The sequence below is a fragment of the Ictalurus furcatus genome, chromosome 23 (assembly GCF_023375685.1).
Source record: "Ictalurus furcatus strain D&B chromosome 23, Billie_1.0, whole genome shotgun sequence".
In the NCBI taxonomy this organism is placed as follows: domain Eukaryota; kingdom Metazoa; phylum Chordata; class Actinopteri; order Siluriformes; family Ictaluridae; genus Ictalurus; species Ictalurus furcatus.
In genome coordinates, this window is record NC_071277.1 from 5,595,746 (window position 1) to 5,739,924 (window position 144,179).

Sequence of the window (144,179 nt, forward strand, 5' to 3'; positions counted from 1 at the left end):
CCCAAAACTGAACGAAAAATTCCTACAAAAATGATGAAAATTTTGATTTACTTCATACTCATATGTGTATACTGATAAATGCTTCAGTAGCTCACGTAAATCACCAAGCATGTTTACGGCTCAGCTGACACGCATTTAGTGACGCAAACAAAACTCCATAAACGAAAAAAGTCCACAGAGAGCTGAGAACAACAAAATGAAGACTAAACAGTTAAAGTGTGTGAAATGCGTTAAAACTTCCAGTAATGTAGCTCAGCCATTGTAGCGCATCAGCTACCTACAGACATACACTTCCTCTTTTTATAGGGCACCATTTTTAAAAAGTCCTAATCGAACATCCTATGTATTTGTTTTGGATTTGTTTCTTTTTAAGTCATTAATATGAAACAACTGGGTTTCACATCCCTGATGCATTTACAATTTTTGATCGACAGCTCCTTTCTTTTTGAATTTTCATCTCTCTTGTTTCTTTTCTTTGTGGATTTAAGGATTTTCCTCATGGCATACAGGATCAGAAGATTTTTTTTCCTAAGTTAGATCTCAACCTGTGTATTTATATTTAATCATCTGTTCAACAAACGTTAATCTTCATAAAATCCTCATTCACAACTCCATATGTTTTAAATGAATACTAATTTGAGCTTCTTTTGAGTGAGCAGTGATCAATCACGCGTCCTCGTTTATCATCATAGCGTTATAATTGCACCTAGTGATCAGAAATGGGAGCTGCATTGGGGGGCCCATTGTAGCAGGAATCACACTGCACCAGTCTTGCTCTACATTTTCATTGAAGAGGAGCAGTGAATGGGACAGTTAATGTCAGGTTGCCCAGGTTTTAATACCAAATTAGGCTAGTTTAAAAATACTCTGCGATGTCAAGCTCTAGCAAGTAATTAAAAGTAAATCTAATACATTTCTGCAAGCAAAGGCAACGTGTAAGTGCAGAGGGTCTACACTGAAAACCCTAACAAGTTGATTGTACTCGATTGTGCAAACTCGTTCCCTCAATTTAACTGAGTAATGAGGGCTCCCAAAACTTGTATATTTAAGTTCACTTAACTTGGTGCTCATATAGTGTGCTTAAATAATTAAGTTCACTTTACTTGGTGTACTTAAATACAGGGTGTCCCAAAGGTCTCCATACATAGTGGAAATTAAGACTTTTTTATTTTTATTTTTATTTTTAAAGAAAATTGTGTCTTATTTTTTTGATGATTTTTTTTTGGTTCGAATATCTTGGGTTAGTTGCAGTTAAACTGGAAATTTTGTTTATTGAAGACAGTTGAACAAAGGTACTTCTAAAACTGCTCGAAACAAGCAGCTAGACTGTGTGCTGGATGACTGTATGCTGTTATATCAAGGTTATATCATTATTAGTGTCATCCTGCCCCATCAAAATACATGGTCATGGCTGGCTAGAATGTTAGCATCAATCCCAGAGCAGGAAGGGACGTATTTACATAAACATAAATATTTATCACAAGACTAATGTCGAATACAGTTGTAAAAGCTTGACTGTGTTTGGGCCTCTGGTAGGTTATGACGCTTATCATGCTAATGACATAAAACACGTACCAAATAAAGCCACAGAAAAAGTCACAAACAAGGGATTGTTCTCACCCTAAGCCTGGCCAAAATGTGGAAATATAGTTAGCAAAGAAAGACGTAGTGGATGCAGCTTGATAGCTTTAAGTATCATGAACTGCACTTGGCGAACAGATCCAAATGTCCCTTTGGATGTCCTTCTGGATGTCTGTTATAAAGTGCAGTTAGCACTGGCACAGCACGAACACAAGATATTTTTTGTGCAGCGTCCTTTCCTGCATGGTTTATAATGTCTCCTGTGTGGCCCGTCATTCCTCTGCCACATTTGTATAAATAAACCCACTTTATTATGGTTACCTGATTGGCCTCTAAGCTCTGAATCGTGTGTGCCTACTGCAAATAAAATGGCTGCCAGAAATAGGCATTTCAGACATCCTGTGTTGGTGCTGCAGTTGATTCCTGGAGGGTGAAATTGCTCATAGTGTGTGTGTGTGTGTGTGTGTGTGTGTCTGTGTGTATTTTCTACTTTGGTGTGTCTATACACTTGGGTTGTGTGATGGATACTTGTGTCTTAAGGTCCAGTGTGTTAAGGGCAGATGAGCAACAGATGTTCCCTGTTTTGTGCCATAATTCAGAAAGAAAACCACCCGGTGTAAGTTTTCTATTTTTGTTTACATGGCTGTGGTCTCAGAAGTGTAAAAATCTGTAAAATGCTGATGGATCATTTAAAGAGTAGCCTAGTGGGCTGTATCTGCCAGCTATTTTTCTGTGAGAGTGGCAATTCTGGCTCTAGCTTATGAAGCATGCAAGAATCCAAGAGCGCGGAATAATTTAACTAAAGCTTCCCACACAGGCTTAAAGTATCTAAAAGACCCACTAGTCTGGGATTTTAACATTTTGGGATTCTGCCATTTGTAACAGTAAGATGATTACTGTGAGCTGAACCTGGGATGTGGATGTTGATGTTATGTCACCGCTATTTTTAATGTCACCCTAATTTCTCTCAGAAGAATCTGAATTGTCATAGTGCATCTCAGAAAAGAGAGATCCAAAATAGATGGCTATGATTTCTATGCACAGCTTCATGTGGACTAACTTGGGGAGTAAAACATTACAGTAATGTATGCAAAAACTAGTAGCATCAACCTGCACCTGCACCATTTCCCACATGGCATGAATAAGTCATTTGAAGCCATATTTCCATGCTTCCTTCCAAACAGACAGGCATACATTTTCAACGGTTAGTGGGACACTGAAAAGAAAAACCCAGCCAAATCCTTCAAGCTGTCGAGACAGATTGGCTGTTTACTATGACAGGTTTTAACAAAACGTCCAATAAATTGGCATGGATTTGAATTTTCACTTACTCATGCATCTTTATCATAGTTCTGATGGATCCGGCATCCCGGGAACACTGGCCACGAGGAGGGAATACCCCCTGAGTGAGACGCAGGTTCAACCCAGGGTACCACACACACACATTCACACACTCATTTACACCTAGTGCCAATTTACAGTAGCCAGTACGCATGTTTTTGGAACGTGGGAGGAAACCAGAGAACTCAGAGGAACCCCACACGAGCTCTGTAGAAAATGATTTTGGGGATTGATAAATATAATACACGTGAATTGCATAACATTTATAAGATATACTTGAGTTCTCAACTGCAGTTTATGATTTTTTTGAGTAAAATCACAAAGGGGCATTCACCGGACATGACATTTTTCAGTTTCAATTCATTTGCGAATACCAGTTAATGCTAGCATGATTGTGGTGAAGCTAACATGAACTTGGTGGTTAATGATAACACCTGTTCTTTAGTGGGTTAGCTTAGTAGCTAGCTTAGAGAAATGAACATAGCAACCACTCCTGGCACATTGCTACTCAGATTTACACTGCGCGTAGCAATGCTCCAGGAGTTAAGAGTCAAGCACAGTTGTACACATTCTTCGAATGAAGTTGCTGATGAGCCACATTGTTAAAATAGTGAGACACATGAATTATTTGTGGCTAACTTAGTCATATGTAGCTAGTAAGCTACTGCTCCTTAGCCTACTGATGTAACTATTAATGTTAGTAATGAAAAAGACATGCCTTGGTAAAAAAAAAAACAAAAAAAAAAACCTGGCACATTATGTTTGATATTTAAGTTAATAACGTTAGAGATAGCATTGGTAAGTGTTTATCAGTTGCAAATATATGTAGCTAAGTGTCGTCTGTTTCTACCGTCTGCCATTTTGAATTTAGATCGTTTAAGCATGGTTTAGACTATAGTTAGTGCTAAACCTTTATCAGCTTAATAAACATAATTTAGTCTGATTTCAGAGCTCAGTTTCAGAATGTTTTCGGTTCTGATTCAAAGCAAACACAGTGAGCTGTAGGAAATGTTATTTTCAAACCCTGTAAAAATGTCCACACCAGTGTTATTATCACAAATAATCTGTGAACACTTGAGAGACGTGACTCTAAGAGATTTTATTTTGTCCAAAGTTGGATTTCTGCAACACCACTCTATTGGATTTCTGCAACACGGACACCAACAAAAGACCTGTTCTGGATACTTCCCAGTTTAATGTGTTTAACTCCAAACGCCATTTAAGTTGATTGCTTGGGAGTTGTGTTTTCTTCTGGGAAGGTGTTTGAGAATTTGAATGATTAACGTTAAACCGTGTGAGTAATTAAAATAGCAATAATAGAATTTTATTTTAAATCACAGTTTATAAAATGTGCAATAATGAAAACTGAAATAATTAGGTATAATACTGACAATTTGGAATTTATATTATTCAAATGTAATAAGTACCTTTGCAGTAAGTAAAGGGGTCAAATGTATTGATGAACTAAAATAATTAGGTAAATTGTACCACATGTGCATTGCAGATATGACTTCTTTTTTTTTGGGGGGGGGGGGGGGGGGGGTAAATTCTTTATTCCAATTTTTCAGTGTATAAATATTTTCACTTGTCTGTTCCATGGCCTTCTAGAATATTCTGTAAAGCTTGGATTCATTTGAGTTTCCGAGCAGAGCAGGTTATCGGACTGTTTCAGAATCAGGAAGACTCCGGCGCTGGGAGAAATGGACTACTAAGACATTTATCTTTTGCCAGCGGCATCAGTATATGCTTGTGTGAGTGAGTACTTCATTGTCCTTACTTATGACATGCCTGAGGATCCCCCTCCCCTGAGGGGATAATGGAAAACAGGGGGGGAAAAAATCAGGAAACTGATGTTGACAGTTCTGTCCAATCCAGACAAAAACAAGCATTCACAATGGAATAGAGACTCGCATAATGATTAATAAATTAATTCCTTTGAGACACTGATTGTCAAGATTGTATCTTCAGACTACCCAAATATATAGACTATTATGTCTTGGAGTCCTTGCGGCCCTCACTGTCTACCTTTAATAATGTAATATTCAAAAGGCAGATTAATTTTACCCATGGACACGAGGCAGACACATCATTATAACACACAGGGGGTGAGACGTTCTGTATATTTGATGACAAGTTACACTATCGTTATAATATAACTAGATTTGTGGTGTACTCTTTTAATGGATTCTGATTCCACAAAAAAAAAAAAAATCTGATACAGAAGCATGCGCAGCCACATCAAATGTCAAATCGTATAAATCAAACCACAGGATTGAGCAGGATTGATAGACCATGACAGCATAAATATTTAGCAGGAGGTTATTCTGTTGAATTGTGATATTCATTTGAACACTGTGTTTAAAATTCCTGTTCAGAGAAACAGACTATTTACTGCCAGGTTTGCTTTGGCCGGCCTTGCTTACAGACCGTCTGTTTCATCTGGAATCGTTATTGTCTGAGATTCATTTAATAGAGAAATGCTTGCCCTTCTGAACAAAGAAGATTCTCTGAAAAGGCACTACATCTATATGAATTGCAAGGACAGATGTGTGTAGTGGTTGAGTATTACAGACCCACTCTATAAAGCAAGGGCATAGGAGAGATTTTGAATCTGTGGGGGATGCTGAAATGCTAGGGGGGTTCAGGGGCATGCTTCCACGAATATATATATATATATATATATTTTAAATAAAGCACTTAAATGCTCATTTCTAATGACGTTTGAGAACAGAATGTGTTAATTAATGTGGTTGTAAGAGAATATTTGCAGTGACAGAAGACTGAGAATACTCAGACTGGGGAGGGGAGATTATAAAGACTCGGGTGCACAGTCAGAGAGACGGATTATACATAATATGACTAGAACAAAAACTAATTACGAGATTTAATCACAAGCTCTTTTAATACTTTGCATTGGTTAAATATTTGTAAAACAGAGACACAAACGTAAAGGGTGACCAATAGAATTGATTTATGAAAAAAAATAAAAATGACAAAATATGGAGATACGAGTTCTGATATATGTCACTGAATGAAGCTCAATTTATTCATTAATATTACTCCATACAGAGAATTGTTCATTTAAAACACCAGCTACTATAATCATTATGAACAGCTGCTAGTTAATGTAGCTAGCCACAGTACATGTTCAGACATGGGTGCCACCCTGTGAGGATCATTGGCACAGGGTCCCCCCCCCCCCCCCCACGCCTGATCACGGAATATTCGAGTTATCTCCAAATGAATCCATTCCTGTTTCATTGTGTAAGAGTAGCCACCTCTCTGAAAATCCATACCAGGTTTTGCTTGTTACCTTGCAGTGACAGACACTTTGCTCTGGTCAAGCTTGGCAACAGGGTAGCTAGGTTCAGCGAGCCCTAGCTACTTGAGTCTGACCCCTTTGCTTATTATAGCGAAAGTTTCTTTTTTTTAAATCGAGGTATATTTCAAAAAATTGCAGAATGGATTCATTTGGAAACCATCCAACTCAGGAATCCTTGGAGACAGACAGGCAATGTGAAATAAAAGTTGAGATTAGGAAGGGGGGGGGGGGGTCTAGATTTTGATCTAGACCCACCCCCCCAGGATCTAGATCAAAATCTAGATTTTGAAATGTCATTCAAAATCTATCCATCTATAATAGCTCCTACGCCCATAAAGGTCAGTGCTCCCATTGAAGCTGGATCTATATGGACAGGTCTAGGGAGGGAATACTCACCAATAAATGGCAAAAAAACAAGCCTGACAGAATCAACAACTCCAAGGTGCATCCAAGAAAACTGGTATTGTGGACACGCACATGGAAATCTCATAAAGTGAAAAACAGCATGGATGATGGACACGTGGCAAACGTTTACACTACTGACTAAAATGATGATGATAATGATTAAAGCAATGGGTCAACTGTTATTTTTATCTACCCTTTTCAATTTACTTAAAGGAGGATTCATTTAACCTAGGAATATATGGGAATAATCTGAGTTTGTGAAGCTTTTTGTTTATATAATGAAAAAGATAAGAAAATCCCCATTTATAGCCTTACCTTTTCATGTGTCCTTATGCATGAGAATTTTGTCCATCTTCAATCTGGCAAGCTTTTTGAGTATGCCACTTATATCACGCTACTCTCCTGTGAAACCTGTCCAGATCTGATTGAGAAAATGAGATGTCCTTGGATTTTACTTAGCTTTTGTACTTTTGTTTAATACAAATGTATTGAAGTAAGTCATTACGCATTTGCAGGACTATCTTGCTAAAATCTCCTAAATTAACAGATAGAATAATACTTGAGACTTGAGGGGTTCCACACATTGGGTTTATCTGAAAATACTGGATTCAGTACCATAATTCAGTTCCTCCAGGAACAGAAAATTAACAAAAAATCCAGCAAACGCCGCAATAATCAGAGGAGCTTGGAAGTTTTCAAAACGTTTCAGATTTTCCGCAGATTTGGGCCAAGACGCGTCACGTGACATCACAACGTGCAGTCAGTCAAAGCCCTCTTCGATTAACGTGTGTCCAACACGAGTACAGCCAAAAGGTCTCATTTACCAACAAACGAAAGACCGTACAAAACTATTTTGCGCAATTGCAAATTCACCAATTCAAAGTTTTCCACAAAAAAGCACAAAAATCTCTGCAAGTTGCAGTGTGCAAAATCCTGTACGGACTGATAATTTGACGGAAATACCATAACACAATAATCTAATCCAATATTCATCGATCGAGTCATTTACTTTTTTTGGTTCTGCCATCTTTGTCATGATTTCTTGTCCTTCTGATTCTGAAAGCACATTTTCAATTGTCCATATTGTTTCATAGTACTTAACCTTATTGCTACACAAATTAGCCAATGAGGTATCAGTGCGGTCTTAAGTAGCCTATAGATTATATCTTTACATGTATAGGTATAATGTATAGATTATATCTGTACATCATATACATGTATTTCACTTAGTAGGTAAGTATGTGGTTTCGGACACAAATCATATAGCATGACTAATAATTAACTGCACTTGAAGCTTTTGTAAAATTACAAATGAAATGTAAGCGGTTTCGGATGCAGCCGTGCTCTCGTTTGCCGTCAAACGGTTGAGCACTGCCGTGTGTGTACGTGTCCTATCACAAAATGCTGTGAAATCTCCCACACGGCGTTAATAGTGTGATTAAGGTGTGTACATGTCTGTAATCCACGTCGATAATGCGACTAAAACAGGAATACTCCACGTCTTAATTCGATTTGTGTTTACTTCGAGTATGACTTTAGTCGGATTAAGGTAATAAAAAAATGGCTGTTTACATGCTAGTTTCTTAATCAGAGTATTGTCTTAATCAGGTTAATATCGGATTATTGTTGTCCATGTAAACGTACTGACTGTCTGGCTCAAAGCTGATCCTAAAAAACATTTTTTTTTCTTACCCCTGAATGTGAACAAAGGAGTGCTGTGACATCTAGGTAGATTATCACACTTATTATTTAAAATAAAATAAAAAAAGCAAGAAAGAAAAGAAAAAGAAAGTAGAGCTTGGAACACCTTTTCTCTTGCACACCTTTTTCTCCTCCACAGTTTAACCTTGCAGTTAACCTTGCAGTGGACTAAAGAACCGAAACCTTGATGCCCAAGGCACCTGAATTCTTTACCATCATATTAGTCGCTGACATTAACATGGCGGCTGACACAGAACAGTGCCAAGGCTACACGAATAAAGAAAGCGGAGTGACGCGAGCTGGAACTGCGATCAAGCGCTCGCTTTCGAACGCACGCGACGCTCCTAATGCCGTCCTCTGATTGGCCGCTGAGATCTCAGCTCGCGCCCTGGCCAGCCTATGAAAATGCCACACAAGTGAGCAACTGGCAGAGTTGAAACGGCGCCGTGGAGATGCTGCGCGCACGCTCTGAAGTTCCTCTGCTCCCTGTAAGCGCGCAAGGAGAATAAACTGACGCCCAACGGTTTTCTGAGAAAAGTCGACGAGGAAACTTTTTATTGGTTGTAATTTTATTTTTTATAGAATTGAATACTTGAAAAGAAAAGGGGAGGGAAAAAAAACCCCGCTCACCGGTCATGGATGCTTTAAGATTTGTGATGTTTGTGTCAAGTCTGAGCTTCTTTCTCTCTACCGTAAGTTCTTCTCACATTCAACTTCTGATGCTTGTGTTTGTATCAATAATATCTTGACCTATCTAATAATGGTGTTGATATTTTTATTTATATATATTTAAATCGATTTATATATTAAAAGCCCATTTGCAGCCTGCTTATTATGACAGGCAGTTCGTAGTTCTACAAAATGGTGTTGTGTATGACTAGCCTTAGCTATGTTGAAGCCTAATAAACTAATAACTGAATCATTTGGGCATTTGGAAAATTTCTAATTTGTATTTTAGTCCTGTTTGAACAGAGTCCAGTTGTTGGCACAGCCTGGCAACTGCCACCCCTGAAATATCTCATGATACCCCTATTTACCACTCCTACGCTTATATATGAATTATTGATTTAAATCATTGTAGTAGCTTTTTAGTTTTGTTTTTGTTTTCCAAATGTCTTTAGTATTAAGATCTGTAGAACAGTTCTGAAGCCAGTACACTTATGCTATTCATTTTAAACCACAAAACCAGTAGAATTTGGGTGGTGACACCCCCTTTAATGTGTCCTTTGCCCTCCTTCTTTGCCACCCCATGTCTAAAAACCCACACACACACACACTGTGTGAATCTATTTCAACTTTTAAACCCAAAGAGTACATGTATTCAGAGGAACCTAAACATATTTAATACAAAAGCACAAGATTTATTATGGCTTTCAGTTTCTATATCAACAGAATTTATCATTTGTTCATATAGGTTATACAAAGCTCTAACGAGTTAATAACGAATGCACTTCTGCTTCGTAATTTACAATTTAGACTACATGTTAATGAACTGCGATGTACAGAGGTGTGTCTGGACAATCTATCAATAGTTTCTTGTCTCATTGCCATATTGCACATTTAAAATAATGATATATTGCTGCAAATGATCTGTCTTAATGTATTATGGTGATACAGTCACCATCTACAGGGGTTTGTTTTCAGGAAATCCGGAGCTGTCTGTGATTTATAGAGTTAGAGAGCAGCAGAAAAAAAAAAGCCACAGTAACTGCCCATCTTGAATCGAAGTGCAATTTGTTCTCAATTAATTATGCGGTTCGAAGTGCTAGATTGAAAGTGATCCTGCAGAATCGAGCCTGGAAGTGTTTAAATCATTCTGACAGGCGAAGTTAAGGTTAGAGTGACGGGTTTGACCAAAACATGTTGCTATTTTTCTCTCTCTTTTTTTTTTCCATCAAAGATCTCGAAACATTCTCAAAGATCTGAGACATTTAAAATACAAGAGTAGAGGTCGAACGATATTGATTTTTTTTAATAACAGATACCGATACCGATTATTTGCATGTTCATGTGCCCGATAACCGATATGCAGAACTGATATTTATTTATTGTTTTACTTCTGTTTTTGACACAGTGATAACAACAACACTGAACTGAGCAAACCATTTTATTTATAACAATGTTGTCAATTTCAGGTCCTCCTTGCCTTGCATACAGAACAAAACAACTCTTATTTATACACCAATAATTAGAGGGGTCTGAAAGAGTGGAAAAATGTCTTCTTTTTTTAAAAAAAATAAAAGCTTTGATGAGGTACACAAACAGGTAAACAAATATAGCACAAAAATAATTCTAACGAATAAACAAAAAACAAATATATTGCTGCAAAGGTGGTCCTGCGCACAATTCTCAAAACGGCCACAAGATGGCGCCATTTATCGGTGGATCCGGTATTACAAAACCGATATCCTATAATGGAAAAATCCGAAATTATATGGAAAAATATTGGTAAAGCTGACTATCAGTCAGTCTCTACACAAGAGAGCTGCAATCTTTTCAGAAGCTGCTCTCAGATGTCTCTTTCCCAAGGTGAGACCCTCTTGACAGGTCTTGCTTTTAGACCGATAGGATCTTGACAGAGATTTGCATATCAGATCGGAGCACGCGCTGAATCCCGATCGTTTAAAAACAAGCATGCTGGTTTTGAAATGAAGCTGTTTTGGGCGTGGTGGTATTTCTTTAGAGCTAAATAAGCTTTGCTAATCTGGGCATACGTAGTTAGTTTCCTTACTCACACCTCAGTCATGCTAATTTTGGGACTGTGTGTATTTCCCACAGTGCACGGTGCATATATGTCAGCTATAATGTATGAGTGAGTTGGTTTGCAGTTGGTGTAGAGAGCTATCTCATGCACTAACTCCTAATTATCCACTGAAAAGGCTGCAGAATGCAAAATGATGAAGCCCTACACAAACCCATAGTACACTACCACACAACATTTTTACAATGAATCTGTATTGGACATATAGCCTATCAAGGTGCTGTGGGTGCCATCTGTCTAAAACGGCATTCACCCTGGGCGAACCGGCGTGTAATATAACGATTGACACCAAAGGCAGAAATACATCGACCAGTGTAGTGACCTAAAAAATGTTGAATGAAGAAGATGACACAAAAGCCAACTCTGAGGACATGTATGTTCTGAGCAAGGATAAGCCTGTATGACTTCTTTACCGCACCGATTTTTGTTGTAATTACGAAAAGAAAATAAATGTGGCAAACTATCTCACAACCACAATGCGATTAGAGAATAGATGCATTTGTAATGATACGCTAAAATCCATCAAAGCTAGTTTTTAGCCCTTTAAGGGCTCAGAAAAAATGCAGAGCTCTCCTAACTAAATAATTGAATACTTGCATTGTCCCTGCAGTAATATCCAACACTTAATGTCATCCACTTTACAAGTGTAAAGAGCTAATGGTCAGCGAATTGTGACTTTTCAATATTGGATGTTGTTTTTCTGTGATAGTAAGTCTTTTGAGAATTAAAAAAAAGCAACTGATTAGACAATTAACCAAAACCCTTAGACCATTTTGTTTAGTCAGGCAGCTTCTAAATAAAATATTCCAGTAGTGTAATTGTCCGTGAGCTCTGGTTACTCTCTGTTTGTCTGACTTTCTGCCTCGAGAGGATGAGTTTCTTTAAATTGCCTGTAGATGTGAGTGATTGTGCAGATGTATTGGCCTCTTGCTCAGCGTGCACCCCCTCCTCTCGCATGCAGTGCTTTGAGAATAGGCTTACTGCTTTTCTGCTGTCTGTGTTTATAAGACCTCACACATACACACTTACTTCTGTACGCAGTATCTGGATGAGTATGAGAATGACAAAGTAGCTACCGCTGCTGTTTTGTGATTTGTTTTGCTGGAATCCGAAAGGTATTACGTGAAAGAAAGGTCAGAGGTCAGCACCAGGCTATTACACGCTGAATGAAAGCTCTTTGAGTGCATTACCTCCTAATCGGTGTTTCTATACTGAATGCATGTAGAGTACAGGACAGGTATATAACCCATTAGGGCTGATAGTTAAGTGGTTAAGCTCCTCTACTAGTGATCAGAAGGTTGTAAGATATTTAGGAGTTTAGCATCATGCCTTCATAACAACATTAGCCAGGTTTTTGTCCTTAAAGTGCTCCTGTGTTTGGAACTAATTTATTACGCATCCCATCTCAAGCCTCCGCTTCACCTCATGGCTGCATTACCACTTCAGGCGCATTATTTTTCTAACAAGTCAACGGCCCGTCATCAATTTTTGCTTACTTATTTGTGTAAGATCAGAATTTTCTGTCGTTTTGTTTGCTGCTAGCTCTGTGTGCTGTGGTGGACAATAGGCTAATTTTTCCCTTATTTCAGTTAACTTGGCGAAGTGATATGGAACTGTAATGCGCTCAAGACCTGACTGGAACTACTTTAGCTGTGCATTTACTGAAAAATCACAGCGCACCTCAGAACGTCTGTCAGCCAATCAGAATCAAGATTTCATCACCTCTGTGGTACAACACAATAATTATCAGTAGTTCATTTTACAAATACACGTTACAGAGTCAGAATGTGCTCTGGTGAGTGCTTGAACACTAAATGAAACACATTATAAAATATTCATAAATTAAATAGCAGCACTCAGTTCAATCAGTAGCAGGAGAAGGTGCAATTTCTCATATTTTTTAATTATAGTAATAGAGCAGACTTTACTTACTTAGGCATTGTATGCCCTACTATGCGTAAGCACAATCATTCCTGATTGGCAGCTCTTTACTCTGATTAAGAGAGAGACGGGGGGGGGGGGGGGGGGGGGGTGGTTATGAATAAAACTACACTAAAATAATTGCCAATATTGAATAGTTATGTCAATAAAATAAATAAGGTGTCTGTATGAGTGAAGCTTTCCATTCAGTCAGGTCTATTGTTACTCCAAGTCCCATGACTGCCAGAAAGCCACTGCTGGGCCTTTGAGCAAAACCCTTAACTCTTAATCTGCCCAGGATATAGATGTTTGCCTGTGTGAACTTTAAGCTTGTGCTTCAAACTTGTTAGTGTGTAGCAATCCCTCATGCATTAAATAAAGCATGTGCTGGTCGTTACCTGACAAAACCATTGGCGGTGTTCTTCAGGTCCTTGAAATTGGCTCCAGCTAAACTAGGAGAGTCAAGAAACATAAATACTAATACAAAAACATAATAAATACACCATCAGGTGTAAAAAGATCTGGTGGAGCTCTTGCACTGCTCACAAAAAATGAGGTCCGGAAATGAAGATGTGGCTGTCAGGAATTTATTACAAAGCTCATAAAACTGCATTTGCTTTGTGCTGAGTTCATTTCAATACATTTTTATGTACTGATAAATAAAATAGCCTTCATTTCTCAATGCTTCTTACTCCCCTTCTCTTCTCGCCTCTATTATCATCTGGCCATTCTGTTGTTGGTATGCTATGATATTACATTTTCTTACCACAATAATATCGCTAACGTTTTATCACAGCTATCGCAATAATGTGTTTAATATTCCTTCGCACTCTGTTGTGGTAAACAGAATGTTCTTCTTGTTGATAGGTGATATTCTTCTCGTGGATATTTCTCCAAAATATGAAAGCCTAGAAAATATGTGTCCTGTGATTGCTTTATAAATTGTTACTGAAACACAAATAGTGGCCAGAGACTAATGGAAGTCCTGGAGTTGCAAATTCAGCACAGCGTGATCATATGAACCACAATGATTGTACCGCATGTTGCCATATCATACGCTATATTATTTCTTCCTCCTGATTCCTCTTTCGCCATTGTTACACTACTGGATCATTATCGGGGCCATGGGGAGTGGAGAAAGCAGTTAGGTAACATCGCAATTATAATATTCTAGTTTTTAGGTGTATAAACTGCTGATGAATGCTCCTCTCAGCGCAGCTCTCAGTGCACCTCTCAGTGCAGATAATTATCATCCTACATCCCTTGACTGTCCAGATGTGAGTATGTGAGGAGCTGAGCTACATTTTAAATGTGGGATGACCGTGTGTCCTTGAGCCTGACTTGCTTCTTAGTTAATATGTGCTCCCTGATCACTTTAAGTGATTTCTAATTGGGGAAACATGTTAATGACCAGGATCAATGAGGCATGACATGTACCACACCACACTGCCAGTTAAAACATTCTGCTTAAACTTCAAGAAATGTGTTCAGGTTAAATTCCTATGCAGATCTAACTGGGTCACCCTTATAAGGCATTTGTAGAACAGAGCATATGTTTTTCTTTGTTGTTGTTATAGCTGATAATAACACTGTCTGATATGAAGCCTACAATCAAATCTGGGCTCACGGTAGTAACAAGCAAGTGCACTCACCTTTAATAAAGCAATCTGAGAGTGGATGATGACCAAGATTTTAAATACAAAGATGTAGGGATTTGATAGTAAATTTGTTTATTATTTTGTACGGGATATATCAGGCAGCAAGTGAACAGTCAGTTGTTAAATATAGGCAAGTGTAAGGATATGAGAGACTTTGACAAGGGCTATATTGTGATGGCTAGATGACTGGGTCAGAGCATCTCCAAAATGACACGTTTTGTGGGGTCTTCCTGGTATGTAGTGTCAAAAACAGGCCCCACCTCACAAAAGGATCTGCTGCTAACGTCTTGGTGCCAGATACAACAGCACACCTTCAGAGGTCTTGTGGAGTCCATGCCTTGACAGGTCAAAGCTGATTTGGCGGCACAAGGCGGACCTACTCAATATTAGGCATATGGTTTTAATGTTATGGCTGATCAGTGTACAATGCCTTGTTACAGAGAAGGTGAACTTTCTAAGCAAATTCCACTGCTGATAATGCTATGATGATAAATGATAAAAAACCTTTTTTTTAATACTGTGTATACTTACTGGCAATTTTAGACGAACTCTTGGGACTATACCTCATCTTTGTCTATGTATAATGCATGTTAGTCTTCTGTCCTTCATGAAAGTCAGTTTATGACCACAGAACATTTAGGATAGTGTAATAGAATCAGAAAATTAGGCTGGTTGGTGTGTTGGGGCAGTTCCTGGTTATAAAAGTTGTGAAGAAAAGATTGAGATTTTTTAAATGACAGATCCCGGTAATTGACAAAGCTGAAACTGACACAGAAAGCTACACTTTCCATAATTAATCTGCTTAACCCAAGAGATTTGCATGTCTGTTCATAGGCCAGCTGTGTTCATTCATTCCCACTAGACTCCTCATTATCCAATCATTTGCCCATTCTGGACATTTCACACCGTCTTTAGAAACACAGCAGCAGTTTCTGAATGGCTGTCATCTGTGTGGCCCATGCACGGGTATTTATACCAAATGAAAAAAACATAAGGAGTACATTTACACTACTGCAGGGTTTGTATTTTCATGAAGCTGTCTTCACTGAGAACTATAAAGCTGTTCTAGTAAAGTCTGTCCACTCGGTGGCCATCTTGGTAACACTCTTGAACAGTTATTTTCAGTTCTACAAGACCAGGCTTCTATCTCCTTGAATAGAGAGCCACTATTATACTAGAAACAGATTGACAAGATGATGTTGGAAATGGCTGATAAAATCTGAAAAAATGGAATAAATGATGTTGAGATCATATTTCTCAAACCATCACTGACTAGGGTTGTGACGATACACTCCAGTCACGATTTGATTCGATTCGCGATACTGGCTCCATGAATCAGTTCTATTCTCTGAAAATTTTGAATCAAATTTTAATGAAGAAAAGTGACTCCTTTTTTATTTCTGAATCATAACCAATGCAAAACACGGTGCATTTTTGTCGGTATAAAACTAAATAAATCAAACATTGCAACAAACCGAACAAAATGTACTACAGATGCACCATATCTTAAAACGAAATAAATAAATTGATAAATTCTCCCCAAAATTTAATCGAATAAACAAAATGAGTGCTGCAGCAGCACCCATGGCATCATTTTAACTCAAAATAAAACTCCAAAGTCGGTTAAAATGGCCGCATTTCACGCCTCTTTCTCACGTGGTCGTGTAACCGTATAACCTATAATGTGTGTCGGTCGTTGTGGTCCGGAGCTGTTGGTCACTTCACAAGTACAGATAATTTCTGTTAAAAGCACAGGCTCTCCACGAAAAAAGATGCTCATGTGACTAGCGTACTCTCTATACATTAAACTCTACTGGATGCACAGATTGGAACCACTGGTGTTCAAAAAATAATAATTAATGCATAATTAATACACGTCATCACATTTTTGCATCGCGAGGCACCCCTATCTCTGATGCAGTGCTTTCCCCCTTCAATATAGCGAACTTTGCACAACCTTATACAGCAGCTGTCTCAATGCTGTTCTGAAAATTCCTGAAAATTGTCTGCTTACCTCAGCAGCTTCCTCCCAAACGAAGTGATATTCACTATAATGATTATTACTCACACTCTTCTAATTGTGATGCTGCGCCCATGTGAAAACTCATCTCATAGCAGAAACAACTGACTTTAATATCTGATTCACGATATCTCTGCTTTGGGAATTCCCTTAATAATTTTAATAGTGAGTGGGTTATTACGGTGAGTCATTTCATCCTAAATTAAACTAAGAAATGGTTATTTCTTTTTGTTGCACCCTTGAGCAGGACACTTAATGTCAACCTCGTAGGTTCATATGTATGTTGGATTCTGGCTCACTTTTACTGACGTACAGACATAACGTGTCTCTCTGTAATGGTCCAGTTTGAAACTGTAATAAAAGAAAATCAATCATTTTAATTGAGTTAGAGGACAGAGGAATTTGGTCTTTAAGTCATGTTCAGCAATGGACATTTTACTGAACTTGGTGAGATATATAACCTCAGCTGGTAAATCTAAAATGGGATGTGCTCTCTGGGCTGGATGGATGGATGGCAGTACTCTCTCACCTGTCAAACACTAACCATGCACGTGTCTGTGTGCTCATGTATGAGGAAGAAAGTGAATAGCGCCTTCCTAAGTGTTCAGCATTCCTTCAGTTGATATACTTTGCCTTGTGACTTGTTTAAATAAGGGAAAACAACAGTCCCAAACTTTTTGGTTGTGCTGCCTGACATATAAGTTGCATCCAGGTGGTCTTCCTCCAAAATGACCTCCTCTCTCTCTCTCTCTCTCTCTCTCTCTCTACTGTCACTTTCGTTACATTACAACCCCCTCTTCACTAATTGCCCCTGTCTGGCCTAGTGTGAAGGGTGGTTAAACAGCTGCATGGTGTAATCTTAAAGGTCTCTGTTAAGGAACCATCCTATACATGGACTTTACATCAACACAGCACGGTATGATTTACTTACGAAGTCATCAAGGCTGCTTTGCTTTCTGGAATAATAAAAAATACTTTTAATTACTTATAAACTTCTAATTGTTAGTATTCGGTTTTGTAAAAAAAAAAAAAACATTACAGAGGTGTATGTGGTAAGCGGAATGCAGTAATAGATGTAGTCAATGCTCCTGAATGATTAAAGGTTAAAGTGACTTACAGGTGAGAAAGAATCAGTCCAAGCACAGGTCTGAGGGTTAAAGGTCACGCTTAAGGGTAAACAGTGGCTCTTAGAATAACCAAAGCAGAGCTTTACTAATAAACCTTATAGTTTCTGAATTCTGCGAATGCGCTGAAAACTACAACCCCAATTCCAAAAAAGTTGGGATGCTGTATGAAATGTAAATAAATGTAAATAAAAATAGAACTCGATGATTCGCAAATCTCATAAACCCATATGTTATTCCCAATGGAACATAGAAAACATACCAAATGTTTAAACTGGGGAACTGTACCATTTTAAGGAAAAAATGAGGTCATTTTGAATTTGACAGCCGCAACACGTCTCAAAAAAGTTGGGACAGGGGCAACAAAAGGCTTTTTCTATCACTCTGACTGTAAAACCTAATGCTGATTTAATTATTTAAAACATTTGTTTTCGTTACTGAAAGTTTTTAATTTTATATTATTGTTTCTCTATATAGAGTATACCCCTTTTAAGCAGAGATTGTACATTTTCAACATACAGAAGCTCCAAATAAAGCATAAAATGCCTAATTGCACTATCAGCTTCTGCAATTTTAGCAGTTGGATAAATACTGCAGAACGACATCTGGATTACATATGTCTTCCCTAAGGTCAAATAACTTTGTGATTAAAAAAGAAAGCACCGTAGGCTTCTCAGAGACTGCAGGACTTCATGACTCTTGTGGGGACACGTGCACTCTCTCTCGCTCTCTCTCTCTCTCTCTCTCTCTCGCTCAAGTCTGTCAAACTGCCAGAGCCAAACGAGGCAAAGTGACTCTACATCAGTTAAATGAAGCCTCAAAGATAAAGGAGTGGACAGAGGCAGCGTTTCTCACTCCTCCTCCTCTTCCTCCTGCCCACGCACTTTAATTGGCTTGGTCTGAGCTTTCCTACAGGAACGTCAGCTTCATCAGGCTTATCACTCTCCTCTGCATTCATGCATGCAGATCTTGGGCTACGGTAGCATTCTCTCAGCTACAGTAAACACAGTCCGCACTTTATATTAATATTAATATTTTTATAGGCAAATGTAAAAACCTATAAATATTTTGATTATATGACTGGCAGCAGAGCCGTAACTTTTCATTTCAAAAAGATAATGAAAGGGATGAATGCCTATGAATAGTAATACTAAGCTAAATAATTGTAGTAATAATCATTAAGTGCACAGTCATTACTTGGTAATAAACTCTGTGATTGTATTTGATGATTCAGAATGTCTGATCTTAATGTTTAAAGATAATTATCTGGTCCAAATCAAAAACAACATAACACTTCAATAATTTGAGCAATGTAAACGCGGTGAGATCTGCATATAAGTGCTCAAATATACTGTATTGTTATCTAGCATTGTGTTTTCGAAGCACGCTTGTCCACGAGTTCCCCAAGACATCTTAATACTATGTTAGATTGTTCCACTGTACCAAGTACTGGAGCTGTCAGAGTAGAGAGGTGAAACAGTCGTCTCTATCAGTACAAAAAGTGCCACCTTTTCAATTTCTGCTTAAAGATATTGTGCTAAAAAGATATTCTAACACTGATAGAGTAAAGAAAGGGCTGTGGAACCATGAGAAGATGAATATAGATCTCAGATATAAGTCCATCCATTCTGGCAAAGGTATAAAGCTAAGCACTTTTTCAATGTTGGACGCATAACTGGCGTAAACACACTTTGTGCTATGATGACATCAGATGATACTGAAAAATATACTGTAGTAGAGGTATGCTTTTGGTCATGTAATGTAATGTAAAGAAATGTAAATTTATCCCCAACTGTGCACAAACTATGCTCCTTATGGTCTAAATATCCAATGTAATGTACAGATAACATACACTTAAGATGAACAATTACATGACAAGTGTTTGTACTTGAAAGTTGCAGTTTAGTACCTTTTCTCTGAGTTGATGAAAACCAGAACTGCTCTCTTCTATTGACTCACGCTCGGATCTGATGTTTTTTTAATGAGTAGTTGAAAAAACACCCCCAGATGAGAGAGAGAAAGAGAGAGAGAGATAGAAAGATCAAGTCATGACTCTTGACTTCAGGAGCAGAACATACCCATAAGGCATTGCATCCTTTTCAAACCAGAAAATAAGCAGAAACCGAAGATATTCTTAATAATTTATTTATATAGTCCAACTCGTAAATCTATAGGACAGAAATTTCATTTCCTATTTGTTTATTAGCACGCTAACGTATTAGCATGACGACGACATGAATAGTTCCAGTGAAATAAATAACTGCTTACTTTGCTGACTATTGTTCTTGCTGTCAAGGTTGAAATCTGTTCCTGCTGCAGGAGGCTACTTCAGTGACCTTTGGTGAAGATTCAGAACAGTTTTAACCACATTTGCCGATAATTCCGGAGCCGACTGTAGGTGATGCACACTTAAATCTCGATATATCACGAGGGGCTGTAAACGGACGGCGTGTTAGAAACAATATTGAAGCGCAATATAGATATGCATTTGGGCTTTTGATGACTCTGAGATGAGATTTGATGTTCTCGGTTAGATAAGTAAGTAAACAATGTTCCATTAATGTTAAGCGCTCATACAAAAATGGCCTATGTTCTGAATAACCTTCGGAGTCATTCTTCAACACTTTGTTCACATGCATTTATCCAATTTTAAAGTGACTCAGTGCTTAATTTGCAGGGCTAAAGTGTTTTGTTTAGAAATAGTGTTTGTGAACCGCCTTTTGCAATAATTAATTAGTGCCTTCATGACCGCCGGCCAGTCTTCAGAGAATAGAGCCGCAGGATGATTGATGGCGTCTGATTCTTCTGACTGCAGCATATTAAGTGACTTGGTGAGCGATGAGCTTGTAAATGGAAGGCGCTATGGCAAAGAAACAAAAAACGCTGTGTGTGTGTGTGTGTGTTAGTGGAGACAGAAAAGCAGCGTCCAGCACGCTGAGTCATCCTACAGCACTTGTGTATTTCTTGTGCAGAGTAAATCGAAAAGCAAGGCCAAAGAGAGCTGTAAAATGAATGTTTTCATTTGCAGTGCACCAACTTTTCCAGCTCCAGAACTTTCAAGATGCATCTCAAGGCCTCCAGTGTCCTAAGAGTCGGATTATAAGATGCCGTGTTTAGAAATGACCTGGACCACATGAGGAGCGTATGCGAAAACATAAGGCTTGCATTACTATACACATACCGCTTTGATTTACATAAGTAAATCCCAGCAAATTACTGGACTATAAACACAAACGAGTAGGAGCATTATCAGGTATGCATCAGCAAATATCCTCTCTGAGCCGATGTGTTGCGCTCACAAGGCACCATGGCTGAAGGAGAGAAAATGGATTAATCGTAAGGTATAGTGATGAGAGGAAGCACTGTATGGAGTGTGACTGCTTTGGGAAGTGTATTCATGTGCTAGTCTGATTCTGATAATTCATCAGAAATAAGTGTATTGTTGAAAGTGCTGTTTAGAAGTCCATGAGCAGAGGTCATTAGTAGTAGGATAAAGGTCATTAACAGGAACTCACTGGTATTTACATTCATGTTTATTCATTCAGCAGATGTCTGCTACATGTGATACAGAAGCATAGTACAAGTAAAGATCTGAGCGACTTTGTCAAGGACCAAACCGTGATGGTTAGATGACTGGGTCAGAGAATTGCGCATCCCACAGAAGAGTTACTGTTGCACAAAATGGTGAAAAAGTTCATGTTGGCTATGATAGAAAGGTGTCAGAATTGTGGCTGCGTAGCCACAGACCAGTGAGTGCCCATGCTGAACCCTGTTCACCATTGAAAGTGCCTACAGTGAGCATGTGAACATCAGCAGCAGTGTGATGCTCTGGGAAATGTTCTGCTTGAAAACCTCGGGTCCTGGCATTCATATGAATGTTACTTTGGCATGTTCCACCTACCTAAATATTGTTGCAAATAAAGTACACCCCTTCATGCCATCGGTATTTCCTAATGGCTTTGGCTTCTTTCAGCATGATAATGCGCCTTGCCACACTGCAAAAATTGTTCAGGAATGGTTTGAGGAACATGACATGCGTTCAAGGTCTTGACTTGGCCTCCAAATTCCCCAGATCTCAATCAGATCAAGCATCTGTGGGATGTGTTGGACAAACACATGCGATCCATGGAGGCCCCACTCCGCAACTTACAGTACTTAAAGGATCTGCTACTAATGTCTTAATGCCAGATACCACAGCACGCCTTCAGAGGTCTTGCGGAGTCCATGCCTCGACGGGTCAGCGCTGTTTTGGTGGCACAAGGTGAACCTACACAATATGAGGCAGGTGGTTTTAATGTTATGGCTGATCGGTGTATGCATACCAGTACTTTCACTGTCATCTTTTGCCATTTCTCACCCACTAGTTACGCTTCCCTTATTGCGAGAGAGCTAACAGTCTGTAAAGGCAAAAACACACTGGCTGATGGATGAAAAATTGTGTCAAAATCGTAACCTTGCATGATCTACTTTATGGCAGCTGCCATAGTGAGACCGAACATGGTGCTCATTTTAATTTTTTAAATCGCAACAAGGTTTTTTATATTTTAAAAATATATATTTTTTAGATGTGTTAAAAACCTATCATTCTCTAATGATCTATAGTTAAAGTGTTTTAACTATACCCTAGCCCTGAGTATACTGTACCCTAACTATACCCTAACTATACCCTAACCCTGAGTATACTATACCCTAACTATACCCTAACTCTGAGTATACTATACCCTAACTATACCCTAACCCTGAGTATACTATACCCTAACTATACCCTAACCCTGAGTATACTATACCCTAACTATACCCTAACTCTGAGTGTTTGAGAGTTCTCTATAAATACTACAGTAAATTAAACGTAGAGCCATATATGGCAGAACAGTTTGGCAGTACAATTGGTGGCTTGTATTGTACACTGTGTGTGTCAATATTTTATGTTTTAAAGATCAAAACAAACAAAAACGTAATGATTGATTGTCTACACGTCTTATATAATGTAAACACACATGAGAAAAAGAATACATTTGTTTTGTTGGCTTGGAATAAGACAGTTTATTATAAATCTTTACACTAGGCTCCACATGTTTGGAACACGTGGCCACAACGTTCTGACATTTGTTTTTTGAACGCCTGAAAAATGGGGCTACGGCGTACACAGTTACAGCACTCCGGCGTCTCAAGTTAGCCAAAAAGAACAGCGCTTTTTGGGTGCCTGGCATGACACTGTGGAGCTACACTCTCAACACAAAAGAAGAGCTAATTACAGTGCTATCAAATAGTTACCATAATAACCCTTACCTTGGCATGTAGAAACCGGACGTAATAGAACAAGTTGAACCAATTACGTTACTCTTTGTGCAGCTTTGATACACAGTGTGTCCAAGAGTTCGGTTCAAGAGGACCAGGGATCATTTTTCTGAACCAGTCACGGGCTCGAAAACAGTTGGAGTTCACCAAGCATTACAGGCTGGAGTTTGTACGAAGGCCAAGAGAGTATAATTGACAATGCTCTCTTGGTGGTAGGCATAGCCTTCGTCGATCGACTGTAGATCTGAGCGATACTAACTAGTCTCAGGAGCCTGTGAGGTCATGTGTTCTGCAGAGGTCAGTTAGGGTCTCCTCCAAGCATGTGCAGCTGTTCTGTCGTGTTGCATGAGTGATAGTTTGGCTGTCTGGCTTTCCCTTGTTGTGTGATCGGAAAGAGCTAGTTACCCTTCTCAAAAAAATAATGACACATATGTATACGGGGCAGTGGTAGCTCAGTGGTTAAGATGTTGGACTATTGATTGGAAGGTTGTGAGTTCAAATCCTAACATCGCCACTGCTGGGCCCTTGTGCAAGGCCCTTAACTCTCAACTGCTCAATTGTATAAATGTGAAGAATGCAAGTCACTCTGGATGTGGGTATCTGCCAAATGCAGTAAATGTAAATATATGTGTTCCTACGGTAAACTATCTCTCTCTCTCTCTCTCTCTCTCTCTTGCTCCCCCCAGTGAATTCCCACTCTTCTTTCTTTTAAACATCGTCTTCACTGACATTCATGACTTGTTTTTTTTTTCTTGGTCTTTCTCCTCCTCTTTGACATTCAGTCTTTGGGCCAGTGACTGTCACTATGCGTTTGTCATCTCTGATCATTCCTTTCACTGGTCTTCACTTGTTTACAGCATTATATTATCTTGCTGCATTTCATCACTCATTCTGTGTCTATAGGAAGACCGAATTGTGTCAAAACGCCTCCTAAAGCATAGCAGTGTGCTGATTTTACATTCAACATGTGAAACTTGAGCAGGCCACTTTGAAAAAGCATTAAATGACTGTAGGGAGAGAAATGAAGATGAAGTGGGTGGTGAACACAGCTGTTTATTAGAGTGCACTGCACAATATCACGCATATGCTTTCATTCAGCTTTTATGCATTATTTTGAACGCTATCAGGTTGTGTCCTTCTAACTTTGAAACACGTTGGGTAGAGCTGCATTTTATTGCGCCACATAAAGATACTATAGATTAAATGCAATGGTGTTTTCAATGCCGTATGCTGAAGCCTTACAGTATATTCTCCTGTTGTTTCTCACACAGAGCAGTGCAATCCAGATGTGTGACGTGGTAAAGGAAATCGAGTTGGAGCGGAAACAATGTGAAAACCGAACTGCTGTCAATATAACTTCAGGTAAAGTTTATAAAACCTGGGATGCTGAAGGTCATCCTAGTCGATGGCTTTACGTTTTCAACATTGTAATAGTCTGTGGGCATTTTCCTTTCAAGCCTCTGATGCAGTGCCAGTTGGTGAATGAAAAGCTTTTTTTCCCACCCTTTCCTGCACAAAGCCAGCTTCAAGGGCTTCTGAAAGTTCATACCAATGGTTATCTAGAAGTTTCTTTGAGCTCTGAAATGATTTGTCCTCCTGTGACTCATTCTTTGCTATGACAAACCAGTGTGAATTCCATTTCTCTGAAGTGAAAGTCATGTTCGCATTGTAGGAAGATAACAAGAGGAGTAGGAGGACTCAAAGTCCACACTCATCCCACTGAGTGGTTTGAAGACATAGCTATGTATTTCCGGTTCTGTAACAGACTGCCTTGAGACTCGCAGGAGTCATTACAAAAGAGTATACCTTCCTGCAAGGCACACTTCCAAAGTAATGTTTGCTGCGCACTGGTAGGAAATACCAGATTTTCACCCTCAGTTGTAGAAATGACCCTTTTACTACAATTGCACTATAAGCTACAGTGCCCTCCACTGATATTGGCACCGTTGATAAATATGAGCAAAGAAGGCTGTGAAAAATTCTTTATTGTTTGACCTTTTGATATTTTGTTCAAAAAATTCTCAAAAATACTCTGCTCTCATGGATATCAAACAATTGCAAACACAACACAGGTTTATAAAAAAAAATCCTTGATAATATAGGTGTGCAACAATTATTGGCATCCCTATGAATTCATATGAGAAAAATATATTTGAAGTATATCCCCATTGTTATTTATTTATTTATTTATTTATTTTTTACACCTGGGTGACTAGGAACAGTTTCACGGGGTATAAATATGAGGTAACACATAGGTCAAATTCCCTTAGTCATTCATAACAATGGGTAAGACCAAGGAATATAGCTGTGATGTGCGGCAAAAGGTTGTTGAGCTTCACAAAATGGGAAGTGGCTATAAGAAAATAGCACAGGCATTGAAAATGCCCATTTCCACCATCAGGGCAATAATTAAGAAGTTCCAGTCAATTGGAAATGTTATGAATCAATCTGGAATTGGACGTGTGTCTATACTGTCTCAACGCACTGTGAAGAGGACGGTTCGAGTGGCCAAAAAATCTCCAAGGATCACAGCTGGAGAATTGCAGAAGTTAGTTGCGTCTTGGGGTCAGAAAGTGTCCAAAACTACAATCTGAAATCACCTACATCACCACAAGTTGTTTGGAAGGGTTTCAAGAAAATAGCCTCTAACAAACTTCAGTTTGCCACACACTACTGGACCTTCAAATGGGATCGGGTTCTACGGTCAGATGAAACCAAAATAGAGCTTTTTGGGAGTAAACACCAGAGGTGGTTTTGGCACACCCAGAGAGGTAGCCATAAGGAAAAGTACCTCATGCCCACGGTTAAATATGGTGGAGGCTCTTTAATGTTTTGGGTCTGTGTTTCTGCCAGAGGAACTGGATGTTTTGTTAGGATACATGGCATCATGGACTCCATCAAATATCAACAGATATTAAATGAAAATCTGACTGCCTCTGACAGAAAGATTAAAATGGGCCTTGGTTGGATCTTCCAGCAGGACAATGATCCAAAACATACATCAAAATCAAAACAAAAATGGTTTACTGACCACAAAATCAAGGTCCTGCCATGGCCATCCCAGTCCCCTGACCTGAACCCCATAGAAAACCTGTGTGGTGAACTGAAGAGGAGAATCCACCAGCGTGGACCTCGAAATTTGAAGGATCTGGAGAGATTCTGTATGGAGGAACGGTCTCAGATCCCTCGCCATGTATTCTCCAACCTCATCAGGCATTATAGGAGAAGACTCAGAGCTGTAATCTTGGCAAAGGGAGGTAGAGTATTTTTGTGAATTTTTGGAAAAAAAGATCAAAAGGTTAAACAATAAAGACAGGTTTTCCACAACCTTCTTTGCTCATATTTACCAAGGGTGCCAATATTAGTGGAGGGCACTGTATATTTGGTTGTTAATTGTCTACACAGCACAATATTAACATGTCATAGAAGACTACCACAAAAAAAGGCTTTAATATTTTATTTCATTTCTGTTTCTAATGTTATTATTACTGTGCCGGTATACAGCGCAGGCTAAAGGTCTACATTAAGACTTAACTAAATGTAGAACATTCATAATAAGATTTTTAAAATGAGATAAGACAGAAAGAAAAATATCTAATGGAGCAATATTTACAAAAAAAAACAAACAAACAAAAAAACCCAACAGGTTATAATGGTGTTCCAGGGTAAAGTTTTTACCGTATGATGACCTAGTCTAAAGATATCACAGAAAATTACAGGAAAAAATTATTACAAAATCTTTACCACCTGCACTGTATGATTTAGGATTTTTAGGAGTCCTAAATTGAGGGGTTTTGAGATGTTAGGGAAATCACAGCCAGATGCGAAATGGATGAGAACCACTGGAGTAAGGACTTTATTGGGGATAAATTTAAAAAAAAAACGTCATAAATGCGGTGTCAGTGGTGAGGTAACTGTCTGATCAAACATGATGTAAGCCTACCTGAGGCAGTTGTAAAATTAAATGTGACCAGACAATTCACTTTGTTGTTTGAATTTCAAACTGTTAGTAGAAGAGGCTTTGGAGTAGTGCATATCAACAAAATACTTTAAAAAAAAAAAAAGAATATTTAAGTAATATATAAATAAATATAAAATTAATATAAATTCGCACCTTTAATATCTGTATACCATGTTGATATTTCTGTAAAGCTGCTTTGAGACAATGTCTATTGTAAAAAGCGCTATACAAATAAAATTGAATTGAATTAAGTGATAATCACATCTATTGTATAGGGACATTTTTTTTAACAGCTGGAGACATATCAATATCTTTTATCAGTTAGGTCTTGTATAAGTAAATGAAGTCATGTGAAACACCTGTTCCTCTTCATTGTGTGTGTTATGCTGGAAAAACAGCAGTGAAATGCACATTCGGGACGTTAAGATCGCTGTAATTGAGTGGTAAATCCTCCTTCTGTTGCCAGGCTGCAAAGGAATGTGGGACAGAATCGCCTGCTGGCCGACAGCCAGAGTCGGAGAACTGGTGGTAATTCCATGTCCAAACTACTTCAGGTACCTCAGCGAGCAGCACAATGGAGGTGAGGCACGAAAGGATTTCATGACGAACTGAATGCCATTGGGGTGGACTTCAAACTAAAATGAAAATATGAACAGTTTGTTCCACTGGGTTTTAGAGCAGTCCTTTCAGGTGACAGAAATGCGTCTCAGAACAAAGTTTAGACTCGTAGGAATGTGTTTTTTCTAAATCCAGTTTGAGATTCCACACGTGGTTTATTATATAACAAACATTTAAAAGAGGCTGTTTTGTCAGCTGAGCTCTAATGACTGCTAGCAGAAATGGCGTGGCAAGAAATCTCCGTAATGCGATGTGGGGATTTCAAATCGAATTGTTTCTGTTAGCTATTAGCTATTGCAGTGTTTTTATACCTCAAACCTGAAGCTAAACGTTTACTGTAATGGGGTTTTGGGTCTGAAAATGGACTGCAAATCTAACATTAGCTTGCTATCAACATACACACTCCCATTAAATGGAAAATGGAAGATCAGCAATATGTATTTGATGCTCTTGTAACCATTAGCATTATGTATCAGGCTTGAGAGTGGAAGATTTTTGAGATTATTTGTAAGATCGTGTTAAAATTCAGATCACAGACCTGTTCAGTTCCTCAGAGTTTCATTTCTTGTTTATGTCATGTGGCCGTGTAAAAGGGATGATGTAAACAGAAAGTCGACAAGAGGGCTATTTACTGTAATAGCCTTAACCAGATGGAATTTTTATGCATTAGAAAAATCCCGGTTTGTAAACATATGAGTGAACTGAGTATGCGTTTTGATTCTTTTCATTTCATTTTTTTTTTTGCCTTGTTGGTTCTCTCAATCCCCATGACTTATTACGGAACGAAAAGCTGTAGTGAAACGCTTTTTCGATGCACCAGAAAGAGGTCAGTACTGTAGGTGAATTCAGAAAGTTAATTCACAAGAACCTCATACTGTTTCTTGGGTCATTTCTCTTTCATGAAAAGTTCATGATTCCTAAAAGAACGCTCGTATAGAGGAATACGTCGAGATGAGCATCTGGTACAGGGAATGACGCATATCCATAGCATACTGGCACTCGGAGAAAGTGCTACGCTGAGTACTGAAGCGCTGAGAGTTTAAGAGGACAGACAAATTACACAGTGGAGCTGAAAGTGGGCTATGGTTCTACCATGTCCATGTGAAGAGTGAAATTAGTGTTAATGTCTGACATGGGAAAGTGTGCGGAGGTGGTGGGAGGGAAATCATTTTTCTTTACCTTTATGATCAGGTATCCTGGGGAAGGTTGCCATCTGGTGGACCTGCTTCTTCTTATGGTTTTCATAGTATACAAGCCGTCCTTGGCAACGTTGGATTTTAAGTCCAATTTTCCTGCTTACTGTTGTTGTTAATTTCATATGTACTATTTCGTATGTACTATCCAAAAGTCTCCGCTTTAGTTAGTATTTGGAAAAATCTGAATTCTGAAATGTTGATGTTAAGTATCTTGAACGTTCACTATTCTTGATTCTGCACTATTTCTAGGCCGCTATTTAAATCGAAGCAAATTCATGCTCTTGGCCATGTTTGTACTGAAAGTCAGATTTTCCTCAGTTGAAGCTCGTGTTCAGACGACACTCCAGTGGATTTGATTTGAATCATCACAAAATAACACGAATCTTCAGGTTTTGCACAAACTTCTGCCCGAGGGGCGTTAAAGCGAAAAGGGGCGTACCAAATACTAAGAAATTCTGAGATTCGTGTAAACATTTCTAAGATTGTATTTTTCTCTCAGGTTATTGTCGATAATATCATTTGCAATGAAACATTTTGTAAATTTAATGTAGAAGCATTTTCACTAGTGCTCTCGGATTTTTAGACCACACGGTATGTATGTATTCAATTTTCCGCGCATTACCTAAGAAATGTCAAATTTGCTGAGTAAAGATCTTGTTTATAAGAGACTAACTAGCTAAATAAATGTAAACTGTAGGAATTCACTTACCTGCATTTTCTTACAAACAATGTGTGTGTGTGTGTGTGTGTGTGTCTCGACCTTAGTGCTTGCTGTGTTTCTTTGTGTTTGTTATTTCTGAGCTGGCATTATCTACCACGTCACTAGCGTCTCATCGCTCTTCTTTAGACAGAAATCCATCCACATTCAGGACCGCCTGTGTGGCACGTCTTTATTCGAGTGTGACTCAGAAGACATCCTGCTGGGTTTTGATTACGGTGCGTTCAGCCACTGATGGACAGATCAGTGATTCATCACCCGTTCCTCTCAGGTTGTGTGAATAGAGTGATTTCTAAAAGAGCAGGAATGTGATAGCAATACAGAACCGCTGTTTATTTCAGCGCTGAGCAGCACTTAAGGAACGCAGCAATTCGACGTGCCATTTTTTTTCCGCAAATCAAAACAAGACTATAAAAGTGTAGAAATGGAGAGGTGCTTATTTAAAGTAGTGTTTATTTTCCTAGAAATGGTATACATCTACAGTAAATAGTTCTGCGTTCTGGGAGAAACCGCAGAGATTTTCCACAAACTTGGGATACAGTTGCTGAAATACAAAACCGTAGCATGTAGAAACACAAGCGAAGGTCAAATGATTTAACTTTGGGAACATTGTGACATACGATTTTAATCCATCACACGATCTATTCATGTTGGACGATTTACCACAGGCTCGTAATTCATACAGTTCCTTGCAATGGCCGTGTAGCTAAAACCAAGCTGTTTTCGAGATGACTGAGAAAGACACACTTCTCACTGGCTCTGTTTAGTCTGCGGCTCTGACAGCTGGAGCCCCAGCTGTGCTGTTTGTGGAAGCCTCGGTACAGTTTATAGACGGACTCTAAAGAGCATCCGAGCAGCTGTGTCACTGTCTGCTATGGAATTGCAACATCTCAGACCGGTAGACATTACAGCCGTTACTGTCCTGTAGGTTTACTCTACTAAAACTGCAGTAAATTGCTCTCGTCCTTCACTTTTTGTACTATTAACCCCGAGGTTTCCAAACTACAGTAGGGGTCGTGACCCCACGTGGGGGTCAGTTGATTTACGAATGGGGTCGTGAGAGAAATTCACATTCTCTCTTTGTTTTTATACATTTATTTGACAAATTAATATTAGAAATATCGCTCGAACTATGAAAACGGATTTTGTCATTTTTGGAACGTCGCATTCATTCATGCTGCACTTTAAACAAAGAGCGTACGTGCTATTCTAATCTTTTTCACTATCATGACACGCAGCGGGACAGGAATTCATTGATGAAAAGGACACATTTTCCTGTCCAACAACCTTCAGTAAACACACTAGTGTTGCAACATTGCTGAGTACTACCACACTTCCTCGCTATCACACAGAATTAAAATAAAACCCTCTCATCTAGCCTTCAAACTCACCGGGAAGGTCTGTTTTGCGTACAAGTCTTCTGGATTTTCTAGACTGGTAAATACTTTTGAATTTAAGGTCAGACTTTTGAATTTGAGCATGCGCATGACACAGCGGAAAGCACAATCAAGCCCGTGGCGAAAAGTTTTAAAGCGAAACGGATTAAAGCGGATTTGATGTCGCCGTGCATGAAATTGCTAAACATCATACTGTTCGACTTGGAAACCAAACAGAGACGTAAGCTTTGGCTATGACGTCCCAACTATAGTAGATGTGGCTTTTTAAACCTCTGGGTGTATATAAGATTGGCAGGCTCATGTACAAACTAGGCTTCGCTACATCGTGTCAGGCCGTATCACACCACCCAGGTGTGGATTATGTATATTTTGAAGTTGGATGTGACAGCGGAAAGAGACGCACCCTTTTCAGCCTTTTTGAAAAGCGTCAAGACATGCAAGTTCACCCTTACAACTAGACTGGTAAGCTAATGCTAGGAATATTCCTGTGGTTTTTAGTCACTTAGGTTTCCCATACGTTCCTAACATAATAAAATGTTCAAATGTTGCAGTAGTAGTATTCCTAAATTGCATATATGGAATTTAGGGTGGTCAAAGCTTGGGGTCGCTTTTGAGGTCGTTTGCACCAAACACTTTGGGTAATCGCTCTCTATGAACCTTTTGTGTATTGCCTTGTGAAGCCACGATATTTGTGACAATATATATGACATGACAGAATAAAAGTTGATTTGACTTACTGAGCATTAATATGAAGAAGCCATGTGACCTTGGTGCAGAAATGGTCAAATAGAAAGCATTTATTTCAATACATACATCCAAAGCAGTACATCCTCGATCTCTGCCAATGAAGAGCATTGATGTAATGCTGAAATAAACATCCATTAACAGGTGCCAACTATCACTGATGAGCCATTAATGTATTAGAGTTCCAACAAAATCACCTGCTCTTAAAAATAAAATAATCCAATTAGCCCTGCCTGTTAAATTCACTGTGTGAATGAAACACCATGAACATGGCTTCCATCATCCGGTAACTGATACGAACGTGAAATTTAAATTTGTACATTTAAAGTTATCGTAATCGCTAATTATAGACTATTAGGATTCAATTAATATATTTATTCTTAAAAATGATTAACATATATTAGTCCAGACTGTAATTATGTCAAAATCATGGAAAATACCGGGTGGAATATAAGCATCTGTGGTACATCTGTGTATTTGAGGCTTCTGAGTGGCACAACAGAAAAGCGTTCACCCTATTCGACCTTGTAATTTCCCGACAATGTGTCAGTCATCCGTAGCTAGGAGACAGGAGAACAAACCCGGCCATGCGCTCTCCCCCCTCCCCCCCTGTCGATGACAGCGACACTAGCCAACCGTGAACATTTGCCCGCTCACGTATGTTGAAAAGGAGAGATAATGATGAGTCTAATATGGAAATAGTCATTCTAATTGACACTCAGTGACCTGACCTTGTATAAAAACAAAACAGTTGTTAGTTAACATCACAGATTATCCACAGTCAGTGGATTAAAAAAAAAAAGAGAGATCCCAGTGTTGCATGTCATGATTGATCTATTACCATAATCAGTATTAGGCTGGTGCAATCCTAATATTGATTTTATGTCCCAATTTCCACTTTGTCTCAGGATCTTTCTATTAAGATTGATTTGTAATATATGTGGTCAGAGAGGAAAAAAATATTGTTGAAATATCATTCTGTCATGTTAAGGATCAGTGATCGTGTTTAAGAGTCATTTAAGAGTAGACCGAGCCAGTGTACCGAATCATAAATGACGGATTGACGGAAGTGACAGATACGCGATAAATTCAGTGCAGTGTGTGTGAGGTCCTTCTCTTTAGGTTAAAAAGTCGTTGGTGACTTGCGGGATTTGAAGTGTGGTAAAGATGAAGGGAGCAAAGGGATGACTCACCCATTAATCAGAGCCGTGAACTTCCTTCAGGGTGAACTGTGTCCTTAACAGTTTCAAAAGCAAAGCAAGCGCTTGACTGAGGAGTAGAATTTCAAGTGCTTTATAGAGTTTGTTGAATTGATTTTAGAGTGTCAGTGAAACTGAGTGATAACACATCACTCAGCACTTAATAAATGGTCAGAGTGTGTCTGGTGTTTAAAAAGAAGGTACATTTATTGTTGTCATATGGTGAAGTGGTATTCCACATGATTAGGGATTCAGGGTTTAATATAAACTTAATAAAGCATAATGAGGTGTGCTGTTATAGGGGAATAATCAAATCCAGTGAACTACCTAGCTGTATTTTGTGTAATAAACAGTACTGTGTTTCAGCAAGTCGGATTTAGACTGCAACATGTTGTATTTGAAAACAGTAATTATACCACAGAGTGTTTGATTCTGATTGGTCAGTAGGTGTGCATGATTTTCATATAACAGCACGGCTCAGACAGTAATTCCAGTTGTAACATGAACGACAGGTTAATATTAACGTTCTAATACATGATTGTTTCTATAGTAACAGCTAGTGTTGCGTCCGAGTCCACATTTGTCGAGTTCGAGTCGAGATCTACCCTGGTGAAAAAAATATATACTTTACTGTATTTCAAATATATTTGCTTTTTCAATAGTACATTGCAGATATTCTAACAAAGAATTGTACCATATTTAAATATATAAAAAGTATATTAACATCATGCTTTTATCTATTTTCACAATAACACTTTTAACACACTTTAAAATAATTGTAATGTAGCATATTTTCTAAAAAATATACTTAAAGTGAAAGTTCCATGTAATTTTTAAAGTGTACTTATTTGGACTTTATTTTTTAAATATATTTTAGGTATATTTTAAACTATATGCTCAAAATGATCATTGTAACAATAGCACTAAAGGCATATTTTAAAAATACATTCTTTAATATCCGGAAGTTGTAATATATTTTAAGTTAAATTTGATAACGTTTACTAAAATTCATGCTTGGAATTCACTTCTTGGACATTTCTTTCAGAAAGTGTTACAGTGTATGACTAATGCGTTAAAAGCCCATTTTTCAAACATATTTTTAGATAACGTGTACGCAATGTACAAATGGCTACACTTATAATTGTGATTGAAGTGTAAGTATGTTTAATAAGTTTTTATACTGGCAGAGAAGTATCATGTTACAGTCGCACAAATCCATGCTAAACAATTCAGCAACAGCACACTTAAAAACTACAGGTACACGCAAGAAAATGTGAGTGTTCTACTGAACAGAAAGTGGCTGCTAATAGATTATAATTTCACAAGTGACAGATCAAGCACGGTGCAGTAGACAAGTAAACACTGGCTATAGTCCTTAACCAATCGAGTCCGAGTACAAAAGGGGCAGAGTCGGACTCAAGTCCGAGTCCTTAATGGCCGAGTCCGAGTCGAGTCCAGAAAGTAATTAAATTGAAATAAGATTTGAAATTGCAATTGTAAACTCAACACTGAGCTGTTAAATTAACATTTTAATCTTCACAAACCAATGGGAACATAAAAGTAACAAAAAAAAAATCCCACTATTACATCTTCCGTTGCCATTTAATATTTTATTTCATGTCATCAGCACCTCAACTAGTTTCCTATCAAACAATGGTTTCAAAGAAAAAAAAGGGATATAGAGGTATATGTAGAATTTTTTATATATTACAAGTGTATGAAAATATAAATTAATCTGTTTTGTTATTGTATCACACTATATGGTGTCCTCCAGTTCGAGTTGACATTTCAATGATTTGATGCGTCTCCCCTACAGTCATATAGGCAGAGCGAGAGAGAGAGAGAGAGAGAGAGCGTGAGAGAGAGTACAGAGTAGCATTACATTTAGAAGCAGGTCATAACAACAAGCTTCATGCTTTATTACTGCTTTTAATATGTCTATGAATCACAACAACAAACTCATTTCTGAACACAGCTCTGTTCTTGTAACTAAATTTTAATTCCTAAAATGAAAAATCAAAAAATCCCTATCAGCAGGGTTTATGATATTTACTACATTAAGAAGTACATTTCATATTTTACGTGAAATTTAAGACTGGAATCACCAGATGCTGATCTTTAGGGCTGGGTGATATGACTGCAGTCTTATTTCATGATAACGATACGCTATCTCAGGTAGGTCTATCAGTAGTATTCGAGTAAGAAATACTACGGAAATTTAATAACGCAATTAAATGTAAAATAAAATAGACATTATTAAAAAAAATAGGATAAAATAGAATAGAAATGTTATTAAATTTACTGAAGTTATTCAGTCAAATGAGCGAGTGAGGGATTTTCTCTTTGTCTTTTGATTAAAAATGAAATGACGCACTTATATAGCACTTTTATCCAAAGCACTTTACACTGTGTCTCATTTACCCATTCACACACACACTCACACACACTCACACACCAACGGTAGCAGAGCTGCCATGCAAGGCGCTAACTTGCCATCAGGAGCAACTTGGGGTTCAGTGTCTTGCCCAAGGACACTTCGGTATGTGGAGTCATGCGGGCCAGGAATCGAACCGCCAACCCCACAATTAGTGGGCAACCCGCCCTACCACCTGATCCACAGCCGCCCCGTTAACATTAATGACACTGACAGCAGCAGGTTTATTAGACTTCCGTCACTTTACGGCTTAATGCACAGATCCAATATACTGTATTGACACACCGACGATATTTCCCCCAACTCTTTACATTCACTTAAGACATAACCCACTGTGTTTGCATGAATACTTGGCAGACCTGCTTTTCGACATGATGTGCGTGTATTTATCTGACCGTCCACGCGTAATAAGCCGCTAAAGAGAACTCAATCCGGTACTCGCACGATCAGGCAAGTCAGGCAGGGAGACATTAATGACTTTCTTGTTAATTAATTTCTTAATTTTAAGTTGTTTATTTTTTGACTTTCTTTTCATGTCGCACATCACGCGGACTCGACTGTAGTCGGAAAAATTTCCAAAAGGTCCAAAAGAGATCAAGTACCCCAACTCTAGTAACAGCTCATACACAAGGACGCGGCATATAATCTAAGACTAAAAATAAACTGATAAATAAAACATGTTGCTGTTTAACAAAGTAAAATATATCATTATTGTTGCGGTGATGTTTTTATTAGGAGACATTTATTTAACATTTATGGAAGGAGTCTCGAGTGTAAGCACTTTGTAACCGGTGAAGTTTCCCAGCACTGGAAAGTCTTGAGGACCTTTCTGGGTTCTCGGTAAAATGACAAGGAGAGAGGGAGGGAGAGAGAGAGAGAGAGAGAGAGACGTGAGTGACTGTTTATCGCCGCTCTAAAGTAGGTGAGAACAGGAAATAAAAATCATGATGTGTTGTTCATTAATAAAAGAAACATTGTAATCGTTGGCAAATGACTTATCAGTCACATCATTATCATTCCTTACGTAACAGCGAAGAACTTTTCTGATATTTCCGATAGCATCTTACGCAGTATGTCTCAGTTAATTCTCACTGCTCTGATTAATGATGCGCAGTGTTCCATTAGCTCATTCATTCAGCAGTGTACAGATCTGCACTCATGTTCAGCTGTCAGAATGTTATTGCTAAATAATTATCACTTAAGTGTGAATAAAATAGATCCGAGCCTACAATTCAAACTTAGCACAAATGCAGATGCTTGAAGGAAATAGGTATGCTTGCGCATATATGCAAAAAGAGTCTTTGTTTGGTACTGTATTTGAGGAACGCTGGAATTTGGTGCTCGGTTTTTGTTTTTAAAAACATCTGAAAGTCTAATTAGCAGCAAACCACTTTAAATAATGATTCTCTGCGTCATACGTAGCTTATCTGTCGATGGATGGCTGAAGGTTTTGGGTTCTAATAAGCCTGTCATGATTATTCATTTATTCATTGAATTCCTGCTGCTTTTTCGAATGTAATGCCTGACTCTCTGTGACTAAATTCTACTATGTAATATTTCAGATTGAGAGCAGGCAAAAGTCCACATTCCACACATTCCACACAAGTTTCTATTTTAAAGTTGTTGGGTTTTTTTTTTTTTTTTTTTTAAACTTAAAAAGCTTTCTAGTGCCTTCCTCTGCACTTTGAGAAAGTCATTCTCAATTAGCTTAATCACCATTCACGTGGATCAGACGTGGTGCGTTGGGTGTGTGTGTTTGACTTTGAAGTTTGACTTCTGAAAATCACTGTCTAGTAAAAACACTCATAGCTATAACAAACATGCCAAGGACTTGTTTTTTAATATAAAAATTTTAGTGGTGAGGCTCAACACAGAGATCAAAGAACCCCAATTCCGAAAAAGTTGGGACAGTATGGAAAATACAAAAAAAGCAAAAAAAAACAATAAAAAGAGTCATTTGAAAATTCAGTGCACCCTGTACTATATTGAGAACACATTATTAACATGTTATTTGATGTTTTACTTTGTGTATTTCAGTTATTTTTGGAAAATATACACTCCATAAAAGTTGCGACAGTCGACTGTTTACCACTGTGTGACATCACCTTTTCTTTTAATGACACTTATTAAGCCCCCATTCATCCATTATGCATTTCTTCAGCTGTGCAACTGTACGGGATCTTTGTTGCCTTATTTTACGCTTCATAATGAGTGACGCATACTCAATCGGATACAGGTCAGGACTGCAGGCAGGCCATGCTAGCACCTGCACTCTCTGCTTACGCAACCATGGGCTTGTAATCTGGGCAGAATGTGGTTTGGCGTTGTTCTGCTCTGGATGGCAGCGTATGTTGCTGCAAAATGTGTACATATCTTTCTGCATTAATGCTGCCTCCACAGATGTGCAAGTTACCCATGCCATGGGCACTGGCACACCCCCATACCATGACAGACGCTGGGTTTTGAACCTGACGCTGATAACAGCTTGGATGGTCCTTTTCCTCTTTGGCCCGGAGAACACGACGGCTGTTATGCCCAAAAACTATTTCTATATGTTGACTCGTCGGACCACAAAACACGATTCCACTGTGCTGCTGTCCATCTCAGATGAGACCGAGCCCAGAGAAGTCAGCGGCGCTTCTGGACAGTGTTGATGTATGGCTTCTGTTTTGCATAGTAAAGCCTTAACTTGCATCTGTGGATGCAGCGGCGAATGGTGTTGAGTGACAAAGGTTTACCAAAGTATTCCAGAGCCCATGTCAGGATATCCATTACAGACTCATGACGGTTTTTAAGACATTGACGTCTAGTTAGACGTTGGAGGCCTCGTTAGACGATTGCCTACTTATTTCAACTTGACACATCGCTATTAGTCCAAAACTGCCCCTGTCCCAAATTTTTGGAACATGTTGCATACATCAATTTCAAAATAAGCATTTTTATAAAAAAACACAAAAATATGCAGTTGATTAGGTAAAACATCAAATACCTTGTCTTTACATGTTTTTTGTTTAAATACAAGTCAAAGTACATTTACGAATCACTCCTGTTTGTTTTTATTAGCATTTTCCATACTGTCCCAACTTTTTGCAAAGGTGCCTTGGTCAGCTTAAACTTGTAAAAACACCAGAGCACTATTCCTGAAATAACTTGTGGAGATTTCGCTAATTAGTCAAATTGCTCATTACTTTTGAACTTGTAATGATTCCCTAGCAGATGCCGAGTGTTCTTGATGTAACCAATTTATGGTTTGCAAAACAGGCCATTTTGAATTCAATCAAACAAAACCATTTTTGTGTCTTTCCTAGAAACACACAAAAATGTTTGTGAAGATGGTAAACGGAAAGTGAGGCCATATCTCAGCAATGGCTTAACGTATTGCCATCACATTTAGGTTCTCCATGGAAACAAACAGTGATGGTCCCAGTGGCTTATGGTCTCTGTCGCTGAGGGCTGGGGGTCAGAAAGTGCTTGGCCCCTTAATTGCTGTGTCTGTATTCTTTTCCGGCAATCAGTTAATAATTAAAACATGATTAACCAAAAATCATGCATATTTTGTAGATTTGAATGGACTTTGCGCTTTAAATGGCTGTCCGCTGTTTGTTAGTCAGGATTAGTGAATTAAAGGGTCTCTCTGGCTTCGGAGTAAAGAAAGTAAATGGGAATAAAATAAGAAAAAAAGGGATAAAAAATAAGTGAAGGAAGTATTGTGCATGTAGGATTCATTCACATCTACACTAAATACAGTATCGTTGATAAGCAAACGGTGCACATATTTGTTTGGGTAAAGTTAAGGTTTGCTTAATGATGTCGTCTTTGATTTTTCGTTCCCATAAATTATTTATTTTTCATTTTTTATTCAAGTCATAATGGTTTAATCATGTGTTAAGACATGCTTGTCCGTAATCAAGAAAGCACAAATTCTGCCATAACTGCAGATTTGGGAATCTTATAAAGGGAGGGATGGAGGGAGGGATGGAGGGAGAGAGCGAGAGACAGAGAGAGAGAGATACTTTGGGATATAGAGCAAAATGAATGATTAAATATTCAAATAATGATGTTTTTGCAGACAGTGTAGATTGGTAGTGATGTCATTTTATTTCAGCTTCTTCTGGGGATATCTGATAGATGACTCATGAGCTGTCCTGATTCATTTTATCCAGATAAAGTGTTCATCATGGGGCAAGACTTTTCATTTCTTGTGTATAGTCCAAAATGAATGTTTCCTGTCTGGAATATGTGCTCAGATTTTCACCTCTCATCACACATGAATCAGTAATCTGGTGTTAATGGATATTCTCCTGCAATAGTGTGTGTGTGTGTGTGTGTGTGTGTGTGTGTGTGTGTGCATGCGTGCGTGTGTGTATGCGTGCATGTTTGCGTGTGGGTGTGCAGGTGTGTGTGTGTGCTTGTGTGCGTTCGTGCGTGCGTGTGTGTGTGTGTGTCTGTATGCATGCATGTTTGCGTGTGTGTGTATGTGTGTGTGTGTGCGTGTGTGTGTGTGTGTGTTTCCTGTTTACGGCCACTGACCATGCCTGTTAGTGGGTTTAAAATTAGCCCTGACATTCTAATTAAGCTGTATTTGCCACTATTGACTGCCCAATGCTTTTTGTAGCGCTAATTCCAAGTAGTAAATAAGTTTATCAATAACCAGACTGAACAAAAAACAACAACAACAACAACACTGCAGTGGCTTTCCATTCTGGTAAACTTTTCAATCAACATTGTACAGTAGTTCTGGCTGTAACATGAAGGATAGGTTAATATTAATGCACTCATTCTAATACGTTATTGTTTCTATAGCAACAGCTCATACACAGGGTTAAAAAAAAGTGTTGTTTAATACAGTAAAACATACAGTGTAATCAATGATTTAGTGATTTTTTTTTATTTATTAGGAAACATTTATTTAACATTTATGGAGTCTTGGTTGTAAGTGCTTTGTAACAGTCAAAGTTTCCCAGCTCGGAAACGTCTTCAGGACAGAGAGAAGTTTATGCTTTCCAGTTACTTGGTAAAATGACAGGCTGTGTTTTGAGAGAGTGTGAGAGATAGAGAGAGAGAGTGTGTGTGTGTGTGTGTGTGTGTGTGTGTGTGAGAGAGAGAGATGGAGGGAGGGAGGGAGGGAGAGGCTGGTGAGGACTATAATGTAAGTGAGAACAGGAATGAACTTGTCTCTTGAACATTCCACAACATTAAATCTAACTATAACCATTAACAGTCTCATACTTTAATAAATTAAGCATTATATTCATTGGCAAAACGCTGTGATGTAAGCATGATAACCCACTCTAGACCCTGCTGTAATATGAAAATAATGCACTTTGTGGGGGTTCACGCTTCACATCGTGCCGCATACACACCCCCCAACGTGCATTATTTTCATATGACAGCATGGTCTGCAGTGGGTTATTCCTTACTTAATTAAAGCAATCAAAAATCATACAGTGCTATTATACAATTATACAAAGTCTATACGAGAAAATCCACTCCTCACTCTGTGTCACGGAAAGGATGAAAGAAGGTCCCCAAGATTAAAGATAAATATGGTTATTTTCTCACGATGAATGCCACTTAATACTAAGATACTGTTAATTACTTATCAGCCTGTCAACGTTTATTCTGAGACTTTTGGCAGTGCTAAAATTGATTGAAGGCTTGTGTTATCTTGTCTGTCAGGACTGACGGTATATTAGTGTAAAGGTACTTTTCCTTTAATGCTTTTATGCTAAAGCGCACAGAATAAAATGCGATGTGCCTTATCAGCCTGTATTTTTTTATCACCCAGTTTTTCATGGCTTGAAGGCTGGACCTTGATTTAACAGCTTAAACTCTCAAGAGCAAACAGGAAATCACTTGGTAATGTGGATGACTTTTCCTGTATATGACATTTAAAGTAGTGTGGGTGACTTTAGTTGCCAAATGTGAATATGGGCTGAAGTTTGTAAATTGTACTCCACTGTGCTTAATGTTATAAGACGTAGTATTTCTTTTAAACTCAATCTTGCATGTTTTTGTCATCCCCCCCCCCCCCCATTCCCTTGGCAAGACAATCCAGCAAATGAATAACTGTAGTACACATTTGTCATCACAGCTGCATTAAGACTGTCTCTGCTTTTCTTCATTTTTTGGCCCTGGTCAGGAACAATGAAGCAGAGCACACCCAGTTTTAACATTTCCACTGTTACGTAGCTGACATCATTGTAAAAGTACACACAAAACCCTATTTAATTACATTACTGCATATTTGTTTAAAAGAAAACCTAAACGAACTGTTCATGTAGGATATTGCATCGAATATTTGGTCGATAAAACATGATGTAATCCATTTTTAGTAATATCGTCCTGCCATATTTCACACCATGCAGATGGTTCTAGATAAATAACTGTTAGATCCCCTCTTGACGTTCCCTCTTGACTAAACTTCATGTTATTTACTCAAAATGTCAAAATGTTGACTCAGTGTGGAGGTGTGGCTGAAAGTACAGGAAGCTATGACATGTGATTTAAGTCTGGAGATGAAACAATAAAGCTGTTTCATTATGGCTCATGCAGCCAGATCTTAGATGTAATCTGACTCCTGTTTCACTCTTTGAGTATTATCAGAGGCTGGAGCACAGAGGATGTACTTAAGAGAGGCAAAAGCCAGAAACAGCTTGTAGAATGAAAGAAGTTTGAACCAAGTTCTTTGGACTTATAAGGTTTTTGCATTGCAGTTCATTTTTTTTTCCAAATTGTTTTCTTTTTCAATCTCAAGCATCTCTTCAGTCTTGTACTGATCATTAAATCAAATTTGGTTCAGTCAAAAGGAAAATGTTAGCCCGAAAAGGACCGATTCATTCCAGAAGTGACAAGAGCAGGACTGATTCATTTCAGAAGTGGACACTGTCCAGAGCAGGACTGATTCAAGTTCATAAGAAAACATTATTGAGGGGCTTATTCAGTTCAGTAGAAGACATTATCCAGAACAGGACTAATTGATTTTGGTAGGAGACATGATCCAGAACAGGACTTATTCAGTTCAGTAGAAGACATTGTCCAGAAAAGCACTAATTGAGTTTGGTAGGAGACATGATCCAGAACAGGACTGTCTCAATTCAAAAGGAGACATTATACAGCTAGGGACTGATTTGATTCCAAAGTCAACATTGTACAGAGCAGGAATGGTACAATTCAAAAGAAGACATTGTAGAGAACTGGACTGATTAAATTCAGAAAAGGACCCTGCACAGTCAAATTATTTTCAGTTGAGGACACCTGATTCAGTTTTGTTGGAGACATTATCCAGAACAGTACTGATTCAGTTCAGAAGAAGACAATATCTAGAACAGGATTGATTCAGTTCTATAGAAGGCAAAGTCTAGAACAGGACTAATTTATTTCAGAAGTAGGCACTGTCCAGAACAAGACTGATTCAGGTTTATAAGAAAACATTATCAAGCACTAATTGAGTTTGGTAGGAAACATTATCCAGAACAAGACTGTCTCAATTCAAAAGAAGACATTGTACAGAACAGGACTGATTCAGTTCAGTAAAGGACCTTGCACAGAACAAGTCAGATTTGTTTCGGTTGAGGACAACTGATTCAGTTTTGTTGAAAACAGGACTGATTCAGTTCAGAAGAAGACAAAATCTAGAACAGGAACGCTTCAGTTCTATAGAGGAAAATGTCCAGAACCAGAATGATTCAGTTCTGTACAATACATTGTACAGTATAGGACTTAATCAGTTTGGTTGAAGACATTGTCCAGAACAGGACTGATTCAACTCAGTGGAAGACACTGACACATTGTGTGTGTGTTTAATTTAGAAAACACCCCCGTCTTCATTTTATGAATACACAGAATAAACAATAAATACATTTCTGTTTGTACAAACTAATGTGTGTGTATATATATATATATATATATATATATATATATATATATATATATATATATATATATATATGGTCAGTGTTGTTCATGTACTCCATTCTGTCTCTGTCACTCAGGTAATCTCTCCAAGACTTGCACAGCAGATGGCTGGACTGAAGTGCTCCCCATAATGATTTCTGAGAATTGTGGGTATAATCCTAATGGCACTGTTGATGATGTAAGTCCGAGTGTCTGTCAAACTACAGTTTTTTTTGTTTTTTTTTAGAAAGTGGACATTGTGCATACATTTAAAAAAATATATTTATAAAATATTCAAACTCCTCAGACATGAAATTCACTTTTGCCTCTACGATCTTGAGATATTATGCTGAGAGCCCATGCGCGCACACAGCTTGGAAATCATTTCTTTTTCTTTATATTTCATTCCCTCACCGTGGCCTTCACCGCAGCAGCTGAGTTTTAATGTTCTTTCATTCTGACTCAGCAGTTCATCTCCTGCTCTTTAGCCGTCTGTCACTCTCCTGGCACAGAGCAAAGTGACACATTATACTCCATTACACTGAGCACTTGACAACAAAGCATTCTCAAGAAATATTGCCAGGAAATGCCAGGTCCTCGGTGGTGAGCCATCTCCTAGAATCATACAGCTCTGTGATGGAGGTTACAAATGACCATTTTATGCCAAAACCATTTATATCTTTATACATATTTCTGTATTGACGTTTCCTCTCAACGGTTCAGGAGAAACACAGTTGAGGCTAAATGTTTGCATTACCCATTGATTTTGAACGGGGGGAAAAAATAAAGTGAACCTGTATTTTGCCATTCATTTATTTAAAATAGTATGTTAAAAATGCATAAATTAAAAAAAATTCAATGAAATAAACACAAAGGCAGGTTAAAAGTGAAGTGTAGTCTTGACCCCCTCAGTCTCTAGACTTGATCTAAAATGGTAGATACAGACAGATCACAATGATGATGATCACCTTTATGCTATGATGAACCATTTCTATCCTTCTGGGAGTGGCCTCTTCCAGGATGACTCCGCCCCATCCACAGGACACGGGGGCTCACTGATATTGTTTTTTCCTCTAATTTGTAGCCGTCTATATGTCTAGAACAGTGTGTAGAGGGTTACGAAAGAAACAGACAAGTTATTCACATTCAGAAGGGGAGATGCAAACTTTTAAACCTAACCATTTTGAAATAACATGTTATTTGAACCATAGTATATGAATTGGAAATTCCATGAGGGAACGGTGCACACACTGTCTGTCAAGTAAGCCGAGCCATTTAAAAACCTTTACGTTAAATCTTACATTTCGCACAAGACATAGCGGTGAATCATATAGCTGTTCTGCACCCATCGGAAATAATTACACATGAATTATATTTCGAGATAGGAAAGAAAGATCTTGAGGGAGAAAATATGCTAGGAAGGTATACTGAATGATGGATGAAGATCATAATGTTATCTCAGGCAACACCAGGAAAAGGCAGTATTTTTATATGACAGACCAATGTGTTCTGACCCTGCTGTTGTCAGTGGAGTTAAGCTCAGCAGCTGTATTTAAATAAATAAATAAATAAATAAAAATCCCTGCTGAACACTGCTAGCTCTTACGCAGAGCTTTTTAAAGAATTCTTCCTGCTCATTTTTATATTTTATTTCGTTTGAGTTTTTTTTCCCGACGGAATGATGTCCGTCGAAGCTCTTACTGAAGGCTATGCATAACTTAAATAAAAGAAAGTTATTACTCAGTTATGTGAACAAGCTTAACAGTAAAAGTGTTTAATTAGTTGAGCCAACCTCATCGACTGATGTCCCTTCTGTGTAATTGTGAATAATGATGCAGTTATTCAGTGAGTCTGCAGTTTACTTTAGTGGCTAATAATTAAGTGAAGCCTAATACATTCTTACAAGAACTAAGGCAAAAACTGACAGCAGCATAAGATAAGCACGGCGAGATACAATCATTTTTGGTGAACTGATGTTCCTTTTGATATTTATACCATGTGAATGTTTAAATGAGATGTAAATACGTTTTGCATGACAATGATATGAAGTCATTTAGAAAATATGACGTTGAAAAATGAATAAGCCAATGTAGCAGTGTACTGTACATGTCAGAGGTGTACAGTATATCAGGGTTAAAAGAGTTGCAGGATCTAATACCGCCAGTGTCAGTAGTTGCTAAGAAAAACAAGCTAATCAACTAAACACCCAGGGGACAGTTGCACCAGCTGGACGTAAAAAAAGTTGTGTGTGAGGCCTTCAACAACACCCTCTGCTTCATTGACTGCCGCTGTTATGATCTGCCAGACGTCAGTGGCGCCAGTAAATTTAAGCTTGTAACCATAGCAACGTGAATGGCGTGGCAACTATCACCTTTGTAGAACGTTTCGGCATGGATGCGCATCGTCTACGCCGGGCGTAGCTGCGCCTAGTCGTAGTTTTAGATGGTGCAACAGGTGTAAATATTTATCACGAGGCTGGGCTTAGCTACGTCCAGCCTTGCGAAAACTACGACTAGGCGCAGCTACGCCCGGCGTAGACGATGCACGTCCATGCCGAAACGTTCTACGACAGTGATAGTTGCCACGCCATTCACGTTGCTATGGTTACAAGCTTAAATTTACTGGCGCCACTGACGTCTGGCAGATCATAACAGCAGCAGTCAATGAAGCCGAGGGTGTTGTTGAAGCTGAAGAGGACTTAGTTTTTCTTACACATCAAATGCTCAAAATTTCATCAGACACCAGTCATCGAGATTAAAAAAAAAAAAAAAGGCTTGAAATATTTCACATTATGTGTAATGAATCTAGAATATATGAAAGTTCCACTTTTTGAATTAAATTACGGAAAAAAATGAACTTTTCCACGATATTCTAATTTCTTGAGATGCACCTGCATTCATGAATAAAAACATTACGCCAGCAACGGTTTTTGCCTTTAGCTTGACTTTGCTATTAATTTTGCTTATGCTTTTAGACAACAAAAAAAATGTAAAAAACTTATGTAACAAAATGATTACATTTTAAATATTTTTCTTGCATTAAAACAGGGACAATTCTTACTGCAATTCTTTTATAGGCTGATCAATCGAATTATATTGCTTCTGATGAAATTAGCCGTCACATCCTCCTATGCGGCTTCTTCTCTGATTTGTTCCACCTCTGCCTCCACTGGTCCCAAATCCTCCATTGGGAGAGGCACTCTCTTGGCTAGGCAAACAGCACAGCTGCTGTACACCTGATGGTACATGCCCTCTCTGGCTCCATCCTGATTTCACTGTGCAAGCAGTGGAATCTAAAAAAAAAATCATTAGTATGTATATATGCAGTAGCTATGCATAATAACCAATACTAGTTTAAGTGCAGGCTAAAATGAGCAGGCTTAAACATAAGCCACACACACACGACCTCGTCCGTGAGTGCTCACGGTTGTGTTTACGTATTTTACGTCCAGCCTAGTCTTACAACCAGGTGTACGTCCAGCTGGTGCAACCGGCCCACAGAATCCAACTGTACACTGAAAAATAAGTTGGATTGATATGAAATGATTTTCACGGCCTCAAATGGACCTCCAGTCTTTCACTAGGTTGTTGACAAAATCGTATTATCATTTACACTTTGATTAAAAGCCAATAGCTACAGAGATTACTTCACATAATGCACTGTGTGTTGCTTTTAGATCTCTTCTAAGCATAATTTCTACCAGGCGGTTAAGATCGGCTACACCATCGGACACAGCGTTTCTCTCATCTCTCTGACTACGGCCATAATCATTCTGTGCATCTTCAGGTAAGTAATTACTTTCAAATGCTGAAACAAACACTCTGCATGAGTTTATATGACGGTTTGCTGATTGATTTTTAATTAGTAGTCCATAATTAGTCTACTCAAGCGTGCTGTGACTGGAAAGGAGAGAATAAAACAGATAGCACTACGTGTTAGCGCATGTCAAAAACTTCACGCGCTGACGATTTAAAGCACAAAATAATCCCAAATGAGAACAATCCCCTGATAATCCCTGACTGGTTACAGCCATCTCAGTAGATTAGCAGCTTGTATGCACACACATCTTGATTCCTGACAGGTCGAGATTGTTTTTAACGTTGTCATGTTTTACCGTAAAAATAAAAGTTGCGCTGTGTTTTAAAACTGACATGAAGGATCAACAACGATGCTGTGTACATGAGATACAGATTTAAATATTTACCTTGTAAGCAGAAGTGAGTTATCAGCAGGACAACATTTGTTTAGGGCTGATCAGACAAAATGATTCTGCGAAATTTAAAAACAACTCTGTTGTTTATAATGTCATTTCAGTGGAAGACTGTTAGGCCGATTGTATTCGTTCTGTTCTGTTTTGTTCTTTGACGTTCTCGCTGCATGATTATAAAACCGTGAAGACTTTCCTGAGGTCAGGAGACGCACTTCCTGAGAGCATATGCCAATTAGCCGTTGTTAATGTGGCTTTAAACCAGATTTCCCAGCTCAGTCAATCGTAATGCTGTCTATAATCACCTCCAGTGCAGGGGCGGGAGGCTAATGCAGCCTTAACATGTCACTGATCAGCTCGATGTTGAGTTTGCATGGCCTTCAGGGAGATTTTAAGGATAAATTTGCAAAACACTGTTTATCGTGTCTGCCGGCTCATCACCTAGACCCTACAGGATGACAGTGTTCATCGCAGGCTCTCATTTTGATGATTAGGTTTGAGCTGTGTAATTTAACACAACAGAGCAGAACCAGAGCTGCGTTGGAGGAGATTACATGCACCAACAAAGCTGTAAATGTAATCATTTGTAGACTTGCAGAAAGCTGTGTCGTCGTCGTCGTCGTCGTTGTTGTTGTTGTTGTTTGACTCCACCGCTTTGATTTCTCCACAGAGAAATATTTTGTGGACTTTTAAGGACACCACTGGGAGACAGTACAAATGAGCTCGTATTCACTGATTTGAACAGTAATTTAAGTACCTAACTTTAGTGTTAGGACATGGGTGGTTTTATTTACATCACCTTGCCATGCGTTTTTATTTGGATTTATTAAGGCAAATTCAGAAAACATCAGGGATAAATACACATATAGACAACATCATAGAAGGACAGAAGGATACCCCATATTCAGAAACCATAACACAAGCAAGAGTCAAAACAATCTACAGAGAAACAACGCTAAGACTTTGCAACGCGAAACAAGAAGGAATAAATATCTTATCAAGGAGAAACACAGAACAGGTGAACACAATCAGCCAATGACGAGACATATCGCTGAATTAGGGAACACTGTTGCAGAGAGGACAGATTACAGGCAATCGCAGTATTTCCACACAAACTAAGGTGATGCTAGAAGGGGAAAAAATTTCAGTATAATCATAACGTATTCATATCCTCTCATTGTCAGCCAACGTAAAAATATATATTATTAAAAATGCAAGTACACCACAGCAGGCTTTGCTAAGTGTGGGATAGTAACCAAGCTCTCTTAAAATAATCAATTCTATAATGAACAAATAGAATCAATGTGAATAGTAGACATAATTCTGCTGTTAATGTAGCATTACTATTATTACTAAGCCAAACCATGGCTTCTTTCATATCAAACTTCTTTCATACCTTTCTATACCCAATTTTGTATAAGGAATGTGTTTTCAGGATGATTCATACCTGCCCTTTTTCATACTGGTGAGTTGGAAGGTCGCAGAATGTTCTGTAATGAAGAACCCCAGGGATATTTGAGAACTATAAATATAAGGCATGCTCATCGTGCACTATACACCGGCTCTGAACAGCCTACCGCTCCATAGTAGTAATTGGTTGCAGTCAGTCGGATGAATTCAGGTGCACACGAGTGATCAAGAGTTCAAAAGGAGTTTGCGTAACTCTCATAAGGCTTATTTGGACAGTATTTCTTTTAAACGGGGAATGGGCGTGGTAATCCATGCTTTTTTTTTTTTAATTTATTTCCATCCGGATTGGAGGTCGTTGTCCTTCATGTTCCTCTGAACATACAGTATTCCTGGCACAAAATACCTCAGACAAACTCAAAGGTGGGCTGATAATTAAAGAATCCAGATAGACATCTCAGGGATTATACAAGCAGATGTTGCTTTTTGCATTTGGAAAATGGTTTGACCGCACACACAGACAAATAATTTATAAGTACTTAGAGCAACCAAAATAACAGCTGCTTTAGGAGAGTCTTACATTTTTTTCAGGGGGTTTAATTTAGATCTTTATTACTTTGTCTGTATACTGCCTTCACTGAGAGCTTGTTAGAAGAAAAACAATTAAAAAGAACGAGTAATTATCCTGCAGGCTGATTAAATTGGTCAGTGAAGTGACAGCTACTGGTAGTGTATAAAGCTTCACTGTATAATTGCAAAAGCCACAATATCATAATTATAGTTTATAGTTTATATATACTGTAGTTTATAAATAAATCATGGTCCAGTGATGTGATCATATCATCATGTGTGATCTAAACATCTGGATTCATCGGAAAAGAAAACCTCTAGAAAGTCATTTACCCGATATTTATGGTTCAGTTCACAGGCATCTGGATGCAAGAGTTTTATCAGAGAGGAGACACGCAAATACTTTACTTTATGGATGTATAGTTGTGTAGTGTAGATAATAGGAGCATGAATTGTTTGCAGTTTCAGAGCCATGTTTGATGTACCTGCAGGCAGGGTTAGAATGGGTAGCTCGAAACGCAGTCTAAGATCAGCCAGATGTCAGAACCAGAAAATACCAGAGTGTACAGGAATACAATTTTCTTCCTAATTTGGTCTTGGCCAATTCCCACCCTCGCTCTGATTGACAGGGGAGAGACAATGTGCTCCTCCTACACAGAGAACACGGCCAATCTTGCTCTCTTGAACTTCCGGGTATGGATGGTTGTGGCATCAACAGGATTTGAACTTGCGATCCACTCAGGAGCAGGAAAAGTGAGTTAAGGTATTAGGAAACAAGACCGGAAAGATACTGATCAGCAGTTTGGAATTTCTGCATCAACACAGATATGACTTTGTAAAGAACACAATGACACACTGCTCAAAGCACAGTGGTGAACAAAAAAAAAAAAAACCACACACACATAAGGTGTTAGACCAGGAGACAACAGGAACTATAGAACACACAGTAAACAGGAAGCGTCTTTGACATAAAACCTTTACAAATCAGATTGTAAAACATGTAACAAAATGTAATCATATATTTTTCTACTTCCTGTATGGCTACCATGGCTAAAACAAAGCTTAACAAATTAAGTTTCAAGTATTCTTGCAATTCTGCAGCAGAACACATATTAGTTTTCTAGCCTTCTGTTTAACTTTGGATGGTGAAAACTCTTGGCATGGTAAGAGCAAGAAGATGAATCTAGCTGTAATATCCTGCATATCTGAGCCAAGCTAATCATTTAGTACTGCACGTTATAAAATCTAATCAAGATGCAAGTGCTTAATTTGCACTGTAGGGTTTCTCACTACAAGTGTGTTATATTAGGAAATGTTTCATCCCTTTGTCTTGGCTTTTATAACATGAGCAGCTGATTTGAATTAACTTGGATCTATTTGGATTATTAGAGAATGTAACATGAAATATGATTTAAAACAATGACAAAATATGTATTTACTGATTTAGGAATCTGTATGAAATCCTTGTTGGAATTGTTTGTGTCTTTTGGAATTATGTAACATTTTAGTGATGACCCTCAATTTCATAGTGACTTCATTTGTTAGCATAGTGTTAGTGCATTGCTTTTACAGAATGTCAGGTCTTAAGTGAATGCGCGAGAGTCCATAAAAACGTTGCACTCAGCGATCATTCAGCGAGCAGGCGGATGAAAAACACTGTTTAAGCAAACTGCCAGATGCTTTTCAGATAAATAAAGAGGCACAGGTAGTCATTGTTTTTCTGCACTTTGTGGATTAAAGACCACCGGAGTCAGCCAGCTCAGGATAAGAGTTATTGTTAACATTTCTACAAATCATTGCACGAATTGCTTACCTAAAAATGTCATGCACTCATGCTATTGTCTTACCTCATTCGCTTTACCGTAAGCTGTCATCGTATTAAAAACCCACCATAATCTTTATTATCCTAGCTCCATAATTCTCTTTAGCATGCACCAAATTATTCTTATGAATATAGGCAGCACAATTACAAGTCTGCATGAGTTGGGATTGTTATAAATGTCAGATGTCTATTAAACTGCACTCCAGGCCTGTAATTCAACTCACCATGATTGTACACCATAACATTAAAACCACCCGCATAATATTGTGTGGGTCCCCCTTGTGCCGCCAGAATAGCTCTGAGGCATGGACTCCACAAGACCTCTGAAGGTGTGCTGTGGTATATGACACCAAGACATTAGCAGCAGATCCTTTAAGTCCTGTAAGTTGCAAGGTTGGGCCTCCATGGATCGGACTTGTTTGTCCGGCACATCCCACAGATGCTGCGATGCACTGTGTGTTCTGACACCTTTCTATCAGAGCCAGCATTAACTTTTGCAGCAATTTGAGATACAGTAGCTCTTCTGTGGAGTCGGATCAGACGGGCTAGCCTTCACTCCCTACGCGCATTAATGAGCCTTGAGCGCCCATGACCCTGTCAGCGGTTCACCGCTTGTCCTTCCTTGGACCACTTTTGGTAGGTACTAACCACTGCATACTGGGAACACCCCACAAGACCTGCCATTTTGGAGATGCTCCGACACAGTCGTCTAGCCATCACAATTTGGCCTTTGTCAAAGTTGTTACGCTTTCATGACAGTTTTTCCTGCTTCCAACACATCAACTTAGCGAACTGAGTGTTCACTTGCTGCCTAATATATCCCACGTCTTGACAGGTACCATTGTACCAAGATAATCAATGTTATTCACCTGTTTAATGTCTGATCGGTGTAAACATTTTGTTGTTTGTCATTAGGATTGCATGATGGCTATCAAAACAAAACTGTAAAAGTTTTTGGTATAGGATTAATGAAAGCTTTGGTTTAACATTAAAAAAAACATTATTAATTGAATCACTCAGCTCAGATAACATCAAATATCATCACAGCCCAATTTTAGGCATGAAAGAAATCTGACCACAGAGTGACAGGCAAGAGATGGCAGCCAATCAGGTGAAAGAGAGAGAAAGATTTGAGAGAAAGCAAACAGGTGTCAGAGTGAGAGCTTTTTGCTTGCTGTACAGGTAAGACATTTATTGGTTCTCTAACTTGGTGGGAAATCAGTGAATGATTTATTAGGCTTGTTGTGGATTTTATATCGTGAGATACTCATGACAGAACTCAAGATCACTGGCTAGTGACTACTTGAAGTGTTGGAGTGTTTCTCTGTATGTATGTACTTCAAGGTTGATTATATCGGTTGAGATCCTGTGTGTTTTTTGTTTGTTGGTTTGTTTGTTTTTTGACAGGCTTGGGAGCAAAATACTGTACACAGATTAGATTCGATAATTAAAATAATTAAATAAATAAAAGTACAGAGATCAGAACCATGGTTTCATAAAACCTTATGACTATGAGTGATTAATACTTGGTATGCGCTTATTACTTGGTAACAATGCTTTATAGGCATTTTCCTACACTTCAATAATGCATCAAGCGGTACCTTTAGTTCCTTGATAACTAAAAAATCTAATATAAATGTCACATTCATGATAAGTTTCTGAGATTTTTGTCATTTCTTTTTTTTTTTTTTGTAAGTTAGCAATTCGGAAGAATAGGCCTGGTTTTGGCTTGTATCTTGTCCTATTTTGGTTCTCCCTTATTTAACTCTTAATGAGGATGTTTTATTTTTTTTATATTTTGGAACAATTTGTAATAAACGTGCTTTAAAATTCTGTATAGAATTTTCTGACAGTAGTAAGACTCACAACATGGCATTACAATGAACTACAGTGTCTAAAACGGGTCAGATTTCTGTCGGACTCACGTGCACATCCTTGGTTTTATTTCCCCAGGAAACTCCATTGCACAAGGAATTACATTCACATGCACCTGTTTGTGGCCTTCATCCTGAAAGCCATTTCGCTGTTCATTAAAGACGACGTCGTCCTCTACGATGTCGTTCAGGAGTCGGACGACTGCTTCACTAGCTCTTCACTAGTAAGTCCACTAGCTCTTCACTAGTAAGTCCATTGCAGCATTTTTCAAATTCAGTGTTCATCCAGTCACCTGCAGTCATCAATCACTTATCTTGCAGCGTCTCTTATTTGCATTTAGATTTAATTGATTAATGATATGTTCTTCTGAGAGATATATGATAAAGAAGTGTTTATTTAATTGTAGTTTTTACAGTAACCCTGCCCTTGTTGTTTTTAACTTTTAATACTGATTTCAGTTATGTGACTTTGCAAGGGTAAGACTGAATAATAGTGTTTAAATTTCCTATTACCTATATCCATTCAATTGTGGTTGTATTAAAATATTTTTCCTTTACACACTATTTTAAATCAGAGTTTTAAACAGAGTCATGTTATAAATATTAAGTCTGGTGCATCTGTTTTGAAACTTTACATCCTTGTGTTTTAGTATTTCAAACTGATTTTATATAGCTTTTTTAAAAAAATTTTTTTAAGCTTGAAAATAGATGGGTATACAGTACCGAGAGTTTCTTTCAGCCTCCCTGCTGTTATTGTGTTCTGTAAAGTCCACACAATGCAACAGAACACTTACTCCTTTACTCAGAGTGCCTGAGTATTTTAAAGCATTGTTTATTTGAATAATTCTGCATCTGCATGATAGCTGCTTCTTTATTCATTGCTTCTGGCTCCCACTAATTTCCCATGGTTTGCTTGCCCTATTAAATTCCACTCAAGTCCACTTGTGTGAGTTGACATTAGGGTCATGTTTGGAACGCTGACACTGCAAAGTTTTGTTCAACGCCACACGAACAAAGCTGTATTTAGAAATGTGTCACAATATTTAACATTGAAGCTGCATTTGTAAACAGCCTCTTAAAGACGGCCAGCGGCACAGAGAAAGTAAGACGGGAGATCTCGTGAGAGGATTCGGCTGCTTATGTGAATAACTCACATAAATAAACTGGATCAAGGAAACACGAGCCTTCTTATCTCTGGAATGCTTGTCCAAGCAGTTTTCTTCAATTTACCAATGTCAGAATAGAGATAACGTGAGAGCAAGGCCAAATACATCTATTTAATGTTCCAGTTCTATTTGAATTTGTATACATTTAGAGTTACATTTAATATTGTAGCGCGCCTTTGAAACAGGTTAGTTCGTTTGTGAAAGCACAAAGAGACACAAATAAGTAAACTGGCGGTAATGAGGTACAGGTGAGAATCATCACACGTTACCTCCTCCTCTACGTCCATAGCTAACGCTCACCCACACCCACGCCACCGCATTCCTGTTATCACTTTATAGCAGTTATAAACAGTCATTCCCTCACCACGGCAAAGCTCTCTAACTTGAACATTTCCCTGTCTTGGAAAGCATAAAGTTACATCTTTACTGTTACAAAGCACTGACACTGGAGCCTCCTTCCAAAAATGTTAATAAATAAATGCCTCCTCTCAGAAAACTTCACCATATCAACAATTAGACACATTTTTCAAATCAGTTGATGTGTCGCGTCCACCATACAAGTCCCTGTGCAAGTTGTTACTATAGAAACGATTACATATTAGAACAAGTGCATTAATATAAATCTTGCAGCCGGAACTACTGTCAGAGCTGCCGTTATGTAAAATGAATAATTTTCTGACCAATCAGGCTCGAGCATTCAGCGGAGCTGGGGTATAATTTCAGTTAGCGCACAGGAAATATTATTAGGAGAATTATATATCAGAGAATTGCCAGGTTACGGGTTACAGGTTGAACTATCAGTGCCTTCAACGTTAAGCCTGGAGCTTAGGAGGATGACAGATCATTACCAAAAGAGTATTATAAAATAATCCATTATGCGGCGATTTGCTGCATGGGGTCATATTAAACACATGATAAAACGCTAGAATGAGGCTGATTCACCATGTTTTCATCCTGTGCGTGGCCTCACCTCCAGCCAGAGCTTTTTAAATCCATTTCAGGAAGAGGACCTGAAGCAGGAGGCCATGTTTCAGCTAGGCTTTCGGAGCAATTTTAGATGATGTGGGTGCATTAGAACTACAGACAGAGCCCATTTGTATCACATTCCCTATGCAGAAAGCATCAATCAGTTTCCACACTCCAAACCACAGAGTGTTTCTGTTTCCCGGTAAAAAAGTTTGTGAGAGATTCATTATTGAAATAGGAACGAAGCTCGGAGCTGTGGGGGTGTTTGAGTGCTCGTCTGATTCGGCTTGATTTTGCAGCACCTCAGGGAGAGAGAATTAGAGACAGAAACATTTGTTCCGACTAAAAAATAATTCAGAGGCACACATCACAAGGCACGTCCAGTGGAGTTTTGGAGCCTTCTGTTGTGGAGTTGAGTTTGGTCTTTTTAAATTTTGTAGAAAGAAGTCGAGAGTCATTATGAATTCATTACGTGTATACGATGTCCTTACTCCGGTTGTGTTGTGCCTTTTTTGTCTCTACTCTCTGATGTCTGTTTGCATTTCATTGGTTTTATCTCACAGTTGCTTGTTTACAGTCTTTTGGCTTTTGTCTTTTGGCTTTTCATACCATCTACCATTTTTCTTCGTAAATAAAGCTTAGTGTATCTGAAGTCTGTGTTCTGACTTTTTGAAGCTGCTAATGATTAATGATCATTTAGTTTAAAAGGTCTGCCACCATTTTAAATCTGGAATAAATGATATATAAAAACATTATACCACAGCCCTGTTAAATTCTCAAATCTGATTGGTCAGAAGGTGTTGAGTAATTTTCTATAACAGCAGCTCTGACAGCAGTTCTAGCTGTAATTCAGTCTATTAAATCAATCTATCTATTATATTTTCTAAAGAAGATGTTTATTTAATGTTTTATGCAAGGAGTCTCCAGTGTTAGTGCTTTGTATGTCTTTGTACTAGAGAAAGAAAGAGATGCTGGTGAGGGGAAAGACTATTTATACAGCTGCTATAACATAATTGATAACAGGAACTAATTTGTATTTGTGGACGTAACATAAAATGTAACTATAAAGGGATAAAAAGCATGACGGGTTGTTCTCATGATGTCGATTTCATTTAATTAACGTTGTTTCTTGGGGGAACCTGCTACAGTTCTGCAGATCTTTGGCTCTGCAGTTTGCAGACATCCTTGCTGGGGTTTTTGTTTGTTTGTTTGTTTGTTTGTTTTTCTGAACCAGAATGTTACTTTAACAATCGTCAACCAGGGAAACACAATACAAAGGACAAGATTTTAAAAAATAAATACAATTAAAAAAAGGGGGGGGGGGAAACAAGCAGGATATTGTCTGACTGATAAGGGATGTTTAAAACAACCACCACAACAAAACAATCTAGCTTAAAATATAGCTTAAAATGCAAATACTCTCCAAAGCCATTGTAAGCAGCCTAGGAGTAAAATCGTGCTCATAGTCCTGGATTTTCACAGATGAAATTTTAAAGAAATAAATGTTAAGAAAGAAGGCAGACTTACAGCTAAGCAGTCCGAAAGCACTAAATCCTCTTATCTTCTTCACTTACGAATTCATTGTTATGCTAAAACGAATGAAAACCCAGTGACTCTACACAGAGAAGCAAATTATGACAACCTCCTTATGATAAAGCCTTCCCCACTAGCATTAATTACTGTTGTTTTTTTTTCTTTTTACCCCACACAGTTTGTGTAGTAATTAGCCAGAGCACAGTTGGAAGCTTGATTGATTTGTAAATGAGTTATCTGAAATGATCAGCTAATGAAATTGAAACTTTATTCATTTGCATGTTCTTGACTGTGTGATATGTAATTCTGTGAACATGTCTTTGTTTTATTCTTTCATGAAGAATATTTCAATGAAGCTGCGGCAAAAGAGACTTGGACATTTAAAAAAAAATCTGTATCCTCTCAATCAGCATACTCTCAGCTTTCCCGTTCCACCACTTACTGAACATGACTATATAAACAGATAAATAAATAAATAGAAATGGATTCAGAAGAAATGAAAAAAGGATTTCTTTTGCATTTTATTGCACACATTCAGCAAAAACAATTTGAAATATAGCTGCATGCAGCAATTATGGGACCAAGTACGACAGAAGCAAAGTAAGGAGCTAAGCAAGAGTCAGAGCATGAGCAACAGGTCGGTTTGGTCTATCAACAGAAAATTCATAACTTATTGCTGGCATGGACTGAAGATGATCCGAGTTGAATTTGGTGAAAATCAGACGAACAGTCAGTCAGAAAAGCAAAAATATGCTTTTTTTCATATATCGTGAGCACTAGGTGGTGCTGTTCCAAAACTGTGCAGGTACCCTCAAGGCATGATGGCTATGACATATACTAAGTTTGGTCTGAATGCACAAAAGTGTTAGGGAGATATAGCCTCACATCCATTTCAGCGTGCTCATCATCGAATTCGTTTGCATGTTATTCGAGAACGGTTTGACTGCTCAGCTTGAATTCATTATGTTTAAGACCGAACGTATGATGCGAAGCTTTTCTCAATTTTTTTAGTCTGATGTGGAGTTTAAGGCAGGTTAAAATGTAACATGGTTTTTAAGAGGTTTTTTTAGTTAGCATGTGACAAGGCGTTACCCATAAGGGTTACATAAGGATTTCTTAAAGAATTGATTTTGAATGTCAGTTACTTTCAACATTTCCTGTGTTTATTTTCAGGTCGGCTGCAAAGCTGCCATCATCTTCTTCCAATATTGCATTATGGCGAGTTTCTTCTGGCTCTTGGTCGAGGGCCTGTACCTCCACGCCCTATTGGCTGTCTCTTTCTTCTCAGAGAGGAAATACTTCTGGTGGTACATCCTGATTGGCTGGGGTAGGTAGCTAACACTTGTGAATCTGATAGTACAAGAAGGTATCCGATATTTTTGGACAGGCATCGTGACGGCAGCTGTCTTCTAAGGTTCTTTATTTTGAGCATGTTCGAATGAGCATTAGATCTTGGTATGCGCAATTATTTCGATAAATATAATTTAACCATGTAACGCAGTATAACCCTGTGTGAATGAGTGTGTACATATTCATCATTGGATCTTTTGCTTACAAGGCTTAAGTACTATTCATACAGGATAAAAATTTCATGCCATATGTCAATTAAGTAATGTAGTTGGGGAAGGTCTGTCGTAATTAGTTTCAATTCTCAAAGGCTAAACCATGTACTAAAAATGACATGCATACTACATACACCTCAAACGGATTGCTTTGACATTTATTGTAAACGCTTGTTGTAGGTCTCATGCCTGCACAAGTTGATTATTAATAAGGTCACATGACCATAACATGTGCGTAGGCTGTAGTTGTGCTAGGACCTTCTTTTAAACAACATCTATATTTTATTGTTCTGCTTTTTAAACTCAGCCAATACTTTTGTTTTGGTCTCAGCAGGAGACGATAAAAAGGGCGCGTGCTCCTAGAGGGCTTTATTCTGAATAAAAAGTGCAAACCCTCTTTTCCCACATGATTTAATGGAATATTTACCAACACATCAATTCGGACGGGATTTATATTTCTGGGGTTATTTTTACTGGTCATTTTTTAGAATTTAAAACACAGTGTATGTAAGTGCAGTCTGTTAAAATTACTGACATGATGCATTTGCACAGGATTAAAATCCCAGAGAAATCCCATTCTGGTAATAATTACAATACATTACTCCAGTTCTCCTTGTAAAACTAATCCAGATTTTATGTGAAATATCCTAGGCTCAATACCACTGGCAGCAGTGTGTGGAAATTCCTGTACCAGTCCATACAGGATTTACGAGGAGTATTTTTGTGATTGTTGCGGTCAAAAATGCTTGATTTTGCAGCGTTTTTCTTTTCTTCCAAATCTGCGATGCAATTTGCAATTTGAGGGGTTTTTTTTTAGTTGTTTGTGGAAAACTACTCGTATTGGCAAAATTGCAATTGCACTAAATTATTTTGCACGGTCTTTCGCAGTGATGTTTGTTGGTAAATGAGATCTTTTGGCTGTATTCATGTTCGACGCACGTGAATTGAAGAAGACTCTGGCTGAATGCGCAATGTGTTGACATTACATGGCGCGTCTTGGCACAAATCTGCGGAAAGTCCGCGGTAATTTTGAAAAATCGCAGACTCCTGCGAATATTGCAGAATTTCCTTGATATTGCGTTCATTTCTGTGATCGCAAAATCGCAAAATTTGCTTTATGCACCTGATTACTGATGAAAAGATTTCAGGAAATCATTTTGCGTATTATTTTTCTTTTAGGAGGGCCGATGATTTTCATCACAGCCTGGAGCTTTGCCAAAGCCTATTTCTATGACGTTGGGTATGTCATATTCATAAATCACCACACACAATAAAACCAATAAGGTTAAATTCTCCTACAGGGTTAAACCTGAAGTTAATGCAAACTGACAAACTCACAGCGAGTTACTGAGAGTAATTCAACACTGGTAATTGAGCCTGCTGCCTCTAGAAATGTATGTTATTAAGTATCATGCTCTGAGGTTATTTTAAATCAGCCATAAAAACACCATTCCTTCCCTCCCTTTCTGTCAGGTGCTGGGAACTTATCGAGAACTCAGACCCGTTCTGGTGGATCATCAAAACGCCCATATTAGCGTCTATACTGGTGAGATCACTCATTTTCAAGGTCGGAGAAAAAAATCGATTTACAGCTCAATCAAAGGTTATATAATGCCCTTGATAAAAAATAATTGAATAACCTGAAGGTGTATTTTATATTGAATTATCTGTCACTGAGTTATAGAGCTGATCATCTCAGTGTAGTGTCACCTTATCCTTGTTTATTAGATATAAGTAAGAGATGTCTAATTTAGCTTCATATTTCCCTGAGGACAAAAATATGAAACTGTTTATTGATTTCAGTGCAGCAGACAACTGGATTGCTATAGTGGTAGCCCTTTACAGTACAGTATGCACCTATTTCAGTTAGATCTATGGTCATTCTAAGTCATTTCTGCTACATACTTTGCATATTGCATTTTAAGGTACATAACTTGTGTAAGTGCTACCAGGTTTGTACATCAGTACTCAGCGTTTAGTAGGTAATACTGTAGAACTTGTTGAGAACCTATTGAGGATGGCCCTACATGGACAGCCTGAAGATCATTGAGATTATTGAGGATGGCACCACTTCAAAACTATGAAGATAGATTTGGACCACAATTCATACGAATAGTTATGCTATGATAGCTTTAGGACTGCAATTGCCATGAACAGTTTTGCACTCAAGTCTCCATCATGTCAAAACTGTATTGAATTTCCTGGTTATATAACTGCACTTTTTGGCCATGTAGTGCACAGTTATAGAAGGAATTTATTTATAATTACACTATCCGTTGTCACCCAGGTGAGAACGGGTTCCCTTTTGAGTCTGGTTCCTTTCAAGTTTTCTTCCTCATATCGTCTCAGGGAGTTTTTCCTTGCCACCATCGCCTCTGGCTTTCTCATTTTGGATAAATTCATACATTAAAATTTATATTCTGAATGTATTTATTTCTGTAAGCTGCTTTGTGACAATGTTCACTATTAAAAGCGCGATATAAGTAAAAATAAAAATGAATTGAAATTAATTTTCCTATTAAACTGGCCAGTGAGTGTATTTACCCATTACATTATTTGCATTTATTGCACAGTAGGAACAAGTGTGATTCTACACGCATAGCAGTTTGGTATTTAAATATAACATGCAAGGTATGGCCCAGACATTACTTATAATCTTTACATCAGTTAAATTATAGTGCTACATTCTATAAGTGCATATGAAAATATTACTATGATTATGTGATGTTATTCCCAGTATTATTACTTTTAATACTCTTTCAATCTATGCAGAATATTTTACTGATCTTTGCGTGTTTGAAGGTTTCTTAGTTCAACCAAGTTTGTGAAGTTTTCACACCCAGTGTGGACAAAATAAAACAAGGTGAAAATGGCTAGACTAGACATGAATTATATAGTGAAGAAGGATCCAGAAAGAAAGAGAGAGAGAGAGTGAGAGAGAGAGAGACATTTCCTCCTCCGGTCCAAAAACATGCATGGTAGGCGATTGGCATGTCCAAAGTCCCTGAAAAAGATTAAGCGGTATAGAGGATGGATGGATGAACTTATAGTTACAGAAGTGTTTTTTTCCCCCTTTGTGCCCAGATTCACAGTTTGTATTCTTCTAAATTCACTAGTAATCTGTCGGAAACAGTCTGGTCTATTCAATGATTTTGGACGAAACTTTTTTAAACACACAGACTTCTTGCTTATCCTGATAACTTATCATGACTTAGAAGTCAAATTTCAGCCAAACACGTACCATATATTGCACTCACCAATCAATCCAATTGAGCTCTAAAACAATGCTTGTCAACCGACACTGCAAGCTGACAAAATCAGTGTCTATTGACTGAAAATATTGACCATGTGCTTAGTTCCCGTGGTCTGGCCATGTGACCTACAGATTGGACTGAATAAGAAAACAGGACATCCTCAAATTAACAGGGATTTAAAGATGGACCGGCACTTCCTGACAGCAGGAGAAATATGATACAATTAGCAGCCACTTTGCAAGAAAATTTATCCCATTACCCCTGACTTTGGAGAGTATTTGAGAGGGAAAAGCATCGTAGATTTGAAGTCTTGTAAGAATGTAAACAAATTACTTTTGGCACTAATAACAAACTCTTACACAATAAAAGCCTTTAACTACATACATCATCCCCTGCAGGGGGAGAGAGAAGGGGAACGTGGAGAATGTGCCTGGCCACCGTTGGAAAATTTGTTTCCCTAGTTAAATGTTTATGCAAATTTGATGATGTCTGGGATTTGCGCTCTCCAGCAAGCCTGTGATTTGTGGCTGTAGCATACAAGGATAGAGTAGACACTTCTCACTTCCGCCCACCCACTCATCCCCTTGTCAAAGTGCAGCAGAGAAACAGCTGTTCCATGCACATCGCACATTTGAGGTTTCCACAAACATTATTGAACTAGAGTCCATTAGTCCTGCTGTTTTGGGCTTCCTGTATCTCTGCTAATAGGCTGCAGCTTTAGTTTTTGTGACAAACCAACACTTTGTGCTTTGGGTAATAGATTAGTTTTATGCTGTAGCATCAATTATGGAACATGGCACTGAGTAAACGAGCACACAAGTCATGCTGTTGTTTTTTTTCTCCAATGACAGATGAACTTCATCCTGTTCATTTGTATAATTCGCATACTGCGACAGAAGATCAACTGCCCCGACATCGGGAGAAATGAATCAAATCAATATTCGTGAGTGTCTTATTCGCTATCAGTACTTTTTTTGTTAATGTGTTTTCTATGCATTTTCCAGTTGACAGAACATGTATGTTTCATTTAAACAATTTTATTTCATGTAATTTTAATGCAAGGTAGAAGAAGAAAGACATTTGAGTCATTCACCGGTGCCCAGCGGCTCAGCTCAGCTCTCTGCATTTCAGTCTCATCTCCGTAAATGTCAGTGGCTCATGCCAGCTCTATCCATGTGACTTAATGTCCTTTGTCCTTACGTAGCTTTCTATGATGCAGGACGAATCTGTCTTAAAGCCCCTACAGTATCATCCCGTCGTTGCTGTTGTTGTTATTCTGTTTGATGATAACACCTTACTCGGGTTTTCAAAAATGTACCCCAGCTTCCTAATGCTTCCAGATTACAGATGAAAGAAAAAAAAAAAATCACCCAAAGCTGTTTGTTTGTTTTGCTCTCGCTCTGCAGGAGGCTGGCTAAATCGACGCTGTTGTTGATTCCGCTCTTCGGGATAAACTTCATCATATTTGCATTCATCCCGGAACACGTCGAAAGACAGCTAAGGCTGGTGTTTGACCTCATCCTGGGTTCCTTCCAGGTATGGTCTTAGAGTCCAGGCTTTTTTATTATTTTTTTTTTTCAGCAGGGGCTTCGTGTGTCATGATCTAAATTTACGAGATGAAGTGGAAAAAAAAAACCCTCCGCCCAGGTTGTTGTTTTTGGCTCATTGCACAGATTCAGTATCTCAATGCCACACACTTTGACTGTATTTCAGCCAAGCTTGTTTCCTAATTTCACCCTCTTTTTCTGTTTTAAATAAGCTTCTCAGTAGAAGGCGTAATTGCGTGATTTAGGCAGCGTCTCCAGGGTGTTGCAGTCTCAGAAACCATGATGTGTCAACTTTCCTTATTGTCTACTGCATGAGTCGGAGAGGAATGGCCTCCCACATACTAATTACGCTGTCACAGTCACGTTCCATGAATAAATGAACTGACAGGCATCCCTAGTCATACAGCTCAGTGTAATCAATTTGTTTAGTTCCCAGGAGGCTGTGTTGAATGAATGAGCATGTAAAAAATCCTCCCTGATGTGTGTGTATATAAGATATCCTTACTCTACTTACAGGGCTTTGTAGTGGCTGTCCTCTACTGCTTCTTGAATGGAGAGGTAGGTAGCTTTTTAAATGATTTGGACTCCTTATACGAAGCATTAGAATGAATCCATAATAGAAATGTCCCGCTGTCATATGTTCATTGTAAATAATTGCGCAAAATTTAGACTGGTAGTGTCTTATTCTTACAGCTTTAACTTGACTTCTGACTTTTTTTTTTCTTCTAAAAGTTGGGTGCGGTCTGTGAAGTTTAATTTGGCTCATATTAGATTCCAGTTTTGTTCCTATTTCCTAATTTGATTTGCTAATTCTGGCATACTGCGCTGCCTTGGAAAACAAAACAACTGTGTCCTAAAGATGAACTGAAAAGAAAAACTTTGCTTGGATGAACTTTTCATGTTCAACACATTTTCATTAGACACATTAATGAGGCACGTTTGAATAAATTAAACAGAGCATGTCTAACCTTTTGAACTTGCTAATAAAAGTAACTGCGGACTCAGTTGGTGTAACTGGGTATGTGAAAATCTACACACTCATATTCAGAGTTGGGTGTAACACAAAGTCGTGACAAAGTAACGCGTTACTGTAATCGAATGACTTTTTCTGATAACGCAGTAATGTAACGCATTATAATTAAAATTTATGTCATTTGATTACAGTTACCGATGTCGATAAAATTACGTTACTTGCATTACAAATTTATACAATATTAAGTAAAATGCATTTTTTAAATAAATCATGGTGCGGTTCGTCACTACGTAACTGAACGTCAGTAAAAGAAGACCGCCTGTAATTTTATATCTTCAGTGAACGGAGGCGAGACCAATCAGACAGGGTTTACAGGAAAATACATGGAAACGCTCGTGTCTTATTGGCTGACAGTCTCTCAATTCTGCCAAATACTAGCTCACACAGTCAGAGTGAGGAAAAATGGATATACTGTATGCCGATTTTTTTTTTTTAAAAACCACTGAAGGGGTTGAAACTGAAACAGTAACATCCTCTGATACTGAGCAGGAAAACACAGGTGTGTAAATGTCTACATGAGTTCCAGTTTACGTGAACACGATATGAGCAGAGCAGAAGGAAAGTTAATGTACTTTGCATGGCACTGTAGCAGCTAAACCCATACAGTGATAGCTTAGCTGTGCCTTCCCTTGGCTAACGACACCAAACTAGCCTAATTAGAAAAAATTTATGTTTTATCTGTCTGGTTGTCCTACAAACAGTGACAACACCTGAGGCAAGTTTTATAATAAATCCAACTTTTTCTGATCACGTCATACATTGATGCACGCTAAAATTACTGAAAGAACTATGAGTTTCACTTTGTAGTGTATTTTTGTAGGTTTGATAGGTTTTGAAAGTAATCTGATTACTTTTTCCATGCAGTAATCAGTAATGTAATCAGATTACAATTTTAAAGTAGTAATTAGTAATCTGTAGCGGATTACTTTTTTTAATTAACTTACCCAACACTGCTCATATTCATAATCCCATCTCATTGTCTCTCTGCTGTTTCTCAGGTTCAGGCTGAGATCAAGAGGAAGTGGAGAAGGTGGCATCTGGAGAGGTTCCTGGGCTCCGGCACTAAGTACCAGCACCCGTCTATAGGCAGCAACGGCAACAACTTTTCCACTCAGATTTCCATGCTGACGCGGTGCAGCCCTAAAACTCAGCGAGCCTCCACCTGCCACGACGACTCCTCCATCACCATATAGCTCAGCAGAGTCACCTGACACAGGACAATAATCGTCTGTAGATCCGCTCATGCTGTGTGTCGTACGCATCAGGATATGGGTGCAGAATTCTGTGAAGTTCCTCTCAATTCAGATGGCTTGAGGGTTCCACAAGCACTCCACAGCACATTCTCTAGGGATATGAGCTACGTCTGGCTCAGAACTGAATGTTGAAAAGGTATTTCCATATAACAACATAAATTTCGTTTTAACTGTTGCATCAGTGACATGCGGTTGCGGTGATGTGCTGTAACCAGTGTTAGAAATATCAGCCAAACAATGGGCCTCATTTACCAATTCAAATTTACCGCCGGATTTACAAAAGTTTCGGAAAGGCTGATTTTCTTCATACTTGCGTGCGTGTGGTGTTCACCTGTCACGTGCGAAGTGCGTTCCCGACACGGCTCATTTGCATGTATGACGCCCACACAACTCCATAAAAGGTCAAGTGCACAGACAGCTGGGAGCCAAAAATGAACGTTCAGGATAAAAGGCTGAAAGGCAGAAGTGGAAATGATTTAGATTCACTTCTTTGCCAATACAAAGAATGAATAATATATAATATTAATAATAACAATAACTGAGGGCTAAATCTTCCATCAGCTGAGGCATTTATTTACAGCTATGCGCAGACAGACCGGCCCTCCGTTTATACTATACCATTTATTTTTCATAACTGAATTGAATTTGTCTTTTTTATTTTAATTCATGGTTTTCCCTGCTGAAAAAAAAACAACAGAAACCATTACAGAAATTGTACTGGTTTCCACTACTAATGCAAACCATTACAAACCATCAGCTAACCATTAAAACCATTACCATTATTATATCCACTAGACATAACATGCCACCAATAGAAGGCAACACATTAACAGTAGAGGCCCACAAGGACCATTACAGTTTCCATTATATTCCATTCTATAATTCCCATTATAACCATTAAAACCATTACAAATTCTATGAAGGTTTCTATTGTGGGTTTTTTTTTTTTTCAGCAGGGTCGTGCTGGCTCATTTTCTTTATATAAAACGACTGGTTTTCACAAAATGTTCTTTGTCTTGGACCTAGTGAACTAGCATGAAGATGAGACTCCAAAGCACTTTGATAAGACGCTCCGGATAAGAGCGTATGCTAATCGCTGTAAACGATATAAAAGTACGCCATTTAGACTCAGCATTATGTTCCATATATAAAAGTGCAGTAATCCATGCAAATTATATGATTTGAAGTCGATCTAGTCGAGGTTTACATTAGTCAGTCTTCGCATGCGTAAGTTTACTCACACTCGGGAGCACGAGTAGGTTACAAACATTTTTTTCCCCCCGGATTTACGGCATTTTCATGAATACCAAATTTCTTGTGTAGACGATTGATCAAACGATTTACGAATAAATCTGTTTGTATTCAACTTCATAAGTGAAGCCCAGTGAGTGCATACAGAACAAACTGCAAAAAATCAGATGGCAATAATACAATCAGCACAATAAACGCACATATGTTGCAAGTAATCTGAAAACTGCAGCTGTACATGATCTAATCATTTGACAGGCCCAAAATTCTGATAGCTTTATCAGATTTCTTGAAATCCAGTAAGACGTTAATCTAATTTAGGATAACATCGAGTCAATCAGATAATAATTGGATTATGAGTATGCATGTACACACACTTATTTATTACAGTGCATTATAATCAGTTCTGGCAACTCAAGTGGTTCAGTAGCTATTCTGCACAAAGATGCTGAGTGATTTGATTTTGGATGGTAAAAATATTCTACGCAATAGTATTAATACGCAATAGTTCGGTTCTCAAAGTGGTAAAAACAACACGAAACAGCATGAGTATTGGCCCTATGTAGATGGATACGGCTCAAAAGCCTAAATGGTACTAAGAGAAAAAGTAGACTACATAAGTGTAAATAAAATAAAAATGATTAACCATTACCAAAGACAGGCGTCTGTACAAATATTTTAACAGAACTCTTCACTCCAAACTTACTTACACTGCAAGAGCAGTTGTTTAATTAGAACAATTAATGTGTATGCAAATCATGTATTTTTTTGCAGGCAACGTTCATGAATTGTTTAGTTTCAGGTCTGTGGAAATCTGCATAATTAATCCTTTAAGGGATGCGACTGCTTTCTGTTTTCAGAGAGAAATATATACAGGTTTTGTGGATATGTTTTGCAGGTAGAAACCACAAAACCTTTTGGGAAAGTGTATTTTTTTTTTTACTGCATTTCTCCAGTGTTGAAGTGTTAAATAAAACTGTGTTATATATTCATGTATTTAAACATTTACTGATGGACTTCTGCAGCTGCCCTTAAACTTTATTATAAGTGAGTCTAGATTAAACACACTTTCTGTTCTATTCTCAGTACAGACATGTTGAAATTATTGTTTGTAGTAATACACTACAGTATACAATACACTGAAAAAAATCTTTTTACTATATTCCCACATTTTATACTGTTTTTGCTGTTTTCTTTTCCCAACTAGGACTAAATAATTAGTAATGAAGCTGAACTCTCCATTATATAACATCACTGCTGCTTCATGTTGTCAGTGTCGCTCTTAATTCGGAATATGTTGTCATATGTTTACTTTGAAGAAAGTATACAGCACCATAACTTAAGTATGTGGAGTTACTTCTCTGCTTCACAGCAGTGTAACTGAATGTGATTGTGTTGTGCTTGAGGGACCCACTATGTTGTACAGCAGTGTTTCCCAAATCTGCTCCATCAACTGCCATAATCTGCACGTTTTAGTGTGTTTCCTGCTGGAACATGTCTCAGAACTAGCTGGCTAAATGTTACAGACAGAGCAGCTAAGAATATATTTTATATCGCATTAGTATACAAACATTTCCTGCCCTGAAATGACACCCAACTCTCTATTCTCAACATTAGCATAGTGTATTGTGTGTATTCTGTACCCTAGCTTACACAGTTTGGGCATTAACTTACTGCAGAGAATTGTGGGATTTCACAATTGCTAACTAATATGCTCAGCTAAGGGTTCGGGCATGACAACAAAATAACACAACTACATAAGTACATACATACAGCGCACTATATTAGGGAATTTCAGATAGCGGCTCAGTGGTAAAACTAACTCACCCTTGTGCATTGGGAATCCATTTGGCCACCGAGACTATATAAGGTTAGAAAGTAATCATTAGGGTCCAATCTAAAGTTATTATGTCTATGCAGGAAGCATTTCAGAAAGAACAACTGAGGGAAAACTTGTTCCTTTTTTTTTTTTTTTCATGCTTAATGAAAATATGGCTGTGGCAACAGGCCAGCTTAAATGTTGGTCAAATTCAATTAAGAAACATTATATTTAGTCATATTAAATTGTAAAGTATAATAAATAAAACAGCCAAAGAGTGGAGTTGCATCAAATAAGCACTTCGAAAGAGATTTCATGTTTTAATCGCTACCTCAGGTCACAACTCGCAGCTCGTACATTTGCATTCGTTTGCTTCTCATTAGACTAAGTGAACAGCGGCTACTAAATTAAACTAGAGGCAGAGTTGGGAAATTTTTCTCGCTTCGTCCATTTGTTCATTATCAAATCGCGGTACTCGTTCGTGTTTACATAATCGTCTGTGATCGTGCGACAGTAAAACGCCAGCTTTTGAAAAATGGCATTTAAAGTGTAATCCCTTTCAGACATAGTAAGGTCATTGTATTTATTCTTTAAGAATAGACCGTATCCAGTGTCCATGTCTACTAACAATGAATAGACACTAGGCTTGATTTCTAGTGTTTGAGTCATAAACATTACCACATTGAGGCCACTTAAAGCTGGACCATAGTGATTACTTTCTAACCTTATATAGTCTTGGTGGTCAAATGGGGCAGTGGTGGCTTGGCGGTTAAGGCTCTGGGTTACTGATCGGAATGTCATGGGTTCAAGTCCCTGCGCTGCCAGGCTGCCACTGTTGGGCCCTCGAGCAAGGCCCTTAACCCGCTCTGCTCCAGGGGCACTGTATCATAGCTGACCCTGCGCACTGACCCCAACTTCCTAACATGCTGGGATATGCGAAGAAAAGAATGTCACTGTGCTGAAATGTATACGTGATTAATAAAGACTCATTATCATCATTATCATTATCATTATCATTATGATGTGTGTCAAAGGAGGAAACACACTAAAATGTGCAATACAGAGAGACAACAGCAGCAGGACAAGAAAACACTGCTGTATAAACAGGATCTGGATTCAACATGATTAATGTATACTCATCAGAGGAAACCGCACTGATTGTGTAGATCATGGAGATTCCAGAAGGCTTTTATTTCTCTCCTGGGACTTTTTTTTTTTCTTCTTACATGAACAAATAACAACCAAAAGTGGATTGTTGACTATCCAAAATATAAATGGAGATACACTGTAGAGAGAAAATGTGACATTTCTCCCAGACACCTTGCATATTTTGTGAATGAGTTTCCAAACTACACAGTATGTGTATATGGTGTGTGTGTGTGTGTGTGTGTGTGTGTGTGTGAGGGAGCGAGAAAGACGTGATGTATTTATAAGCTGAATGCCCTTCTCTGCACTATCATTATCATTCCCATAAGGTATCATTCCTTGTCGTACAAGCAGAGTCTGTGTTCTTTGCGATTGTGTTTGCGTTGGTTTATCACTTAAAGCTGAAGCGTGACCGGACATTTTTATGGCTCGACGTCAGATCCCATTCAGCGATAAACAGCGAAACCAAGCTGGAAGTTTACATCCAAGAAAACGAGTAAAACCGGATCTGTCAAAAACGGATCCAAAATGTCGATGTTGATGTTTAGTGTAGATTAAAATCCAAGATTAGAATAATTGTGTATTTATGGTAGAATAAAAATGCCATGGCTGTATTTTCAAGATGATGCTTTTCTCACTGCCTAGCCTGTATGTTCTTGTCTGTGTCTAGCTAACAGAACAACCAGTCCAAACCACATGCTGTACATAAAGCACACACTAAGGAACGTTTGGTAACACTGTATTTGAAGGCTACCTACATGTATTAACACTGAATAACATAAATATAGAATAATGCATGAGTACATATGTAAGGCTTGGGTCAGTAGTCACGTTATTTGATTATCACTTAAGTTTGGAGACATTAAAATTCATCATTTTTTGCTCTGAATTATTTGTAGTTTTCTGAAGTAATCAGTTATCTTGCATTACTTTAAACCGTTGCTAATTTACTGTCAAGTATCTGACATAATCCTGATATAATCTACTAAATGCATTATTCAGTGCTTATTCATGTGTCATTGTCTTCATACCCCTTAATTTCTTTTTGTTCTTCTAAATACTAACACAAGCCTTGTATACATACGTATGTATTATTAAATCTCATTCAGTGCTTACGGAAGTGATCAAAAATCCTTATATTAATAGCCTTCAAATAAAGTGTTGTCTAAAATATGTCTGAAGTTTGAGTATCATTGTCTTAAAGAACTTGTATCATCTCTGAGCTCATCACGAACACAATAACGAAGTTAATATATACTGTGGTATGTTCTTTCTGCTTTGTTTGTGGATTGCATTGGATTACTTAGTGGAAAGTATTTGCTGTAAAGTGGAAGTATTTCAGTTAAAGAAATGATGAGTATGTTTAATTCGCAGCTAGTTCAGGTCACCAGCTTAGTTATCTCAACACTTTACGTTTAAAAGTATTTTATTTCAGCTTGTGTTCTACAGCCATTGTGTTCAGGTACAGTGTAAAATAACTTCAACTTACAGTTTCATTTTTTTTTTTTTTTGTACGATACATTAAAATGAGATTTCATTTCACAACTATTTAAAGCGTTTGTCAATGTTTAAACAACACAAATGACCTCTCATTCATTGCCAAAAAGAATGTACGCCCTCACAGAGTATCAGGTGGCTTTGATCTGTGTTCAAGTTTTAGTTCAGATATACGTCGTGTACTTGGCCATGTAAATTTTGTCGCAAAACGACAAGATGCCAAAAGTTTCCATCCGTGGTGCTGTACAGGTTTTATTAAGATTAGTAAAATGGTATTAAATGAGCTTTTTTTAACAATGTACCATTTACACACATGAACAGCTGAAGAACTGGATGTTGTGTAAATTAATCTGTGTTTGTGTATTGTCGAAGTGAAGCAAACAGTTCAGTGCATTATGCATGCTGCACATGCAATATCCAGTACACGGCACGTCACAGCCACTATACATGACGAGTGCAAATTTATCCAACCATATCCAAATAGTCTGATTATTTTTGTACTCAAGCTCAAATGTGCTCACGTGTATTGTCGCTGTATGGTATTTTTGTAAGATGAAAAGCAAACTATTCCAATTCTGTTTTACAGTGTTTACCACTATACCATTGCCAATAAACTACTTGAATTATTGTACTCTGTACTATTACTCAATGTGCAATGTGTGTATTAATTGTAACTAAAATTACATTGACAGTCCTTGAAATGTACACGAGTGTACAAGAGTTGTATTTTAACACCTCCACATGTCAGAACCTGTATTCCTTTGCAAATCAACTGAGCCTAATATTTTTTTCTCTTGCTTTCAAGATGCCATCAGCTTTGTACAGGTCTATTTTTATGTGATCCAACTGTGTGCCTTCTGCATTTCCCCTGTAGAGAGAACTGCTGATACTGATCCTCAGTGGTTAGACTTGCTGATTATACTATGTGAAGATATTCAGGTACAAATAATTTTGCTCGAGGATATAAGAATATATTAAGTGTAGATGTGTAAAAATATAACTATCAAGAAAAGGAAGAACACTCTGTGTCTGAGCAATATGAGCAAATGTAAGTCATTGGTCTGTTGTGTAGCTAATATATTCTTTACCATGTTGACAGAAGCCAAGCTTTGTTTTTAATATAATTCATGTTACCTTGTGTTTTCTTCTGTTTTGGATTGTATATTATAATTTCCTTTCAGGTGCTGGTATACCTGTGGAATCCTTGCATCGCTATTACAGAAGACGCCTTTAACAGTGGATACTGCTGATGGAAGTTGAACAGCTACATCTACAGCTTCTACGACAGCAACGACCTCTACATTTAAAGGTCACCATCATCTCTCAATAATCTCTTGTGAACATCTTGAACCAGCTTTGTCTTGGGAGGTAAACCCAAATGGAGGTGGCTACAGGCAGGAATCTGTTGATTAGGCCATCTACATGTATGTTGTAGAGCTCACCCAGCTTCACAAAAGTCATGCACTATACCTGTGATGAGTCATTTTAATAGTCCCTGATCAACTCACCAGTTCAACCCACAATAGAACAATGGAAGGCTCTATTTCAGGGTGAGGCTAGGAGCTTTATAGATCTGCATTTGGCTTGCCAATCCCTTGTTTGCCCTCTGAAGTTCATCACAAAGAAATAATTCCACTCTTCAACTTAAACATACCATCATTCTTGGGCATCTGTGGATCCAAAAACAAGTTCTACATTTCCATGACCCACAAAGAGATACCTCGTAAGATGTACAGCAAGACCAGGGCTACAGAACTGCCTACACCTCAGCCCTGCATCTGCTCTAGACTTACTGCCCAATACCACACCTTTGCACTTCCATCTACTCACATGTACAGATACCCTTCCCTTTGGTACCTGCCACACTCCAGCAGCAGAGCACACATCAACACCACCCTGAATCTACAAAGTGTGTACAACCTCATTCGGCAAGGGGGTCCATTAAAAACTGCTTTTTGAACAATTTCAGGACAATACAAATATCAGCACATGCCTTATGGTCTTGCCAGTGCCCCCTCTAGGTTTCGGGTTTTCATAAATGTAACTTGCTCAGCAGATTATTCATGGTCATATATACCCTGCAATACCCTGGAGAAGTGCATCCGTCATGTGGTACTGTCAAGGTTAATGTAAACACATTGGTTATTAAAGCTCAGCAGTGTTGATTTCACCTATCTCTTTCCTCTTGTGGTTAGAAGAATCTTCTACTGGCTCTCCAGTACTCTATCAGCACCTTTAACCTTGCTCTATAAAGCTTCTCTACACAGAATCCCCTGGAGAAGAAAACATGCTTCAATCATAGTACGTTTACTTCTAATCCAAATTCCTTCCTGTCAGTTGTAGCTGGAGTTTATTAGGGTTTGAGCCATGCTATCAAGAGATCTTTCCAAATTTACATTGGTTACATTCTTCTCCTAAAAACTAATATTTACAGAGAGGAACTGTAATGTTGACAACCAAGAGCTCCTTAGTATCAAGCTGACCCTTGATAGCAAGTGATTACCGGTTGGATGATACCCTTCATTCAGAGTACTCCATAGATTTGATACCTGTTATCGTAGTGCCTCCCACCGGTTTAGTTTAGTTATTCCCATTTTCTACAAAAATAGACTAGGAAGCATACGGCTGCACACCCCTGGGCCAGGTGACAAGACCACTGGGAAGGTCTGCGTTCTTATGATATTCCAAAGTAAGTGTGCAGCAGTATGTTCTTGCTCAGTATGGGATCAGGCCAAGACTTCTCTTCAACTTCTAGACTGCTCCTTCTGGTCTTTTGTGATCCCATCACTCGGTGACGTTGTCACGTTCAACTGCTTTGTGGAACAGTTGAGTATCACCATGAGTTTGGCGTCTGGGTAACATCCTCACTCCAGTGGTCAACTTGAGAGGTGAATTTATTTTAATATCATTTTTAATGCAATATTTGACAATACTGTAAGCAGTAATAAAATGTTAGGCAGTTAAGGAGATAGTAAATGTAATATTTACACTAAAGAAATGCAACTGGTAGAACATATATTGTGGATAATGTGGAGATGTGGATAATGAGGAATCAGCGCTTCAAATATGACTCAAATTCAGTTTGAAAAAGCAGTGAAGTCCTTGACGCATGATGCAGCTTGTGTACCATTTCATTCTGCTTTCTAATGAAGTCGCATTACTACCCGCTGTCCTTGGAGTCAATGATACATTCAGGTGACCTTTCAGTTCACCAGCATAACAGAAATGATGACGCACTGCAACATGAATTAGAGAAAAGAAGCCTGCAGCTTATTTCTAACCATTTCACATGAAGGGAAACAGGACGGAAACTCAAATACATGCAGTCTTCATATGAACACATCACGTGTTGCTCTTAAGGTGCACTCCGAAGCTATAACAGGTGTCCTGCCTTAAAGCATGTTGCAGTATTGATGTGGGTTGAAATATTTATGCAGCAAAGAGCTCTATGAAACAACTTTCTCTGTTCAACAAGTCTAAAAGCTCTGCGCCGGCCCAAATCAATAAATCTGTATCATTTAATATCCACCGTTTTAGGTTTTTCAGCATTCTGGTATAATGTAAGCCTGTCGAATGAGAATACAACAGCGAAAAGCAAAAACCTGCCAATTTGCGACATCTAAGTGTTCATGCTGAATTCTTTAGAACCGAGATTAATGTTGAACACAGAGAATTAATACAAGTAATACAATTTAAGTGAGCTCATTACCCACCCCACCTCCCACCTCTATGCTGAATCCATTATTCCACCATTTTTCTGCTCATTTGAGTACAAATGATTCATGTGGTGTATGACGTCAGGCTTTTTGCTTGAGGTGCTCCCAGGATTAGCCAGGTCTGGATTAGTATGTGGGTATATCAATGAGACTACAGAATGATATTGTCTGTTCACTATTCGGTAGTGGAATTTTTACACCTCCCATGGACAAGGCTATCTTATTGTTGCTCTGATGTACTTATTTCTTTCCTGTCATTTATTCCCAAAAGTGCTACAATGAAAGCGTTTGGAGGATTTGCTATGTACAGTGGATATAAAAAGTCTACACACCAGATAAATGATGTCAGAAGTGTTTTCCACCCTCAATATGAAATTACAACGTATAAAAATGACATGAAAAACAATCAGAAACATTTATAGGGGAAAAAGAAAAACTCAAACGTTTTAACTGAAATATCTTTCAGTCTTTTTTGGTATGAGTCTATCAGCGTGGCACATCTTGACTTGAAAATATTTTCCCACTCTTTCTTGCAAAAACATTGTAGATCAGGGGTTCTTAACCTGGGGGTCCCTGGGAGTTGCAAAGCGGTAGCAGGGGGGTCACAGGAAAACATTTATTTTAAATGATTGTACACAGAGGTGCACAGAGAAGACACTGGCGGATTTATGGACATACATGCACGCCGAAGTACCGACTGAGTGTACTCAGTCTGAGTGACACGATGCTGCCATGCTTCAACATGGGTATGGTGTTCTTTTTGTGGTGCTTTTTTTCCACCAAACATACCTTTTGAAATCGTGTAATTAATATACCTTTTGGAATTGGTCTCATCAGACCATGACATATTTTGCCACATGGTTTGGGGTGATTTAGTTGGGCTTGGATGGTGTTTGTGAGAAAAGGCTTCTGTCTACTCTCCCTACCTCAAAGCCCAAAGTTGACACATGCACAGAGTAATCAGTGCTATATTCCTGCAAGCTCCTTTAATGTTGCTGTAGGACTCTTGGAACCCTCCCTGGTAAGTTTTTGTCTTCTCCTTTTGTAAATTCAGAGGGACATCCTGTTCTTGATGATGGCACTGTGGTGCTCCATTTTCTCTATTTGCTGATGATGACCTTCATGGTGTTCCATGGTACATTTAATGCGTTGGAAATTCTTTTATACCACTCTACTTATCGATTCCTTTCAACAGTGAGATCTCATGCATGCTTTGTAAGCTCTTTGCAGACCATGGCTTCAGCAGTCAGATGAAACCAAGAAGATGTGAAGAAAATCCTAAAGGAACAGCTAATCTTTATTTGGGGTTAATCAGAATAATTTCATTGATGACAGCTGTATGATAATTACTTCTGAACATGAAATTGAATGTGTTTCGTTCATTGTGAAAAAACCCCACATCCCCAGATATAAAAGAGTGTGCGAGTTATGCAACCAGGTTATTGTAAGTTTTTAAATTTTTCCTATTTTTCCCTAAATTGTTTCTGATTGTTTTTCACTTAATTTGTATACGTCGTTATTTCATATTGATGGTGGAAAAAGTTCTGACAGAACTTTAGTGGACTTTAGTTTCATGTTTTTACATCACAAAAACATGAATTTTTAACAGGGGTGTGTAGACTTTTTATATCCACTGTAGTATTGGTCATGAACAAATGGTATCCAAATAAGAAAGTTAAATTGCTTGGTTACTGTGCAGTTTTCAAGCACCTGTACTCTTTTAGAATTTTGTTCACTTATAACTTTTGATTTTATTTACTACAAAAAATCCCTCTACTTTCTATTCACTACATCTCAAAACTCTTTATACTCAACACTTTTTTTGCATTAGACAGCAGAGAGTAAAAGTACTTTAACAGAGCCGATAAAAGTATGAAAAACTGTATTAATACTCCATCTGTAGTTTTAAAAACATGAACCAGCATGGCTTCTAATCACATGCATCTATGTAAATTTATCTGCAGATGTAATCTGTGATTTATCTGGCGGCAACTCATTGGACCAGAGACTAGCTACTGTGCTAGAGGCAATAGATCAGAAAGGGGAAGGTATTCACAGACTTTCATTGGTTCCTTTCCTTTTTATATTATCCTTTGCTTTGCCTATAAGTCTTAAAGTTGTAAGACTAGTGTTTGTAGCTCTCTTGAGCACTCTGGAAAGCTTAAAATAATTGACAGACAATTGAATTATAGAAAGGGGCGCACGGTGGCTTAGTGGTTAGCACGTTTGCCTTACACCTCGGGGGTTCGATTCCCACCGTGGCCCTGTGTGTGTGGAGTTTGCATGTTCTCTCCATGCTGTGGGGGTTTCCTCCGGGTACTCCGGTTATCTCCCCCAGTCCAAAGACATGCATGGTAGGTTGATTAGCATGTCTAAAGTGTCCGTAGTGTATGAATGGGTGTGTGAATGTGTATGTGATTGTGCCCTGTGATGGATTGGCACCCTGTCCAGGGTGTACCCCGCCTTGTGCCTGTTGCTCCCTGGGATAGGCTCCAGGTTCCCCATGACCCTGAAAAGGATAAGCGGAATAGAAGATGGATGGATGAATTAAAGAATGTTGTCTGTTTATCTCTCAGACTCAAAAGATGTTTGATCATTCATCATGGCAATAACCCAAAATACAACAGAGGAAGATTGGTAATGTAGGACGTTCATGTCAGCACCTTCACCTCCATCTCATTGAATTGCTGAAGCTGGCTGAAGCAAAACATCCTGAAAATATATGAGTTTAAACTGTCCTGTACATATAAGTGGGACAAAATAGGGCACACATACAGTACTTTTGCCATCAAATGACCTAAATTTGTTCAATAATAATAGTGGCACTGGAAAATGTAATATTGCTAAATATTTCTAAATAATGAATATAGTTCATTTCCTTTTAGGATTAGCGTGAAACATTTTCTCATTAACTGTATTGTCTTTCTGCTACTGGATGCTTTAATCAGTTTCTTACGAATCCCACATATGATTAGGTTTGGCGAAGGCAATGTTCAAAACCTATTAAATTAGCTTTCATCAGGTGAGAAAATGTTTCCATTTAAATTCAATCTCGACTGACCAAAAGCAGAACTGCTCCTTGGTTTAGTGCTTCACTGTGACAAATTTGGAAAATTGCACTTCCCTTGGTGCAATTTTGATTCTAACGTATTCACCCTCTCAGAATATAGAAATAAGGAAGTCGCACATACTGATAAAGTATGATGGGGAGCAGTTTCACATTTCAACCCACATACATATTCGGTACGTTTTCATTCAGTTGTCTGCACTGATGATAAATGGAGAAGGCTTCACAGCACAAATCTATCTAGGAACAAACTCTGAACAAAGGAAGGACCTCAGATTGTAAAACTCTAAAACAACAAAACCAGAATAGAAATATTATTTGAAATTATACAGGGTGATTAAAAATATTATAATATGTACAGGCAACAGTTTTCTTTACATAGTTCTTTTCTTTACAATATTGTTGTCGGTTTTCGGTGCGATGGCTACCAGATTGACTTTGGAGCAAAAAAGGAAAGTTACTGCATGTACCTGCAATACAAGCAAAGGAGTCATACACAATATATTGAGACGGGAGAAAAAACAACAAAGTGACAAACTAGAATGAGGTGTAAAAAATGATTAGGGGACATGGACAAAACAGAGTTCATGACAGGGCGCACATAGTGGTTAGCACATTCGCTTCACACCTCCACGGTCGGGGGTTCGATTCCCGCCATGGTATGTGTGTGCAGAGTTTGCATGTTCTCCCCCTGCTGCAGGGGTTTCCTCCAGGTACTCTGGTTTCCTCCTCCAGTCCAAAGACATGCATGGTAGGTTGACTGGCATGTGTAAAGTGTCCAGAATATATGAATGGGTGTGTGAATGTGTGTGTGATTGTGCCCTGCGATGGATTGGCACCCTGTTCAGGGTGTACCCCGCCTTTGTGCCCCGTGCTCCCTGGGATAGGCTCCAGGTTCCCCGCAACCCTGAAGGATAAGCGGTATAGAAAATGGGTGAATGGATGGACTTCTGACAGTCCTATGCAAAAGGTCTTAGCCTTCACCTTTACATTTTCCTTAGATGTCTATTTTGTCTTCTGCTTTAGTGTGTCAGTAATTCATTCATTTTTCTATTTTGGTCAGAGTCTCGGTGGATCCAAGGACTATCCTAGGAACACAGTGGGAACACACCCTGGATGGGAGCCCAGCCCATTGCAGGACATCCAGCAGTCAATTAGAGGCAAAGGCTGGTCACACCAAATATTTTATTTTCACTATAGTAATTTTTTGGAGAACTTTCCATTAATTTCGAAAACACATCTTCATGTATGCTTAAGATTTATCAATACTGTATTTTTGCTGTCAGGAAAGCAATTAACATGTGAGGGGGAAAAGTTTCTTCAGAGTGAGCGCGTTCATTTCCCCCAACATCACGTTATTTGAAGTTGACTTTGGTTTCTTAGCAGGATAATACATTCTTTCTGAAAGGTAACAATGGAGGGAGTTGTTTGCAGCACTGCCAACACTGAACCACTGATTGAACTATAATGAACTAATTAGCATAATCAATTAAGAGAAGATTAAAGACGTCGTCGTAGCAAGCAGACTAACAGTTCTTGTCAGGCTTCAGTGTTTTTTGCACTGTGTCTTCTGCAGCTCCGTCTCAGACAAGTCAATCTTCGTTATACCAATCTACTGGTAGTCTTCCTTCTTTTATTTGTAATTATTAATCCTTGTTTTCCCTATTACTGAACTGGTTCTTCCTTAATCCAGTCCCGGGATGTTGTTTTTATCACGTACTGACCTTTCTGTTTGTTTGTTTGCGTGTGGATTCACCCTTGATTACTCTGCTGGTACTTAAATACAAATCAGCCTCAGCACTTTTGCTGTCTACACCAATGCAGTTAACATGGCTTCACTTTAAACTCATTCAAACCATTCAAATAATCTATGTAGAATAATAAATTGTTTAACGCGTTTCTATTCTAAAATGGTCTCGGAACACCTTTACACTTTTACCTTCATTATATATGCATAAATGTGATCTATAAATATGTTAATTTTAAACACCCTCATGCCCTCATTTAATTTTCTCTAACAGCAGTAGAGGGCAAGGATTATATACTGTATTATATAATGTACTAGTTCTAATACATTACTGTTTCTATAGTAACGACTCATTCACAGGGACTTGTATAGCAGACGCTCAACCTAATCTGTGCCAAATAATGAACTAAATTAAAAATGTGATATTTAACAAAGAAAAACATGTAATCATCGAATATTATAATAACATTTACTGTTAAGAAAGTAGTTGTGTTTCAGGCAACTTCATGTATAATATTTGTTTCAGGTCTGTTTAAGATCTGTTGAAGCTTTAAAAAAAAAAAGAAAAGAAACGTGAACTTAATCCAGTGGTTTTCAAAGTGGGGGCCTCAACAGTTTGGTGTGAAAAATAAATAAATACATGATTCTCACTCTCAGACAACCACACACACACAATCAATTCCTAATGTAATGTAATGTAAAGATGCAAGATGTAATTATTAATTAAAAAAAGGGGGGATATATTCAGAAGTCTGTATTTTTAATGTGTTTTAAAGATATCTTGCAAAAGGGGGGCCTCGGTCAAATGTTAATGCCATGTGGGGGGCCTTGCCCTGGAAACATTTGGGAACCACTGCAGTAACCCACTGAATTAATTATCAAAGCAATTAAAAGTAGATTTTAAATGTCACTGTAGCAAGCAGATAGAACATTACAGTCACAGAGGCTCCTGGTTTTGCTGCTTCATTGCACTCGTCTTTAATCTGTGCTCTCATTAGCTTCTCTTTTATTTAATCTTTGCAAAGCATCATTTGTAGTTGAGCATTCCTGATCTGTTGGGTTCTGTGTTCTGACTCGTCCTTAGTTTCATCATCATGGACTTGCCTTTGCGTGCTGTGTCTGCTGGTGCTACTGAGCTTTCCTCCTTGTTGTCATAACACCTAGGTGAACAATTTTAAAATCACTTTAGCATTATTCAGTCATCTCAGCTCAGTTAGCAGCTACAGAATCATGTCCGCACCAAGAGACGTCCTGATTCATTTTCCCCGCATGTACAGCCATCTAAACTCCACTGTTACATGTAATAAATCCTCACGACTCTAATAATATTACAATTTTTAGACTGCTAAATTCGAGGTGTGACGCTGAAAAGCTTGGCTTAGTAGACGTTGCTGTGTATTTTGTGTTCGCTGAGACATGCACGTTGTAATCGTTCAACTATCATTGATGTTCAGACAACACTACTAGTCCTTCCTCCAGACTAAAGACCATAACACCTAGAAAAATCACACCCAAAGGAGAGAAAGACTCTGAGAAACCGAAATGTTATTAATGGGTTTATGTGTTGGATTTTTTTTCCAAGGTGGAGAATTTCACTCAGCTGAAGATCAAACACATGCCGAACTTATCTCTGATGGACTTTACCTCCACGCTCATCTCAGGAGGAAACAACGTCTTTCATCTCTCGCCCTGACTCGTACTGTAAAAATTGCTTTTGCTCAGCAGGACATCTGGCTACCAGTTAATCCTGACAGCATCCACTAAAAGAGTCTTCCTGATGACAGTGTTGCACTGTAAAAGTTTAAACTTGTCTGTTTTTCTCACGTTGCATCGAGCCTGCCTTGAGCCGAGCGCTGGGGATAAATGATGTGTTTGGAATTCAGCTCAGCACGGCGTTGGCATGGGTTGTGAACCAAAGCAATAGATTAAATGCATAACCAGCGCGTGACAGGTCCAGAATGACTCACTTTGATTAAATTGGGTGACTCACTTCACCGTATTAAACGCCCAGCAACACAACTCTTCAGTGGGGCATTTCCAGCACAATGATGACCGAAGATGGCTCTGTAATGTTAGGGCCAGTCTACTCAAACTACACACACTCACAGTCTTTCTATAGTGAGAGGCCATTTTGGTGTCAGGTAGGCATGTGCCGATAAATCCATCCATCCATACCGCTTATTCTACACAGGGTCACAGGGGGAGCCTGGAGCCTATCCCAGGGAACTCAGGGCACAAGGTGGGCGACATCCTGGACGGGGTACCAACCCATCGCAGGGCACAATTGTACACACACTCACACACTACAGACAATTTGGAAATGCCAATCAGCCTACACGCATGTCTTTGGACTAGGGGAGGAAACCCTGACGCACGGGGAGAACTTGTAAACTCCAAGCACACATCGTGGAGGTGAGATTCAACCTCCCAACCCGGGAGGTGCAAGGCAAACGTGCTAACCACTAAGCCACCATGCGCCACCCCCCCATTCCGATATATGGTTATAAGATATATTGCCGTGTATATGCTCCATCCCAGCTTAAAACTAATTTTAGGTTAGCAGTACATTTTCAGAACATTACAGTCTATTTTTACACCAATATTTGTCCCGATTTCCAAAGCACTGACACTTGAGACCCTTCATAAACATTACCTAAATGTATTCTTACAGAAAACGTAATCATATCAACAGTTCCACACATTCCCTTTATTATTAGCCTTTGATTATGTAGATCATTCACCAAACAAATCCCAGTGTAAACTGTTACTATAGAAACGATGATGAATTATAATTGGCACATTCATATAAACCTATTGTCAGAGCTGCTGTTATTATTATAATGATGCGAATTTAATCTCGGCACACGACTCGTGTCAAAAGGTCAGTATGAGGAAAAAGTGCTTTCCAGACAGACCACTTATCGATCGAGTGCAGAGAAGAGTTTGATATTAAATGAGCAGTTCAGCGAACATCTCTTTAGAGAAAACAAAGTGCTCACCAAAAGCCTCCCGTGAGAATCCACAGCGACAGAAGACCTATAAAGAAGACTTGATTTTGAATTATTTAGAGACAGGTTATTCATAGCCACAAGATGCCATTTCAGATATAGACCTGGTTTATACAGAGCACTGAGGTTGGGGGGGGGGGGTGGGGGGGTGAAGTGAAGTGCATGAAGGGATGATTTAATATGAGAAGGAATAATCTTCCCTAGAAGCAGTACACAAGACAGATCACTGACTAGAATGCTGAAGGAGCTCATAAAACCTCACTATCAGTTTGAGATTGTAGTTTGCATGTGTTGATGTTTTGCGTATAATCCACATTTTCTGTCTTATCAAAGAGCATTAAACATAATACACAGACGATAAAGTGAATAATAGTGGCGTAGTAAATTTGCTAAATGATATCAAATCTAAATAGAAAGTGTTTTTTAAAAATCACATTGCAAAAAATTAACAGACACATAAGGGAATTACTCAAATGTGTGTGTGTATATATATATACAGTTCTATATATACAGAATTTTTGGTGCCCTTTACGAATATGAACAAAAATAAATAACAAATGCAACAGGGGACACCATTTTTATTTAATGAACAACAGACCACTTTTTTTTAAACTATTGAATGTTATGTTATAGAACACCTGCAAGACAAGTTAGTTTTTATCATCACTTATGTTATAGTAGCTATAAACAGTAGTTCCTTCACCAGCCTCGTTTTTCCTCTCTCTCTCTCGAAGTTAATAAGACGTTAAAATACATCGTGTCACGTCACTGAGAAACCAGAACGCGCAAACTTTCTGACTGTTCCAAAGTGCTGACACTGGAGACTCCTTCCATAAACGTTACACAAACGACTCCTCACAGAAATCTTCACCCTATATCAACGATTATATCTTCTTAGCCAGTCGGATTCAAGAATTCAGTAGTGTTGTGGAAATAAATAGTGCTACACTTTGACCCTTAACAAGAAATTATTAGTACATTAAAGGGCTGCCTTATGAATAAAAACATCTGCGTAGACGTGAATACAGTCCAGCAGGTTGTGTGTAAAGTGTGTGAACTAGATGGATTAGTCATTACTCACAGTTTAATCCCACACTCTTCTAAATGCTGCTCTAAATTTAGCTTTTAGTCGTCACAGTGTGTTTAGACTAGCCTCAGGACACACTGTCAGACGTTAGCCAGTTGCACACTCCAGATTTAAGGGAAAGGTTTATGTCTTGGGTTTATTTCTGCTCTGAGACTATAATCTTAGAGGTGAGGATTTATAAGACTATTCTAGCTCACGACGAGTTTATGAGGATGCAGCATGCCTCAGTGTTGTGTACTTCTTGCTTATGGGAATATAAAATATTCCACTCAGGGGCAATACAACCAAGTGCAAAACTTTGGCAAAACAATTTTAAAAATTTACCTTCATTTTGCAGTTTATGGTGCTTTCACATTTAAGAATATTATAGCAATTGATTCAGCAGTTCTCTTTATTAGCAAGCTCATGTTTAAACATCATTTTCTTGTATATCCCTCACCAAAGTGTCTGATGGTTCACTGTGAGCACTCGAGCTAAGAGTCATTGGGATCAGAAAATAGCCCTCATAAGACCTAAAACTGAAAATATTGACCTTTCAGACAGCTGGAGAAGATGATAAAAGCACATAAAAGTGTTTAGGGAGACTGCTAGCCACAAGGAAAACCATCATTCAGAAACCAAAGGAAACACAAATTTTAAAAGATATGTCCAAAGAGTGGGGGTGAAAAAGAGAAATAGTCAGACCTAGGACTACATTTAGAGTCAAGTGGAATAAAGGAATAGAAGTTCACATTTATATCACTTGCAGAAACAGCATGGTAATTGTTTCACTGTACTAGTCTGCTGCTGAATTTCCGATCTGGACAGTTTTTAATTAACAAAGAAAAATGTGTGATCATTAATATAGTGAAGCTTTTTTTCGTTCCTTCATTTCAGTGTAAAGGGATGAAAACTTTTGTACTTTACTTACAACTTTAATTTTCAATTATACTGAATCACAGTTATCCACCCCGGCCCTGTGAATGTTGTTTATGATGTCACTGACTGTCGTTTTGGGGTTTTTCTTCACAGCTAGCGCAACGTTTCTGTCATCAGCTGCTGTTGGTTTCCTTGGCCGACCCATTCAGTGTCTGTTGCTCAGTACACCAGTGGTTTCTTTCTTTCTCAGGACATTCCAAATTGTTGTATTGGCTATGCCTAATGTTTGTGAGTGCCTCTGATTGATTTTCCCTCTTTTCTCAGCTTCAAACTGGCTTGCTTTTCTCCCATAGACAGCTCTCTGATCTTCCTGTTGGCTTATCCTTTTTAACAACAACAACAAAAAAATGCAGTCTTCACAAGTGAAACTGAAGGCTAAAACCAAGAGTAGATATTCAGAGCTATCAATGTAGTTCCATACAACAGAGCTAGATACAGATCCACCTACATTTAATGCTCATCAAATTATCCAAAATCTATGAATATGTAAATTGGAAACTCTACACATGCCCATTCCCTAATAACCAGGTGTAGTAACAAAATACATTTGCATACTGGTACATGATTGGCTCTTATAATTTGTGATGCATTAACACATTCATATTCCAATAAGGAAACATTGATATTCTCACCACTAGCTAACTTAGATAGCATCACTGATGAAGAAATACATTTTGATTGTTATGGAATATTTCGACAGATTTGTTGTTAATGTTAATCTTAAACTTTATTGTTGTAAGCGGTAAAGATGTAGACATGTTCTTAACTGTAGAGATGTTTCAGGTTTCCAGATCGTATAATGATCCGAAATCATGTTGTAGAAACACTTCACAATAATCCCATCTCTCTGACCACAAGAATTCATCTCTTCCTCAGAGCATGGTGTATAGAAGCTTTTAAATGACTCCATCGTAAGAGCAGGATGATGACCTGCATGACACGAGGACTTCCATATGACCCTCTGTTCAACATCTCCAGAGTAATGCTCTCCTCTTTAAGTTGGTGTGTGCCTGACTTCTCTACTCCAAAACTGCTTCAATAAGCAGCTCTGAGTGTTCAGCACGCCGAGGAGGTGAAGAGTGCACGCAGTTACATTATCCAACCCACCAGCTAATCCCATCTCATCCCAGCGATAAAAGCACGCCTGTCCAAATCCTCAATTCGGATTAGACCGAGTGAGAGTCAGGAGGCTGGACGTCTTAATCACACAGAGTCATCCGGTTAGAGTGTTTCCAGGATGCAGGATGATTAAGTGATGGACAGTAATACATCAAAATACCAAACAAATAAAAAGTAAATGTGTAAAATCAACTCCAAACTGCATTTAAATATATTATAAGTATATATATATATAATGAAAAAAGCTAAATAGATTTTGTAAAAAGGACCTGAGATCAGATTTACATTAGTGTTAGATTACATTACGTCACCATGCAAAACCGTTTTCTGTATTTCAAAACCACAGAATGCTAAAATTGTTCAAATCATTGTTTGGCCATCAAGTCTAATTTCAAATATATACGTTTCCAACAACAATGCCATGGTTAAAATCACAGAGATCACATTTTCCCCTGTATCTGCATGATTGTGCAGCTGTCACATGATTGGCTGATTGGATAATTTCATGAATGAGCTGGTGTATAGATGTTCCTAATAAAGTGAGTATATACTATATACACTGTACATCTAGAAGAACAAATCTACAAGAAGAAAAAAAATGAAGTATTTTGAAATTGGTATGACTCCTACCATGGGTAAAGCGGTGTTGCAGATTGAAACTGTGTTCAGAGCTCCCCCTAGTGTTCAAATGCAATTATTCTGGCTCAATCTCCAGATCAATTTAATTCAGTTCAATTTGACTTGTATTGAGATTTTAACAAAAGAGCTTGTCACTAGGCAGCTGTAGAGAAATCCAGATCTAGATTTCGATCCCTAATGAAAAGCAGCAAGGAAAAAACTCCCTGACATTGAACACAGAAGGTACCTAATTCAAATGGCAAGAGTAAATGGTATTGTGTGTTTTTAAATATACCTCCAGGGCCAGCTATAACCATGTGTGCGCTTCAGGTGTCCTTCAAATGAAACGGAAATGAGAAATGAAAGATTTGAAAGGAATTTCAAATGGAGTGTGTAAATCAGCATGTCCAAAAAAAAAAAAAAAAGATTTTTTCCCCCAAGGACACTTATCATGGCTTCTGCAGTTATTTGAATGGACTATTTTAATTGGATACCAAATGGACTCTTACTTGAAAGTAAGATACATTGGCACTTTACAGTTAAAAATTTTTTTATTCACAAATCATGATAAAATCACTCACATAAACAAATCTTTCCTGTATGTTCGTAGCTAATATCAAAATGTTACATTACAGTTATGGAAGCTATAACAAACTATCATTTGCTTGGTCAGTATAGTCCATAGACGAGCGTAAGAACCACATTTCCATTAGAAAAAACCCGAGACATATAAATCATACTCGGAGCCACACGTACAAGCTGTTTAATGGGAAACGAGTGGAGCAAACCTGCTTATTTCCTAGCAGTATTATTACTGAAAGATTGTCCAGTACTCTACAGAACCATGTACCCTCGTGTTTTTAAAAAATTTTTAATTGTCTTAAACGTTCATTTTATGACGAAATTACATTTCAAAACATACTTTTCCAACCAAAATCAAATATTACAGTTTGTAACAGTTTGCTTACAATCTGTAAACAAAGCAACATATTGCCTAAGACTTTTCCACAGTATGGTAGATCATGTGATTAAACTTCCACACACGGTTAAATACTCAAAACAGAGGACTGTGTATGTGATTCCAAATATTGCTGAACAAACCTGATCTACTGTACAGTATTTTTTGGTAGATTTGATGTAACAGAACAGAGTGTTTTAAGAGGCCAATTCATTGGATTCACAGTTTTGTAATATCTGTTTGTTGTATAAGCACGGACTAGAGATTCTTCCTCACTTCAGTGGCAACTCAGTGCACAAACTTTTGCACGAGTTTAAAAACAGCAGGATTCCCAAAGAGCCACTGCTGGGCCCTTAAGCAGAACCCCTACCACTTTTTAAGTGGGTTATCCACTACATGATTTATAAAATTTTTAAAATCCTAACAGATTAACAGCATCGCACATGTGACAGGATTTAAAATTCAAAAAAACAAAACAAAACAAAAAAATAGTTTGTATAGATATAAAACTCCTAGGTGGCATGTTAGCTTCTGCTTCTGTCTACTGCAACACTGCACCACATTATTACACTCTTAAGAGGAAAAACCTGGTTAAACTTCGAACCCTTACAGGTTTGTTTGTTTTTTTTGTTACAGGCTGTCCCTGAGGGTTGTATGCAGAACACTACAACACAGTGTTTCCCTACCAGAAAGCATATAAAAATAAAACCCTTACTCTTTCATTCATCTTCAGAGGGTTTTGCTTAAAGGTCCAGCTGTGGCTTTCAGTCAGTGCTTGGGACTTGAACTCAAAGAGACAAAACGGTACGTTGTGGTTCGTCTACGGTCATGGACTTTCTTCCTTCCTGCTATTTAATATTAATTAGATCTGTAGTTATCATTTATGTCACCTATCTACTGTACAATCCTCGAATTACCTCTCCCTATACTTCTACCATACAATTTTCCCTAACATGTTTTATAGAAATGTTCCTTGTCTTTATGTAGCTCAGTTCATGGGATTTAAACTCACAACCTTTGTGTCTCTAACACATAACCTACCACCAGCTAGTGATCGAATCTAGTGATCTACTATGAGCGTCTGTTTTGTTTGAATGGTTGTTTGGTTTCTGTAAAAAATGGCATAAGACGCATATGAACACACGGGTAAGTTATAACCACAGGTATAAATACAGTAGGACAACCTCAGCTCCTTTTGAAACAAACCTTCATTCAAAATGTACATTTAATTCAAAATAATAAATAACCGACTTTGTACATCATGTAAACCCGCAGGAATCTTCCTCCATTTTCTCCATTTGTGGTCTACAAATCTAGGGGAAATAAACTGATCGAAAGCGTTTACAACAAGCGTTTTCTTGAAGTATATTACTACAGCTAAACCTTCTACACTATACATGTCATCTCTAATCATTACAAATGTAAAAATATAAAAATATATGTTTTATTATTCCAACATACACAGTAGTTTAGGAATTAACCGACGGCGAGCGTGAGGATATGTGCATTTGTAAAAAATCTTCACTGTCGCCTCAGTTTACGAACGTAACGCCAAAGTGAGAGCACGATCACGATTTGTAGCTTCATGCTAAAAGTTATTTCATCAGTCTGCCAAGAAAAACGGAGCCCTTGAAGATTTAGTTTACTAAGCCTGCCATATAACAAGATGTTAAATCATTTTAAAATACACTGTATCGTTAGTAATTGCTCTATATAGGAATATTGAAGCAGGTAGCTTTAGACGCTAGCTGTTACCACAACACACGGCGTGAAAGATTAATCGCTAAGCTAGCTTGAAGGGTTTTCGTACAGTATGGATGAAATGTAGGCTTACTGGTTTCAAATGAATTCTGATCAATTAAGACTCAAATGAAGTGACTGAAAAGTGCTTGACCTGGCAGACACGACAGTGTGTGTATGTCATTAGCTAGCTAGTCTCGTTTAGCTAACTATGTTTGTCAGCTTGGTCTGTGCTACAACAGCTATCTCTTAAAAAGATATGTTATGTGAGATATGTTAGTCATGTTAGCTGAACAATAATCGAAAGAAAAATTGCTCACACTGTGAGAAGAAACGCAAACTGTGATAGTAAGAAGTTATTCGGTTACTTGGTTTATGTAACATCATTATGTTGGCACATGGCTAGTTAAAACTCTCAGTATTCAGCACAATGTCAGTGTTACTGGAAAAAAATATTTAAGACTGGAATTAATGTTGTACCGTATTTTCCGTTCGGTAAATTCAGTTAATTGAAACTAAAACATATAAAAGTCATTTTATTGTAGTCATGATCGTGTTCAATAAAAATGTCTGCTACGTGCAAATGTACACGCAGTGTAGTTTTTAAAAAGTCCAGTATTTCATCTGGCTTACGTGGGGTTTAGGCTTAGATGGGGTTTTGGATCAGATTCAGCTCCACCCCCTGGACTTTTTGTTCCGCAGGGCTAATGCCAGGATTATAGCATATAACCAGCTTTAGGGGCAAGTGGGGAAACAACTTGCTGTAAACTCCAGAAAATACGGTACTCCATTAACATCTATTAAAACATACCAGCTAATACTGCCAGCCACAAAATGAGCATAGTTCTACGCATTACACCAAGAAAAAATTTATTTGTAAACAATTAAATAGTGCAAATAATTAATTTTTTGACAAATATGCTAGTAAACTCGGTCCTATGTACTGTAATACGTCATTGGGAATTCGTATACTGTGTGATGACGGGGCTAGAGGTCGACAAACCCGATTAATTGGCACCAAAAACCGATTGCTAGAAGTGTTTTTTGATTCGTTTCGGACGTCTCTATTTTTATTTGTTATTTGGAGTGTTACTTTTTGGTTCAGTTCGGATGTATATCGCTACTTACTTTAATATTTATTAATAGTTCATATATATGAATATTTATACATATATATATTTTTTTTAAAGTACAGTAGATTTTCATGGTACAGTCAGTACTGTTTCTTTTTGTAATAAAGTTCAGTAATATTTTACTTTGAGTGTTATGTTTTCATTGAGTATCCATTTTAAAAACTAACCTTTGATTAATCAGTTATCGGAAGGTTAGTTATCGGTTGAATCCACTATCGGTCGACCTCTAGACTCAGCTTTTTAACATAAATCAGAAATCAGAACTATGCAAATAATAATAATAATAATAATAATAATAATAATAATGACTTAAATCTCCTGATGCAAAAGTAGATAAATACCTGATACAAAAATTACATCTGACTTTTTTCTTTTTGAAAATTGACTGAATATTTAACACAAACCTTACAATTTATTTAGGATTGTCCCTAAAGTCCCTTTAATAATCTCTCAACCTTATTACATTCAGAATATGTCCTACACAATCATAGCGATTTGTGAGGAAAAAAAAAATTCATTAGCGACCTAAAACTGATGAAATAGTATTATGCTGTAAAACACTCAAATATACAAAAATTCAGAAATTGTCCCACTGTTTGTCCTGGAATTTGGTCTTCTGTTGGAAATGGATCGTTCATGGGTCACGTCCTACCGCATGTGCTTTCAGAAGCAGCACTAGCAGATGCCACCTGTGTGTGTGTGTGTGTGTGTGTGTGTGTGTGTGTGTGTGTGTGTGTGTGTGTGTGTGTAAGCTCACACTCCACAGTCCGAGCTCCTGTCCAGTAGTTTGCGGTTGAGGATGAGGAGGGTGGAGAGGAAGGCCACGAACACGTGGAAGGTCAGCTGCCACACGTTCCTCAGGCCGAACAGGAAGCCGTTGCAGAGGACGATCGCGGTGAGGAGTGTTAAAGACTTGATCTTCTTCCGGGATGAGTGGAATAAATAAAGCTGGCACTGTGTGGTGTAGAGAGAACGAGCGTCTGAGTACAGAACGGTACTCAGCTGATTTGACCTTTAGCTTTTTTTTATATAGAAATCTAAAGCGAGTTACCTGGCAAACGCAGCACACGAAGGCCACAAAAAATGCCACGACGTTCCATAATCCGTCATAATCGTCCTGTAGGAAGCGGAAATCGTATTCAACATTTACGGAAATGTGCTCGTGTTTTTTTTTATTCTGACATTATGTGAAAATAAATAATATACCGTGTGTCCGCACTGCCGATAAAATCCAAGTGACAATATCTTGAATATAATCATTTATAAAGTATTTCCTTTAAGATTACAATAAAACAAATATAAGATTATTTAAACCTAGGCATTTTTCCTAATTTCAAGCTTTTTTATTGGTTCATTTTAAGCATTTATTTCTAGAAAGAAACAAACTCATCTTGCTTAATTTCAACGCTAGAAATTAGTTTAAATGATTTAAATATAATTATATTTATTTTTATCTTCTAACAGGAAATACAATATAAATTTGACTATATTCAAGATATGTTCACTTTCTGTCAAGACGTGATTATTTGCATTATTTGAGGTGTTTTTGTACTAAAGCGAAGAGGATAATGTCGCTAACATGTAACGTTATCTATCAGAATCTAGTATTTTCAATCATTTTGAAAAGTTTATCAGGTATAATATTTTACCTGGAAGGTGTACTCGATGAGGTGGACGCCCCGGATCAGATTGAGAGCAGCGCACATGATGTTGAGGATGAGCGACAGGATTCCAGGAGCGGACACCGGCTCCAGCCTCTGAGTCTGACCTGCGGTTTCATATCAAACACGATGTTCGATTTCGTTTCATTCACACTACAGCACTGCAGAATTCTCAATTCTGACTGCTGTCTATTCATTTTCAATAACAGAGCCCCTGACAGTTATTCCAGCTACAGGGTTGGTATTAACGTGCTTCTTGTTGTGATACGGTATCGTTTCTATAGTAACGCCTCGTTCAGAGGGACTTGTACAGCGTATGCGCCATATAGACAGTTTTTAAAAAGGTGTACAATTGTTCATATGCTGACGTTTCTGTTAGAAGATGTTTATTTAACGCTTATGGAAGGAGTCTCCAGTGTCAAAGCTTTGGAACAGTCAGAGGTAAAGCTGTAACTTTTTTTCTGCATCTTCGTGTCGAAAAACATGACAAGCTGCTTTTTTGTGTGTTATTAAATTCACCAGAGAGGGAAAAAAAGAGGCTGGTGAGAACAAGAACTTGGTTTGCAAATATTTAACAACATTATGTGTAACTATACACACAAAAAAATACATACACATTCTTTCTGTAATGAATAAAAATGGCTACGAAGGCTATCTTCGTATAACGTCATTATTCCTTACGCAACGTTGTTGGTTTAAATTAGAACACTGGAACAAACCCGACGAGGCCGTCTGCTCGGCGTGGCCGTTTGCGACTCCGTTACTGAGCTGTATCTCGTCCATGGTGAGGACCTGAGGAGGACTGAGGCTGAGCTCCTCCTCCACTGTGCTCAGAGTGACTCCGAGAGCAGGACCTCCACTCTGGTTATAGTGCTGCTGCAGCTTCTGAATCACGCTGTCTGAGCAAGAAAAAAAATAATTGTGCACTTTTACACAAATCTGAGCTACAGCGGGTTTAGGATGTACATCAGATACAGTGTACAACTAACAACAAGATATAAGGTAAGACTTGATCATGTGACATGTGACTGCGTTACGATTACATTTACAGTTTGAATCTACAAATGTAATTTTATGTTCAATAATGGTTGCATTATATGTTTTCATGGTTTACAATTCTGTAATAATGAAATTAAATCATTTTAAAAAACTGTTTCTTTAACCAGTGAACAGAACTGTTATTACCTTCTGTGAGAGTTATGAAAAAATCATATACTTTGCCCAAATAGGGGACTTTCAGATGGGACACATTTTATCTCGTGAGCACGCGCTGATCTTTCTGTACACTAACCGAAGTCCAGGAACGGGTACGGCCGACACGCCCGGGCCACCGCTGAGCTGTCGAAGCTGGCCATGAACTCCCAGCGAAGATCTTCCAGGAAGCTGAAGGCCACGGCAGCAGACACACTGCACATACACACACTCAGGTAGGCCACGCCGTCAGACGTGAAGAAGCTACGACACACACGCAGACATGGTTCATACAGAGATGACCACACGGTGTGATTCCAGCTTTTGAACCATTTAATGACAGAACATAAACAAAGCCAGATCCAAACGGACATCTTCGGGCTATCTATTTTACTTCTGTAATATTTCTACAGGTTTTTATGATGTTTTTTTTCGTGCCTCGTTTACTAAAAACTAAAGTGTATTTTACACTCACTAGATATGGAGCTCATGGCCCATGATGATCCCTCTCTCAGGAAGCGAGTTCAGCGATTTTGAAACGGTGCGGATCTGCTGCTTCCTCTCCTGCAGCTCTCTGCTGTGCTGGAAGTCGGTGGAGGCGGACAGAGGGAGTCCATCCCTGAGCCGAGCCACCAACACAAACACGATCAGTGACATGCTCGTTCACACACACCTGCTGCAAGACTCATCCTGATAAAGAGAGAGATAACGAGAAAAAAAATGACTATCACCAACCAATGACATCATCGTATACTTTTCTTAAAAAAAAAAAAAAAAAAGTCCTCTGTCCTGAAGACTTTCCTTTGGTGAAAAACTTTCTGAATTTTTTTTTTTTTTTTTTTACAAAGTGCTGATACTGGAGACTCCTTCCGTAAATGTTACACCAATGTCTCCTTAAAATAAACTTATTACACCATAGTGACCAGTATACATTTTTCCTTCCGCCCTACAAGCCTTTGTGATGAGGTGTCCCTATAGAAATTAATATAGACATTAATACAATAAATAAATTATATAAATAAATTAAAAAAAAAAAAAAACTACTGGACTACCCACTGCTGCTTTCTTCTGTTTAATCTATTCAACTCGTTCGCTCAAGGAAATATCGCGAGACTTATCGGGTATCTTGAAAATATTTAAAATATCGCGATATTTTACACAAAGTGCCACAAACATGAATAAAACAGCGTAAAACAGGGATACACTTTCAGTTCTGCAGCTAAAATATAAAACTAATTAACTTATATAAAAGGCAGTTTATGTAGACGTTGGAGAGAGTCTGTTAAGGTGAATATATGTTCAAATACTACTATATGTAGTTGTTTTGCTGTTCTTGAAGTGATTTCTGACTGTATATTTATAATTCACTCGTATTGTATTGTACCGATTTATTATTCATTTATTCATATCAATAAAACATATCAACCTGCATCTGTTACTTGGACAGATATCATTACAGCAGGTGCATAAATAAAGCTTACCGTCTCTTACCTTAGTTGTTCATTTAACTCCTTTTGCATGATGCTAATGAAACGCTGCAGAATGCTCTTTTGTTGTATGGGTTAGTTTAAAAAATGTTGAGTACAGAAAGATCTGTTAATCCGGTTTATTTGTTGTTATATAGTGTAACATGTCTGCTCTTTGACAACCGACAGCTTTTTGTATTTCTCTCTGCGTTGTGAGGAAACGTCAGAGAAACTTGAACAAACGTTCGCCGAATCCCAAATGGCTCGATGTTGAATATAAAGTGCACTACATAGGGCGCAGGTGCCATTACCCTACACTCTGTGTAGCGCGCTTAGGTAACACGAAGGCGTTTGGGATTCAACAGCAGATAACTTCCGCTGATGACGGAAGTTTATGTCCATTTTAAGATAAAAGTCGTTAAAGCGCGAGAACTATTTTTAATCACGACGTTAGACATTTTAAGTCACAAATCTCAAGATATATCAGACATATCAAGAAAAGCGTCATATTTTGTTTTGTTTTTTATTAACTTTGGTATTGGTCATTTAAGGCACAGCAGTGCATGTGAATAGGGTGTTTATCAATCAACATACAAAACATTATATATAAATCTAGATATATACACAAAACTCAATATCAAAATAAAACGTTATATGACAATATATCATAATAACACAAACTGACATCAGGAAACAAGCTTTTTGGGGATGTGTGACGACATTTTTGTGCAGAGTGGGCGGAGCTTACGATATAGGATTGATATATGAATGAAATAAAAAAATCATAATCGTTTTTTTAAATATTTTTATCACAGTTTAGGAGAAGGTATTTTATACAAGCAATTCTTTAAAAAAATTATTTCAACCCAAAATTGTCATTTCAACCTGTAATATCTTATCCTGAGAGACCTACAAACAGCATAATTAAATAAAAGGATTGATGCGTTTCACTTTATTTTTCATGAATTGTGCATTTTGTTTTTTGTTTTTTTAAATACAATTTGAGCTGAGTATGTTAAAACTGGTTTATTTGACAAACCATTAAATAAATTGTTTCCGGATTATTATTATTATATATAATTGTAGGAGTTGGGAAACAGCGTCCCCGTGTGGCAGCACAGCACAGCGCAGCTCTGCTCACGTCGTTCAAATCGCAGGTAAGAAAGTCGGAAGTGTTTTTGGTGTTCAATTATATTATAATTTTTTCTCTTACTACCGCTGCTTATAGGAGAATTGTGATTTGGTCAGAATTATCCAAAATAGCCTGTGTAAAAAGTAATTACGCCCGTCGCAGAATGTGAAATTTCCGTGGTAGCAAGCTATGCTAAAGGTTGCTAATCAAAGCGAAAGGAAACTATTTCACCTTAGTTAGCTCAGCTAACTTCTTAAATTATTTCTCATGCTAAATATGAATAAATGTAAGTATTTCTGTATATATTTACAAATAAAACCCTTTCATTATACCAAAATACCTTTTATTATTACCATGACTGTCTAACTAGCTAGCTGTTTGGTTAGCTAACTTCATGATAATCATAATGCCTTGTTGCTAGCTTAGCGAAATCAGTCGAGTTCCAGGACAAACTGAGATGTTCGAATTAAATACTCGACAGATGTGATTATCAGGGATCATATGTAGAAAATATCAGCGACATTTCTTATTAAAGCAAAAGGAAGAGAAACGAGGAGCTCATTAAATCGGGAAGCGCTGAATACGAGACTTCAGCAGCACCAGGAATGAGGATTAAATTGTTGTAACAAGTCCTAATGTTAGTTTCAGACTTTGTGTCTTATTAAAGTGACTGTTTAACGTCTTACAGTTTAAAAGTTGTTGTTTTTAATGTTAAATCAGTGAGTAAGATCCTAACACAATAACTTGATAACAGAAAATCAAGGTACCAAGGGTTACTTGGAAATCAGATGAAATCTTTTCTTTAGTTCAGTTCCTTCAGTTATTTATAGGAGCTCAGAGTCATCTGTTTAAAAAGATATATTTTTGTAAATAAAATGTTAGTTTTCAAATGAAAGGAATGAATATGTCGGTGCGATTATATTTTTGTCTACAACACCGATTTCAAACATTTAATTATACATACTCAGATCAAAAGCTTTTTAAGATCATGAGAAACATTTCAGTTGAGTGTCCCCAAACTTTTGACCGTTTTTGTGTGTTTTTATATATATATATGTGTATGTATATATAATGTGTGTGTGTATATATATATATATGTATATATATAAATATATGTATGTATGTATGTGTGTGTGTGTGTATATATATATATATATATATATATATATATATATATATATATATATATATATAAAAAATGTATATGTGTGCGTGTATATAACTTTGGTATTGGTCATTTAAAGCAGGGCAGTACATGTGGATATGATGTTTATAAATCAGATGTACAAATCTAGATATATAACAATATCAAAATAAAACGCGATATGACATAACAATATATCATAATAACACAAACTGACAGCAGGAAACGCGCTTTTTGGGGATGTGTGCCGACATTTTTGTGCAGAGTGGGCGGAGCTTACGATATAGGATTGATATACAAGTGGAAAAAAAATCGTAATAGTTTTTAAATATTTTTATTACAGTTTTGGAGAAGGTATTTTATACAAGCAGTTCATCAAACAAAAATTCAACACAAAATTGTCATTATAAATATAAATAATCGAATAGTTTCTGTTCTCTTTGTTGAAGCCGCTTGTTTCTGAGAAACCACAATGCGCACACTTTTCTGTCCTGAAGACTTTCCTGTGGTGGAAACTTTCCTCACTCCTTCCATAAAAGTAAAATTTTTTTCATCAGGATATCGATGATGGTTTTTCTTTGTTAAATAATGTCAGTTTATTATTAGTCATGGCTTATGTGGCACGTACAAGTCCCATGAACCTGTGATTTGAATTGCAGTTGGAACTTTGGTCAGAGCTGCTGTTGTGGAAGGGATAATCCATGGCTCGGTGTGCGTTACACGAGTTTAATGCACGACGAGGAGGGAAAGAACTACCGACGCGCACTAAGGAGAGGGCGGTTGCCTCGGCGGAGTGTGTTAAAATCATGGATTATCCTGCTTGTACCGTGGTCACTTGCCAGCGTTGACGATTAAAGCAGTCATTGATGTTTTTCAGCGCAGAATTGGACTGAAAAGTCAAAAAAAAAAATCTGTTAATTTTCGTTAGTTATTTTATATACTGGGTCGTTAGATCTAGAATTCCACCTGCTCTAAATCATACACAGATAAAGTAGTGTGATAAGATTACATTTATTTGAATGAATTATAGTAAATAGCTATAAGTGAGAGAAAGAGAGTGCATGTGAATTACGGCGTCTGTCTACTAATAATGAAGCCGTGAGTTGAACTCTGTTACTATGGTTACAGTTGTTTGTAGGCAGCGCATTAATTTAGAACGGTGATTAAACTGACCAGAAGCCCCTGTGGTGTATATACGATTTTAACGTGCGGTGCAGTAACACCTTCTGTCCAATCAGAATCGAGACTTCAACAGCGCTGTGCTGCAAGAGCTTATACCTCGCAAAATGATTACAAACCTGTACGTGTAGCGATGATGTTTTCAGCCAGCGACATAACAAATCAACCCACCTAGAGCGCAAAGAAACGATAACGCGTTAAACCATGCCGGGTCTCAAGGAGTGCGTTTCTGCCAACGGTCGCCATGACGACAACAAACATATAGGTAGTTGCTAGATTGTTCAAAAGTTTGCTACATCTAAAGAATTGAACAGATGAGTAAACGTGAAATCCCGTCGTGCGTGCAGGTCCCTGGTCTTCCCTGTGTGACGTTTCTGTCTGACGTTTGGTATTTACCCAGGCGGACTTCATGTCCTGTTCACCGCAGCAGCTGGTGAGCTGCAGAGATCCTATTCGGACAGAAACGAAAATCAGAAGAGCTGACGTGAAGGAAACACCTGTCATGTTATCTCTAATGATAGCTTTAGCATGTACAGAGACACACACACGCACGCACGCAGAGATCTGGATTGCCTGCATGCCTCATCGCTTTCTTCAGCTCAGCAATGAGCTTGTGTGAGTTTGCGGTTGTGTTATATATATGTGTATATGTATATGTGTGTGTGTGTGTGTGTGTGTGTGTGTGTGTGTGTGAGTTGAAGAATATATCCTCACTGAGAGATTTAGGACACGTTTAGTCGAGTCTGCCTCGAGAAGGCTGATCAAACTCCATTACGAAATATCGTTCAGATTCTTTTATAGGTACATGTTTGCTTGTTTTTTTGTTTTTTTTCCCCTTGAACGTTTGGAAAGCACGTTTTGGACAGACAGGCGTTGAGGATTTGCATTACACCTGTTTGCACAGGAAAACTTCCCTGTTCTCAGTCTTCCCGATTTCCATTGCAAACTGCAGCACGCCTCGTTTCGCTGGACGCTTTCAACTCCACGGAGGGAATTTAACCCCGTCACTCTGTGCTGTTTGTTGTTGTTGTCTTTTTCGCAGTAGACCGACGGCAGCCTGCTTCGTCCACGATGGGGCTGAAAGATCGTCCTCAGTGCTACTTTGATGTAGAAATCAACAGAGAGCCAGGTAAGACGTTAATCTGGTTTATTAACGTTGACGGAAGATTTTAAAAGCTGCAGAACTTTTTTAAGGTAATATTTAATGTACATAACAGGCTTTATTTCTTGATCTGGATACAAACCCATTTATTCGTCAACGGTTCAAGGGAGCGTTTAAAAATCTGTAATATTGAATTTAAATTTAAATATTGAATTAAAATTAACGTCACATCCTCCCGCACAGCTTTCAGACGGTCTGTGATTAGTAAATAATAAATAAAGATTTTGTGGCATCTCAGAACAGCATATTGTGACATCATTTATCATCATATTGATATTACAGCGTAATATTGCCTAGCTGTACTTGTATGCATGAATAAGTTGTCTGGGGTGTGTGTGTGTGTGTGTTTGTGTGTGTGTGTGTGAGAGAGAGAGAGAGAGAGAGAGAGGGAGGGAGGGAGAGAGAGAGAGAGAGAGAGAGAGAGAGAGAGAAACACACTATGTCCACATAAGTATTCTCTTTACCTAAAGACAATTGTGGTCGTTGTCAGTTCTTACACACACCCAGTGGGAAAAGGGATTTCGTGTTAGTTGATCCCTAGTAGTTAAAATGGTAAGTAAGCACCTTTTCCTGGCTTTTTTGGTTTGTTTAATCGAGAGATTAGCTCCGTAAGACACTTTTTTTTTTTTTTTTTTTTTTTTTTTTTTTTTTTGGTCTCCAGTTATGTTGCAGGTTTTTATTACAGAACTATTAATATACCTTTGAGCTCACCTGTGCTGAACCGTCAGACCACAGATGAGCTGAATTAACGTCTGCTTTCCACCACAGCCTGCTGATAATTATGTGCTTCATGTCATGAAGTTGGTGTGCATTTTAGCCCCTGTTGCTCTGATCTAATGGTCTAATAGGCAGTTTTGGAACAGTTATGTCCACTCGAATAATCGGTTTAATTAGCGGATTTGACGCTTGTGTGATTCATCTGATTGCAGGGATTTTCACGGGGCAGCTGTTAGTGGTTGTTTTAATCATTTTGTCACTTCTGGGAATTATAGCATTATAAGTATATGTTCTTTAAAGTGTTATTTGTAAGGAGTAAGACACTTAATCACTTAAAAAGTTGCTCAGCATGGAGCAAAACAACATTGTTGTATTCCCTTTGTAGTGAGCATATATAGTGAATGGGTATAAGTTAAATATAGTCCCCTCTGAAAGTATTGGAAGAACAAGGCCAATTCTTTTCTTTTTGCGATTCACTGAAGACATTCCTTGTGGGTTTGAGATCAAACGATCAATATGAGATGATAGATCAGAATGTCAGCTTTTGTTTCCCGATCTCAGATATGAAAGAAGATTAACCTGTACCAGAGTGATGGAAAGGCCAAAGTGTGGAGAAAGAAAGGATTTGAGCATGATCCAAAACATACAAGCTCATCAGTCAAGCATGGTGGGGGTAGTGTCATGGCTTGGGCTTGTAGGGCTGCTTCTGGAACGGGATCACTAATCTTTATTGATTACGGAGAAATGCATCCAAATTAATCAGGAGGAACTTGATCATGCGGCAAGACAGCGATCCAAAACACACTGCCATCTCAACAAAGGACTTCATCAGGAAGCAGTGGAAGGTTTTAGACCGGCCAAGTCGATCACCAGACCTTAACCCAATTGAGCAGCATTTCACCTCCTGAAGAGGAGACTGAAGGGAGGACTACCCTCTGAAACAAACAACAGAAAGAAGCTGCAGTACAAGCCTAGAAAAGCAACACAGTGTGTCAGGCTTGACGCAGTTTATTGCAAGGAAGGAATACGCAACCAAAGTGTTATTTGCATTAATTTACTTTAAGACCATCTGTTCTTATACTTTTGCTCGCTTAAAAACCGGATCATCTGCCGCCAAAGCTGCTTAACACGTTTAACAGTTGTTTAACACATTTAGATGCAAATATCAGGAAAATAAAGCTGAAATTCTGATCTATCGTCTCATGTTCATCTTTTCATCTCAAATCCAAACGTGTTCTTCAGCATATAGCAAAAACAAAAGAATTTGGCCTTGCCGTTCCAATACTTTCGGAGGACCGTATGTAAAATTGCAAGTACAGTTTTAATGGTGTTTGGTTTGGTTTTTTTGGGGGTACATTTTACATAATAAGTGCTAATCAACCATCTATAAGTAAGAATGAGTTTGGAGCAGATCGGCTGTAGTGGCGTTTACACCCTGGATCTTTTGTACGGATAAGTTAGGCTGTAAGTAATGAAGGATTTTTATGTGTTCAAACTGTGTGAAGATCTGTGATACATCTTCCTTTAACGGTCTCTCTTGTTACAGTTGGACGCATTGTCTTTCGACTGTTCTCCGATATTTGTCCCAAGACAAGCAAAAATTTCCTCTGTCTATGTACTGGTAAGTAAGCAATAGCTAGGCTGTCAGACATCAAGTGCTTTTATGTCTACATTTATAATAGTTGCTTAAAAAAACCCCATTCTTTTAAAATGACTTCTGTGAACAAGTCATTTGTTGATTCAGGCTTACACAGCAGGATACACAAACCGCAGGATTTTCCCTACGCTTCAACGTTCCAACAAAACCGATTTGCAAAGACTTTTGTTTATTTCTAGAGCAATGTTCTGATGTTACTGTTTAATTATTGTCTACTTATCAGGTCACAAACAGGAGTATGACCAGGTTAGTGTTTAGATAGAGTTAGTATGTGGGTGGGAATTCAGAATACAGCTGCAGATTCAATACATACACAGGTCATTTGTTTTCCTGGTAGAAGGGCAGGAATGTGACAGACTCGTGACCTAAAAATAGCGTCCGTATCTCTGCTGAGCTGATCCGAGACGTCCTGTTATGGATCTTGTGTGTTCAGGGTGCTTTAATAGATTTTACAGATGCAGTAATGCTCCTGGGTTGTAGTCTAGTATATGCTGTGGATAAATAGTTCAAAGAACGCAAACATGTGATCCTGGGTTTTTAGTAAAATTGTTTAGAGCTTCGGGTTTTTAATCTGAGCGCACTGTCGCTTTTTAAGAATGTCATTGTTTTGACTTCACAGGTGAAAAGGGCACTGGTAAAACCACAGGGAAAAAATTGTGCTATAAAGGTTCTGTCTTTCATCGAGTAGTTAAGAACTTCATGATTCAAGGGGGAGATTTCACTGAAGGTATGTTCTGTTATTCATATTTAAATGTGCTGCATAAGTATTCGCCCCCTTGAGCTTTACAACCATCAGTGCTCATTCTTACAGTGAAGCATGTGGTGGTAGCAGTATCTTAATAGTTGCCCTTGGCCTCTTAGTTGCTTCTCTGTCTAATCCTCTCTTTACACACACTTTTTTTTTTGTGGACAGCCTCCTCTAGACTCACCATTGTGTTATATTACTTTTCTTTTCATTTCTTTCTTTATTTCTTTTCTTAAATAACTGATTCGGTTTGGGATTGTTTTTCCAGAAATTTCTCTTGGACTTGATATTTATTTGTAAATAATTTTGAAACCTCTATTGATTTTCCCCCAATTTCTATTATTTTGTGCTATTTTGTGTAGATTCAAGACACATAATCCCTGTGAAGGGGTGAATACTTATGCAACGCTTTCTATCTGTATTTTTTTCATTCATACTCAGAGTGGATATTTATTTAACCACACTCATGTTTGATTCTGCGTTTTCAAATAAAGTCTTTTGTTTGCACAGGCAATGGAAGAGGAGGAGAGTCCATATACGGCGGATACTTTGAAGGTAAACAGCTCTAAAGCCTTATATACACTCTGTATTACTAATCATTTGACTTGTCATGAGTTTTTGTGTCTACTTCTTTATTGAAGTACTACAGTACCAAGAGGTTGCATGGGCAGTTCACGCATGGAAAATTTAGGCATTATTTATTATTTCTACTCTTATATAATTTTGTTGTCCATTTACAGAATTTTTTACCTTGTTTTTCTGTAATTGTTTGGGGGTTTTTTTTTTTCTGACTCAGCATGGAGGTTAGGGATATTTCTTTATTGAACAATCCAGAATCTACTTGCCTAAATATTTCAACGTATTCTTTTATTTATAGAGATTGTGGTCTTTTGCAAAATGAAAAGGTAAGAGATGTGCACAGTGCAGTAACACAAATCTAAACACTGTCCCCTCCTTGTCTGTATAATATGACCGAGTGTTTTAGTGTCTGCAATGTGCTCATGAACATCTGGGTCTTGAATTTGATTGGATTTCACTTGTTCGTTTTGCCTTCTCATTTCTGAACATAAGTACACCTCTATTACGAACAAATCTCCGTATACAGTACATTCTCCTACTTATTCCACCCTTCAAACAACATTGAAACATATCATGCAACTTGTTTTCATATTGTCTATATTGTTTGGGCAAAAAGAAGAAAAAAAAATCACTACACAAAATAAGCCACACCTCTCTGAATTGTTTCTTGTTGGGGAAATAATCTTGTTGGTTTATGGTTAAGGTACAAGGCATGTGTTTTCCATATATTTGACTTTCCCTTTAAAACAGCACTCCAGAGCTCAATTTTTGTCCTATTAAAGTGTTGCCATAGTTCATCTCTGTATTGTTTCCAGAGCTAAAACTTTTGCTACAGTCCTGAATTTAGTCCTTCATCATAAGATCATCTTTACAGTAAAACAATTATGTGTAGTGTTTCAAGCTGAAACATTATCTTTCACCTTAGAAGTAGATTTTTTATTATTTATTTATTTTTAGCATTTGTTTGGCTGATATTGCAGTGTTGTACCATGTACCGTCTCATCAGCAGGTCAAAACTTCTGGTTGAGCTTGCCTACCATTTTAAAAAAAAAACAAAAAACAAACAAAATCAGTTAATTACCATATTTCAATTGTGCTCGTATAAAATTCTGACACGTACAACACTTTTAATGCACACTATACTGCCACAAGTTTGTGGACACCTGACCATCACAATCATATGTGCTTTTTGGATTTAGTTATGAAGTATAATTATCTCCATTGTTCTGGGAAGGCTTTCCATTAGATTTTGGACATGAGCATTAGTGAGGTTAAGTACTGATTGTCAGGTGAGGAGGCCTGGGGTGTAGTCAGCATTCCAGTTCATCCCAAATGTGTTTAGTGGGGTTGAGGTCAGGACACTGTGCCCTCCATATCTTCATGGAGCTCACTTTGTGCAAAGGTACATTGTCATGCTGGAACAGGTTCGGGCCTTTGAAGGGAAATCGTAAAGCTGCAACATATAAAGACATTCTATACAATTGTGTGGTTCCAGCTTTGTGGCAACAGTTTGGTGAAGAACCACATATGGGTGTGATGATCAGGTGTCCACATACTTTTGGCCATATCGTGTATAAGTCACAGAAGCCGTATACAGACCTAACAACCTTTATGGATTTTGCGTAGGAACTCTGCATTTTAACATCAGAGTATGCTATCATGCCCGTGTCTGCCATTTTTTCCCCAATAAAATGGCAAATTTGGCCAATTTGCATGTGACTCTAGAATGATACACGGGTGTTTTGAAGTCTCTGATATTAACTGACTCCCTGGAAGCCCCGCCCCCTTTCCAGGATTGATTAGGAATCTCTTGTTTCCTGTTGATTTTCCTACTCGAAACATGCACTGATGTAGCTTGACTTTGTCAAGCAAAATGAAGAATGTTTTGAGTTTTTTAATCCCCTCCCAAACCATCACAGATGAGTTCTGTATAACCCCTTAAATACATGCACTACGGTTTCTGCCTCATGCAAGTGATTTGCAGAAGGACTACGTCAAACCACCCTGGCTCTAGCATTGTTGTTGTTCTGGGTTGGCACGCTGCTTTTAAAAAAAAAAAAAAAAAAAAAAAAAAAAAGGAAAGAAAAAGTTGACTTCATTTAAAATTTCAAGGCAATTTGCTGCACTGCTTTTTTTTTTTTAAAAAAGTTTATTCAAGTCAAGGTTAAAAATTGAGTTAAGTGAACTACTTTGGTTAAAAGTTGAGTAAAGTCCAAAAAAGCTGTGCAGCAAGTTGCCTTGAAATTTTAAGTTAAGTCAACTTTCCCTTTTTTCTTCTTCTTCTTTTTTTACAGTGCAGGTCTGCATATAGCGTCACATAAGTCTGGTAAACTATACGTCAGCCCAAGGACACGCTCACATTCATGCAGATAAAAATGCTCTAAACTGATCCTTAGCCAGTGATTGAAATGGGGACTGCAGTGGGAAAACTTTCTTTTTTCTTTTTTTTTTTTTTTTTTAAATCCCTTTCGTCACCATGCCATCTCATGAAACAGATGGCCAGCACTCAGTCTGTTCTCTGTTTCCATGTCTCTTTCCAACAGATGAGAACTTTATTCTCAAACACGACAGAGCCTTCCTCTTGTCGATGGCCAACCGAGGCAAGGACACTAACGGCTCCCAGTTTTTCATGTGAGTACGACTTATTCTGTTGGGGGGAGAGTGTGTGTGTGTGAGGTTCAAACATCATTCATATGAATGTGCATCACCAGGTTGTCTGCTTGCCATTTAACATCACTGGAAAACATTAAATGGCACTTTTTTTGTATGTATGAATTATTTAATACCCTCTGATTATGGAAAACTCCACATTTACTCTCGTTTACTGTCTTAAAGTATTTACATGTAATTAAATTACCATACCATTATCGCACACATGGTTTCATCCAACTAGGTTTCGTATTTCCACTTCTTTTTTTTTTTTTTTCCTTTTTTTTTTTTTTTTTTTTATAAATTAACATAACATGACAGCTTTAAGAAGCTGTTTGGAGTTTTCAGTTGGTTAGTTTCTCATTCCTGCTTTCCTCAAGCATCACTGTAGCCAAATATCCCGTCCTTCTGCCCTGCTTTTCTCCCCATCATTTATATTGGAGACACTGCATACGGTATTTATGTGTGATGCAGGTGCCTCAACACGCTCATCTCTTCTTTCCCTTCTCAGTGTACATGTAGAAATATATTACAAAAGAAAACTTGGACTCCTTTTTTGCCTACAAATGTATTACAATTTTTCTCTTGCCGTTTTTGTGTAAAATTTGCAGAAACTCTAGCATCCTGCTCTACCAAGGTAATGTGTCTCTCCAAGGCTGTGCTTCTCTCTCCTGACTATTTCTGATTGTTGTAGCTAGATTTTGCGACCTATTCATTTCTTTTAAACTGAGCTGTATTTAAGTTTGTGAACTGTACTGTATATTTGTGAGAGCTGGTCTTTTTAACCTTTTTTTATTTATTTATTTATTTTTTTTAAAGTAGCTCAGTATTTAAGAGACCTCTGATAGCAGTGATGGTATTAATCTAAGATTGAGATCACTGGCACTGATTATTACTGAGATGAATATGAACTTATCATATAGTATGTTGAAGGAGGCTTGGATAGACGTTTTTGTTTGCATACTGCTTCAACCAGTGTGCATTTATTTACAAATTACAACAGTTTTATACTCTGTGCTGATTGTGGATGTTTTTGAATAAAGATATTATAATGTCTGTTGTATGTGTGTGTGGATCCAGCTTTCCACTTGATTGACTGAACTTATGATTTTGCACGTTTAAATCGCCCTCCATTTTCTCTCTCTTTCTTTACATGTGTCTGCTGATCTGCTGTGGCTATTGTACTGTAATTGTACCTAAAACAGAACTACGAAGACAGCACCACATCTGGATGGGTACGTTTACATTCACTAATAGAATAGGCTTTGCATGACATGCCCTGTGATAACGTGTGGATCAGGATGTAGTCTGATATCTCACGGTAACTTTGATTCACATGTTTGAACACAGAGTTCACGTGGTCTTCGGGTTGGTCATCTCCGGGTTTGAAGTTATAAAGAAAATCGAGGGGCTGAAGACCGACACTGCCAGCAGACCCTACGCTGACGTCAGAGTGATTGACTGTGGACAGCTGATTACAAAATCTGCTAAAGATGGTAAACTTGTCCCTCAAACACAACGTACTAGTCCTTTGGGGGTTTTTTGGGGGGGGTGGGGGTTGCAGAGGGAAGAGGATTATGATTATTAGACAATTAATTAAGCCAGTATTTTAAATATTTGCTTGTGTCTGGGTTTCTTGCTGTTCTGTAGTACTTGAAGGTAGGAAGAGAAAAGCTTTCCATTCTGAAGAAGACTCCCAGAGTTCTTCAGAGTCACGGTACTCCTCCTTGGAGTCTGGAGAAGAATCGGAAGAACGGTATTCGCGCCGAAACAAGAAGACCTCCGCCAAGAGCAAGCATTCAAAGAGGAGAAGGAAAGAAGTCGAGAGGAAAGGGAGACGGCACGAGAAATCGGTTGGTGAATGGAGGTGAGTGTTCAGCTCTAGTGCTTTGTGCTAAGTAGAGGTAGACTGATTAATTGTCACAGATAACTGTCGTTATACGTACGAGAGCGGCCTCTAGAGGCAAAATAAAATCTATCACTGACCAATTTTGTTGCTTTATTTGAAGTGTTTTTTTTTGGTGGTTGTTTTTTATTATTTTTATTTATTTATTTATGTCCTTTTTTTTACTTGTTATTCAAGTGTTACTTTTTGGTTCAGTTCGGATGTATATCTTTCATTTACTTTAATATTTGTTAATTGTGTGTGTGTGTGTATATGTATGTGTGTATATGTATATATATGTGTATATATATGTATGTGTGTGTGTGTGTGTGTGTATATATATATATATATATATATATATATATATATATATATATATATATATATATATATATATATATAAATATATATAAATATATATATATATATATATATATATATATATATATATATATATATATATATATAAATAAAAGTGCACCTATTATGGTTTTTCAAATATTACCTTTCATGTAGTGTGTTATAGAGCTGTTTTGAATGTAAAAACGTCTGCAAAGTTTCAAAAATCAAAGAGCACAACAAACAGAGTTATTGACTCCCAAAAGAAGGAACCGATTCTGAACAGCTGAAACGAGTCATTTACTTCCTGTACTAACCTACGTAGGTTTATAACAAAAAAAAACCCACCTCTGGTCTTCATCGGCTGCTCGCAAACAGACGGAGCTGAAACTGGATATGGTACTGGGTGTTTCCTTTTCGACACGCGCTGACAGCGGTAGACCAATCACAGAGCCCTTGAGAGAGGTCACAACAGACTGGGACATCTGACCAATCAGAGCAGAGTATGCTCTCTGAAAGGAGGAGTTTAGAACGAATCCTTTGGAACAGATCATTTAATGAGTCGTTTGTGACACTTGGGGGGAAAAAATTTAATGCTGAAATTCAAATTATGTGCACATTAAAGTGTTTTTTGACCTTGGATGCATGTAAATCTATTGTATGAAATCTGTTGTATTAATATAAACATACACACACATTATGGCGTTTTCTTCCGTTTCATTTATGTTCAGTATGTAGTGTTTTTGTATCAGTGCTCAGTGGTGACTAATTCCTGCCTCTTCTGCAGCCCTTCTGGACGAGAGATGATGGAGGAAGAGGATGGACAGAAAGAACATAATGTAAAGAGAGAGAAGCCTATGGTGCGCCCAGAGGAGATCCCTCCTGTGCCAGAGAACCGCTTCCTTCTCCGCCGAGACATGCCAGCACAGGAAGAGATAACAAATGTGTACGTCTGTTCGGTATAATTTCAAACTCGCAGGAAGGTGATAAGTGAGCTGTGTACGTTGCTACATGATGAACAGGGCTGTTATGGTCTAGACTAAAAACTAATCATGGTGTTTAGTGAGCGTTTACATATGCAAGCAGTTGCTGAAAACGTACCAAAACGGAGGAGGAAAAAGGGATGCCCTTATATATGTTCATATGTTTATATATTCTTATTTAACATAAATGCTGACTGACTGTTATTTGAAAGTTTTGCTTTAATTTGTGCCACCTCGCACACTTCAAGCACAGTGTACTGGCTGTAATTTGGCGTTTTTCTGGCAGCGCATATTGTTTGTAAAATCTCAAAAGAATACTAGAATGAACTTTTTTTTTCCCCCCTGAGCCACTGTATACATAACTCATAAGAGAAGGAAATGTATTTTAAATGTATATTTAATTAGTGACACCTTAACATTCAGATTCTTAGATTCAAACTTTCTGTTTCTGTTGCTTTCACACCCTTTATACTGTTTTTCCCCTTGTCTCTTTTTAGCACTGTACAGGACACAACTAAAGTGGCAAATGACACCAAGCCAGCAGTCACAAAATCTGGTCGGAAACTCAAAGGCCGTGGCACGATGGTATGAACTCTCGCATAGAGCGTTTCTGTGTGGAACATACTTATACTGCAGTGAAAGAAACTAGGACTTATTGCGTTTCTACCCATATTTAGATACGTTCTTTCTCTTCTCTGTGCACATTTTCTGGAAACTATTAGATTTCATGTTCTACAAAAGCAAAAAACACATTTCCATTGACCCTAGTTATAGTAATTGAAGCCATTCCAGCTGTAGTGAGAGAATAAAGAACACAACTAGTATGATTCCTTACTGCAGAGATACCATACCCCTACTCGGTCGATATCCCGGTCTGAATCTGAGGAGGAAAGAGGGAGCAGTGAGACTCCGCCACACTGGAAAGAGGAAATGCTGAGAACTAAGACTTACCAGCCTCCCAGCGTAGAGAAATGGAGCAAAGGAGAAAGGTAAGGCCTTATCGTATAGAGAACTACTGCAAGATCAAGGAGAAAAAATGACTGCATATTTTCTTACTTAGCATCTAAAAGAGTTTATGGTAGCTATCGTTAGTTCTAACTGATTTTATTCAGATGGTAGGTAGTTACTTTTTCCAGTACGAGTTCATATGCAGGGATGGACAAGTCATAAATCCATTAGCAAGCCCACCAGGCAAAAGTGAGCTCCTTTGCCCAGATACCATATTGACTAGGCAATATGTGGTAGCTAATGTAATGTAGTAATAGCTGCATTAAACAAACAAGTATATGTTTGTATAAATTATTGGCCATTGGTTTTTCGCTAAGAAATGTGGTACATCGCACACAACAGATATTATTCAAGTCTGGCTAGCATCTTTATTTCCTCTCAGTATAGTTAACTTCAAGTTAATTGTGTATTTAAGTTGGACTTGTTCCGGGTACTGGGGCTTGTGATTTGCCCACCCCTGATATGACACACTTGAACTGTATAATGGAAGAATAGACACTGATGTAGAGACCACATTGAATGGTTTAACAGATGGGATGACAGAAGTGGCACCCCCTGGTCAAGGTCAAGGTCCCGAGAATACTCCTCAGAACAGGCCTCTGATAACTCTAGTCAGCATCACCATCACAGGAAAGAAAAGAAAAAAGCCAAATGTAAGAAGAAAGCAAAGAAGCGGAAACATTCAAAAAAGCATAAGAAGAACAAAGTCAGACAGGCCTCTCTTTCAGAGGGAGAGATGTCGGTGTCATCCGACAAAAGGTCAAAAGTCTCCAACCATCCTGAGAGGAGATCTTATTCACACTCTCGCTCCCCTTCTACGTCACGCCGCTCTCGTGGGTCATATAGATCAAGGTCAAACAGGAGACGATCGTCATCCCGTTCATCTAGAGACTCAAGATCTTACTCTAGGTCAAGAGACCGATCCTATTCCAGAAGTCGCTCTAGATCTGGGAGTAGGTTTAGGTCCTACTCAAGATCACGGTCGGGAACTCAGTCAGGACGGTCTATTACACGATCTAGGTCTGATTCCTGCTCCAGATCTAGATACAGGACAAGATCCAGAACCAGATCTAGGTCCAGGTACAAGTCTCAGTCTCCATATTACAGAAAAAGAAATGCATCAAAGCTTTCTGACAGCAGTACACAGAAGGTTAAGAATCCTGTACCCACCACTGTTCAAGCTGTAGAACCCAAAGCTCCTCCATCTGAATCTGCGGCGAATGTCCCAGTGCTGCCTTTAAGTGACAGCCCACCACCTTCTCGATGGAAACCAGGACAAAAGCCTTGGAAACCATCTTATGTTCGCATCCAAGAGATAAAGACAAAAAAAGACTCGCCCTCTCAGGCTCTCATGAGCCGACCCCCAGGTACGCCACTGGAGACTCTGTCGAAAGTTCAGTCTCAATTTGAGAAATCCACGTCTCATAAGGATCTCAGTAGTAGCAGCCAGTACAATGAAAAAACCAAGCAACCTGAAGGTCTCCTCCGAAAAGGTTCCTCCAGGAGTCGATCCTCCAATCATTCAAGAAGCAGAAGTCACTCTAGTTATCAGTCCCTGTCACCTGGTCAGTACAGCAGGTCGTCTTCATCATCCTCTTCTAGCAGGTCAGACTCTTATTATTCATATAGAAGAACGTCATCAGAAAGAATAGAGAAACACCATGGTTCTCACAGGAGGGAACATAAGAAGACCAAGAATGTGATGCATAGCCCTGTCAAAGAAGATGCATCTCCCCCCCATTCAGATTATGGAACTGATAGCACACAGGGTCCTATTCAGAGACACGTTATTTCAGGGGCACAGGAAGATGCACTTGATCCTGTGCCAGATTTTCATGTTAAGGCAGAAAAGAAACTTAAACCAAAAAATGCTTCCGTAGTGGCTGCCACCAACTGTAAATCTGGATCTGGATGGGACAGTGACAACGAACATTTGAGCAAGCTGGCTTCTGCTGATGAGAGTAAACCACCTCGAATTTCTGTTAAGGAGGAGAGCGGACTTTCTGAAAAGAACAAGATGAAGATTTGGGCTCATTGCTGGGACTCTGAAAGTGAGTCTGAAATGCCAGACTCAAACAATGTGGGTAGTCAAAATAAACCTTCATCGGAAAAGGAAGAGGGGGAAGCCAGTTCAGAATCTGAAAGTGAAGAACCTTCTGGGCTCTCCAACAAACCAGACCAGCTCTCCAAGGTTTTAGAGGAATTCAAAAACAATGAGGAACGTTCTGGGGATTATACGAAAACCGAAAAGCACAAAAGCAAGAAGGGTAAGCGTAAACACAAGCACAAGAGGAGAAACTCTGACAGGTCTGGCTCACAAAGAGTGAAAACAAAAACAAAAACATCGAAGAAGAAACACCAGAAACCAAAGGAGACATTTCACTGGCAGCCTCCACTCGAGTTTGGCGATGAAGGCGAGGAGGATGATTCACTTGCTCAGGGGAAAAATATTGACCCTGCACGGCAAGGTTCTAACGGTGAAGGACTTACAAAACTGGTAAAGAGGAGACAACTAAAATCTCAGTATGTTGAAAGCAAGATAAGTCATGATTCATCAAAAGAAAGCTGCTCGACCGCAGAGATCTCTAAAAGTGCCGATGAGTCTGCGAACTTGACAAAAAGCCAGCAATTAAAGCCAAATATTGAGGCAGCAAAAACTCTAGCACAAGACAAACCTCCACAGATTGCTTCAAGTCAGTCAAGTGTTAATGCGATACATGCTCAAGACCAAACAAAAGATCAAGACGATATGGAAATATGTACCCCAGAGCACAATGCAGACCCCAACACAGAACCACTTGACCCTTGTGTTTTTGACCTGCCAGCAATAAAAGATGTTGTTAATAATGGTAATCAACTTCTCCTACCTCAGACAGATCAAAAGACCTCAGGTTCAAGTCCTTCTGTTTTAACTCCTGCCAACCAAACTGGAGAAACCACACCTGGCAGCGTTGGGCTACCAGTCGATCCTAAATGGAAACCTTTAAAAGGTATGACTGTCGTACCAGCGGTCAGTGCAGTACCTCTAGCCATGAAAATGAACAGGCCACAAGAGCAAGGGGATGGCAAGACTCAGGGCCTCAAGATTGAGATCAAAAGCAAAAACAGGGTCCGACCAGGATCCCTGTTTGATGAGGTGCGGAAGACAGCTCGGCTAAACCAGCGTCCCAGAAATCAGGACAGTTCCAGTGAAGAGGGTTCACCCGCTGCCACAGGAGAGCCGGCTGGATCTCCGAAGCACTCGCGGAGCAAGTCGCGTTCGGTGTCAAGTTTCAGGCCCCGACATAGAGACCGGTCTCGGTCGTACACCCACTCCAGGAGCAGGTCCAGGAGCTCCAGCTATTCTTCCAGGTACATACATTATGTATGCCATATTAAACATAAACATTCACTACCATGAGTCGTTCGTGGAAAATAAGTTGTTGGGGTTTTTTTTTTTTTTTTCTATCTCTGGCCACAGGAGCTACAGTAGAAGTAGAAGCAGATGGAGATCCAGTAGAGAACGTTCCAGATCTCGAAGTAGTAGCTACCATAGCTATCGCAGGTGAGTGTGAAATGATGTTACTTAGGAAGTTTAACCTCAAATGCTTGTTTGTATTTCCAATCCCTGATGTTTATTATGTAGTAACAGCATAGTTAATGCAAAATGGTTGTGCTGACGTTGCCTTATAATGTTTCTGAGTTTAGGAGGCCATTATTTCGCACAGTTGAAGGACGTTTCAGTGAAATGACGCATTGTTCATTCACTGAATTCATTTTAGTCATGTGACATCACATCCAGGCAAAAATACGTGCACGTTATTTGATCCTGGTGTACAGAGAGAGCAGGCAACGTAGAAATTCTGTTGATGGATCCTGTTGTTATAGTCCCATTATGTTGACTGGCAGGACCTGAAATATTGTACGTGATGACTCATTATGCCTTGAAGAAATAAAGTATCATTTAGGAGGGGCTTTGATTCCTGCAGTTCAGTGAAAAACTGTTGGGCCTCACCTGTTGGTATGGACACCAGGTCTGGTATTTTCTGTTGGTTTTTTTGGCTTATCATGTTTGTTACATTATTTTTATTTTTTTTCAGTCATACATACAGTCGAAGTCGTTCCAGAAGTTGGTCCAGAGGACGCCGTAGGTCGAGGTTTGTAAAATAGGTTACATAATTTGTTCAGCAAGCAACATGTTATACGTTTTTGTTTCAATTGTAATATTCACAGTTGTTAGTAGTAGTGCTTATGGGACTGCATTTCCAGAAAGTTGTAGGAAGGTCTTTATTGTAAGAAAAGCTACTTACGATTTGAAAAATAGAATTTCAGCATTATATATTGATGTGTAATGACTTTTTGGTAAAGGTGGATTTACAGGCCGAGAGATTAAGATCAGTTCTGTAACAAAGGCAACAATAATGGGACAAACACTACAATACAAGAGTGGGATTATCCCAAATTTCATTTTAGAAGTAGGACTATGGTAAATAAAGTAATTCAGGAGATAGTCATTTCTCTAATCAGAATTTAGTTTTTAGTGTAAATAATCTGAAAATCATTTCAATTTGTGGGGTCTTTAAAAAAAAAAATTTCAGATCCTATACTTATGACAGCTACTCGAGCCGCAGCCGGAGTCATAGCAGAAGGCGGCGACACACACGGAGTGAAAGTTCTGATCACAGATCCAGGTGAGGGGGTTGAACGTAATTCATGCTTTGCTTCTTTTTTTGTAAGATTTTACATTTCTACTATAAGCTGATTTTGTTTATATATATATATATTTTTTTTCCCTCTCTTTCAGATCATATCGTTCCTATAGTCGCAGTTCATCAAGGCACGGAAGTCGTAGCAGTCGATACAGCTGAGACAACTTTTGGGAAATTTCCTGTAACTTTGTTGATGTTTTTTTTCATTGGTTACTGAAGCTAGACCAGAGCCACACTGATCTTCCTTTATTTTCCATAAAGATTGTTTCTCTGAAGTCAGGAAATATGAGAGACTTTGACCTGTACTTGTACATTCTGTGGAACTGATCAGTTATATACTGTTTAACTGTTGTTGTTGTTTTTTGTTAGTTTTTTTAACAAACTTTTTATTTTTCAATAATAAGACATACATGAATGTACAAGAGCTGTTTTATGCCGCCCTGTTTTGGTTTTGTATGTAATGTGTATTAAACTCTAACATGAGGATCATGCCAGTTCAGAATGTATGTTAACACATTCTCCATTGACGAGACCTCAGATCCAGTAAAAAATAAGTTTAGTACAATGTGAAGAATGTGTTTTGAATCTGTGTTTTTTTTGTTTTTTTTTTTTCTTTTTCTTTATTGTTTTCCAGAAATTTTACTGTAGGGGAAATCAGAATAGGTTCAGTCAGTCAGTGGGTTAAAAAAAAACACCCATCATTTATTATGTACGGAATAAAACATGGCGGTGTGTGTGTGTGTGCTGTTATAGGAAAATAATCAACTCTTACCAGTCCAATGTTGATTATTGTTCTATTTCATCATGTTCTGAAGTGTTTCAGTCTTCTACAACGGCAGTTTGCCAATTATTACAGTTTTTTTATTTATTAAACAATAAATCATACTTTATACTTGTTTATAGTTACAGTTACTGTTGTGGAAAGCCAGTGACACTAGTTAGTTCCTGTTTATCACTTATGTTATAGCAGCTATAAACAGTCATTCCCTCACCAGCCTATCTCAAAAAAATTACACTCGTCACGTTAATGAGAACCCTCGAACCGCAAACTCCTCCGTCCTGAAGCCTTTCTTGTGCCGGAAAACCTGAAGCTTTACAGTTTTACCTCGCACTGTTAGTCCTATACTGAAAACGTCATTATATCAGTGATTTCACACGTGTTTAAATGTTTCTTTGGAGCGTTCACTGTCCCTATGCATGCTATCAGTACATATTAAAATAAGTACATTAATATAAACCTCACAGATGAAACTACTGTCAGAGCTGCCCTTTTTATTGTTGCACAAAAAAAAAAAGTTTTGGGGTTTGTTTGTTTTTTTTAAAATCTGCTGTTTTTTTTTTATTTTTTATTTTTTTAAACCTTTTACAGATTTGTTGTCTGGTAAACAGAATGATGCGATTGCCCTCTGTAGGAAGCACACATACAATGCTCCATAAACTTTGTCCAAACTTACTGTTAAAAGACCGCTGCCTTTATGCTGTTTTGTAAATAGGACATAAGTAATCTCAGTACAACACTGCCATGAAATGCGGTTGGTTTAGGAAGCATCTGCAGCAGTGGAAACCAACAGTAGCAAAAATGTCCACAGGTTAAATAACAACATTTTTATTTATTCAGCACATAGCTCATCTTTCTTCAGCGTATCCTGCTCTCCCCTGGTATGCATCACTTTTACTTCTTACTGATACAATATTATACAGCAATAAACTAGTATCACTTCATTTCCTTGTTACATGTTCCTTGTCCAAACTGCACTTGAGCTGAGAATCTCTGGTTTATTATATATTTAACTGTCACTGATTTGCAAATCCTGGAAATGAGACTAGTTAGTATTTAGTATGTTGTACAAAGGGAGGAAAATGCTTATTTACTTTATTTATATATATAATATATATATATAGTAAACTTTTGAAGAGCTTGTTTAAATATGTATCTTTTAATAAGTCAGGTCTCTTTAAAATCCAGGGCCAAGAAAAGCCCATCTGATCCCCGAGCTCCAATCACCTCCTCCCCCTGCAGAGGCAGCATCGCAACGCTCCCACCGGGGTTGCCAGATCGAGGAGTTTTCATCAACAAAGGTTATTTTTATTAGGTTTGATTTAAAGAATAATACAGTTGGGCAAGCAGATGTAATTTCACTCTGTTCTGACGCTGGTGGTATTGGAAACGTGGAATGTGGATCAAGATTGAGGTATTTATCAGGGTTTGCTTTATTTATAATTCCGTTGATCTGCTAGAAATACAATATGGTCAAAAGTGGACACCTGACCTTCACATGCATATGTGGTTCTTCACCAAACTGTTGGCACAAAGTTGGAAACAAATAATTGTGTAGGATGTTTTTGTATGCTGTAACTTCACAATTTCCCTTCACTGGAACTAAGAGGCTCAAACCTGTTAAAGCATGACAATGCTTTATGAACAAATGACAGTACACAAAGCAAGCTCTATGAAGATTTATGAAGACTCTATGAAGTTTGCCAAAATTGGAGTAGAAGAATTTGAGTGTCCTGCACAGTGTTCCTCAACCTCACTTTAGGATGAACTGGAACATCAACCTGCACCCCAGACCTCCTCACCCAACATCAGTGCCTGATCTCACTAATGTGCTTGTGGCCAAATGAACACAAATCCACACAGCCACGTGCCAAAATCTAACGGAAAGCCTTCCCAAAAGAGTGGATGTCTATAAATCTGAAATGGTGAAAGGTGTCCACAAACATTTGGCCACATATAGTCTATTAAAGATATAATGACTTCGATTGATAAATTAAGGCAACAATCATAAATTGATTATTTTTTATAATAATTAATTCACAATCAACTGAAAGATTATAGTTGATGATAAAGCAATTATTATCCCCCCCCCCCCCCAATAATTCCTAATTTTCAAACTGATCATGCGGACATGATTTGCAGATTAACAGTAAGCTCCGATCAAATTTGGTCAAATAGGCTACTATGGGAGGCTACTAAGCAAATCATACTGTACCATATCATATCATACTGTATCAGAGACGAGTCAGTCGTATCAGTGGATACTGAATCGTTGCCTTAAAAATTTGTATTATGTAGGTTCATGCCCCTATCACTCATGCCATTGATTGGAATAATCACAATAATTCATCCAGCCAACAATTTTTCATACTGCTTATCCAACACAGGGTGGCAGGGGACCCTGGAGCCTATCCCAGGGAACCCGGGGCACAGGGTGGGGGACACCCTGGACGGGGTGCCAGTTGCACATCCATTTGCACGCTACGGACAATTTAGAAATACCAGTCAGCCTACAGCGCATGTCTTTGGACTGAGGGAGGAAACCGGAGTACTCGGAGGAAACCCCTGAAGCATGCAAGGAGAACATGCAAGCTCTGTGCACACAGGGTGGAGGGTCAGGATTTGAGGTGCGAGGCAAACGTGCTAAGCACTAAGCCACCGTGCCCCCCTGTTTGGGATTATTATTTTTGTTATTATTATTATTAATAATAATAATAATAATAGTTATTATTATACCTATTAAGGGTGCATGGTGGCTTAATGGTTAACACGTTCGCCTCATGCCTCCCTGGGTTGGAGGTTCGATTCCCTGCCCTGTGTGTGCGGAGTTTGCATGTTCTCCCCGTACTGCGGGGGTTTCCTCCGGGTACTCCGGTTTCCTCCCCAGTCCAAAGACATGCATGGTAGGCTGATCGGCATGTCCAAAGTGTCCGTAGTGTATGAATGGGTGTGTGATTGTGTGTGTGATTGTTCTCTGCGATAGACTGGCACCCTGTCCAGCGTGTACCCCGCCTTGTGCCTGATGCTCCCTGGGATAGGCTCCAGGTTCCCCGTGACCCTGAAGGATAAGTGGTATAGAAACTGTCTGGATGGATTATACCTATTGAGAAAATTTAAATAATCGTAACAATTTTAATTAATTCATAATAATTATAATTCATTTGATATTTACGATCTACATTGACTGTGTTATTTACTTTTCGACACTTTTAGACTTTCTAGCTATATTCTACGCACTGGACCTGGTTCAGAGTGATTTTGAGGGGAGAGAGTGAACTGCAATCAGTTGCTCCACTCTGGCAACCCGGTGTGGAGTGAGTGAGTGAGGGAGAAAGCAGGAGAAATGTGAAAAATCCGTGTCTCGGTGTTTCATGGCGCGCGGAGGCCTGAGCGGTGTGGAGTGAAGAGCTGACGGATCAGCAGCATGGTAAACAAACCCAGCTTTTTATTCCTGCTCATGACACGTCCTTTATTCCCATCTGCTGCCCTGAACACAGCGATCAACAGCGCACTTTGTGCACTTTGTGTTCTGAGGCTTGATCATTTCTCCGGGAAGGTTTTGCGCTTTAACTAAACTAACTTTCAGTCGCAAAAAAAAAGAAAGAAAAAAAACTAGCTTTCGAGGAACGCAGCCGGACTCACGCGCTTCATTTCTGCACATGAAGAGTTAATTTTCCATCAGGTCGTGACTGGAGAGGTTTAGTGTGCATGTGCAGATTTATTGCAAATTAAATGTTATTTTAAGTGCATGCAGTCTGAGTGTTTGTTATTGGAGGATTTTTTTAGTATGATTGATTGATTGTTTTTCAGGCACGGATTCAGGATTGTGTTTTAGCGAACAAGTGCAGTGTACATGAGTCTGCCTTTGGACTTCATGGCCTTAAACCAGGCTTACTGTGTTTCTCGTGTGTGTGTGTGTGTGGAGAAGAAAAAAAGTTTTAAACTTTGCATATTTTATGAATATGTGAATCCAGGACTGTTGCACTTTGATATGCATCTTCCATGGATTGCATTTTTAGTCGTGAAGAGCAATCTGGAGCTTCACCCAGAAAACTTGGTGTGTTTTTGTGTGTAATTTCTCTCACTGCTTCAGCATCCTCGAACCTCAGTTTGGTAACACGTGATTCATCTACGTCTATATGCACATGCATATTAATGTGGCTCTTTATTCTTCCTAGCTGAATTGCATCCCTGACCTTTGACCCCTATGGACAGCATCCTTCCAACTTTTCAGTCAGTCATGCTTCTGGTTAAATGAGTTCCATTTGTTCGTCTTTATTGTGATATTATATCACACAAGGCTGTTATGCAGTCCAATTACTCATTTTTGTGTTATGTACTGTGATCTTCCTGATCAATATCAGATGTGCCAGATGTTTCACTGAATTGCTCACGTCATTCATGTGAACCAAAAAAAGCAAAGAATTTGGATGAAAATATCTCACGGCATCGTTTAACCATTAACATCCAAGCTTAACCAGTCAGGTTTATAACAGTGCATGGAGCAGTATGATATCTTTCAGCCCTAATAGTTAACTGGTAGCAAGGAACTGGTAGCAACTGTGAGCTGTCAGTCCCAGTGAAGGGGGCGTGGCCTCTGTGCCTGTCAGTTCTAGTGAATGGCATGGCCTCTGTGCTTGTCGATTCCCAGTGAAGGAGGCGTGGCCTCTGTGCTTGTCGATTCCCAGTGAAGGAGGCGTGGCCTCTGTGCTTGTCGATTCCCAGTGAAGGAGGCGTGGCCTCTGTGCTTGTATGTTCCCAGTGAAGGAGGCATGGCCTCTGTGCTTGTCGATTCCCAGTGAAGGAGGCGTGGCCTCTGTGCTTGTCGATTCCCAGTGAAGGAGGCGTGGCCTCTGTGCTTGTCGATTCCCAGTGAAGGAGGCGTGGCCTCTGTGCTTGTCGATTCCCAGTGAAGGAGGCGTGGCCTCTGTGCTTGTCGATTCCCAGTGAAGGAGGCGTGGCCTCTGTGCTTGTCGATTCCCAGTGAAGGAGGCGTGGCGTCTGTGCTTGTCTGTTCCCAGTGAAGGAGGCGTGGCCTCTGTGCTTGTCTGTTCCCAGTGAAGGAGGCGTGGTGTCTGTGCTTGTCTGTTCCCAGTGAAGGAGGCGTGGTGTCTGTGCTTGTCTGTTCCCAGTGAAGGAGGCGTGGCCTCTGTGCTTGTCTGTTCCCAGTGAAGGAGGCGTGGTCTCTGTGCTTGTCTGTTCCCAGTGAAGGAGGCGTGGCCTCTGTGCTTATCTGTTCCCAGTGAAGGAGGCGTGGTCTCTGTGCTTGTCTATTCCCAGTGAAGGAGGCGTGGCCTCTGTGCTTGTCTGTTCCCAGTGAAGGAGGCGTGGCCTCTGTGCTTGTCTATTCCCAGTGAAGGTGGCGTGGTCTCTGTGCTTGTCTATTCCCAATGAAGGAGGCGTGGCGTGGCGTCTGTGCTTGTCTATTCCCAGTGAAGGAGGCGTGGCCTCTGTGCTTGTCTATTCCCAGTGAAGGAGGCGTGGCCTCTGTGCTTGTCTATTCCCAGTGAAGGAGGCGTGGCCTCTGTGCTTGTCGATTCCCAGTGAAGGAGGCGTGGCCTCTGTGCTTGTCTGTTCCCAGTGAAGCAGGCGTGGCCTCTGTGTTATTGTCTGTTCCCAGTGAAGGAGGCGTGGCCTCTGTGCTTGTCTGTTCCCAGTGAAGGAGGCGTGGTCTCTGTGCTTGTCTATTCCCAGTGAAGGAGGCGTGGCGTGGCGTCTGTGCTTGTCTATTCCCAGTGAAGGAGGCATGGCCTCTGTGCTTGTCTATTCCCAGTGAAGGAGGCGTGGCCTCTGTGCTTGTCTATTCCCAGTGAAGGAGGCGTGGCCTCTGTCCTTGTCTATTCCCAGTGAAGGAGGCGTGGCCTCTGTACCTGTCAGTTCTAGTAACAGAGGCGTGGCTTTCTGTGTCCAACGGTTTCTGTGAAGGAGGTACGGCCTATGCATCCGTCAGTCTCTATGAAGGAGGCGTGGCCTCTGTGTGTGTCAGTTCTAGTGAAGCAGACATGGCCTTTTTGGTTTTCTGTTCCCAGTGAGGAAGGCTTGGCCTTTTGTGTGCCAGTTCTACTGAAGGAGGCGTGACCACTGTCTGTCAGTTCTAATGAAGAAGGTGTGGCTTCCCAGTCCTTAAAATTAAATCTTTCTTTAGGTGAATTTGAAATGTTGCCACAATACTGAATCAGGTTATAGCCTGTAACTTTTTAAATTAAGGTATTGAGGTGTGAGATACACACGATTAATTACAATGAACGCATTAAATAATTGTCACAATCTATTCAGCTTACCAGTCTGAGACGATTGTGGTCAATTGTGAACAAACTGCTACTCTTAAGTGACGTGTGATGAAGCTGAATCCCTAACGAGTCTCAGCTAATGTTTATTTACCGATAATAAGATAAACTAATAAAATGTGATGACCACTTTAATTTAAATCAGTGCATGCCTAATGGATTGTAGAATATTTATTTGACCATGTAATCAGTATCACTTTTCACTTATGAGGCAGGGCTCATCTGAGGGCGTTATTGGCTTTGGGGTCGATTCAGGATCCTCCTCATTAGAAGTGGTGCAGTGATGCAGTAATCTTGCCTTCAGCTCACATCTGGATGCTCGGGTTAATATCTGGGTCGGGTCAGTACTGTAGCAGTCAGAGTCCACTCTCTTTAGCTTCTGGTTGAGAGCCTGTGTGTTTTCTGAGTGGGTGTTACGGACATCTGGGGCTCTAAAGCAGGAGTTGCAATCCTTTTTCAGCTTACTGGAATGGGACTGAACCGAGTTTCAGGTTTCTAGAAACTTTTTGCAGAATAGCTTGCCATAAAAGGCCAATGAATAGCCTTTAAATGAAGTATTTGGTACAGACATAAGTCATTAAATGGGACTAAAAGGTCTACCATTACTTCATCCTGAAAAGCAGTTGATTATTATTTTTTTTCAGAAATTATATCTGCTTACATAAGAATGGATAAATATCTCCAGGTCCCTCACTTAATCTATCCTGAAATACTTTTACATTTTAATTGGGATTCATCTAAAACCTCTGAAAGCTGGGTTTGTGTTCATATTCCTAATTAGTGTTGTCATGAAGTTTAGCATATTCAATTAACCCATACCTTAACTAAATGCTTTCAGGGTGTTTTAGAGGAGTATACATGAAGCTTTTAAATTTTTTGGGTGGATGCTGCCAGATGTTTTATTCCTTTTATACCACAGCAGGAACAGCTACGAAACAAGTTAGTTCCTAACTTACTTATATAAACAGTCTCTCTCACCAGTTTCTCTTTATTTCTCTCTCTCGCTCTCTCTTGACGTTAATAAGACAGGAAATGCCGCTAATCCTGAAAACTGTCACAGCTTTAGTGCTGAAGGTTACAAAGCATTTACCCTGGAGACTCCTTACCTAAAGGTTAAACAAACCTCTCCGTACAGAAAACCTCACAGTATCAGAAACAACACACATTTTTAAGCAGTTAATGTTGAGCATCCGGTATACAACACAATTGCATTAATATACACTTGTGATTCGTAGCTGGAACTACTGTCAGAGCTGCTGTTCTAGAAAATTCATCAAAACCTTCTGTGTAATAATGTAGATTTATCAGACAATAATAAGAAAAAAAATCAACCTCATGTGGGGTTGTAATAGTGTAATATCTTAGGGAATCATCAAGTTATGATCCACAGATGTATAATCAGATCGAGAGCTTGCTTTCTTATTGGTCAGTCTTTCAGCGTTTGTACTAAGGTTTAGGTCCTCACACAGCTGTTTAGTGAAATCAGAGTCTCTGCTTGAGGATCGTGTTGGCATGCGGAGTAACTGTGCGGCGTTTGTGATCGTGTTTTATGTGTCCGGAAGGTGCCAGCGTCACAGACTCTCCTTCTGGCAAGAAGTCCTGACTCAGCTTCTGTTTGCTGAGGACACTGTAACCTCTCTCTCTCTCTCTCTCTCTCTCTCTCTCTCTCTCTCTCTCTTTCACTCACACACACACACACACACACACACACACACACACACACACACACACACACAGAGTACCCACTGACTGGAGGTCATGCCAGAGAGGACTCTTTATAACTGGGAAGATAGGACATGGATGGGCACGTTGTTATATAATTTGAAAACTTTGGGCTCTTGTGAAGGGAAGTCGGATTTATATTCTAGTTAAAATTATAGAAATTATAGAAAAAATGGCTACCTATAACACGTTTTAAGAAAACTGATCAAACCTTTCTGTATATTACCGAATTATTCCAAAGTGAATTATATCATCATAATCTGCATTTGCATTTTGTAATTTTTTTTTTAACTACTTGAGGGTTTGCTGTTTTTTAAACAAATCATATAATACAATCATATAAGGCATATTACATGAAAGCCTCCAGCACAGACCCCAGAATGTTTGCAATGGAAATGGGCAAAAATGAATATAGACTTTGAATACGGGTGGGGTTTTTTTTGTGGGTTTTTTTGGCTTAAATATGTATGGATGCCTTTTAGACTTAAAGGCTAGTTTCAAAATGATCTGCACCCCTACATTTCTTATTGTTTGGTGAAACTTGCCCTGGAGCTAATATGACCGAGTCTAGCACTAAATCTCATCCTGTATTGTCTAACAAGGCTTGAGACACTTGTAGAAAACTTTGGACCTTCCTAAATTATTCCTAAGATTATTTGGTTCTGGCAACCCATTTCGTGGTTCATTTGGATTGTTGAGTCAAAAAGGTTTTGGGTCAAGCAGAAATCATGATGATGTTTGTCATTAGTCTGGATCTCTGGACAACATCAGTGAAGATTGTAAACATTGATCAGTGAACATTGCAAAGTCGGGTAGATCCCAGGTTTTTTGTTGTTGTTTTTTTTTTTGCTAAAATGAATTTCGAAACTTAAGAATAAATAAGCCAAAGAATAAACTAAATTCCAATTATGAAAAGTGCTTCCCTGTCCATCTTCCTCACTCCGCATTATGATAATAGGTACAGTTCCTATCAGAGTTTCTGATACTGTTCCGGACATTTAGTTTGGTCCTGTTTGTGCTTAATGATATTTTTAAAAATTGTCTATCCATTAACAGGTCAACAACCATCTGTATAATCTAGTTTTTAGAGGACATTTACATGTGTCCAACCTCATATTTACAGTCAGGTCCATAATTATTTGGACAGTGACACAATTTTCGTAATTTTAACTCCGTAAACCACCACAATGGATTTGCAATGAAGCAATCAAGATTTGTTTTGATTCGAAGTGTAGATTTTCAGCTTGAATTCAAGGAGGTTAACAAAAATATTGCATTAACTGTTTAGGAATTACAGCCGTTGTTTACAGCCCCTGTGTATTGATGATGTGGCTGCTGATAGAAGTAGCAGGATGAATTCTGAAGTGTATAGAGCTATATTTTCTGCTCAGATTCAGTCGAATGCTGCAAAACCGATATGACGGCGTTTCACAGTACAGATGGTTAATGACCCAAAACGTACCGCTAAAGCAACCCAAGAACTTCTTAAGGCAAAGAAATTAAATGTTCTTAAATGTGTGATGACCTCAACCCAACTGAGCATGCTTTTCACATTCTGATGACAAAACTGAAGGCAGAAAGACCCACAAACAAGTAACAACTGAAGGTGGCTGCAGTAAAGGCCTAGAAAAGCATCTCAAGGGAGGAAACTCAGCATTTGGTGATGTCCCTAGGTTTCAGATTTTAGAGAGTGATTGACTGCAAAGGATTTGCATCCAAGTATTAAAAATAATACTAATATTTAAGATAGTTAGTTTGTCCAATTACTTTATAGCCTGTGAAAATGGAGGGACTCGGCAAAAAATGGCTGTAATTCATAAACGCTTAATGCCATATTTTTGTTAAACCCCTTGAATTAATGCTGAAAGTCTACACTTCACTCACATCTTGATTGCTTCATTTCAAATCCATTGTGGTGGTGTACAGAGTTAAAATAACGAAAAAATGTGTCACTGTCCAAATACTTACGGACTTGACTGTATACTCCAGGGAAACAGGATATGGTCAAAGGCAATCATAGAGTTCCTAGAGTTAAAAGTCAGGTTGTTTGAATTATTTATTTCTGCCCAGATTTTGAGTGCAGCTAATTATATATTCAGGTGGTACTGCACAATCCCACCTAAATGAGTCTCTATTAAATACCATATCGGTTTAATCGGTTACTTTGTAATCAATAGATCAAACTGCTCATATCTAATCAAGCTGATCAATTCCATGCTCGAGATGAGTTTCCTCAGCAGGTGAAACTTTACCATTAACATGCTTCACGTTTTGCCGCTTTGCTAAATCCGTCAGAAAGGTGAGTCATCACGAGTTTCATTTCTGCTTGACCAAAATATTAATCTCCACTGCAGAGCTTTTAAGTCTCTGGAGGTGTTGCTAGCATTTGCACATTACAGAGCTCCGTGGTTAAGGTTCAAGTTCAAATCCAAGCATGGCCGAGAGCAACGTACAACTACTCGGCTTGGACTGGATTTAGCCTCGCTTGGATGAAAATGTACTTTAGTGTGATCATGGACAAGAATTGGCATATTTCTCTAGATTTTCTTTACTAACCTGAGGACAGAATTTTGGGATGGCTTGTCCCTCTAATTCCCAGAAAAGTCCCCTAGATAACTTGTCTCCATTTCGTCCATTAATCTGGAATATCTCTGGATGGTGGATTGTAGTAATGGGTTCGTATAACACTTTATTTTGCAGACTTTATTAAGGATTTTGCACTAATCCTGCTCATAATCCAAACCAGAGGCCAAAGTGAACACAGCCAGCGTTAGTGTAAACAGAGCTGTCATACATCAATATGGGGGTGGCTGTGGATCAGGTGGTAGAGTGGGTTGTCCACTAATCATAGGGTTGATGGTTCGATTCCCGGCCCACATGACTCCACGTACCGAAGTGTCCTCGGGCAAGACACTGAACCCCAAGTTGCTCCCGATTGCAAGTTAGCGCATTGCATGGCAGCTCTGCTACCATTGGTGTGTGAGTTTGTGTGTGTGAATGGGTGAATGAGACACAGTGTAAAGTGCTTTGGATAAAAGCACTATATAAGTGCAGACCATTATTTAAAACCATAAACTAATAGATGACACTGAGGGTCAGTGGGATCGAGTTGAGGACTTGAGGCCAAATAGGAAATAAAACAGGAAGTGTTCTGTGAAAGGGAATTTCTTAACTTGTTGAATCCTATATAAGTAACATGTGATCTTCAGTGATGTCCAAGTGGACTTTTTTAGTTTGATCAACATGGTGGTTTGTTTTCACTTTGGTTTCTACATTAGCCACAATGCTGATCACGGTGCAGTGAGATTTTACCCTTTGTTTCATCTCTACCTAGAGAGAGTGATGCAGCAGCGCTTTAGTCTTTTAGTCTGTCCAGCTCTCTCACCTTTACAAACAGATAACTTCCAAAGCTTTCGCTCTAAAGCCATCGCTCGTCTTCTTATAGATCACTAACTAGCCGAGTCTTTCCGTAACCTGTAGCTGCATTGTTTTGTGGGAATTTGAGTCCAACGATTGGCATCTCCTTTACTCCTACATTGGATTTCTCGTTAATAGGACATTTGAAAATGGTGAGTATGAAAAAAAAGTTCTTGCTTTTTTGTTTTTAGGAGCTAACAGCGAACCATTATCCCTTATGTTTGAGAGAGCTGAATTATTTTTCAACTCCATTTAAACGCCTTTGTAACTGCGCTACCAATAAGAAAGTCTCCCTGTGTCTTCATTACGACAAATAACCGCTAATCATTAAGCACATGAATGTGTTTCAGGTTGGACTTTTCCTTTAATCTGTCGCCCTCCCAGGAAATGTCAGTGACTCCTGACTTTAACTCATAGCCACTTGCACGTGTCTATACTACAGATCTCAAAACCTCGCAATAGACATGAGGTGACGTTAATGAGTCTTATTTTAAGCGGATGGACGTTGAAGGCATACCATAATTTACACTGAAAAGAAATGTTTACATTGTGTAGCATTGTTAACCAGTAATATGGCTGTGATTGCTGTGTATAATAACTCAGCCTTTGTGTTTGGGAGTGGTGACTGCATTGTGACTGCTTCGAATTGTCAGTGGTATTTGCTTGAAAGATGAGAGTACAAACTCTATTTGACCTCAGCACCAGGACAGAAGGGTTTCGATTTTGTTATTAGCATTTCTGTTGTTGTAGCCTCCATACCGGCAGCTTCTTAGTGGCGTCTGAAATGCTTATGGCTGCCTGCTGGTCCTCACACACGTCTGCACTGTTCACAAAATTTAAAGGAGCTCAAAATTACAGCCCTCTCTCTGTGTTTCCGTCTCTTCCTTTCTGTCAGAGCGCATACATACACTCGCATACACACTCGCAGAATAAAGTCATAATAACTGCTTTGTAATTTGTATGTCAGCTGAAATTGCGTCTTTTGGGGTGTGTGTGTGTGTGAGAGAGAGAGAGAGAGAGAGAGAGAGAGAGAGAGAGAGGTGTGTGAGCAATGTCTACCAAGGTCAGGACAAAATGTCTCAGGAATGTATTCGAAAAGGTGTATTGAACAGGACTCACACACACACACACACACACACACACACACACACACACACACACAATCTATTTTCTCCCTCCACTGCCACTCCTCTTTCTTTCTGCTCCCTCACCTTGGCCAAGAGGACATAACAGGAGTGCACTGAGACTCTTGCACACATGCGGACACACACACACACACACACACACACTTGCTTACCTTGGGTAAAATCATCATTGCAAGCCACACTGATTTAATGGATTCTGCACATTACTATCCACTTTAAATAGTGTTTGAATTGCGGTACCATGAACATACTCCCTGGTGACAAATTAAAGGAAAATACAGTGACGCTGTTATGTTTTTGGGGGGAGCATTTATTTATTTTGCTGGAATGATTTGGCTGTAGTGGAGGCACAGTGGCTTAGTGGTTAGCACGTTTGCCTCACATCTTCGGGGTTGGGGATCCCAATCCTGCCCCCTCCCTGAGTGCATGGAGTTTGCATGTTCGCCCCGTGCTTCGCCGGTTTCCTCTGGGTACTCCGGTTTCCTCCCCCAGCCCAAAGACATGCATTGTAGGCTGATTGGTATTTTGAAATTGTCCATGGTGTGTGAATGTGTGTGCGATTGTGCCCTTCATGGATTGTCACCCCGTCCAGGGTGTTCCCCTGAATAGGATACCCTGTGTAGGATAAACGGTATGGAAAATGGATGAAAGGATGGATGGATATGGTTGCACATGTCCCCTTAGAGTGAATCGTCACTGCAAATCAATATGTAGTTCTTCTAACTGATCACCTTCATGTACTTTCTGTAATGTAGACAAGCACTGTCTTGTCACGGAGACGTTACGTTAATTATCCGTTTCTTAAGCATCTGGACTGAAGCACATGCATTGGATTATTGGCACTAGGACATTGTTTGCTTAATCGGTTCTCAATTTACGGACAGCAGCAGTGTGAAGAACGCTCGTAGCTTTCAGATCCTGCCAGGCCTGTGTAGGCTCGTGCGGCTGGCAGCGGAGACGGAGGAAGAGAGCAGGAGGATGGAGATTACTCACATCGTTCTTGCTGTAAGTCTAAGGAGAAGCTCAGGATCCTGAGGGTTATTACTACAGGCAGATCGCTCAGCTTTAACGTTTTGTGTTACGCTCTGGCAAGAGAGACAGTCAGAGAGTAAGTCAATGTTTATCCATCTTCACATGTTGGCATGTTGGTAAGGTTACTCCATACCGTTCATTGTTGGTTTGGAGACTGCATTTTACAAATGGTTTCAGCTCTTTCAGGTTTATTTATTTACACAGTACTGTTACCCAGATGAGGACGGGTTCCCTTAGGGGTCTGGTTCCTCTCAAGGTTTCTTCCTCATATCATTTTAGGGAGTTTTTCCTCACCGACGTCGCCACCGGATCGCTCAATAGGGATAAATCCGCACACTTAAAATCTGTATCCTGTGTTTATATGTTTCGGTAAAGCTGCTTTGAGACAACGTCCATTGTAAAAAGCACTATACAAATAAAATGTAATTGAATTGAAAGCTTATTTATTTATTTTTGTCTTGCTTCAGTCTTTAAAATCTCCTTGTTATTCGATGTGTTGACGTAATTTCCACTGAAACAGGAAGTCAGGGCGGGACATATCAAGTGCCTCCTCCTCCATTTTAAATAGCCAATAGTGTTTAGCTTACCTCAGAGCCCGGGCTAAGCCGTACTTGACAGTTAGAGCCATGGATTAGTAAAAAGTTGGAAGCGGGACACTTCAGATTCTAAAGAACATTTGATTGGATAGAAAATCTGATGAGAAGCTGAAGTGCAGAATGATGTCATGAAAATTGTTGATCTGTATCAGTGGTAGGGACTGTGAATTTTTAATGCATATATCTTCTTTAAATGCGAATTTTGCCATTATTTTGGAGCACACTAGCTTATAGAGAACCTTACGGCTAGCATATTCATACTAAAAGCCACAAAACTTCCATTTTGAACTTTAAGATGCTGGATTATGTTTTCTAGTACCTCTAAAAATACTTGGTTAAGCTCTTTTATTCATAATAATATGCTTTAATGATCTACACGATGTCCATTTTACTGCTGTAGCACAGTAGCACTGCACTGTTTACATTTTATAAAAGGAAAAGAAGTCACAAGATCTTTAAAGTCACCATTTTTAATTCATCTTTATATATTATTTTTATTCCCACAAACATGCATTTAGCCAGATCCCAAATATCTTCCTATTTCCTCTACATGCCTAATTTAATTTAAATTAAATAAAGTTAAAAAATCAGTTTGTCATATCACTTTTATTATTAATTTTTTCTTTTTATATTAGAAATGTAAAAAATACTAATGAGACTATTTTTAAATGTCTAAATGTAGAGCATGGGATCTTCTTCTTCTTTTTTGATTATATAGACATTGATATTGTAGCTAATTGGTTTTAGTTGATCATTTTCATCTCAGTTGATAATTTTCAACTGGAATTCCAGCATCAGCATCACAATAAACACCCCCAATACCATGATAAACATTTCTCATAGTCTTTTATTATACTGTGTTGAGAGACAACGTGAACGATGCTCTCTATCTCTCTCGTGTGTGTGTGTGTGTGTGTGTGTGTGTGTTCAGATCAGTGCGCGTTTGCTCAGTCGCCTTGTCCGCTGAAGGAGATGAAGCCTGATTCTGTGCCCAGTCCAGTTATTCAGGTTGTCACTCAAGTCCCCTAACTCCCAGACCCTGTCATAAGCACTGCACATGGAGCACTAAGTTAAGTGCTTTTTTACTTCTTTTTTTTTTTTTAGCTTCATGACATCATGGTAACTAGGCAGAACGTCGGTTTAATGCATTTGATTTGTGCAGTTTTGTGCGGACTGTGATTTTCAGCCGTCTTTTAAGATGAACTGTACGAGATGGTTGTCATAAAATCTTGTCTGAATTTTATTAAAGACTGTGATAACATGTTATCCATTTCAGATTAAACGATTAAGATCCTCTAACGATAGGTCTGTGCTTAAAGAAAATGACTACGTTTTGTTTACGTCATCACTCAGCGTGAACACAACAACTGTTTCTTAGAGACTGAATTTGACTACATGCACAACTGTTTGCGAGAAATAATTTGACCACATGCTAACAGAGCTGACTGCATGCTTGTAAGGCTGTGTGAGAGGATTAAATTGACCAAATGTTTCCAGGGATGTGTGTGAGAGGATGACATGGCTACATGCTAACAGGGCTGTGAGTCAGGAGACGAAATTGACCACATCATGCTAACAGTGCTGTGTGTGAGAGGATCAAATTGACCCCATCATGCTAACAGGGCTGTGTGTGAGAGGATGAAATTGACCCCATCATGCTAACAGGGCTGTGTGTGAGAGGATGAAATTGACCCCATCATGCTAACAGGGCTGTGTGTGAGAGGATGAAATTGACCAAATGTTACCAGGGATGTGTGAGGATGAAATTGACTACATGCTAACAGGGCTGTGTGAGACAGGATGACTTGGCTACATGCTAACAGGGCTGTGTGTCAGAGGATGAAATTGATCACATCATGCTAAGAGGGCTGTGTATGAGAGGATTAAATTGACCAAATGTTACCAGGGATGTGTGAGGATGAAATTGACCACATGCTAACAGGGCTGTGTGAGACAGGATGACTTGGCTACATGCTAACAGGGCTGTGTAAGACAGGATGACTTGGCTACATGCTAACAGGGCTGTGAGACAGGATGACTTGGCTACATGCTAACAGGGCTGTGTGAGACAGGATGACTTGGCTACATGCTAACAGGGCTGTGTGAGACAGGATGACTTGGCTACATGCTAACAGGGCTGTGTGTCAGATGAAGAAATTGACCACATCATGCTAACAGGGCTGTGTGTGAGAGGATGAATTTAACCACATGCTAACAGAGCATCTCTTTTTGCTTACTACAAATACTAAAAAGTATCCACAGAATTAACAACTAAAGTCAGATAGTCTGAGCTACAGTGTTGGTTTGTTTGGTCTTGAGCATAAACCTGATTACGCTCCTATGCAATGCTATAGCAGAAGTAAAAACTGTGGCTTGGGTCAGAAATGTTTGTTTTTAACCTTTCAGACACAACGTGGAGGCTCTCTATAGGCACAGCCACAGGAGCAAAGCATTTAACTGAGGAACCATGGCCTTTACAGCGGCGTGAATGTGAACAGCTTTCAGGCATGCCATGGGAGCAGATGCTTTCACACGAGCAAAAGTTATTCAGTGAGGGGAGATCTCATTCCCTCCTTCTGTTGCACTGGTTGGCATTCTGCTGCTTGGCATAGAGTTACACAGCATTGGCCAAGTGCATTCCTGTCTGGAGGAGACTCGCAATATAATATGCTTAAGCTTTGAGCCTGATATTGTAATGTTTCTTTTTGGCAATAAAAAAGCGCTCTTGGATCAGAGGGGCTATGTACAAATAAATCTCTCTAAGATTTTTGTTAATGCGTGATATTTTATAACAACTCTCCCAGCCTTCTTAGAGGAAATAAAGTAGATGGATTTGATGTATTTTACTGTCTGACACGTCTGATGTTGCTGTGTCGTGGTTTACAGTCAAACTGTTATAAATAACGCAGGCAGAAATAATGTCTTGATTGGCCTTGTGGTTTGGGTGACATTTTATTTGTTTGTGTGAACGTGAAGTCACAAATGAATACAAATGGTGAGAGGGCAGTGGCAGGACATTGTGTGTCATGCTTATGAATCTTTCTTCAGTTTACAGATAATACAAAAATACAAAAAATATATTTTAATATAAACTTTGATGGGACTGGTTGCAAAATTGCCACATACAATGGCTTGCGTAAGTATTCATCTTGAACTTTTAGACAGTTTGTAGTGCTATTACCTGGAATGGAAATGGATTTTATTGGGATTATACGTCATGAATCTAAAATCCAAATTCGCCCATAATGTGTGTGTGTGTGTGTGTGTGGTTGGAGCTATCAAAACAAGTCTGAGACAAAGTTCTGGAGAAGTGTTATTCAGGGTTTGTTGACATATATATATATATATATATATATATATATATATATATATATATATATATATATATATATATATATATATATATATATATATATATATATATATCCATTATAAATGAAAAGAACATGACACAGTCACGACAGTCATGTCTAGAGAGGGTCATCCACCAAAATTCATTGCCTGGGTAAGGAGGACATTAGTCAGAGAAGCAACTAAGAGGCCAAGGGTAACTTAAGATGATGCTATCACCATCATGCTTTACTGTGGAGATTGGGTTAGGTCTTTACCAAATGTATATCCTTGTGCCAAGGCCAAAATGTTTTAGTTGTAGTTTCCTCAGCACTTTTTTGATCTCAGAGAACTTTTTTCCACATTTGCTGACTGTCCAGCATGTGTTTTGGCAAACTCCAAACAGAATTCCATATGTCTATCTACTATCTGTTCCATAAAGCCCAGCTATGGTTGATCTGTGAACATGTTCTCCCATCTGAGCTGTGGATCTCTCCAGGTCTTTCAGGGTTATCCTCGGACTCCTGGTTTTATTTATTTTGATTATATATTTTGGTATTAAAATCGTTAACATATCGCAAAAGGCTTCTCTTTTTTATTTTCAGCCAGAGACTTTCTCAGTACAGACAAAAAAACAACAACAAAAAAAACCTGATTTAGGAAGCACTGGGTATGAGCTATATAATTAAGTCCACCTCTTTGGCCGAATCTGAAAACTTTTAGTTCTAGGTCCTGCTAGCCAACCTAGCTAATGTTAGTGAGGAGCATATTCACTATTGTTATGGTATAATATTCCATAAATAATATATATATAATGATTAATAATAATGATTCCAAAATTGCCTGCTGTTAAATAAATAGCTGAAAATCACTGACTTTGTCACTGAATCTCACTTTTGTTTACTAAAGGTTATTTTAGAGCATTTAAAAACAAAACATGTATTATTCTATTCTACATCATTTGTAATGGTTGCATAAGACATGATTAGTGATTCTTTTATCCCTTAGATATCTTATGCAACTCAAAAGATATCCAAGTGTCCTTCTCTACCCTAGTTTGGTCCTGCTTGACCACATTTTAAAAGGCCTACGTTGTCTCTTAATCTTTGAAAATTAAAGCTCCCAAAATGGCAACTGACATTATAACAAGCACTTTTGCATTAATTCCTGTGGCAGTTAGTTGCAGTAAAAGCCTGCTTAATGAATTAGGATAATTGTTTGGAGAGGATGGTATTTACTCTCACGACTCTGCCTAATTGGTTATTGGCCTGTGTTTGTCTTCTGCATCATGATGACTCTGGCGAGACAGGATGGAGAGGTGGAGGAGGGAGCTGATGGGTTGAGTGTTGATCTGAATATCAATGTGGCTCTCAAGCGCTCCTCGTTCACATTGACCTGTGCTCCCATTTAGTTTGTTGTGAAAGAGAGGGCGTGCATATTGAAATCTGGTGTAGAATAAGCCCGGCAGGGACGGCATGTGGCTGTAGGGTCCTCCGATATCTCTTTTTGGTGGACTTTTATTAGTGAACATTTTATTGATAACGCATTCTCTCAAATGCTAAACCTTAATATGCACTATATAGTACTTTAATACATATGTTATTGGAATCATTTCATATATCTTGGATTTATTAATTCCTAAAAAGCTGATTTTCCTTGTTGGAGTCCTGATTTATGGATATTTTTAAAGTTAATCTTTCTTTACTCTCCTTTTCATGTCTGTGAACCAGCTCTAGCTTATATTGGAGAAGACTGGAGACTACACCACAGTCGTGTTTTGCCTGCTGGAGTATGTGGTGCTACACTTCACCCGTTTGATGGACACGCCTCACAAAGCGCAGCACCTTTTGCAGCCCAACGTGTTTGATGTGGACTTTGCTGGGCATCAACGAGGTGGGCAATCAAGAAGAGCACAGATACACCACTTTACAGCAAAACCAAGGAGAAAGAACGCAAAATGGATGCCTTTTCCATTCAGGTGGTAGACAACACAAAGAGCAGGCTAGAACATCACACTAGCTCTCAGGCCCAGGCTAAGCACTTCTACAAAAAGGAAAATGAAGGTGGGGGGAGTGGGAGGGGCTTATGCAAATCAGAGGGAGGCACCAGCCCTGAAGAGGCGGTGCCTCAAGAAAGCCCTGCCTCTTTTAACAGAGAGCAAATCATTGTTGAAGTGAACCTTAACAACCAGACCCTGAATGTTTCCAAGGGGTCAGAGGGCAAGAACAGAGAGCGACGTCAGACTCATCACTGCACGACTAGCGATGAAGATAAAGACTATGAGCAGAGGCAGGAAGAGATGGAAATTAGCACAGAGGAGGAAAAGTATGATGAAGATGAAGAAGAGGATGACGATGATGATGATGATGATGATGATGATGATTATGAAGAGGAGAACAATCGTAGCATTCCAGAGGTTCCACAGGCTATCATGGAGAGACCACGGCGTGGTACGAGATCAAGTGCCATTTCTTTGTGCCAGGGCCTGGCCGGTGGTATGCTGGCACAGGGGAAGAAGGAGCAGGAGAGTTTGGGCCAGAAGGTAAAGCTGGAGGAGAAGCAGCACTTTGCATGCAAGAAATGTCCGCGTGTATTTAACAACCGATGGTACCTGGAGAAACACACCAACGTCACACACAATCGCATGCAGATCTGCAACAAATGCGGCAAACGCTTCCTTCTGGAGAGTGAGCTGCTGCTGCACCATCAGACCAGCTGTGAGAAGAGCATACAGGTATACACACTCCCTAGCACACACACACTCTCTCTCTTATGTCATTTAAAGGAATACTCCGTTTTTTATTATTTGCTCTCTATCCATCACGCATATATATATATATGTGTGTGTGTGTGTGTGTGTGTGTGTGTGTGTGTATATATGTGTGTGTGTGTATATGTGTGTGTGTGTGTGTGTGTGTGTGTGTGTGTGTGTGTATATATATATGTGTGTGTGTGTGTGTGTGTGTGTGTGTGCATGTTTGATTACCACAAACTTAGAATTTCTCTGTACTGAGAAAAGAGCATCACAGCATCACAGGGCAGTGTAAAGCGATATCTGAACTCTTCCATATACAGGAACTCTCAGAGGCTCATGATTGACTAGTGCAGCTGTGATTGAAAGGAGAATGTTAAATTACAATTTCACTGTAAACTTGTACTTAAAAGTACAATGAACTTAAAATTACACTGTACTGTACATCACAAATATAGTTCTACAACTGATAGTCTAACAATAAATCTTAGAGTGTTTTAGTATGAGACAGCAGCACAGTTATTTTCATATTGCCAAAGGTTTTGTAGGATTTATGTATATTCCCTCAGTCCCATCTCTGCCAGAATGTCTACAACAAAAAAAACAACAACTCTGGGTTCTTTATAATATATATATTAGGGCTGAAACTGACTATTATTTTCATAATCGATTAGTTGGTCGATTATTTTTTTCCGATTAATCAGATGGGGGGGGCGGACTTTCTTTCAGTACCATTTATTGAAAATTAAATCCACAAACTGAGTGTTACAAATATAAATTAAGACTAAAACTTTACACAACTCTTTGTCCAATTATAGAAGACTGAAAAGAACCCAATACACACAGACACACACCAGAATATATAATATTCATTTAGGACTGTAGTTTAATTCAGTTTAATTCTTTTTTTTGCATCTATAAAAAGTAATGCATATATACTTTTATATATATATATATCTATCTATCTATCTATCTATCTATCTATCTATATATATATATATATATATATATATATATATATATATATATATATATATATATATATATATATATATATATATTGTGGATATATTGATGTGTTGGAAGCAGGAAAAATGGGCAAGTGTAAGAATCTGAGCGACTTTGACAAGGGCGAAATTGTGATGGTCAGACAACTGGGTCAGAGCATCTCCAAAACATCAGGTTTTGTGGGGTGTTCCCAGTATGCAGTGGTTAGTACTGACCAAAAGTGGTCCAAGGAAGAACAACCGGTGACAGGGTCATGGGCGCCCAAGGTTCATTGATGCGCATGGGGAGCGAAGGCTGGCCTGTCTGGTCCAATCCCACAGAAGAGCTACTGTAGCACAAATTGCTGAAAAAGTTAATCCTGGCTATGATAGAAAAGTGTCAGAACACACAGTGCATCGCAGCTTGCGGTGTATGGGGCTGCGTAGTTGCAGACCGGTCAGAGTGCCCATGCTGACCCCTGTTCACTCTCATGGGTATGTGAGCATCACAACTGGACATTGGAGCAATGGAAGAAGGTGGCCTGGTCTGATGAATCACGTTTTATTTTTCATCATGTGGTTGGCCAGGTGCGTGTGGTAAGTGACGGCACCAGGATGACTATGGGAAGAAGGCAAGCTGGTGGAGGTAGTGTGATGTTCTGGGCGATGTTCTGCGCGATGTTCTGCTAGGAAACCTTGTGAAACCACTTTCAGCAGGATAATGCGTCCTGCCACACTGCAAAAATTGTTCAGGAATGGTTTGAGGAATAATGAGTTCAAGGTGTTGACTTGACCTCCAAATTCCCCAGAGCTCAATCCGATCGAGCTTCTGTGGGATGTGCTGGACAAACAAATCCGAACCATGGAGACCCTACTTCACAACTTACAGGACTTAAAGGATCTGCTGCTAACATCTTGGTGCCAGATACCACAGCACACCTTCAGAGGCCTTGTGGAGTCCATGCCTCAAGAAAGCTGTTTTGTTGGCACAAGGGCAACCTAACTACGTTAGGCAGGTGATTATGTATATAATGTACTTGATATTAGGGGTGGTAAATATATAATTTAAAAAACATATCACAATACTTGAAGACATTTCTGCGATCTACAGTACAATACCAGCAAAGCTTTAGCGTCTCATTTAAATGTTTGCTGTATATTTTTTAATGTTTTAAAAAAACTAAATGTAACAAATGTAGTGATTGATTACTGTTTTAAAAAAAAAGTTTAAAAGATACCACAATACTCACAATATCTCAGAAAAGTTTACTGTGATGTAATTTATCACAATTTCAATATTATGTGTCCGTATTGACCAGCCCTACTTGACCACAGTTGCCCTACGACACAATAAAAGACCACAGAAGAAGGTTTTGTTGTAAAATTCAAACATCTGGACACTTTACCAAATTACCATGTAGTAATATTTATTTGGGAATATGTATGCGTATGGTAATACTGTTATTCTTACTGATTCAGCAGATATCTGATTAATGGTATACATGCTATGAAAAAAAGCCTGATAAATCAAAGTGTCCATTATATTGTCTAGAAATACAATATCTGATTTAATCGAATGTGTTTTCATACGGTATTGTTTGTGAGCACTAGAATAAGCTGTAACTGCTTAAGTGACTAAATCAGATGAGAATAATAATTAGATTATTAGTGTGCATGTAAACAATCTTCTCACAGTTTTTTGGGGAAAGGCTTTCATCGGTATTTCTGGTGTGCTTCACTTACTGGGTCTATCTCTGTATGGCAGAGACACACTCACGCCTGTGTGTGATGTGAGATGAGATGTGGGTGATCTGTATGCATGTGCTGGCTCTGGGATGGAGAGAACAGCTGGATGGTGCCATTAATGCCAGAGTGCCGAGTCATTTCCTGTTTGAACTCCGCTGTGGAAATGCTTAGACAGCACATACTGGCCCATATATTATTTCACTCTTGCTTCTCTGGTGCCATTTAGAAAATTGCGTCCTTTGAATTTCAAATTCTGAATTTGAATTCATTTAAAGTGCATTCATTTATTGACTGATTGACACTGATGTATTTTCGTTACAGTGAAGGTGCCCTTGATGAATGGGCTTTTTATTTTTATTATTTTTTTTTTATTATACACAAACTGCAGTGTGTAACTTGTGGGAAGGCTTTTAAGAAGTTATGGTCCCTCCACGAGCACAACAAGGTCGTTCATGGTTACGCCGAGAAGAAGTACTCCTGCGAGGTGTGTGAGAAGAAGTTCTACACGATGGCACATGTCAGGAAGCACATGGTGGGTGAGTATCCTAGCCTGCTGAGGGTTAATTAAAGGGGCAGTATGTCATTTTGTACATGCTCAGCTACTTGTTTGGCAAACTACAATTCTATGGATAACATTAACAAGCCTTCACTTTTGCTTCTGTTGAAATGATGAGCCGCCTTTTAAAAGAAAAGGGCCTGAGCTTAGGGATGGACCTAATTTCTGGGCCAGAAAAATGAAATAGAAGCCTTAATTGAAGAAACTAGTCATATCTATTGCATAGCAGTACAGTGAATCATAGTTTTTTAAGGTATTTCTAAAATTATTATTATTATTATTATTATTATTATTATTATTATTACAAGTCTATAAACAATTGTAAACTTTACAAACAGTAAACTTTACAAATCTCTGATGCATAACACACTCCCTGGACACAGCTAGGTGGCAGCAAACGCTCCACGCACAAGGATGCATGATCTAAAGCAGTGTAATTGGGTACTAAAGAGCCTGGGTCATGTACAGTAAGTTCCTTTCATCTCCTGAAGCCTGATTTGTATTCGACTGAAGCGTCCCGCTTGGGGAAAAGAGCCATGCTGACCTTGTCTCTGCCCCATACAGCACACGCAGCAGAAAACACAGGCCTTGTTGTTTAATCTCTCCTAACAATTCGGACGAAATCTTTTATCCAGAAGTGCTTCCTTTCTCTGTAGAAAACAGTATAATTATAATATGGTATAATATTAATAATGATCAAGTGTGTTTTATGGAAAATATCAAACATACGTTGGCACTGTACGCTTTAAAATGCTCGAAGGTCTTTTTTTTGTGTGTTATATGGCTTATGCGTTGTAAACATGATATGCAAAGACATGTGTAAGAGTGCAGAGGTGTGTGTCCTTGCCTGCAGCCCACACAAAGGACATGCCGTTTACGTGTGAGACGTGCGGGAAGTCGTTTAAGCGCAGCATGTCTCTGAAGGTGCACTCTCTGCAGCACTCTGGGGAAAAACCCTTCAGGTGTGAGGTGAGTTTTAGACACAGAGACACTGCTGTATACTGTATACTATATATTATATCATTTAAGATCAGTTCTGATGCATAAGGATCATTTAGAAAATGTAGCGCACAGGAAATGGAAATGTACTGACAACATAGGAATATGAAAGCACACATGCAAATAGCTGATCGATATTACTGTAATGACATAAATATATACTCTGGGCACATATTAAATATCTATCAGTGTAACTAATCATTTAATCACACTCTCTATTACTTTTGGTGCAGTACATCCATCTAGTGATGCTAGTGTTATTAATTATAACCCCCTAATCAATTAAAAGTCTAGAAGAAACACAAAAGAACTGCGTTATTTCTAAAATATTTGTTCAGTCGTATTTGATCCTAAATTTTACTTCGAATGTGATGTGAAAATAATGAATTTGTAATGAAAATTTTAAGAAAAAAAAAAATCGTAATTTTAAAAATCGAAAAATTACCTTGAGTAATAACTGGCAATTTTCTATTCTGATTGGTCACCAAGTGTTGATTGAATTTTCCGTAACAGCAGCGCTGACAATAGTTTCGACTGCAAGACAAACCACACGTTCGTATTTTTGCTATAAATGCATTATTGTTTCTATGGTAACAATATACACAGAGACTTGTATGGCAGAAGATCCACATAAACTGATTTAAAATGTGTTTAATTGTTGATATGGTGAAGATTTTGTAAGGAGACATTTATTTAGCATTTATGGAAGGTGTCTCCAATGTCAGCGCTTTGGAACAGTCAGAGGTAACGCTGTAACTTAAATCTTTCAACACAAAAATACACTTGTTACTTGCTGTTCCACAATAACACAATATCTCTTTAACAAAAACACAAAGAGAGAGAGAGAGCGAGAGAGAGAGAGAGGCTGGTGATGGAACCACTGTTTATTGTGGCTATAACATAAGTGATAACTTGTTTCACTGACTTTCCACATCATTAAATGTAACGAGAAATAGATAAAATGCTTATGTCGTTCTTTAATAAATAGCTAATTGTTAGCATTGGCAAATTGCTGTGTTATAAGATGATAAAACACTTGAGCTTGTCATTGATTTTTTTTTTCTCCCTATAACAGCAGTTTTATTCCTTTAATAAATATTGCTTGTGACCTTATATATATAAAATAACATTTAAGGCTGTTTTCTATGTGGAGTCTCTGCTTTAGATTTGAATTTAAGAAATATTATGTGTAGATGTTTACAAATCATTTGTAACTTTGAAATCATAATACGTGTAACATTTATAGTAGGATTATTCGACGAAAGAACTGAGTCCACTTGCAGGGATTTGACTCTGATTTATCCAATTCCAGAAAGTGACAAATTAATGATAATGATATATGAGTCTTTAACTGGAATATTACAGCACACACACATTACAGTGTAAACCAGCATGCCAGGTCAGAGCACAGGGTCAGATACAATGCCCCTGGATCAGAGAGGGTTAAGGGCCTTGCTTAAGGGCCCAGCAGTGGCAGCTTGGCAGCGCTGAGGCTTGAACCCCCGACCTTCCGATCAGTAACCCAGAGCCTTAACTGCCAAGCCACCATTTCTTAATAAATGATTATTGAGTGTATGTTTCAGCCACATCCCAGCCCACATTTTTTCTGATTTACTTAGTGTCAAGAGTTCAATGTTTAGCCAAATTATACCAAACAGAAATAGAACAAATACCAAAAGTTTCAGTTTCACTCTTATTTGGGCTTGGCTATAAGTGAGAAAGCACCATTAAAGCTTTTTATCATCGGTTGTTTACTAATCTGACTTTACTATAAATTTGCCTTTTCTGGTGCAGAACTGCAGTGAACGGTTCCAGTATAAGTACCAACTTCGCTCTCACATGAGCATCCACATCGGCCACAAGCAGTTCATGTGCCAGTGGTGCGGCAAAGACTTCAACATGAAGCAATACTTCGACGAGCACATGAAGACCCACACTGGTAACTAGTTCATGCCGATACACAACTCTTTAACGTGTGTAATTTGTCTAGTAGAGAAGTTTTATGAACGTCTGCAATGACGAAATGAAAGATTCTGTATAACTGTATAAGTATAGTCGTTTTCTTCTTTCCAGGCGAGAAGCCGTATATCTGCGAGATCTGTGGGAAGAGCTTCACCAGCCGGCCCAACATGAAGCGGCACCGACGCACACACACGGGCGAGAAGCCATACCCGTGCGACGTGTGCGGCCAGCGCTTCCGCTTCTCCAACATGCTCAAGGCGCACAAGGAGAAGTGCTTCAGGCTCAGCAGCTCTTTAGGAGATGACAGCAGCATGACCTCGGGGGGTGAAGGGTCGCACCCTTCCTCTCTTCCTCTTCTCCACTCCATCAGTGGCCTTCCTCCTTCTCCTCCTCCTCCTCCTCCTCCTCCTCCTCCTCCATTCTCCAACTCAAGTAACGACTAACAGCTTTCAGTGGAAACCTGGAACTTTTTTTTGTGTGTGTGCGTGTGGTGAACCAAAAGCAGTAGGTTATTTGACTCTATGGGTGATGTCATGTGCAGAAGAGTCTGAATGATGTAGCAGGCTTTTTAAACAGTATGTGAACTCATTTTCAAGAGATATTTTATATATAATCAAGATTGGCTCCTTATACTTCTCAAAAATTTGTTCTCAAATGATGCATCGTTAAGTTCTCATGCGCAGCTGATTGCGCAAATAACATTGTTTTGATTTAGAATGTCTTTACAGACTGTACGTCCTGTCCGTTTTGTCAGTGTGTGTGTGCGCGCACCTGTGTGTACATGCTGGAAACAGGCTCTGTTCTCTGCTGTCAGAGGAATCACCAGTGTTGTGTGTTGTGTATCCAGCCAGCAGAGGGAGCCATGTGACCGAGCAGCAATGCAAAAGAGATTTTTTTTTTCACCAGAAGGTGCGATGCCGATAACCAAATCCCTGCATCCCTGCAGTAACCAAACCCTGTGTGCTTATTAATGAGGTATGATGTGTTTATAATCACTCTTGCACCTTATTTCTAACTTTAACCGTACACTGATGTTGTATTGGTTAATGTTGTCTTATGTGATGGCCTGTCTCCGGCACATGAGAAATGGGGTGAGAAAATAGGCAGGGTTATACAGAAGGTTATACACAAAAAAAACCTGCAGATATCAGATATTTTAACAGTTTTCATTTTGTTTTTTTGTTTTTCGTTGTTTTTGTTTTTTAAATGTAGACTTGCACTTTATTAAAATCAGTCTGCATATCGGCCATAAACAGGACTGTAATATCAGTATCAGAAGCCTCTGATTCTGTAGATATATAGCATTATAGCAATATATACAACTAAAGATGTTTGCAATTTTGTACATTTGTGTGTACCTGTAATCATTTATGGTACATTTCATATTTTTAAAATGCAGCTTTTTATGAATTAACTCATTCTAATGGTACACATGGTTTTCACTTCATTTTCAAAATCATTATTGATGTCATATTTCGAATTAGAAATTGAATTGGGATTTTGCTTGAAAGTGATTTTTGATTTATTGCAAATTTGCCCATGTACACTCTCAAAGTATCATATAAGCAGCAGTTACTTAAATCTAAACTATTCATCTTTACTGAGATAACAAGTTTTGGTCATCGAGATATCTTCTTTAATTTATGTCCATTATAGTATAATAGAACTAATTTAAAAGCTTAATAGAAATATATCCAGAATGTTACATGTTTGTGGCTATATCTAGGACTTGTATCTATACGACACAAATATCTCAAAACGTCTCAGAGTCTGAAATAATATTTGTGTCACTAGAATTTGGACTTGAATTTTGTAAATCGGATTTTATATTTTGAAGTCAAAATGAATTCCTAATTAATTAAATTCAATTTTAAAATGACAAAATTGACAGCACATTTCAAATTCTGTGAATCAATTTAAGGTTAGTTTCCTGGCTACTAATTGGCTGAAATTCTCCTGATTTACTGTTGTATAAATGTTCATTTTTGAATTCAATCGAATTTCAAGATGAATTTACTTTTCCTTGCGTTCTTAATGAAATGATGGACATACAGATTTTGGTCGATTTAACATCAAATTTAAAAAATTGAACTAAATAACTAAAGCTAAATTTTATATAAATACTAGTGACAGAAATATAGCAAAGCCAATCAGATAACGGTTACAATATTTGAACTATATGAATACACTTAATAGTTTACTAAGTCACAATCCACCGGCATCCGACTTTTTATAAATAGAAGCAGTTAGAAAATGAAGTAAAATAAATAGAAATCTATAACATCTAAAACTTTTATATGCATTAATTAGTGGTCCTTTAAAATTGTGTAAGATTGGATTAAAGAAATGAGATTATACAGCTTTTAGAGATTATGAG

At 38.6% G+C, this 144,179-nt stretch overlaps 4 protein-coding genes and 1 long non-coding RNA gene across 12 annotated transcripts in view; 4 read left to right on the forward strand and 1 right to left on the reverse strand.

Moving 5' to 3' along the window:
- The first annotated feature begins 4,470 nt into the window (after nucleotides 1–4,470).
- vipr1b (vasoactive intestinal peptide receptor 1b) lies at nucleotides 4,471–73,516 on the forward strand. Of its 4 annotated transcripts, XR_008384501.1 has the most exons (15): nucleotides 8,546–9,042; nucleotides 24,403–24,493; nucleotides 27,559–27,672; nucleotides 43,393–43,493; nucleotides 46,971–47,080; nucleotides 53,254–53,398; nucleotides 58,013–58,166; nucleotides 59,581–59,641; nucleotides 59,875–59,947; nucleotides 62,507–62,598; nucleotides 63,062–63,191; nucleotides 63,719–63,760; nucleotides 65,234–65,624; nucleotides 72,073–72,137; nucleotides 72,380–73,516. XR_008384501.1 is itself a non-coding variant. In XM_053612075.1 (13 exons), the coding sequence occupies exons 2-13, from the start codon at nucleotides 24,418–24,420 to the stop codon at nucleotides 65,426–65,428; spliced, it is 1,293 nt and encodes a 430-aa protein (XP_053468050.1). In that variant the 5' UTR covers nucleotides 4,471–4,673; nucleotides 24,403–24,417; the 3' UTR covers nucleotides 65,429–72,064. The 4 variants fall into 4 exon arrangements, 2 of the variants coding, with proteins under 2 accessions (XP_053468050.1, XP_053468049.1); XR_008384500.1 differs by having other exon boundaries at nucleotides 72,073–73,516; XM_053612075.1 differs by lacking the exons at nucleotides 8,546–9,042; nucleotides 72,073–72,137; nucleotides 72,380–73,516 and adding an exon at nucleotides 4,471–4,673 and having other exon boundaries at nucleotides 65,234–72,064.
- A 16,036-nt stretch (nucleotides 73,517–89,552) lies between these two features.
- Nucleotides 89,553–93,818, reverse strand: sec22c (SEC22 homolog C, vesicle trafficking protein). The gene is made up of 6 exons (XM_053612076.1): nucleotides 93,637–93,818; nucleotides 93,262–93,425; nucleotides 92,690–92,869; nucleotides 91,959–92,077; nucleotides 91,361–91,426; nucleotides 89,553–91,263 (listed from the first exon to the last, which is right to left on the reverse strand). The coding sequence occupies exons 1-6, from the start codon at nucleotides 93,816–93,818 to the stop codon at nucleotides 91,063–91,065; spliced, it is 912 nt and encodes a 303-aa protein (XP_053468051.1). The 3' UTR covers nucleotides 89,553–91,062.
- LOC128599993 (uncharacterized) lies at nucleotides 92,864–93,771 on the forward strand. Its single transcript, XR_008384502.1, has 3 exons — nucleotides 92,864–92,972; nucleotides 93,200–93,397; nucleotides 93,640–93,771. It is a non-coding gene; the product is annotated as an uncharacterized LOC128599993 (long non-coding RNA).
- A 1,838-nt stretch (nucleotides 93,819–95,656) lies between the features above and the next one.
- Nucleotides 95,657–115,220, forward strand: nktr (natural killer cell triggering receptor). 5 transcript variants are annotated; one of them, XM_053611518.1, is made up of 17 exons: nucleotides 95,657–95,784; nucleotides 99,125–99,211; nucleotides 101,508–101,582; nucleotides 102,238–102,345; nucleotides 102,874–102,918; nucleotides 105,486–105,573; nucleotides 106,797–106,826; nucleotides 106,942–107,087; nucleotides 107,242–107,458; nucleotides 108,603–108,761; nucleotides 109,296–109,383; nucleotides 109,639–109,787; nucleotides 110,338–113,157; nucleotides 113,267–113,350; nucleotides 113,886–113,942; nucleotides 114,384–114,476; nucleotides 114,590–115,220. In XM_053611518.1, exons 2-17 carry the CDS (start codon nucleotides 99,154–99,156, stop codon nucleotides 114,651–114,653), a joined length of 4,281 nt encoding a protein of 1,426 aa, XP_053467493.1. In that variant the 5' UTR covers nucleotides 95,657–95,784; nucleotides 99,125–99,153; the 3' UTR covers nucleotides 114,654–115,220. The 5 variants fall into 5 exon arrangements, with proteins under 5 accessions (XP_053467493.1, XP_053467492.1, XP_053467494.1 ...); XM_053611517.1 differs by lacking the exon at nucleotides 95,657–95,784 and adding an exon at nucleotides 98,448–98,697; XM_053611519.1 differs by lacking the exons at nucleotides 95,657–95,784; nucleotides 99,125–99,211; nucleotides 101,508–101,582; nucleotides 102,238–102,345 and adding an exon at nucleotides 103,241–103,268 and having other exon boundaries at nucleotides 102,872–102,918.
- A 3,389-nt stretch (nucleotides 115,221–118,609) lies between these two features.
- The window catches only part of zbtb47b (zinc finger and BTB domain containing 47b), a 26,487-nt gene continuing 917 nt past the window's right edge, over nucleotides 118,610–144,179 (forward strand). The window contains exons 1-7 of the mRNA XM_053611745.1: nucleotides 118,610–118,699; nucleotides 134,532–134,694; nucleotides 134,780–135,535; nucleotides 138,674–138,821; nucleotides 139,695–139,810; nucleotides 141,635–141,779; nucleotides 141,914–144,179. The exon at nucleotides 141,914–144,179 is cut by the window's right edge and continues 917 nt beyond it. Coding sequence (XP_053467720.1) covers nucleotides 134,668–134,694; nucleotides 134,780–135,535; nucleotides 138,674–138,821; nucleotides 139,695–139,810; nucleotides 141,635–141,779; nucleotides 141,914–142,245 — 1,524 coding nt within the window. The 5' untranslated portion in view covers nucleotides 118,610–118,699; nucleotides 134,532–134,667 and the 3' untranslated portion in view covers nucleotides 142,246–144,179. The remainder of the gene's footprint in view (nucleotides 118,700–134,531; nucleotides 134,695–134,779; nucleotides 135,536–138,673; nucleotides 138,822–139,694; nucleotides 139,811–141,634; nucleotides 141,780–141,913) is intronic.

Coding starts and splice junctions, on each gene's coding strand:
- nktr (XM_053611517.1), top strand. Junction 105,574..106,796: donor AACGGCTCCCAGTTTTTCAT/GTGAGTACGACT, acceptor TACCTAAAACAG/AACTACGAAGACAGCACCAC. Junction 113,351..113,885: donor AGCTACCATAGCTATCGCAG/GTGAGTGTGAAA, acceptor ATTTTTTTTCAG/TCATACATACAGTCGAAGTC.
- vipr1b (XM_053612074.1), top strand. CDS start 8,986: ATGGATGCTTTAAGATTTGTGATGTTTGTGTCAAGTCTGAGCTTCTTT. Junction 9,043..24,402: donor TGAGCTTCTTTCTCTCTACC/GTAAGTTCTTCT, acceptor TTTCTCACACAG/AGCAGTGCAATCCAGATGTG. Junction 58,167..59,580: donor GTACATCCTGATTGGCTGGG/GTAGGTAGCTAA, acceptor TTTTTCTTTTAG/GAGGGCCGATGATTTTCATC.
- sec22c (XM_053612076.1), bottom strand. CDS start 93,818: ATGTCACTGATCGTGTTTGTGTTGGTGGCTCGGCTCAGGGATGGACTC. Junction 93,426..93,636: donor GGCCATGAGCTCCATATCTA/GTGAGTGTAAAA, acceptor TGTGTGTCGTAG/CTTCTTCACGTCTGACGGCG. Junction 92,870..93,261: donor GTACCCGTTCCTGGACTTCG/GTTAGTGTACAG, acceptor TTTCTTGCTCAG/ACAGCGTGATTCAGAAGCTG.